This window comes from Camelus bactrianus, chromosome 25, assembly GCF_048773025.1.
Source record: "Camelus bactrianus isolate YW-2024 breed Bactrian camel chromosome 25, ASM4877302v1, whole genome shotgun sequence".
NCBI lineage: Eukaryota > Metazoa > Chordata > Mammalia > Artiodactyla > Camelidae > Camelus > Camelus bactrianus.
The window spans coordinates 39,712,504-39,856,682 of record NC_133563.1 but is presented as its reverse complement, the minus strand read 5'-3'; the positions used below and the strand labels follow the sequence as shown (position 1 = coordinate 39,856,682).

Here is a 144,179-nt window from a genome sequence, read left to right as displayed (position 1 = left end):
TGACAGATCTTTCTCATTCTACCTCTGATGGAGACTACATTCTTTACTGTCCAGTAGCATATACCCTTTGATTGTCTCTTAGGTATGCATAATTGTGAGCATATTCGAACTTTCCTTCTTTCCTTCTGTCAAATTCTTGTCAGCAGTTTTACACACACACACACACACACACACACACACACACACAAACACACACACTTCCCCAACACCAATCTTTTGCAGATTATAAGCAGGAGTTCTTCAGGCTTCTGCCTAAGAGTGTGGACTTTGCAGACTGGTGGGCCTGGGTTTGAACCTTACATGATCACTTTGGATAAGTTTCTGGATTAGTTAAAATTAGCTGCCAGTTACAGAGACTGCAAAGAACAGTGGCATAAACAAAGTGATGTTTGTTTCTCTTTCACATTAAAAAGTATTTCTAGGAGACGGAGAAGATGGAGGAGTAGAAGGATGCTCGCAGGTCACCTTCTCCCACAAATACACCAAGACCCACATCTACAGACCCACTCAGCCAACCAGAGCACCTGTGGAAATCCGACAGAACATCACCCTCTTCAAAAGATAAAGACGCCAAAAATCTGGTAGGAGAAAAGGAAAAAAGAAAGAACAAAAGGCAAAGCAGCATGGGATGTGTCCCGCGGAGAGGGAGCGTCAAAGGAGGTCTGGCGCTCGCTTGCTGGGTCTATCCTCTCCAACTGAGAGGCCAGCGGGATGGAGGGGGAGCCTCCGAGGCTCGGATCTGTACAGAGCAGCCCTTGACTAACAGAACTAAGATAAACGGGCACAGAGCGTCCCCCAGACACCAAGCCTGAGACGCGGGCCGGCAGCCGTGGGCAGGGCCAGGCTGCACAAGCCAGGCGGAGGATGGAAGTGGCTGCACGGAGGCAGCCCCGGGGGAATGCAAGGGGCTGCACGCCGTGGCTTTGGGTGCACAGGGCAGAACAACCTGGGCCCTCCATAAAACTGCAAGGTTGATGTGCTCTCAGGGTAAGGGTGCACAACCCTATCTCTGAAAACCTGCGGAAAGTTTTCGGGGGAAGAGAGGTGGGGCTCAGGGACAGCCGCCATATCCTCCACGCTGAGCACTCAGGCGGGGGCGGGGGCAAAACCTGCATCGCACTGAAGGGCTTAGCAGCCTCAAAGGCCAGACTGAGACTGGCCTGCCGCCCGGGGCAGATAGGATCCTTCCATCCTGGTCCCTCAGAGAACTTGCTCCACAAAGACAAACAAGGAGCTGGGTTTTGCCTTGGAGCAGGGACAGGGCTGTCCCTCGGTCTTCCCCGAGCCCACCAGCGGAGCGCCGACTAGGGCGGAGCAACGACCAGGGCAGAGTGCGCAGTCGCACAGAGAGCGGAACTACCGGCGGTGCAGGTAGAGGGAAAGCGGCCCCCCCGCCTTTAGGGCAGGAACACAGCCCCTGACCGAGGTGCTGGGAGGGGGCACGACCCGCCCTCCTACCTGGCCAGTCTGCAACATCTGACTGCAGCATCCGGAGGGGCAGAGACCCGACTGCCCAAAGCAGAGAGCTGCACCTGACCCAGTGTTAGGAGGAGGCACGATCTGCTTGCCGACAGGTGCTGGGAGCAGCACAGAAGAGGGCGCCAACAGAGGGCCTCTGAAAACAGCAAGCTGAGATTCCAAAACAGGACCAAGACAGAAAGATTCCACATTAAAACCACACAGACTCCAGGAGAACACCGACAACCCCCCCCCTTTTTTTTAAATCTGTTTTTACCTGTTCTATTTTCTATTACTCTCTTAATCTTTACTTCTTAATTCATTTCTATTTCTCTTGGGTTTTGATGTCCTGCTATTGATTAGACACAGGTTTCAAATACATCTATTCATCTCCCCCCATTTTTTTGTAAAGGCTTTAAAAGGACGTCTCAACCTGATTAATACTCTGCTTCAACTCAACCTTCTTTCATTATACACTGTTTTCAAACACTCTTTCTCCCTTCTTTTAAAATTCTTTCTTTCTCTCTCTTATTTTTTTTCTTTTTTTTCCTAAGTTCTATTCCTAAATAGGCATCTGATAGATAAAATCCTTAAGGACCAAAATAAACAACTGATACTCCATAAACAACAGTGCCAAGGAGGTATGAGCAAGATGAAGAAGCAGAAACACCTTTCCCAATTAAAAGAACAAGAGAAATCCCCTGAAAGAAAGATCAACAAAATAGACATCGATAGCCTACTAGATCAAGATTTCAAAAAAGGAGTGATCGAATTGCTGAATGAATTAAAAGAGATAGTGTTTAGAGATATAAAATATGTCAAAAATGAAATTGAAGCTATAAAGAAGAGCCAAGTAGAATGGGTAAACTCATTGACAGAGATGAGGAATGATCTAATAGCTGTGCAAAGCCGACTAGATAATACAGAGGAACGAATTAGTGATCTAGAAGACAGGGCAATAGAAAGCACCCATTCAGAAGAACTACAAGAGAAGCAAGTAAAAAATAATGAAAATAGCATAAGGGACCTATGGGATAATATAAAGCATCCCAATCTTCGTATAATAGGGGTCCCAGAAGGAGAAGAAAGATCAAAGGGGATTGAAAAGGTTTTTGAAGAAATCATGACTGAAAACTTCCCAAACTTAAAGAAGGAATCAGATATCCAAGTACAGGAAGCTCAGAGGGTCCCAAACAGGAAGAACCCAAATAGACCCACACCAAGACATATCATAAGCAAGATGGCCAGAGTCAAGGATAAAGAAATGATTCTAAATTCAGCAAGAGAAAAGCAAAGATTAAGTTACAAGGGAACCCCCATAAGGCTCTCAGCTGATTTCTCTACACAAACACTACAGGCAGAAGGGAGTGGCAAGATATATTCAAAGCCCTGAATGAAAAAAAGATGCAGCCTAGGATCCTTTATCCAGCAAGGCTATCCTTGAGGATAGAAGGAGAAATAAAGAGTTTCACAGACAAAAAAAAAAAAAGCTGCAGGAGTTTAGCAACACTAAACCCATGCTAAAAGAAATATTGAAAGGGCTATTCTAAATAGAAAAGCAGCAGGATGCTACAGAAATGAGAAACACACAACTGGAAAGGTGATAACTCATGAATTACAAATAAAGTAAACATGAAATTATAAAAGAAGACATACAAATCACTGAGAGTGGGAGAGGGAGGCAGGGAAATATAGAATTTTTTTTTCTTTCTTTTTTAAAATTTTTTAACAGTAGGATGGGTTTGAGATCATGTTACTATCAGTTTAATAAAAACAGTTATAGTAATGGGTTGATAGATTTACAAAATAGGGTAACCACAAGCCAAAAATTTACAAAGGAGTCACAAAAATTAAATAAAATCCATGATAATACAAAGGAAAATTACCAAACAACAAAAGGAAGAAGAAAGCAACAAAGAGGATATAACAATTCAACTGCAAAGATAAGTTCAAAATGGCAATAAACACACATATGTCATTAATTACTGTAAATGTTAATGGACTAAATGCTCCAGTCAAAAGACACAGAGTGGCAGACTGGATAATAAAGCAAGAACCTTCAATATGCTGCATACAAGAGACCCACTTTAGGGAGAAGGACACATATAGATTAAGAGTGAAAGGATGGAAAAGAATATTGCATGCAAATGGAAAAGCCAAAAAAGCAGGTGTTGCAGTACTGATTTCAGACAAAATAGACTTTAAAACAAAGGCCATAAAGAAAGATAAAGAAGGACATTTTATAATGGTTAAAGGAGTGATACAAGATGAGGATATTACACTCGTTAATATATATGCAGCCAATATATGAGCACCTAAGTACATACAAGAACTACTAACAGATATAAAGGGGGGTATTGATGGGAATACAATCATAGTTGGAGATTTTAACACTGCATTAACATCACTAGACAGATCTTCCAGACAGAAAATAAACAAGGCAACAGAGAAATTAAATACTACAATAGAAAAACTAGATTTGGTGGATATTTTCAGAGCATTAGACCCCCCAAAAATAGGATATACTTTCTTTTCAAGTGCACATGGAACAATTTCCAGGATTCATCATGTACTTGGGCACAAAAGAAACCTCAACAATTTTAAGAAGATAGAAATTATCTCAAGCATCTTTACTGACCACAATGCCATGAAACTGGAAATCAACAGCAGAGAAACAAAGGAGAAAAAAAGGAAAGCATGGAGATTAAACAATATGTTATAGAAAAAACAATGGATCAATGAGGAAATCAATGCTGAAATTGAAAAATACCTTGAGACAAATGATAATGAAAGCACAACCACTCAAAACCTATGGGACACAGCGAAGGCAGTGCTAAGAGGGAAGTTTATAGCGATATAGGCCTTCCTCAAAAAAGAAGAACATTCTCAAATAAACAATTTAACCCACCACCTGAATGAAATAGAAAAAGAAGGACAAAAAGCCCCAAAAAGCAGCAGAAGGAAGGAAATAATAAAGATCAGAGAGGAATTAAATACAATAGAGATTAACAAGACCATAGAAAAAATCAACCAAACCAAAAGCTGGTTTTTTGAAAAAGTAAATAAAATCGACAAAACTCTGGCCAAAGTCACAAAGAAGAAAAAAGAGAGAGCACAAATTAGCAAAATAAGAAAGGAAAATGGAGAAATTACAACAAACAAAATAGAATTACAGAATATCATATGAGAATATTATGAAAAACTATATGGAACCAAACTGGATAACCTAGAGGAGATGGACAAGTTTCTGGAAACATACTGTCCACCAAAACTGAATCAAGAAGAATCTGAACACTTGAACAATCCGATCACTAGGAAGGAAATAGAAACAGCAATTAAAAACCTCCCTACAAATAAAAGTCCAGGACCGGACGGCTTCACCGGGGAATTCTACCAAACATACAAAGAACTCATACCAGTCCTTCTCAAACTCTTCCAGATGATTGAAAAGGAGGGAATACTCCCAAACTCATTCTATGAAGCCAAAATCACCCTGATACCAAAACCAGGCAAAGACACTACAAAAAAAAGAGAATTATAGCCCAATATCACTGATGAACATAGACGCCAAAATCCTCACCAAAATTTTAGCAAATAGAATCCAACAACACATAAAAAAGATTATAGATCATGACCAAGTGGGGTTCATCCCAGGGACACAAGGCTGGTTCAACATACACAAATCAATCAGTGTAATACATCACATCAACAAGAGAAAGGACAAAAACCACATGATCATCGCAATCGATGCAGAAAAAGCATTTGATAAAATTCAACACCCATTTATGATAAAAGCTCTCGCCAAAGTGGGTATAGAGGGAACATATCTCAACATAATAAAAGCTATATATGACAAACCTACAGCCAGCTTAGTACTCAACGGTGAAAAACTCAAATGCTTCCCACTAAAATCTGGGACAAGACAAGGATGCCCACTATCACCACTCCTATTCAACATAGTCCTGGAAGTCCTAGCCACAGCAGTCAGGCAAGAGAAAGAAATAAAAGGGATCCAAATTGGAAAAGAAGGGGTAAAAGTATCATTATATGCTGATGACATGTTACTGTATATAGAAAACCCTAAAAGGTCCCCACAAAAGCTACTACAGCTGATTGAAGAATTCAGCAAGGTAGCAGGTTACAAAATTAACATTCAAAAATCAGTTGCATTTCTTTGCACTAACGATAAATCAACAGAAGAAGAAAGTAAAGAAACAATCCCCTTTAAAATAGCACCCAAAGTAATAAAATATCTGGGAATAAATCTAACCAAGGAGGTGAAAGAATTATACACAGAAAACTATAAACCATTGATGAAGGAAATTAAAGAAGACTTTAAAAAATGGAAAGATATTCCATGCTTTTGGATTGGAATAGTCAATATTGTTAAAATGGTCACACTGCCCAAGGCAATCTACAGATTTAATGCAATCCCTATCCAATTACCCAGGGCATATTTCACAGAACTAGAAAAAATCATCATAAAATTCATATGGAACCATCAAAGACCTAGAATTGCCAAAGCATTACTGAAGAGAAAGAAAGAGGCTGGAGGAATAACTCTCCCAGACTTCAGACAATACTATAGAGCTACAGTCATCAAGACAGCATGGTATTGGTACCAAAACAGACATATAGACCAATGGAACAGAATAGAGAGCCCAGAAATGAACCCACAAACTTTTGGTCAACTCATCTTTGACAAAGGAGGCAAGAATATACATTGGAATAAAGACAGTCTCTTCAGCAAATGGTGTTGGGAAAACTGGACAGCAGCATGTAAAACAATGAAGCTAGAACACTCCCTTACACCATATACAAAAATCAACTCAAAATGAATTAAAGACTTAATCATGAGACAAGATACAATAAACCTCCTGGAGGAAAACATAGGGAAAACATTATCTGATATACATTTAAAAACTTTCTCCTAGAAGAAATCAAAGCAAGAATAAACAAATGGGACCTAATGAAACTTACAAGCTTCTGCACAGCAAAGGAAACCAGAAATAAAACAAGAAGAAAACCTATGGAATGGGAGAAAATTTTTGCAAGTGAAACCGACAAAGGCTTGATCTCCAGAATATATAAGCAGCTCATATGACTCAATAAGAAAAAAATAAACAACCCAATCCAAAAATGGGCAGAAGACCTAAACAAGCAATTCTCCAAGGAAGACATACAAATGATCAAAAAGCACATGAAAAAATGTTCAATATCGGTAATTATCAGAGAAATGCAAATCAAAACTACAATGAGGTATTACCTCACACCAGTCAGAATGGCTGTCATTCAAAAATCCACAAATGACATCATATATTTTTAAATGATTATTAATTCTACAGTTATCAGAGTATTATTTTACTTTAAGTCGTATGTAGCTTATAGATACCCTCATGTGTGCAATACGTATAAAAAATTCAATAAAAATTGTCACATATTTCAAAGTACATAGTTTCCCCTAAGTATACATAGAAATCCCACATCTCTTTCTTATTGCTTTAAATAGACAGGAACTGTATTTTTTAATTTAATGGAATAAAAATAAAACATTTAGATTTTAAGCTATATTTTGGCATATTTCAAAGGAGAACGCATTTTTATTTTGGTTTCATAATGAAATATTAATAACATAATAACCAAAATTACCTGGAATCTTGGTAACCATGAATAATTAGTGATTTAATCACATGTATTACAGAGACCTGGTTCCATCTAAGGATAGACACATGGAAAGAGTGTCATACTTATCAAACCATAAGAAAAAGCTGGGAAATCTGCAAAATCACACTGCTGCTGAACCCATCAGAGTGCTGACTTTGAACGGCTACCATCAGGGTAAAATTTGAGGAACGCTGGCATGAGCCTCCAGACAGACAAGACACTGGCAATCCCTCACCTGTCCCAGAGCACTGAAAGTGTTAGGTAGTTAGATAAGTGGGGGTACCAGGCAGACAGGTGGAGGAGAGAGAGGATGGTCTGGATGATGGTGGCATGCCTGCCTCCAGCATAAAGGGGCTTTACTTCTTTTATGTGAGTGCCAGCAAGAAACCAGTTAGAACTAAAAGGCTGGAACTTCATGGTAGTGACAAGGACCTAACCGGACATGACCCAGTTCTCATTCTAATATAATTAGCATTGAGGTTCTGGCCCCTCCATGGGTTTTTCTGTGTTCATCATGGATAAGGGCATTCACAAAAGGGGACAAACATGACTGAGCACTCCAGGGGTCAAGAGCCATCAATCAATCAAAAGACCACCTCTAAGTGAGGGTACAAGAGGAAGGAGCAAAGACCATTGCCGTCTGCACTTGGATCAGCCTGCCTCCTGTTCTTGGAGGGGTACTTCACCTTTCCTAATAAAATCTTTCACTGCACAATTCTTTCATCTCCCATGTGAATTCTTATCTTTTGAGTAAGTCAAGAACTGTGGCCTTTTCCTTCCTTCTTTTAGGGTAACAGAAGGAGACAAGGTGGCTATGCAAACAGATACAAAAGTATCAACTAACTCCTTAATGAACTGCTCAAAGCTGAGCACTCCCAGTTGGGAGAGTATGGAGTCCTGGGATCACAGATGGTCGCAGCCCCTTCTCCAAGGACCTCACTTTTTGCTTGTGAAAAAGCCTGGGGGCAGGAAAGAGTTGAGAAAGCCTCCCACAGTTGGTGTGTTCCTGTTGCCCTGGGATGGCACTGCTGAGGGAGAAAACAATTCTTACCTGGATGCTTTCCCCAGTGGAATAATGTCTTAAGATGCTGAAAATAAAGGGTAGTAAATCCTGTTACTTTCAGCGGTTGAAAACTCAGAGTTTGGTTAATGGAGACAGGCAGACATCCTCCTAGTTTCAGAAAATTAAAGATTTCTTTTTACCATGGAGGGCAGGGCAGGATCACCAAGGAAACTTGGATCCAAAAACTCAGAGACACGTGAGATACCTAAGACTGATGCTAAATGAGGAAAATGTGGAAAGCCTCTTTGTTCCTCACCACCTGGAGTAACCAGGACCAAGAAAAAGCAACAGAAGACCAACCCCCAGCAGAGGGATAAGAGCACACAGGGACCAAGATACTGGGTCACAGGGAACATCTCCAACTGAAGGTGGACCAAGCACATTCCAGAATAAAACTCAGATAGTCTATCAGTCTAGCTCCCACCCTAACCACAAGGTGACACTGAAGGAACCTGAGGTTGGCCACATATGGCAGGTAATTGAAACTACCAGCAAAACAGAAACACAGCTCAGCTCCTCAATGAAAGCCTAGCAGGAAAAGAGGCATGCCTATTTGCAGCCTTAAACATTATTTACTTAGGCTTCTGACACCCTACATGGAATATGTAGATTTCAACTAAAAGTTATGAGACCTATGAAATGGAAAGAAAAAAGAATCAACTGTTGAGAGATAAAACAAATAATAGAAGTGAAAATCAGACAGGGGATATAAAATCACTATGATTAATACATCACACGCTCCAGTGAAAAGACTTGAAGACATTCATGAATAGATGGGTCATTTCAGCAGAGAAATGGAAACAACAAGAAAATGTCAAAGAGCAGGCTAGGAATAAATTTAAACACATGCCCAGCAAAGGGGATGAAGAATGTCTTTCACAGGCTCATCAGTAGGCCTGACAAATTCAAGGAAAGCCTTGGTGGACTTGAATATAGGTCAACAGACATTACTCAAATGAAAACAAAAGAGGAAATTCTTGGAAAATTTTAATAATTTAAATTTAAAAGAACAGAGTATCCAAGAGATGTAGGCCAATCAGTCTGAAATATATTTAATTGAAGTCCCAGAAGGAAAAAGGAAGTAAAAGAATGAGGAAAAAAAATTGCAAAATGAATGGTCAAGAATTTTCAACAAATAATGAATTAAAAAACAACCTAGAAATAAATTCATAATGCTAAAGGCCAAAGATGAAGGGAAGCATTAAACTCTGTCAGAGAAAAGTACATGATCATCTTTAGGAAATGGGGTGTCTCCCAGGTGTTTGAGACCAGGTGGAACCAGAATAAAGTTATCAACGTGCCTAAAAAAATGATGTATAATTTAGAGGAGTGAATGATCCGCTAAAGGGGTTAAGAGAAATCAGAAAAGGGAGGTGACAAGGTCAGTTATCCCATGTAAAGTATGCTTTTCCTGGCTAGAAGTTGGATCACCCAGTCATATATACTGTACAAATCAATGAATCAATTAATTAACTGTATGAACATATATAAATAATGAATAAAGACAATTTAAAATTATATTCTGATGATATATATTCAAATGATAAAACAAAATGTCTCGGGATTTGTACTGAAATAATATACATTTCTGATGATTTTTTTTAATGTAAGTATAGTCAGTTTACAATGTATCAATTTCTGGTGTACAGCATAATATTTCAATCAGACATATACATACATATATCCCTTTTCATATTCTTTTTATTATAGGTCACTGAAAAATATTGAACATAGTTCCCTGTGCTAAACAGTATAAGCTTGTTGTTTATCTATCTTATACATAGTAGTGTCAGCAAACCTCAAACTCCCAATTTATTCCTTCCCACTCGCTTTTGATTTGCTTTTCAATAACATTTGCTTCTTTCTTTCAATGTAATTTCAATAATTACTTTTCCAATATCTCAAGTTGATTTTAATATTTTACTAAGTTGAGCTTAATATTCATTGACAGATATTTTAAATTTCATAGATTAAACTGACAAATAATACTATGCAAAATGCACCCAACTTTACTACTGTGAATCATGTCTTGAATCAGAAGAGCTCTGGGACCCTGAAGGAAGCAAGCACATCAGTCAAGCACTAATCCAGAGGCAGGAACCATGTGGTACCTTGAATGTGGACATTTTAATTAAAAGTATTATCTATAACAGGGAAACATCTACTAAAATGTAAAGGGTCCTATAAAAAATCTAGAAATAACAGATAAAATAACAACCAGATCTCCTAGAGATGAGATCATGAACCACAGGGAGAGACACATTTCCTGAAGTGTGGAGAACACCCAGACTTCTTTTTAGAGGGTGGGTATATCTATGGCTCATGAGAGAGTGGAGAAGTTCACCGAGGCCACAAGCCTCCCAGGGAGTAAAGGAAGAAATTTTTAATAGGAGGTACCCTGCTGGAAAATCCCCACTAAGAAGCCACTGTGGATTTGGTGGAGAAATCTACCCCCCAGGACAATCCTGAGCTGCTTATAAGTCAGGTAGTTCTGGAGTCAAGGGACTGGAGGAGCTATGCCCTCTGCTGAGCTTGGAAGTTGACATGGTGCAGGAGCCAGCCTAGGAAAACACAGCAGACTTTGAAGAGAAACCCCTTTCTTACTCTAGTGTCTCTCTGTTACTCTACTAACAAAGCATGCCATCTGCCACAGGAGAAACATCTACAGGGTCCAAATATATTATTTCAGAGCAGTCATTTAAGGGTGGTTTGCAGCAGAGAGGCAATGTACTGATAACAAGTATATTACATTTTAATGTCTCTCAAGAAAAATGCATCTGGAAAAAAAACATGGTCAGCTATCTGGTGTAGTGTGAGCCACACATTTTGCAATACACGCACTTGCTATTCTAAGTATTTGCCAATAATAAGGGGAAAGAAATAGACAACACAGAGAAAACATTCAAAAGCATCCCAGAGCTGGTTATGTCAGTGTTTTCAATTTGTGAAATCTCATCAAGCTATAAAGTTAAGTTTTATGCACTTGTCTTATCATTTATATATTTCAATAAAGACTTTTAGAGTAAAGCATATATGTGGCAAAGTTTAGTTTTTGATTATGTAGCACTCCATAGAATTCATGTATTTAGCTCTATTGGCACATGGATTTCTTTATATTTCAATTGCCAATTCAATTGCAAGCACTCTGAATTGAACATAATTGTATTTCCAGGCTCTCAATAAAGATTTTTTTTTTTAAATTGAAGTATGAGTGTATTTTGGAAGGAAAGACTTATCAATCATGCAAAATATGTATATTCTTTGACTTCTTAGAGGCTCCTAGTTTGCCTCTAACTGAAAGTTATAGTAATTATAAATGCCATCAGGAAGCTAGTAATTATTGTATGGTTATTACTTTATAGTAAAAAGCCAAATGACCCTCATTTCATTCACTAAGTTCTTTTATTTTAAACTGAAGTATTTTTGACTGACAATATATTAGTTCTGGTGTACAGCATGGAAATTTTATATTTTTATTGATTATACTGCATACAAAGCTATAATAAAATAGTGACTATTTTCCTTGTGCTATCCATTAGGTCTTTTTGTATCTTGTTTTATGCATAGTAGCTTGTATTCCATAATCCTGTATAATAGATTTGCCCCACCCCACACCCCTCTCTCCTGACAACCAACAGTCCATTCTCTGTATCTGTGAGTCTGTTTCTGCTTTGTTGTATCTGTTCTAATTATTATTATTATTATTAATTATTATTATTATTATTATTATTATTATTATTATTATTATTATTATTATTATTATTATTATTATTATTATTAAATTACTGTCTTCACCCTTTAATGGAGAATCAGTCCCTGTCTTAGAAGACAGGTCTTCAACTGTGTTATTAACAAGCGAATCACCTTTTGTGGTAGGCTAATTTCATTCATGGTCTCATTAATTCTTTTCTAAATCCTGTCATTTACTTTGTAATTTTCTGCTCTTCCCTTTGACAATGGACTTTTCTATGTTGCAAGCTCTGGTCAAAGCAATGTTAACAATTGTGATATAAGCTGAAAATTAATTGAAGATAGAAGAGTGCACTTTTGATTGTCCTGTTCATGACATGACCTACTCTCTCTTGAATCCTCACCATCAACCTGAGAATGAGCTGAGACTAGCTTCCTGGCAGCTAAGAGACCCCATCAAGCAGGGTTAAGTCACCCCAGCTGAAGCCAGCCAAGTCTGGTCAGTTCATTACTGACTCATAAGCTTATTATACAGGAGAAAGAACCTTCAGCAATGTCAGTCCAACTCAATTCAGATTAGCAAGACCTCCAAACTGAGTCAAAACCTTGCAAAAAAAAAAAACAGGTAGATGTGATTTTAAGTCACTATATTTTGTTATGTCATGGGAAAATATCTACATAGCATAACTTTTCACTTTTGGCAGAAGTTTTCTCTCTCTCTCAATGTTTTAAAATTTAAAAACAATGTTTTTTGTTTCCTTAGGAAATATTATTCATAGCACTCCTCTCGAGTTTTATGCATTGACAAGGAATTAAGAACCAGAAAAATCACTGATATTTTTATATGAGATGGTCATGTGAATTTATTATAGTTCAAAAACATTTTTCTTCATCTCAGCAAGAGAAATTATGAATCTAAATTTCACTATAACTAAGATACAAAATATTACATACTATGAACTTGTAGGGTTCCTTGGGAAGAGTTAGAAGTTTAAAGTTAAAATCTACAAGTGTTGAGTCCACCAAATGAGAGAATTGATTAGAAACTAAGAATGGTTTTTATTAATTATTTTTGGATCTAGAGATTATCATATTATCTGAAGTCAGAGAAAATCAAATATCATATTACTTACATGCTGAATCTAAAAATGATACAAATGGACATATTTACAAAACTAAACCAGACTTACAGACATAGAAAACAAACTATGGTTACAAAAGGGGAAAAGGCAGTAGAGGGATAAATTAGGAGTCTGGGATCAACAGACGCACAAGGTATAGCACAGGGAACTATATTCAATCTCTTGTAATAACCAATAATGGGAAGGAGTCTGAAAAATAATATATATATACTAAATCACTATGCTGTACAGCTGAAATTAACACAACATTGTAAATCAACTATACTTCAATTTAAGAAAATAAAGCCAGCAACCTCTTGGTGCTGGTCATTGGCAAAACAAAAACAAACAAACAAAAATAAAACAAAAAAAACAATACTGGTGATCTGATTCCCTCATTAAGAGATGTTGCAAGAGTTAAGTGAATTTCTTTTCAAAATTATTTAGAAATATTTTACAATAAAAAAGTGATAATTGAATAAGTGTAGGCTTAATCATTGTTACACCAAGTGTGCGTGAACCCATAGGTTATTAAAAAAAACAGGGCAAATTTAATGACTGACAATCAGGCAATTATGAGAACAGCTGCCAAAACCAAACTGTCCCAAGTCCTGAATCATTGTGAAAACTAAGGGAAAGAACCTGTGACTTGATGAATAGCCAGTAAATATAATTTATGTGAGAAATATATTGCTATATTTTATGAAGATTTGTGTGTGTGTCACTAGGTGATGCCACGTTTGGTCTCAGCTATGATTCATGAGTCAAGAGAGAATGGGGAGCGTTGTTCTGCTAATTGCACACACCACAGCTAAAACATACATCATATTCCAAAACAATGACTCTTTTTTTTATTATTATTTTTATGTTGTCTATCTGTTTTGGAGACAAGAATAAACAAGAATTTTAAAAATGAAGAGCACTAAAAACATTCTGTAGGACTATTTTTTTGAGAAATGTTTATTGAGCACCTCATCTTTACCAGCTACTATGAGTCACAGGCAAAGACTGCCTAACTCTCCTTTCAGAAGTTGAATGGGAAGAAATAGTTTCCTTTTAACTAATCACAAAGAAAAAGATATAATTGATGTTGAGGACCTGAAAAAAGCCATCTGATTCTTATTCTACTTCTAATCTTAAATAATTTCAACTCTCCAATTTTATGTTTGTTTATATAGCTAAGAAGATACTTACAGTATTCTTGGATGATGATTATTTATCTTCTCTAAATGTTTTTTTCTTTTGACCTATCCTTTCTGCTTCTTTGAGCTACATTGGATGATATTATCTACCCACATGTGTGCAATAATTTTCCCATGAAAATTAAGCTTCTTAGAGGAAATCTATTGTTGCTTGGGTTAACTTTACAGCACTTCAGATCCAATTATTATTTAGGCCATTAAGTGTTTGAAAAATGAAGACTTAGATTTGAAACCCAATTTGGTCACTGACTGGTTTCAAGAAATTGGAGAAAATTATTTCCTTTCTCTCTGTTTTGATTTCCATATGTACAAAATTGGAATTAAAACATTTGCTCACTTTATCACACAGATAGGTGTAAGGAGAACATGAAATGCAGTTTCAGAAAGAACTTAGTAAATTACACTGAAACGTGAAGCATATTCTCTTAATGATAAGTAATTAAAAGTTCATAAATTGACATATTTGATTTCTCATGCACTGGAGATTTCTAAATGGGAGTAAACCTGTTAGGGTTGTAAGGATGAAAGTTTTATAATTACTTCTAGCCATTCATTCCAATATCACATCCCTGTATTCTTTGTGAGGTTGGTAAATTTAAGATGTTCTGGGTTCCCTTATAAGTGAAGCTGCATATTCTTGCTTTCTCAGGGAAGGACTTCTTTTCTAAGGGTCTCTTTCATTTTGGCTGTGAGGGATCAGACAGCTTCATTGTTCAGATGATAGCTTCACATTCAGAGAAAAATAGGAAGGAAAAGAATAACTGGAAATCAAGCTATTTTCACAATTTGGAAAATTTAGACACATTTCTAAAATCATGAAAAATCATAAAGTAAAAAGTCATGACTATAAATCTTAAAAGAGCAATTCTAATGGGTTTCTAGACTGAATATATTATAATGCCTTTCTAGGAAATCATTAGTACATATCACTAAAAAATATTTCATATCTTAGGTTAACAGTTATAAGGGGGGAGACATATGGTACAATAAAAGAAAATGTCATGAGTGGTTTTTTTTCTGAGAGTTTTAAATTTTATATCAAAAAGAATATCTTATTGCCTCTCCAATTTTATCTCCTGCCATCAGAGTTGGCCCAGGGAGGCCTCATCCAGACCCTCCAGCAGCCCAGGATCCTTGGTACCTTGTGGTCCACATATTTGTCAACTGGGATACACTTTTCAGAATATCTCCTACATATCCTTGAGACATTAAGTCTCTTCTGGGATAACATAAATTAGGTTCCCTTTGTAAAATCTATCACTTGGCATGTTGTTAAATAATTAAAAAAAAAAGTCCTGTGTTTGTGGTGAACATGAGGTTGTAACATTCTGCTGAATACAATCCTCACAGGTATATTTTTATAGTTGTATAATGGGTATATTTTTGCTGAATATCTTTCAGGTTAAGAAATATTATGTTGCTTTAATTTCCTTAAATCAAACCACTTGTATATTAACAACTCTTCCTTATGTGGTGAGAAATATTTATTCTATTCAGCCAAGTTACAATAGGGAGCTGTTTCCTCCTCACTGGCATTTTTATATTTGACCCTTTGGGACTTTCACTGGCTGGTATGTTAGACAATGCACTCCCCTATACACAGACTCCCTCCCTGACATGATCTAATCAGCACATCAATCTTAGGTCTCTGCTCTTTTTGAAAGCATCCAAACAAGTTGGCTAATGTCCTATCACTACTATCATTCACATAGACAGAATTGAGTTTGTCAGGCTCCAGGCCAAAAGCCTATGTCTAATTTAAGTCCAACCATAGGCAATTGCAAAGGATTTACTTGAGGAAATTCACAGGGGAAAGCTGCTCAGCCCACCCAGACTCAGTGCCCAGCCAATGAATTGCAGTCTCAGAACCCAGGGCCCCTAGTCATGCATGTCTTTACACTTACCTCATTTCCTGGCCCAGGCCCTCCTCTTGGAGGCTTCATCATCAGTGTCTCACTGCAGAGGAGGCTGTCAGGCACCTCTGCCCAGAAAACCTTATCAGGGACCCTTGAAAATATTTTTCTCTGTGCTATCCTAGCCCTTACCCTTTGGCTCCCCACAGACCTCAGATCCAACGTGACAGGAGCATTTGGTTTGGAGGCTCCCGGGAAAGTAAGACAAATATTTTCATTGATCCACCTGACCATTGTCTTGGGCAATATCCTGGGGGAATGTGAACCACCATGGGAGCTGGCACTTTCTCCTGTTTAACCTCTAAATGTGTCATCTCAACAAGTGATAGAAGGCTTTACTGTTACATTCATCTGGCCTTTTTTCTTGATCAACTACTTCAACATCTGACAGCTTATCTCTCTTTAGCTCAGCAGGCTCTGGGCAAGACCCAGAGACAGTGCACAGCAACAAATGCAGCATGTAGTAATAGAGCCAGAGCTTAGGAAAATACTCTATGAAAATCATCATTTGGGGCCATGCAGCTGTCTTTCAGTTATACTCTTTTTGCATTTACACATTTTGGAATACTCTAATTCTAAAATTTGAATATTCAAATTAGTTTCTCACCATTGTCCATTTAAGTCCAGAATAGCCAGAATTCCCAGGACACAATGCTTCTCTGACTTTGAGGAGGAGGGTTACCATGGTCTCTCACTCTTTGCTGTGTAGGATACAGTTGTAAGAATAAAACAGGAATTAACATGTATTAAACAATCCTGTCAAATCTGTGACAGGAAAATCTTCTTTCTGTGTTATCCTTCCAAGGCTTAATTTCTCCTGTATCTTAAGTCAATTGCTCTCTTTCTGGGTCACACCTGCTACATTGCTTCTGTTTCCTGTGTGTTTAATATTTATGCTAATGGGTTTTTGACAGCATTCTCTCTTATGATCTTCCCCTCCCCTCTACTCCTCTTCTCTTTCCCTATTTTTTGGGGTTTGTGTTTTACAATTGTACTTGTTTGTTTGTTTGTTTATGCATGTATGCTTTCTGATGGAAAGGATAGTTCACCAACTTCTGTCCATTCTGCAATGTTACATAGTGTGAGAACTTAATGACAATACAATGGGGAAATGGAGAATGTGCACACAATCAGAAAAGTGAATCTTGTATCACTCTTGTTGTCATGCTTTATTCCTCTTGACACTATATTTTTTTATTCTGGAATTTGCCATGCATCAGTGTTTCATGTAGATTGATTGGGTGGGAGCGGTGCAGGGAAAAAGACACCATTTGTACCCTTGAATCATACAGCATGGTTCCTTGACTCTGTTGAGAATTTCCAGATACTGTTTTAAAATATAAACATTTTTCCCTAAGGGAAAAACTAGATTTTGAAAGGAATAAAATCAGAAGAATATATGTCCTATGGAAAAACATGATTGGCAGCTTCAGGTTTAAAACAAGAAAGAAAAGAAAATGGTAGAACAAAATGTATGGTTATCCATATATTTTTCTAAAACTGAGTTTCATACTTGCTTCTATTTATTTACAATCCCCAAGTTTGAAATGGAGAATATAACTAGTCTCTTAAAATATTAATTCTCAAACAGTATTTTAATATTTTAAAGAAGAAAATATTTTGAGTTTATTCCTTTAATAATCTTACAACAATTAATTTTTGAATGTCCTAAAAATTGCTTTTAAATGCATCTGAAACTATATATATCAGATGTGTTATTAGGATCTGATAGACAGCATAATATCAATAGATGAGAAAGATCATCTGCAACCCTTCTTGTCTCCCTTTATGAGTATGGAAATGAGATACTGTCAAATATCTCTTTTCAATTATCTATTTTTAAATATCCATTGTCAATTGCTCAAAATTTTCACATTTTCCGGGTTTTTTTTGACTTGTAATAAATCACAATTGTAACAGATCCAAATTTTTTAAAAAGCAACTTCCTTAGAAAAAAGTGTTCCCAAATTTGTATTATAACCAAATAAATTAAACTGACTTTTTTAATTTTCTTTGATGTAGGGTAGCTCTTAGAGGGTATTATGTCCCTTTGGAGAATTACTGAGGAACAACACTGATAGAAATTGAATACTGTTTGGAAGAAATCTGTGAGAATCAGATTTGTAAGAGGACTATAAAACATGTTTTACTACTGTATTATTCAGTAACCGTTTGGTTTAAAGTGACATTGATTCAAACTAGTTTAAGCCATAAAAAATTACTTATCAGTCCATACATTGAGAAGGATAGATACTGTGATAAGGGAAATAAGAATTATTATGGTTCTTAGTGAACTGAAAAAAAAAATTAATGAGAGACAGAAAGTGTGATATAAGCAAGGTTTTTATTAGTAAAGTAAAAAGGTACTAAAAGAGAGTACACTCGTGAGAATCGGGAGCAGGACAACCGAGGGGAAAAATCCTCATTTCAGGTAATAATGGATTCCAGGCCTCAAATATGTAACTAGCAACCTTTATCATTTTCTGCACCTCATTTCTGACTTCTTTCTGAGACACCATCTCTTCATCATTATGAATGCTGCTCAGAGTTCCAGTTTAACAAAGAACTTATTTTTCAGGACCTCACATGCAGAGATATCCTCCTTTCCAAATTCCACGTTGAAAACTCCACATATGTCTACTTCTACCACCCAGAAAAAAGAATCAATCAAGATAAATCAAATTAATCAAGCAATCAGGCAAACAAGCAATCCCAATTCTGTCTTGCATAGCTTAAACCACATAATCATCCTTAAACCAATTGCAATCTGTGGAAGATACATTCAAACTGAAATGTTGGACTCTGTGTTTTGCAGTGACTGCTTCTTGACAAATTATCAAAACTTTTGTTGTGAAAATTCATTTTGCTTGTTGGTTCTGTGGGTCAGTGCTTCAGACAGGGAATGGTGGGGAAGCCTTTTCTGCTTCACTTGACATCAGCCAGGGCATCTCAGAGGCAGGGTTCTGAAGTAATCTGAAGTCTCTCTCACTCATATGTCTGCAGGTTGAAGTTAGAGGGAGTTGGACAGCTTAGGGGCAGAATAGACAGGAATCCTATGGCATCTCTTCCTTACTCCATGTGGTCTCATCACCTGACCTCAGTATGAAGCTTAGGGTAATCAGGATTTTAATGTGTCAGCTCAAAAGTTCCAGAACAAGAGATTCAGGTGGAAGGAAGTTGCATTTCCTTTTTCTTAGAGTCAGAAGTTATACAATGTAACTTCTGACACATTATATTCATTAGAAATGAGTCAATAAACCAGTCCATATTCCAAAGACTCATATGTCTTGTGAGAATTTGAGAACATGTTTGAAACAACCTCAATGTGCCTAATTTTGGGAATGGTAAATGACACATTTTGGTAGAAATTTCCACAAAGTAGAAGAATAGATATCCAAAAAAAGGGGGTGTATGTGTTTGTTACAACCATGTAAGAAATAAATACATAATAATCACAATCAATTTTAGTTTTAAAGGTCAAATATGCTATAGATATTATCTTATTAATTATAATTTGCTATTACAGATGTGATAAAGTTAACAATTATTTATATCATCTCTGAATTATCACTAAGCATTGTTCATTGTTAGACATTTATTCAATCTTTCTATTTAAGAGTATTAATTTTCCTTTTTCTATCAATTGGTTAAAATAGATTTTTTTTTTTTAGGCAAAGTAAACAGGTTTAAATTCTTCTTGAGTCCTGTTTACTTTAAGTGGATTTTATCTTGAAAAGGAATATCTGATCATGAGCTTTTATTTTCAATATTAATCTATGGATGATGCTGTGAGTTTATTTTTTCTTCTATCATTTTGTGTTTCAAAAGAAAATGTGAGGAATATGACTTTGTTTATTTGCTATTTTTAGTATGAAGCTAACCTTTATCTTTGACTTTTCTGTTATATATTTTATGGGATGAATTTCCTTCCTCTCTCCTCAGTGTTTACATGTAGGTGTCTTAAGAATTATATTACATGTAACATAGGGAGCATTTCATTGCACATGCAATGATTTTTAAACATTTTTATTTGTCTAGAAAACATATCCACACTACAATTTTGGCTACCACTTCTTCCCTTTTTGTTCTGTTCTATCAGTAATCACCAGTAATCTGCATTTTAGAATCACCAGTTTACAGCTTCTATAGATACTTGCATATTTTTTCTTGTCCTGTGAATTCAGGGAAACCTTTTCAAATTGTTCCCCATGTCACTTAATCAATAACATTCTTCTGAGAATTCAAAACAATTTCCCAAACATTTTCCAAATTATGGAACAGATCATTTTCAGAATTAATACCCTCCTTTAAGTGTTTTGTATTTTGTTCAATATATTTGATTCTGCACTATACTTTCATGGCTCACAAGTTGTTAGTAACTATGTTTTTCTTTTAATATCATTTGAATTGTAATCCCTCCAACATTGTTTATCAAGAGGTGGGTTATGTTAACTTGATCTCTATCCTTCTGACAGTGCCACACCATCTTGAATAATGTAATTTATAGAAAGTTTTGAAATTGGGAAATGTGAGTCTTCTACCTTTGTTTTTCTTTTCCATTTTTGTGGTATACTGGACCCTTGAATTTCCATATAAATTTTACAGTCAGCTTATCAATTTCTGTGAAAAAGTTAGGTAGAATTTCAATAGGGAATTCACTGAATCTAAATCAGTCTGGGAACTACTGATCCCCCCAAAATATTGTTTGCCAATGTATGAATATAAGATTCCTTTCCACTTATGTAAGTTTATCTTAATTTCTTTAAAAGAGGTTTTACAGTTTTCAGTGTACAAGTCTTATAGTTCTTTTGATAAATAGATTTTAAACATTTTATTCTTTTATATGCAAGATCATAAATGTATGAAATTTGTCCACTGCTATTGTATAGAATTACAACTAATATTTTATACTGATTTGATATCCAACAATCTTGCTAAACTCATTTGTTACTTGCAATTGTGTTTGAGTGTGTGTGAAATACTTTGTAATTTCTGTATCCACTCACATGTCATCTGTAAGTATATGGAAACATTTTTATATTCGGCAAGGCATAACTCTTATGTTTTCCTTTAGTTCATTAAACATGATTTAATTTGATTCTTGGGAGATATTTGTAGAAGTTGATATAAAGTCTTTGTAAAGTGTATCCCACATCTAAGTTTTCTCAGGGACAGTTTCTTTACTCTTTTTTCCCTATTGTGTAGCATAGTTTCGTGATTCTTTGCATGTCTCATAAATTTGTTTTTTTTTTTTTTTTGAAAACTGAACATTTAAAGTAATATAATGTGGCAATTGTGGAAATAAGATTTTTTCTTACTGCTTTTTTATTTTTTTGGTACATTTCCTGAACAAATCTGTAAAGTCTGTGTTCAATATCACTTGTCACCAGAACTACCTCTTTTATTAGCTTAGCAGTCACCTAATAAGTGCACACATTTTACTTAAATGCAATGTTCCAATAAGTCTCCTGGATATTGCTGAGGGGTTTTATGTGCATTTTAGACACATCTTTAATGTTCCTTCAGTTTACACTATGCTTCATCTCTCACTTTGATGTTTCAATATCAGCCAGAAGTGACATATTAAGATCTTCTTAGTTCCTCCTGGGCTTAAAAACTGCACTATACATGACCTTCCACATTCTCAGGAATATATCAGAGCTATTTAAAACCCCCTATGGATGTCCTATTTTCCAATTTTTCCTTTAAAGTCTTTTGGTCATCTTCCCATTTGCTCCAGGTGTTGATATTGGCTCAAGCAGTTGTGGTACTAAACAATTATGGCTGATGGTCTTTAACATGTGTCCTGGGGTAAACATTTCCACTTTACATGCTGACTCATATCAAATAAAAAGCAGCTGTTGAATTTGGGTTTACAGGGGGCTGCCATGCCAAATAATAATAAAAGATATCTGTAGGAATAAGGCTCTATGGGGTAGTCCAAATCTATTCTACCCTATTGGGACACCAACTTCAGGAAGTGCTTTATATTTGTTTATATTTAAATAGATACATAAAAGTACTTAAAGAATATTATCCTATTAATGCAATGAACAGAGGGTAGCTATTTTAAGATTGTAAATGATATATAGCTTTCTGTAAAAGTTAAATGTACTAGAAAAATTTATATGGGTTTTTTTGGTATTAGTTTCAGGTATGCAGCATAGTGATTCAGTATTTTTGCAGATTTTATTCCAGTATATGTTATTACAAGATATTAGGTATAATTCCCCATGTTATACAGTAAATCCTTATTGCTTATCTATTTTATATATTGTAATCTGCATTTGCTCATTCCATATTTTCTTAAGATTGACAATAAGATCAGATCAACAACTATCACTACCCAAACCATCATAACTTCAGTGAAGTTTAAATTATAATTCCTGGCAAATTATTTTTAGTAAATACTCAGCATACATACACAAGAGCATCTATTTAATAATAGTTCAATTATTAAAAAAAAAAAAAAGAACCTGGAAGACTTTTCCTACCCAAGAAGATGTCATATTTTAAAGAAACAAAACAATGTAGTACAAACATCACAGTAAACAAATCAACTTCTTGGAATAAAATGGAAATTTTTAAAATAGAAATAAAACACATATGAATGAATCTATTCTGTGATAAAATTATCACAAAAATTGGACAAAGTGCAGCTTGTTTAAAGGAAGGTATTGGAAAAATGGAATCATGGAGAAGATTATAACTTTGGATCTCTACATATCAATATACACAAAGAAATATATGGGAATAGTAAAATTGTAAAGGTAATAGAATAAAACCAAGGAAACTATATTCACCATTGTGTTCAGTAAGGGATTTTAATAAAGCATTTGAAAGCACATATACAAGGCCAAAAATTAAAAATTCTGGTTCAGTATTGGCAAATTTAATGTTGTTCAATCAAAGGCACAACTGAAAAATAAGCTGAGATAATAGAGATATGAAGGTATTTGCAAAATTAGTATCTGAAAAATATTTCACATCTACACTATACAAGTTTATATCAACATAATAAAAAATAGTAGAGACCAAATGCGAAGAGGACAAAGCTCACTAATAAGCAAAGGAAAGAGGGGCCTCTGTACATGATATGTCCTTTAGTGTATATTTTCAAGATGTTTATTACAGCATTCTATGTGGAAGCAAACAATTGGAACCATCCTTGTTACTGATTACTAAAAATAACAATGTAAATGTAGGATATGTGTAATACATACGATGCCATAATAGGTAGCAAAACAAATATGTATAAACTAGAGGCCCTCAGAGCATTTTGATGGATCTTAAAACATGAAGTTGAGCACAAACAAGAATAAAAATAAAATGTCATTGTATTATCATTTCTCAATCACATTTATGCATGTAAACAATGAAGATATGCAAGAAAAATACATTATACTTAAAAGCATACATATATATTCAACGTATGTGTGTAGACACATATATTCAATTTTTCATGCCCAAAGCATTAGAATATCTCTGTTGAGGGAACTGGGGATATTGAAAGCATGTATAAAGTAGAATGGGGAAATATGTACTTAATTCTTGTACTACAAGTCTGCAATAGTGAGAGGAAAAACAAAAATAGAGCTATTCTAACCTAATGGGTAAAACTTAAATCTTAACCTGTGATACACTGGTTTTATACTTTACCTCCTACAATCTCTTTTCACAATCAACCTATTATTTATACAATAAATAAACGTTAATTTCCTGGATGCTGATGCCCAATATCTTGGATGTGTTTTCCTATAATATCAAGATAATAAAGAAACCTAATTCATGGTGTTGTTTTAAAGATTACATGATTTAATATGTGAAAATATTTAGAACAATGTTTGAGACATATTAAACGCTCAGCAAAATTGCCTTCTTGAAATATTTGATTGTTTATATATATATAAACAAAATTTTAAAATAAATAAAAATATATGTATGCTATAATATGTACAATTTTTAGAATAAATGATATTGCAATGTTATTTCTTCATTATTAAGTGATTAGAAATCTGAATTCAGTATTGTTTCACTTTCTTCTAAGGCTTATTGGTAGTCTCAATTTTGAACTTGGTCTTTGAAAAATTTGAGTTTTATAGTTAAATATAACTATATACATAATATATTTAATATATGAAATATTTGTAAATGTATATATACTCATTTAAATAAAAAGGTAACTGTTTAGATCACAGAGCAGAAAAGCTTAAAAGAGCCCTGGATTCTTTTGAATGTTAATTTCCACATTCACACATCCTCAGAAATTTTGCTTTATTTCTGTGTATTCTGTGATGTTTTGGGCATTTTTCTCCTTTGTGAGCCACTTTCACCATTAGGACAGCTCGTCTGATGAGTAAAATATATATAGGAGTTCCTAAAATCCCTATGCTACTCCAACCAGTCCAATATTCTGTTGTTCTCAAGGAGTTAGACAAAGCTTCTTTCCTTACTGCCTTAGCTAAGTGTTCTCAATGTCACATGACCTGGATTAGGTCTTGTGGTCATCTCAGAACTGAATTCTGTGGCTAGGAGAATAGGAGTCCTTCACGGAGCTTAAGATTAATCATTCCCATCGAACTCAAGGAGAGAGTGAAATGGGAATGCCATTTCACAAAAGAAAAACTGAGTGCTCTAGTTAGAATTCTAGGGAGTGAGCCTTAAGCAAAGAACCAACAAATAGAACCTTTAAAATGAATACACAATAGTTCCATGCATTCCCTCTAGAGTCTTTTTTTTTCTTATTATAAAGGATTATTCAAGATGAGTGTCTCCATTTAATCTGTTTTCCTCATGTTTTTAAAGACTTTCCCAATATGTCTAAGTTCTTGGCTTCTCCTTATGACAACATTTCAGATATTGACAAATCCATTGGTTTCATTTGTTCATATTGTTTGTGGAGTATTTAGAGGCTCTGCTGTAAAAGGCAAAAAAAGAAGAAGCAGCACATATATTTTCCTGAAAAAAAAATTGTCCTACAAAGATATTCAATGTTGTATTTCTTTGTTATTCTTTAGCTTTAGATGAACAAAACCAAGTGCGTATAGTTTGATGAAGTCTAACTGAAATTATCATGGTCAAGCTAAAGAATATAGGTTGGTTGCATCATCTAACTACATATTCAGTTTTCCCTACAGTGCAAGCATAAAATCACAGATGCTGACATTCTGAAAAGGCCCATCAACATGATGCTGAAGATGTGTCTGGTGAGGGAACCAGGATAATTTCAGAGGATGTATTATGCTTTTATTTAGAGGCATGATATATATTTGAGAATGCTTTCAGAGAATGTGTATAAAGAAAGAAATGGGTGTAGGGCTTTTCTGTCTCACCTATAGGTGTCAGATTGCAGAAAAAACACAAGCAAAAGACCTCACATTTGGGGGATTGAAAGATTGTTTAGATAAAATAAAACATAACAACATAAATAACCATAATAAATTTATCTCTGACCACTGAATGGCAAGGATTATATTTTATCCAAGAAACTTGGATTTTTTTTCATGATTAGTCTAAGCTGCAAGTGAATATTTCACTTGATGTTGCAACATGTAGCATGAAAATCACTAATTCAGCTTGTTTTTCTCCTTTCACTAAGTATTTAATAAATAAAGAAGGTACAAAAATTAGAGGAGTATATCTCAGTGCTGCAAATTTTGCTGTTTGAAAATAAGTTAGAATATATTAAGGTACAGATTTTAAGCCTTAGGCCATAGTTTATAAAATTCAAGTGTTAGATACAAACCTTCTACATCCCAGAAACAATGTTGTAAGGCAATAAAGTCCATCAGGAAATTTTTTAGAGAATCAAGCACAACAGGCCAGTACATATTGTTAGATTTCAAATAACAGAAGACTCCAAAACAATTTGCATTTAACTGTATGTATATTGTTTGAATACAAGACATTTAGAGGCAGGACATCATGAAACTGTATTTGTTGACATGCAGTGACATCAACAAAGACCCAGTTCTTCTCATCTTTCTCCTCTGCCATCCTGAGGGTGTTTGATTTGTCCAGCCCTCAGATGAGGCTAATGGCTGATGAACAGGAAGGAAGTTGCTGCATACTGATGTAGCCAAGGTGGGTAAATTCATCCTGCTGTAAAAATTTCTTTTTCTGAAGACAAAGTCATTGAATGTATCTAGAACAAAGTCCACAAGCTGGGATTAATAGCCCAGTGGCCTGCATTATCAAAAACTCATGAAAATGATCCCATAGTGCCTTACACAGCCAAATAAGCATATGAAAGACTGGGCTAGACTAACAATTTCAATGAGATTTGTATCCTGAATGGATGAATTTTTTTTCTGCACCCAGCAGGGATTCCTACAGAAGTGAGAATTTTCTTAATAAATCTGAATAAGAATAATAAGCTTTCTCATCTAGTGTGATACTGGAGGCCATGAATGTGGTCATTCTTTGATCCCTATGTGTTCAATTCTGCTTTACAGATTTTTTGCTTGGCAAATTTTTGAAGCTGGCTTTATTTGTTTTTGTCTGGGAATAATTATTCAAATGTCATATCTGTGAGTAAATTTTAATCTATTTTGCTGATAGAAAATTTTAATTATTTTATATGTCTTGATGATTTCATTAGAAATGTAGGAGACTAATCTTGTGGGGGGAAAAAACATCCAATTTCAATTTGTTTTACACTTTACATTATACCATGTGAGCGTTTCTATTTTATGCATATGGACATTAATACATTAAAAATATTTTGCATCAATATGAACATTTTGATCAGCTGTTTTATCTTAAATTACTTTATAGAAAAAAAGAACTGTCATTGATGGTAGTACTATAGGATATGTAATTACTGCTATTCATATAATTCATTAAGAGGAATCGATAACAAATTATTTTAATGAGTCTCCCAGACATAAATTTGTTTCAATCTACAAACTCACTTATGTTTTTGTGGTATATCCAAGTTAAATAGTCACTCTCTGATATTCTCAGAATTGTTCTTTCTTATAAAGTAATAAATAGAGCACATAGATCAAAACAATTTCTTTACTCAAGTGTTATAGCACTTTCAGGAAATTATTAACACTTCTGGCAAGCCTTCTACTTATGATTTTAAAAAACAATATTATTAGTTTCCATTCAATATGGTAAACTCAGACATCACTTTATGATGATGTGTAGTAGAACCATGAAAAGCCACTTATCTAAAGAGTCTCATTTAAAATATTTCATAATTATTTTACCCAAACAATTGCAGCTATCACTACATAAATGTACAAATGTTTAAACTAGTAAACTCTAGAGTAAACTGCGTGGATTGGAATTCTGGCTCAGGTATGTTCTAGATATAATCAAGTAACTTAAAGCCTTTATGCTTTAGTTTCCTTATCTGTAAAACTAAGGATTAAAATAGTACTTTCCAAGTGAGTGATAATGGCAATTGATATTACAATATAGGTAAAATGCTCATTTAAGGCATATTATTTTAATTATTAAATATATTTCCTTATCTTGAATATATGAATATATGTGAAAGATAGGATATATATTTGGTCTTTGCTGCCAGTTTCTGACACAGAGCTTCTAAGTCTCTTGTAACTTTCTGGATGATGAGAATATCTTTTGTTCTAATGGGTAAATTCTTGGTGGGCTTTTGGATAGCTTCAGCATCAGAGCTGGTCACGAGAAAGAACAAGCCATTATCAGAAGTTTGGAACTTTCAGCCTCATCCCCTGTTCTCCAGGGAGGAGAGATAGGCCAAAATTGAGTTAATAATCAGTCATTTCTACCTGTATCTCAGCAACTCCCTGTGTCTCAGGGCTGACAGCTTTTCCTTTTCTATGTGAAAAGAAGTGTTTCCTATGTTCTGTGCATTCTCTGAAAGGCAGAGAAGGGCTCCTAGTTTCCTTTTTTTCTGGACCACTACATATTTTCTGCTTCTAAGCAAAGATCACTCATGCTATTTAAACTTGAAAAGATTCAGTACCACTATCTTTAAGATGTTAATAAGAAAGAAAAAAAAAGAAAAAAGAAAAAGATGGAGAGGACAAAAGAGAAATAAGCAAAGAGAATAAAAGGAAGGAAAGGAAAGGAAGGAAGGAAGAATGATATAGGGAAAATAATAGGCAACAAAAATAACACTTAACATTGTTTTGTTAGCTAAACTATAGAATATAGGATGCAACAGAAACATCAGAATTCTTTGATATGACCCTTTAACATCAGATGAGAAAACTGAAGAACTGCTGTGCTTGTATCCTTGAGTTCATTCATCAGTGTTTATTTAGTGCTAATGAAAGTCAGGCTTTGGTCTAGATGCTAGAACACAGCAGTAAATAAAAGAAAGTCCCTATTCTGGCGATCTTCTTAGCAGAATTAAAATTCTTGTTCTGATTTCCCAATTCCCAATTACTCTGCCTACCTCAATACCCTCATGCCATAGTGAAAGTGACCTCAATGATGCCATGACCCTGGTGTGTATTTTTGGAAGAAGTGGCTACATTTAGCATTTTAACATGCTAAGAATCTCTGGTCCTAAAAGTAATTATTTAAAACACCAAATTATTAATTAGAAAATTATTTCCATAACATGTATTCAACTGAATGTGTGCTGGCCTCACTAAAAAAAGAATAAATGACTTGTGGTTGGTAGATAAAAGCAGCAAAGGGATCATTCTTAGAAAGTTACATTATTCTTTGTTTATGTTTCCAGTCTTTTAGTGTGCCACTTATTCTGGCAAACAAACAAGCAGCCCTTAAATACTGTTACAACACAGAAAACTTGCTTAGAAAAAGATAAAGTCTATATTAGGGAGGATTTTAAAATACTTGGAAATATTGCATATGCAAAACAGATAGAGGAGTTGCAGAAAATGCTACATTTTTACTTGTCTTGATTGGCATAGATAGGGGAATGTAAATTGCTTGGCGTCCATCAAAACATGGCAGGTGACTCAAAGATGCCCAATGTGACATGGTACAAGCTAGACAATTTGTCACTAGAAACCTCTCCATTTTTGAGTGTGTCTTTGTTTGGAATCATATTGTTGAATTATCACATTTTATAGTGCATTCAGTATGCATTTATGTAAAAAATAAACATTATTCTGCAAAAAATGTTTTCTGAGAAGAGATTAAAAAAATGTTTAAGAGCTTTGTAGCAGGAAAGCATAAACTGAACGGTCCTATGTCAGGGAGGTCTACAACCTTCTCCTGGTTTTACCTTCTTTTCTTATCAGAGTCTCTGCCTTTTATTTTCATTTTTTACCCCCATGGGGAAATGTCTGTCTCTTTATCAAGGTCAAATTTAAATGTCAGCACATTGTGAGGCTGGTCTCACCTCCAATTCTGTCTTTCTTTTGTCAATCTCTTCCTTTTCTGCCATTCTGAATCCTTCACATTTACTTCCTTTATAGTAGTTTAGAAAGATCAGTCCTGCAGTGTTGATAGGATTAGAGTAATGAGATGAGGAGGCAGGAACACTAGTTAAGAGTCTGATTGCATGATCCAAGTAAGAATTGATGCTGACCTGATATAAAGTAATGTGGTGGAGATGAACAGAAAACAATAAGATAGGTATTAGGAAATATAAAATAAAAATATGAAATTAAACAAAGTAAAGCACAAAACCAAAAAACAAAATAAAGGCAAAAACAGAAAACCCGGTGAACTAAACTAACAAAAAACCCTTGATTCATCAGACTAAAGAAAAACAGTAGAATAATTTGGGTGAATATATAATATATCATCTGAATCAGGAAACAGTTTAGGGTGAAAAGGAACACTGTTGATAATTAAATCAAACAAGAAGCTTCTAACTAGAGCAGGCTTGTGAAAACCTGGGCATCTGGTCACCCTGAGGATAATGGCATCTTTGCTGAATTATACATTGAAATGTATTTAAATCCTAATCTTAATTAATCACTAATTTTCTGGGAAAATTTTTGAAAATTAGCTAAATGATTTGAGGGTTAGTTTTATCTTGCCAAAATTGGTCTAGATGTACTGAAAATGGTGGGTGAAAAGGACTGAAATCTAAGCATCTAGCTATTTTTCTAAGAGTGTATGAAAACAAAGAGGATAAAAGCTCTCCTTCCGCTCCCTTCCTTTCCCACCCATCCTCCAACTCCTGAACACAAATAAGCAAACCAGACCTCCTCTGAAGAAGCCAGGTGCTCACCATGATCACATTGTCAACCCATGGGAAGATGTTACTCCTTGCTAACCACACTCTTTAATCAAATGATTAAGTTCCAAAGCTTCAACACTGTGTTTTTACTGATGCTTTCAAAATATGTATCTCCAATCTCAATGTCTCCAACGAATGGAAGACAATATATTTTATGGGGCACTCACCTCAAATTTTTGAAAACTAGCATGTATTTTACACTTAAAATATCCCAATTCAGATACTAGATTTTCATCAATTACTTGATCTGTATTTGAATTTTATAAAATTTGCAGTTCAGAAAGTACAGTCACAACGTAAGTTGATCCAAATACAAGGAAAATTTTTCAGTGAGTTGAGTAGCAGCTTTAAATTTAAGTTTAACTTCAGTAGATTAAATAAAATGTAAAATTTGGTCTCTGCTAAGTACCAGAGGCTACCACACAAAACAATGTAGGAAAAACAGGTGTCTCAAAGTTACAGATTCACAAATTGCATGTTTACCCTACCCTCAATTCTGCTTCTCTCCTAGGCTTCCCGACTACAGTACCTGGCACTGTCATTTGCCTGTGGGCTAAGGTCAAAAAACTTGAAGTCAGACTTAACTCTAGGCTATTTCCACCCCTCATATCCAGTGTCCAGGAAATTGTGATACAAATGTAAAAAAAAAAATACTGACCACCATTCACCACCTCTGCTGTTAAAGCTCAAATATTTATTAATTCTTCTTCTTTCACTTTTAGTGCCTATATGGTATTTCCCAGGCTAACTAATCCTTTTCATCTGAATGTGCTACTTAGTTGCTCAGAGTTCCTCAAAATATTTTCATTACTCATAAAAAAACATCCTGCAATCAAAAGTCTGACATGATCTGGTCTTTTCTCGCTCTGTTGACTCATCCACCATCTGCAGATCATCCAAGGTGTTTTCTTGATTATGCCCTGACCATAGGAAGCACATCCCACAGTAAGGCTTTAGCTTTGCAGACCCCTTTGAAGTTCTTTCTCATCTAGTTACTTGGCTAACTCCCTTATCTTCTCATTGAGGCTCTCCCATTTTTTTTTATTTTATTTCATTTTTATAATTGCAGTATAGTCAGTTACAATGTATCAGTTTCTGGTGTAAAGCATCATGTCCCAGTCATGCATATACACATACCTATATTCATTTTCATATTCTTTTCCATTAAATGTTATTGCAAAATATTGAATATAGTTCCTTGTGCTATATAAAAGAAATATGTTTTTAATCTATTTTTATATATAATTGTTAACATTTGCAAATCTCAAACTTCCAAATTTATCCCTTCCTAACCCATTTCCCCCAGTAATCATAAGATTGTTTACTATGTCTGAGAATCTGTTTCTATTTTGTAGATGATTCCATTAGTGCCCTCTTTTTCCTTTTTCTTTTCTTTTTTCTTTTCTTTTCTTTCTTTTCTTTTCTTTTCTTTTTTTATTTTTTAGATTCCTCATATGAGTAATATCATATGGTATTTTTCTTTCTCTTTCTGGCTTACTTTACTTAGAATGACAATCTCCATATCCATCCATGTTGCTGCAAATGGTATTATTTTATTCTTTTTTTTTTTTAATGACTGAGTAAAATTTAATTGTATAAATATACCACAACTTCTTTATCCAGTCATCTATCAATGGACATTTAGGTTGCTTCCATGTCTTGGCTGTTGTATATATTGCTGCTATGAACATTGGGGTGCATGCATCTACTTCCTTAAATAAAAACTCTATCACCTTTCACACATTAATTCTATTTTCTCTTAACAAGTTACACTCTAATTTCTTTTCAGAACTCTTCTTCCATGGAGAACTGTCATAGCATAGTGGTTAGGAGTACAGACTTTTTGGAGCCATATTTTCTGGGTTTTACTTCTTAGTAGTTATGTGACCTTGAGCAATTTTACCTTACCACTCTGTGCTCTGGTTTCCATAACCCTAAAAATGAGGCTAATATTAGTGCCTTGATAGTGATAATGTTACTTTATCTAAGGGGCTTAAAACAGTGCCTGGCACATGGAAAATACCCAATGTTAGGTTATATATTTATTTGTTATTATTTATTTCTCACATTAGAGTGAAAGATACATGAGAAGAGGCAATTTGTCAGTTTACTTACACAATCTTCCTAGATCCTAGAAAAAATGCCTGGCCTATATGAATAGAAAGACCAGAGTTAAAAAATATACATACAGATGCAAGAAGATATCAACAAATAATTATAATTAAATAAGATAATGCCCAGAAGAAATATTCAAACAGGGAACTGAGAGAAGAGAGGATTAAAAAGAAAATCTATCTGTACTGTTTTGAATTAAATTAAATTGTTCTTTTAGCTTCATTCTTTTGTTAGCTCATTTCTGCATCCATCCTTCATTTAATATTTTACATTGGTAAGGCTAACTTGCCTTGGCTTATCAACAGGGCAAATCATGTGACATCAAAAATGCTCCATTTGAAAGCATGCCATGTAATGAAATTAAGAGAGGACCATGTCAGTAAATAGGAACCTGGATTCATTTCTTGACTATACCACCACAAGGGATTGATAGTGCTTTGTGTCTCTCATCTTAGTTTTCTTATGAATGGAACTGGATTAAGTAGTTACTATTAACCTTCTAGCTTTCTAATTTGTTGCATTTTTGTGGTATGCTCTGACTTTTTCCTGAATGTTTTCTATCTTTGTCCTCTTTCTGTCCTCAATTGGCACCAGTAGAAGGCATCAAAGTAATTTTAATATCATGGTAAACAGAGCATAATTGCAAAGATAAACATAAGGCACAAAATTATATGATATACATGTGTACTCACTGATAGTTGAATGTTATGCTATTTGGATTAGCATGGGTAATATTTCTTATCTTGCCCAACCAAATATGGTAATATGAATTGATGTTAATTGATAGGATAAAGCACATGAAAATGAAGCAGTAAAAGTAAGTGAAATAGAGAAAAGAAGGGTACCAGATAAAATTACAAGTGGACAAAATGAGGGCAAGCAGATACTATAGCCATCATAATTTATATATTTCCTATGGCTTCAAATTCTTTCTGGTTTCACAAATTAACCAAAACTGCTTCCTAGTGGAATAAGAGAATGGAGAAAATCAACAAATATGTGTAGTCCTGAATCTGATTTCCAAATGGGCATCTGATTCAGTGAGGATGTGTTGTCTTCAAGTTGCAGAAAATCTGAATAATTTTGGCTTCTACTGTAGGCACATGTATGCTTTCCTTTAATAGAGATTCTAGAAAAAGAGAATCTCACAAAGGGTGCTCCAGTGATGGAATGATGGAATCCTTTTCAAGCATTCTGCTGAATATTCAGGCTACTCCTCCATTCATCAGATGGTGCTGGGGTTTCAGTATCACATCCTCAGTTAACAACATCTGAAAGCAGCAAGGAAGGAGTGTGTAGAGGAGATCTTTCTTACTACTCTCCCTTTTCATCAGGAAGAAATAATGTTCCCTGAAACACCAAGTATTTTCTCTTATGTTCTCTTTGAAGACAATCCCTGGCAAACTAAGCCAATTGGGCTGAATATTGGTCATTTCCTGAGTTTAAGGTGTCATCTGAAAACACTGATAACCTTATTAAGTTTATTTGTGGTTTTTAACACAGAAGTGGGAAGGAAAGACAGGCTGTTGGGATCAAAGTGTGTTTGTGTATTTGTAGTTGTTCTTGCTTTTCACACGTCCTTTAATAGGTAATAGTTCTAAACAAGGTCTATATTATTTTTGGCCTTGTATAGATTGTGCTCCATTTCTTTACCTTTTATTTTAATATGATTTTCCCCTCAGGCTGAATATCCCCACCGCCTTCCCAGGAGCAGGAGGTGAAAAGATGGAGTCCTTCTTTGGAGTTTTGCTGTAGGTTTTTGTATAAGTAAAGCTGATAAACACACATGGGAACATTTCTGGACCTACTATGTGGTGGTGCACTTAATGCTTTTTAGATTTTTAAGTATCATAACTGCTGACTTCCATTGATCTTCACAAAATGAAAAATAGAAATAAGTTGTGAACAAATCACTCATAAACTCTTTAGCCACAGTTGAATCAGTCATTTCCTTGTGATGGCATTTTGGGAAAAGAGGGTTACCAATAAAGCAAAGTCCCTACTGGGAGAGTTTCAACCACCAAAACAACAAAACAAGTGTTAGATATGACACTGTCTTCTTAAGAAGGAGTCCTTAACATTGGCCAGTATAAGAATTTTTGTGTTAGTGTGTGAGTGTATGTGTGTCTGCATGTGTGTGTATGGACTAAATTAGTAAATATCAGGGCTGCTGTTAATTCTTAGAATTATTTGTATTATTAGGAATAAAGAAGTATTCCATAAGGGCAAAGCATTTGCCATAATTTTTTGTGTCCTTTATTATAGTATTTTAATAATTTGTCAGAAAACTATATACCTATATATTTTTATTAATTATATAATTTATTGTAACTTCATAAAGAGTAACTATATAATTTATTACAATAATATTTATCATAACTTATTAGAACATTTTAAGGTGCTCAAATATTTTATTATTTTGATATATAACAGAAATATGTGAGAAATTAATATATTAAAAAATCAAATAAGGATAAAAATTAAAATAAATTCTTAAATGCTAAGTAGTACACAAATTTCATGTTGTCATGGTAACCTAAATATCAGCGATCAACTGGAGCATCAGACAGAATGGCAGGCAGCTTTAATCCGTTTGTTTTAGAATTTTTGCCTCATGTAGTGATATTTTATGCATTTAACTACAATTTCATTCATGTATTATCATCTAATGAGTAGTATAAATGACTCTCAATGAACCAGATATGTTACTGTAGAAAATATATTTTTAAAAGACATGAAATCAAAGTGAATATTGTACAAGTACCATAAATGCAGACTTCCTTCTCATCACACATTAATTAAAATATTATTATTAAAATTCTCTCAGTACAATGATTTTCAAACAGAATAACATATATTCAGCTCTTAAAATCATCTTTATATGAGTGTCCTGTTTTCCTGTGGAGTTTCAAGTTAAGTGACCATTTCTTCCTCTTTTGCTGTCGTCAATCAGGCGCATATTCAAAACATAGAGCTTACACAGTCATTGTCAAATGAAGGGACAATCCGAAGGAAAATAAAGAAAAATAATTATCATGGACATCCTTTGAAAGCAGAATCTACATAGCCAAAACTAATGCCAAGTAAATGCAAGGGTTTTTTTTTTATTATTATTTTTTTTTCTCTCTCATTACTGCTGTGTTTCCTCTGAGAGTAAAATTCTTTTTAAAACTGCTATATAATTTTAGTTTTATTGAAAAGTCTCCAATTGATTCTAAATACATGAGAATTTACATCAACCTATCTGAGACTGGCCTTTGGGGGTAGGAAAATTGATATTTCTGCCTCTTGAGGTCTTCAGGGTTTTTACGAGTGACAAGATGACAAATGCTAATGTCATTTTCCTGCATGAGCATATCAGTTATTTGATATATGACATTCTGTTTTGAACCACTTGTTTGGGATATTGAGATTGAATGCTATTGCATCTATGTGATTGAAATTTTATTAAACTTTATTCTCCACCCCCAATATTCACAATCAAATATCAGGGGAAATATTAAATCCGTGGTTATAGACTATTTCATTATGTTTCATTGATGGATTTCAGACAAACACATAATCCTGATACTTATCACAATTAAGTCTCGATAAATGCTCTATCCTTGGTCACACTTTGGGGAAAAAATATCAAAGTATTGTGAGAGAAGTCCTTAGTGTTTATGAATACTAGCTTTACAATTGGTAGCCTCCACTCCAGTGTTTGTGTTTTAGTGCCAGTCTAGCAGTTGTACATTCTTAAATAATGTCCTAGGATTTAAATTTCCTAATGTCCAAAATTACTAATTTTTTGGCTTCAATCACCAAATATGTACTGATGCATCTCTCATCTTTATTTCCAGATTAAAGAATCTTTGCATTCATCTTAATTTAATGTTGTTAAAATAAATAGCAGGGTGAGTTTTTAGATTTACCAAATTCTCTGTAACTTACAGGTTACTATTTTAGTGGGTCATTTTAGGATAAAGAATAAGAGACTTTGTTCCATTCTAAAGAATCTGTTACTAACCCTTTAGATTTACCAAATTCTCTGTAACTTACAGGTTAATATTTTAGTGGGTCATTTTAGGATAAAGAATAAGAGACTTTGTTCCTTTCTAAAGAATGTGTTACTAACCCTTTAAAATAATAGAAAAATTTCAGTCTTTTCTCTTTAGAGCTTGAACTGAATGTAGGCATTCAGAAATAAAGAAATTGTGGTAACAATAGAAGTTACATATAGAAAAGTAAAGAAAATGATCACTTTTAATTCATAATTTTAATGACTTTGATAATGATAATAACATATAACTATAGTATAAAAGTCTAGTTGTTCTAATAATTTAATGTATTTTATCCTTTAAAGCCTCCCTGATAATTCCATGAGCTAGGTTTCATTATTAATCCAATTTTACAATCAAGAAAACAGATATTAAGAATTTAAGTTACTTGTCCAAGATCACACTACTTAGAAATGACAAACTTAGTATTAGAGCCAAAGGAGACCCAGGTTTTACACTAGGTTGATACTTCTTTCTCATAAATTTCAGACATCTTTGGTGTCCAAAAATCACAAATTTCTCCCTGCTTCTTCTTAATCTATACATTGCTTTTATCCTGCTACCTTTTGAATATATATGAACCAGAGTTTAGTTCTAAGATTTTATATTCTCACCTTGTACCTAGTTAACTTGTTAATGTAACTAGAGTAATTTATTTCACAAGGCAGCAATCTTTTGGAGATTAAGACATTTTTCCTCCATATTATTCAGTGGCTGCTGGAGGCATCTTGCCAATGATATTAAATCTTAAATGCGATTGAGCTCTGCAGTCATCACATAAGGTAATACAGGCAGACTTCCAAGTTTTCATGCTGTTGAGTGTAAGCCTCCTGGGAACCATGAGATATCTCTGCCCTGTTTGCCATCAGGTAGAATCTCATACAAATCAAACCCTTCTTGCATTTCATCCAAGAAAATTTGCAAAGACTTGTATACAAAAATTCTTCCCTTTAATGCATCAAGCTTGCAAATATCTTGTTAACATGTTTGATGGCAAGCTGTTTTCCAAGGCAGGACAAACTTCTTCCATGAGGAAAATTCATTTTTCAAAAAAAAAAAAAGCATAAAGCAATAAAAAAGATCAACTTATATCACCTTTAACAAATGGAACTAGGGGACTTAAAGTTTTTCCTTTGATGAATGTGGTTAAATTGTATGTCACATATCTAAGGACAAAATGATGAGTTTTCATTCTTTGATTTACAAAGGCCTCTCATCTACTTCTGCTCTTCAACACACATGCCACTTTCCCCTTCATAGGACAGTAGGGAAGAGAGTTCTGGATTTAGAAATAAGAGATCATGGAGTAATAGTCCTATTTAAAAAAAAGATCAACAATCGCTTAGGCTCCTACATATGGATATGTGTAATGCAGTCTTTCTTATACGCATAATGTGTTTTAAAAATAAGATACCAAGTGCATAGTTCACACATAAAAAAGAAAGTCCTCTATATAAGTTTACAAATATATATAATGGATATTTTGTATGTTTGCTTGTGGGTGTGTGGATGTGAAACTAAGTAAATGTATTCATATACACATATATATATATACACATACATATATATACACATATACATATATATATGTATATACACATATATACATATATATATTCAGTGCTGTTCCAGAAGGTAGATTATTACCTACATTTTTCAGACATACTGGAGGCACAAATACACTAATAAACATTTTTCAAAGACATTAATCCATGCATAAAGTCTCTACCAGTTTAGCTATTTGCTTAGTTTCATCATTTATATTATAGTGGGCCTCATGATGTTAGATATGAATGCAATATGGTCTATTATGTCAGGCCCCAGGTTGTTAAACACTCCCAGTGAGCTGGTAACCTTTTCAGAAAATTGCATTGTCATAATACTTGTCAACCACAAGCAAATATTATGAACTTACTTCTTCATTGTGCATTGCTAATTGCAGGATAATTAGTTGAAGGGTTTTGTGACTTACAGAAGCAAAGTCCGTGATCTCTCTGGTATCATAGACACAGTTACATAACAGCCTTAGGAAATAGAGATAGGAAATGTTAATTAAAAATGAATATTTGGATAAGTACTAGAACAATATAAAACAGAAATCCAGGAAGCTTTTCATATAGAAACACCAGAGAAGAATGCCATAGAGGTTTGAAAGATTTGGAAAAAATTTGTAAAGTGAGCTGGAAATTTGACATATATTTTTAAAGAAGGAAGGGATATTGATTTGGAATTGGATCAAACATCTACCTTCTTTATGTGATTTAAAGGACTTTTCAAACATTTCTTCTTCAATGATTTGATGAACTTAACAACCACAAAACAAGTTTTCAGTAATTCCTGTTAATCCACTGAAGAACTTCATTCTAACTCAACTATCCACATATATATGAGTTTTATGTTGTTATTAGCTTGTACTAGCAACCATCACCCATAGCTGAATAAATAATTGTACAACTATTTTGATGTCACAATTTACAATATTCTCACTCTTACATTTGAACCTCAGTATAATGTGAGTTAAGGAGGACATGGTATATATTTTTTCAATTTTGCAGATGAGAAAAATGAGCATGGCATCCTGAATCAGATATACTTGATTTCAAATTCTGGCTTTATAACTTACCATCAATTTGCATTCCCATGCATTCTTCAGTATTTTTTAAATAACATTGTTTTGAACAGTTAAATTAAATAGGGGAGGTAAAGCTGTTAATACAGTCTAACAGATTAAGAAATGGTAGTTATTTTGTTTTAAATTTAAAGCGAACATTTACTCACTCTGTCAAGTTGAATGCTAAATCTCAATCATTGATGTATTTTAAAATTTTTGTATTCTAGACAGTGTATTCATAAATATTCATGCAATTTAACTTTTAAACCCTGAGCTGTATGTTTTGGCACATATTCTATTCCCTATGTAATGACAAAGACATGCGAGTCCCAGTCATTAAGTGGAGTTAGGTGAGGCAGAAAGGAGAAATGACACTGATAAATAATTCCAGGCCATTTCTGTGAACCACAGATGTTTACATCAAGCTGATTAATATTTTCATAATTCACAATAGATTAATTTATTGTGGGTTGCCACCTCCAGCTCTTTTATAAATCAAATTATTAAAATTGTATTTAAATCATTTTCATTTTCTAAAAATATGTAAAAAATTTAGCTGTCATATTAACATATATTGTGAGTCCACAAAGAAAGATTTTTTGAACTCTAACTCCCATAATACAGAAAGAGATTTCATATATTGAAATACAGACAGCCTTTGAAAACATTTGTACATCATTATTATATAATAAGTTTAAGGCAGGTGTCATCTCTTCATCTTTATCAATCTGATCAAGTTTGTCCAAATATTGGTCAAAAGAAGAATCTGAATCTATAATCTTATTCCTGTCTCCTGCCCTGAAAAAGTTTTAGTTTAGTTTCTTTAGAGACCTCTGTTGGAGGTACATATTTCTTGTTAACAACCTTCTTTCATCTCTCTATATATTTTCTTCTCTCACATTTTATGATTACAGTTTTCATATTATCTTTAAAAATATGAGCAGATTATTCAGAATGATTTTGTAATCAAATAAGTTAATTATTCATACTTGACCCTAACTAGAAGCAAATCTATAAACTAAAAATGCTATTAAATAATTGATTTCCTGTCTTGTTTTAAGAGACCTGTTCAAACTGTGATTGTTAATTTTGCTGGAAATTTCAATTTAATCTCCTCTAAGTTAGTATGCAGTTATTTTACTAGTTTCTTCTCTCCCCATCATAAGTTTTTAAAACAATTTTCTAAATGTATTATTGATGAACTTCACCTACCTATCTATCAATCTATCCCTTCCTTTCCTCAGCATTTAACTCATTTCTCATGTCCACCCTTCTGCTTATCTGTTGTGGACTGAATTGTGTCTTTCTAAAATTCATATGATGTGATATGATGTCCTAACCCCCAATGTGATTGTGGCCATACATAGGACACTTATGAGGTAATTAGTTAAATTAAGTCATTAGGGTAGGACCCTAATCCCACAGGAGGTCTGTCTTTATCAAAAGAGGAAAAGATACCGGTTCTCTCTCCATGTACATACAGAAAAGGGGACATATGAAGACACAGAGAGCAGATCATCATCTACAAGGCAGAAAGAGAGGTCTCCCAGAGACCAACCTGTTGGCAACTAGATATCAGACTGCCAGCCTCCAGAATGGTATGGAAATAAGTGTGCCTGTTGTTTAATCCACCCAGTCTGTGGTATCTTGTTATAGCAGCCTGAGCAGTCTAATCCTCAGCAACCAATTTCTACCACCCTTTCAGATTTCTGTGTAAATATCACCTTTTCCAAAGCCCTTTCTATCACATCCATTTTCATCAACACCACATTACTAGACTTGCTGAATTTTTATATGCCCTAGCTAATACTGTTTTGGATTTCTGTCACCTGTGACTGATTTAGAAGCTTCTTCAGTTTAGAGAACGTTTCCCACCAATTAAACATCCTTAAGACCTATCACAGTGAGTGGTGAATGTTAGGCTACAAGAAATATTTGTTGAAGTGCATTTTTGGAGACATATCAGTACCTGGAAGGCTACCTATCATAAAGTTGTCAAACAATTGCACATGTTCAATTTAACTTGAACTGAAGTTCTAAAGACTTTTTTATGTGATAAAATCATGGGGTTCTTCTCTCCAGTGAAGTAAAATAGCTACCAATGAGAGTATTAATTATATTATGCTATATCAACTCAATATACATTTAAGTGGCCTCTAAAAATAATGATTATGAACTCTGTGTAGCATTGTGGAAATATTATAATAAACTGTATGTGAATTGCATGTAACATAATAGAAACATTATAATAAAATGGAAAAGACAGGAGGTGAAATTGCTCATGAACTATGATTCCAAGTGTTAACAGATTGAAACATGAGAATATATAGAGAATAGTTGTTATAAAATGTTATCAATATGAATATTTTCTCCATTTTCCAAATTTCTGTGTTGTTTTCTGTTTTCACCATTAAAATATTAAATTTACTTAAAAATGCAAGGAAACATGTGAGTAGCATATATAATACGTATTAGAAGAACATGTGTTAAAAAGGTGAAATAGCATGGCAGCTGGACTCGTGGGCATGGGCAAACTGGATGGAGTTAAATCTAATATTTAATGCTTACTAGCTTGATGATCTTGAAGAAGTGATTTGCATGCTCTGAGACTTCACCTCCTTGTCCTTTGAATAAGAAATGATATTAACATAATGCCCACCAAAGAACTAAGACTGCTGGAGTATCAGGAGTGCTCTTAAAAGCCAGCTAATAATTTCCAATACAGTGTAAACTCTGTGAGGCTAGGGACCTGTGAATTCACTACCAGAGATTAGTGCCTGGCATTTCGTAATTTTAAAATACAACTTTACTTATAGATAAATGAATAAAAGGGTGAATGTAATGAAGCTAATAGAAAAGACTTCATAGAAAGTCTAGGAATTTTGAAGAAAAGAAGAGCAGGACTTTACATACATATAAGTGCATATCTATCTATAATTTGATTATATGCCTGATGTCTAAGCAGATAACTAAATAAACAAACACTTTCTGCTTCCAGAAGAGAATAATCCAATTTTCCTTTAAGTTGTTTCCTGAGTAAGATAGTTTTTTTCATAAACTGCTTTAACCCATAAATTGTGATAATTTACTGTGTCTCTGTTCAGAATGATTTCCTTGTGATAGGTTAACTCAGGTTCTAGTAGAATCAGCCATGGTAAATATGTAAAATAAAATTACTGTAAGAAAGATGAATAACATTGGTAAGGTCATTTAATATTTTTGGAAGAGAAAAAAAGCAGAAACTGCCTAAAACTTAGAATGCCCCTAGGAACAAGCTGCATTCCCTGCTTTCAAAATCCTTCTTGCTACTTCTGCTCAGTGATGGCACTGAAATTCACTGATGACTCTGCACACAGTTTTCTTTTTTCAACCTCAGGTCATATCACATTTACAGTTTCCTGTCTTAAAAACACATCTGGAATGCACCCAGTGTATTGATTATCTCTCATATTTAAATTGAAAAATATAATGGACTTGGAAGGGAATAAACCAAGTGGTGGGCAGCTTTCTCTATCACTTTTTCTGTGTGTAGCACAGCAGATATATCTAAACATTTTCAGGATAAAAGGAGATTCGAGTGAGCCACTCAGTGATGTCATAATAAACTTCCTCCCCACGCACACATAGGAGTGTAACAATGACTTACATGTGTTCCAGGAGATAAACCACTCACCCATTCTTTAGGAAATAATTATGAATGGAGTAAGTCAAAGTGTGTCTCCCTGTCCCCTCTCCAGCCCTTAATAATATATTCATACATCTATTGATTCAAAAGTTTAGTCATTCAAATATATATACTATGTATTCATCACACATTTTCTCTATACTAAAGGGCTGTGGAATTTTTGCATTTCAAGAACTTACATTCTAACTGGGAGAGAGACACTGTAAATGAAAAAAAATAAGTAAAGTAATTTCAGAATGCAAAAAATAAAAAAGTAAAGAAGAAATAAGGGGCAGAGCTATAGAGTGAGGATGTTTTCATGGCTATTTTAGAGCTAGTGTTCTGAATGTCTTCTCTTTGGGAGTTACATTTCAAGCTGGGGTGTGACAAATGGACACTCAGCCACAACAGGATATTGGGAGAAGAGAATGTCAGGCTTAATTTCCAAAGAGGATAGTGGCTTGAGGTTTCCAAAGAATTGAAGAAAAAAGGGAAGGAAGGAAGAGGGAGAGAGAGAGAGAAAGAGAGAAAAAGATGAGAATATGTTAGTGGGATTGAAGAAAACCATGGCAAGTTTTATGGGGTGGATGTGAAGGAATAATATGGGTTCAATTTGGCCATGAAAAAGTCTTAGGTATTCTTCTAATTTCAATTGATCTTCAGTGGAGCATTTTCTCTAAGGCAGTGATATTCTCTATTAGATAATTTCTTAAAAAATTACACACACACACACACACACACACACACACACTACTCCAACATCTTTTGTCTTTGAAAAAGTTGTCTAGACACAGAGATAGGACACCATGTACTGAAAGATGTCCAAAGGAATAATGTGAGAACTGAATTGTGAAAGTTTTGAGTTCCAGTCCAGATGAACAAGAGGAATAAAGCACTTTTTAAGTATTTAAGTATTGGTGAATCAACTTTACACTAACATTTTTTAACCCTTGATTTTGTCGAAAAACATAAATATCAGCAAGATGCAACTGAAATTTTTTGATATCCCTGAAGTTTTAAACAGTCTAGACGTATTTGCTTAAAGGTTGAGCAAAGGTTGAGAGGTTGACTTCTCAAGTATCTGCATATATTTTATTTACTACAAATATGAAAATATCTTGTATAACAGAAACAGAATAGAAAGTGGTTCCTCAAAAATATGTTGGTGTATATTTGTAAAATGTCTACCATTTATTGGACTATTACACTGTTCTGCACATATTTTAATTTTTCAAGAATTCAGATTTGAGGAGGAGGGTAGAGTTCAGTGGTAGAGTGCATGCCTAGCATGCACGAGGTCCTACATTCAATCCTGGACCTCCATTATACAAACAAACAGACCAAATTACCTTGGTCCCCACTCACCTCAAAAAAAGATTGTGTTAAAAAAAAATTCAAAATTTACATTGACACTAACAGGGAACTATTATCATGTTCAATTTCCTGTTGAAGGAAATGAGTTTCAGGGAGGCTTCCCCAGCTCATTTCAGATGGCAAATATCGGGGTAGGACTAGATCTGAGCTCAGGTCCACCGAATTATTCTGCTGTCCCACACAGTTTAAACCATGGCTTCTTTCAAAGCATGTTTGAGTATTCAGCAGTAGAATGTGGGTTTCTTTTACTGTGTGGCTTACTCTGAAAACAGTAAAAGCACATAAAATTATGAAAAAGAGGAAAGAAAATATATACATTGCTTTTTTTAATTTTTTAAACTACTCTATATCATTCTTCTCCTCATCCTCTTTTCTATTGTCCTTTCTTACTTAATGGCTTCAAAGTTTCTTATGTCCCTTCTTCATGTCCTTTTTCGTACTGTGCTTTGTTTCTTTGTGGCATAAGCCTTTATTCTTAGATCTACAGTCTTATAGTACATTTGTGAATATATCTTATATTTTTAAGAGAAAAATATGTAATATATATATGATCATAGAATAGCAAACTTTATAGGACTCCTAAATCTATAATTTTATACAAATATTTTTGTCATTTTTAAGCTTATAAGCAAAATCTCCATGTGAATAGTATGTTTGCAAATACACAGACACCAAATATAAAATGATATAATTTAGAATTTTTATATATTAAAAGCTATGGAAATAAGCCAGAAGCAAAGTGCTTATAATTGTTGTTATGGCAGAGAGAAAGTTATGTAGTTTACATAGCCTCAGAGCATCTGTTATCTGAATATGAACCAAAAACACTCTTTAAAAGATCCTGGGCACATTAATGGAATCATGATTTCCCCTAAAAGTAAATAAACCTATAGATTAATATTACAGGAAACTGTGTAAGAGGATATAGTAAAATATTTATTCAATGTTATTTAAAAAAAATACTACTTCTGTTCTACCACGTGAGGACATCCAAGTATCAAGAATTTGAGTGGAAAGAACAAAGGAAGAAAAAGAAATAAGTAGAAAAAAGGCTTGCAGTCAATTTTCCTAGAAGCAGTACCTTTTTCCTGGGCTTGGCACTTTATAAAATACAATTGTCTATGCCTGCTCTTCAAATAGGATCATTTATAAACATTGTGCAAATCTATATTATAAATTTCATAGCTCCTGCCAAAATTAAGGATATTTTCTTACTTTGAAAAACACCTCATTTAATAGTTTTAACAGCAAAATTAATGAAATTCAGAACATCTAAGAAAAATTACAAAACAAATGACTAACATATTTTATAGCACCTCCTATTCAAGAGATGGAATCTGCATCTCAGTTCTGTGAATCTGGGCTTGTCTATGACTTGCTTTGACCCAGAGAACCTGACAGAAGTAATGGTTATCTTTTTAAGTTGTTAAGTTTCCAGGTGTTTCTTTCATTCAACACAAAATAACTGATACAACACTGACCAACAGGAATTGGACAAAATTATTTCAATAAATTTTCCCTGACAAATTAAATATCAAGTGATATCTAGATATTAAGTTCACTATTCATGCCCCCTGCCAGAATGTGGCTTTCTTCACCTGTCTAGAAATTCTAGAGACCCTGAGCTGCGGTTGCTTCTTTCTTAGAGAGGATGGATGAGAGTGGACTAGCCTGCTTATTGACCTTGTCCTCTGTCAGCCACATCTGAAGGTAGCTGCTCATCTAAAGGTGGGATTCTGCACTGTTCCTATATATTATTTTCTCCAGAGCAGAAACTGTGGACTTATGGTTACATGTGATCACAGTCCATGGGAGGACACATCACCATGGTCTTTTAAATAGATATAAAATGTCAACAGGCCTGGCTTATTAACACATACAGGTCCTTAATAAAGGCTTAGGTAACGATTGATCTTTGAGCTTCAAAAATGAAACAAAGAGCTATTGGAGTTCATCAATGAGAGGATATGACTTCAGCTGACTCATGAGCTGGACCCACCAATCAGAGCTCCTCAACCCCTCCCCTGCCATTTCCATGTACCTTCTGACCACCTTTCCCACAGCTGGAGCTGTTTTCAAGGACACAGCCTTGAGAGAGCAATGTATGATGGAGACCATATGGAAAGTACATGTGACTGAATCCAGTAAAGGCCTCCAAATTAACTTTTAAGATTCTGGTGGGCAGGTTCAGAAGTCTATTTGTCTCACAGCCACCCAAGACAAACCTCATATGTAACTTCCCATACTTATTAAACCTGCCACATACCAGTCTGGAGTTGTTTGCCTCTTTCTTCAGTCTCTCTTTGCACTCTATGTATGGGGTCCGTTTTTGAACCAACAAGAGCAGCTTCATTTCTCTAATGTGGCTATTGGCAGAAAGCATAGATTGAATAAAGCACATCTGGTTACTACCTCCATCTACCTTAGAGGGTGGAGGAAAAGGATAAAGGATAAAGGGCTCCTGAGTTGAGTCCATGATGTTTGTAGAGAAGAGATTGCTCACTGCTTGGTAGTGAGTTCTTGAGTGCAGTATCTCAGCTTTACTACTTCAGACAAAGGCAGTGATTTTCGTAGAGAATGGGTGACAGCTGCAGCAGTGATTCCACCAGGTTTCCAAGGAAAAGAGGCTGAAGGATTATGCTTTTAAGTGGCTAGGTGGGTTGCTCAGAGTTTTTTATGTATTTATTTATTTTTTTAAGCAGTAGGTCTCCACGTGGAGTAATTCTTCCCTGGGACATTTGGTAAGATCTGCAAAGATTTTTGATTGTCATTCTAGGAGTGCATTGCTATTGCAATCTTGTCTAAGATGCTGCTAAATGTCATAAAATGTACAAGTCAGCATCCCTCCTCACTCCCCCCCTACCACAGACACACACATAAGCACAATCCTGTCCAAAATGGCAATAATGCCAAAGTCCAGAAACCCTGGTCTGGAGGAGATAGGCCTTCCTTCCCAGATCAGGAGCACGCAGGTAGTTTTTGCTCTCAGTCTTTCAAATTGTGTAATTAAATCCCAATGACACTTCTATAATTGAAACAGAATGGTTGTGCTTAAATTTAAACTTCTCTATTATAGCAAAATAATGTTATCCTATTTAAAATTTACAGGGAACAGATTTCAAATGATTTAGGGAAGAATCTGTTATTCAAAGGGAAACAATAGGCCCAGGTCCCCAGTGTGGGATTCCATGAAACAATTTACATAATACATTTACCATTTACTAAATGGTATTATTTATTATTATTATATAATTTTAGTTTTATAAAGAAGCTTTCATGTACCTTGTTATTAACAATAGCCCCAAATCACTGCTTAAAAAACTCACCTGTTACCCAAGTTGTAAATGTATCATTTCCTTGTGATGTCAGGGATCTTGGGGCCCATAAAAGGAATTTTTTTAGTGTCTATCAGAGTACACTACAAAACAGATATCATTAAGCATATGAAAAGCAATATAATGCCCTTATTTTTTGAGAAGACTTAAAAGAAAACACTTATTTAATGAGATCCTCACACTGAACAGTATACAAAGATATGTGCAGTTTAATTAGGATTAAATTTAAGCCTTTTTTAAGTTGTAATTTAAATTATGCTTTTATGTTTACTTTTTAAAAAATCTATTTACATGTATTTCTGAAATTTATTTGGATGGACATTTAGTTATATCATATTTACTCCTCTCATTCTTTCTAAAATAGAATCTAAAATAGGTTGAGGGTTGTTTATCATCTGAAAGTTAAAACTCAAACTATAGATGATTTTTAGCTCCTTACGCCGTTCATTATTTCCTCCATTGTGAACTGGCCAAATGCTGTAGTTATTTAGAAGTCTTTTCCATTGTCTCCTGGAGAGAGTGAAAAGAAAAAGAAATGGGATAGGAGAAATTAGCCTAACGCATTGACTTTAAGAAGAAATAAATGTGAAATCTGTTATTGTACAGTTTTGCAGTTGGATAACTATTGTATGAAGTGACAGAAAACCAATTTTTATAGAAGTTTTATACCATTAAATGTATACTTAATTTTTTTGAAATTCTTGTTTTTGCCTTTGTTACTTACAGATCAAAATTTAAAACGAATGCTTTTTGTTATTTTTTCTTCTCCATGTAAGTCATTTTGATAATTAGTCCGTTTATTACTGTGTTCCTTGATTTTAAGTTATTTCTGCTTCTTCATTATCTTGATTACATTATCTTATACAGTGACCCAAAAAACTGCTGTTAACCCTTTTATTTACTGATTGATAAGGCAGTGAATATAGTTAGCAGAAATTTTGTAAAAAATGAAGTGTCTCATGTAGGTGGAAGAATTTAATTTTATTTTTCTTGAATCTATATCCTGACATTGATGTTGTCATTCAAAACTGCTTTAAGCATTACTTTCTAAATTCTTACATTTATTCAACAAATATTGAATACATATAACACATCAGTATATCCTTAGACAAAGGGATATAATGATTAAAACAAAATATGCTTGCCTCCACGAAGCTTGCATTATAGCATCCTCTATCCTTCTGATTATGGTGTTTCTCTTGATTCTTTCTCAATCTATACATTCATCTTTTTAACAAATATTTATGGTGTTCTTATGTGCTTGTCTTTGTTCTACATGTTTGGTACATAATGGTGAGATGATTACTATCTTCGTGGTTTTTAAATTAGAATGGGGAAATGAATATTATATAATAAAGGCAGACATGAATACAAAATAATGAGATTTTAATTATTAAGAAAGAGACAAATGCTCTGTAAGAAAACAATCTGGGTACCAGATTCTTGTATAGAATATGCAGCCCAGTATTTTCCTTAAAGAAATAAGTCAATATGAGAGCTGAGTGAAGAGAAGGAAATAGCCATGCCCAAGAATTCAAATTCATGTTTTTCTGATAGAATATCATCACATTTAAGTACTGAGATGGGTAAAAGTCAGTCTTCAGTACACCAGTGTCCAGTGCAACTGAAATTCAGTGAATAAAAGGAGAGAAAGATATTAGAAGATGCTGGGTGGTGGCCATGATGCTGAAGATCAAGAAGGTGTATTTTGGAAATATAATTATCAGGAATTGGTGATATTTTTTATGTGAGGACTAAGGAATACAGAAGTATCAAGGATGACCCCTAAAATCTGAGCTTAAGCAGCAAAACAGGGGACATAGTTTATGGAAGGAGTGAGATGAGTTTGAAAAATGTGTTAGAGACACCTTTTCTGGCACTAAAGCAGAGATGTCAGGTGGAAAGCTGAGTATAGGTCAAACTTCAGAGGAGGTGATCAGATTGAAGTTAGAGGTACAATGAGAGGTGTCTTGGGATGCAATTACAAGTCATAAAAACAGGTTCCCCAAAGAGTGTCTAGAGAAGATACTTCCAGTATAGATTCAATAGTAAGGTTTGAGTAGAGGAATAAAATCTTGGAGCATGCACTAGGAAATTGAGATACAGAAAAAATAGAACAAAGCTTTGACTTCTAAGGGATTAAGGTCAAGCTGAAGAGATATACATGTATCTGAATAGTTATATGATAAAGATATGTACTAGCTACTAATGGAGCACAATGGAGGAAACATTTAATTCTACTGAGGGTAGTTCAGAGGAGAGTTACAGAAGGATAATATGGAGCAATTCTGAAAAATCTTCAAAATAAATAACAAGCTAATAGAACACAGGGAAGAACATTCTGAGCAAAGGATTTGAGATTAAAAAATTCAAAGCATTTGAACAATTGTAAATAGTTCAGCTTAATTACACGGTTATAGCTTGTTTCACAATTCAAGATTTAGTTTAACCTTCACTGATGTACCTGTCCACCTTTATTTTACATTCCTGTAGTAATTAACAAATCATATTGCTTTTGCCCTCTCGTCTGCATTAACATTTTCTCTTCTGGCTTGTCTTTAATCTGCACACTAAAAAGAGGAGCATAATTCGTTTTTATAAGCAAATGCTCATGCAGTTCTATGCAAAGAGCAGATGGTCTACAAATGTATCATTTTCTAAACAACTGTATTCTTGTCCCTTTGTCCTTGGTGGAGGTGGAGATAAAACTTTTAAATAGTGTGAAAACCAAAATAACAGTACCCCCCCGAAAATATTACAACATATTCTATCCTATCTGTGATGCCCTGATGTAAGTAAAACAATTCAGTGATCTGAAATTAACCTGTAATTAAAGTGTTGAGAATCAATCAGTACAATTTGTTTCATTAAATTCAAACACACTCAAAATTGAATCAATTTATTAAGCTTACTTATTTCCCAGTCCCCAACAGACACAATAATACCAACATGTAACAAGTTCAGACATAAACATCTTCACTGTTCCACTTACAGAAGTGAGACTACAACTTCCCAATTAGAATAAGGTACACTCTAAATACAAATTAAAAGCAAGACAAGACACTCTAAATTGGAGATCTGCTTGCTGTTGGTGAGAATGCCTTGAAGTATTGTTCTTGATCTATATGCAAAAGTAAAGGGACACACACTTCTCAAAAGAGAATACAAAGTTCCATCTAACCAATCCATCTTGTGCAGATTTTCCCTTCATTCAGTGCAAGTTTAGAATGTATAAATTATTTTGATCAGAATTCAGCAATAAAATCTTAACTCAAAAACAAAAACAACAGAAGTGTCTTGTTCACACAATGCCTGTGTGTCTTTGAAAAAAGAAAACTACCTGGAAGCAGTCCTTTCTGTAGCTTTCTGCTAATTTTGATTAACAGATTCCCTCATCTTGACTTGGAGCAACTCTCTTAGAATCATAAATTGTGAAAATGAATTGCACATTAAAGGTTCTGGCACCCAAGAACCTTGAGTTTTCCAAATAATGTTTTTCAAGACATTTAACTAAATGTAACTATAGTGTAAGGAGAAGGTAGTTGTCAATATGAACACTTCAATAGAGTAGAAGTAGTCATGCTGAATTTTTTGCATTCAATTATTCATTCTATGTTATGTGATAACACGTAATCTATCAATTATTTGTTAACTATCACAATTAAATTTGTCAGATTCTTTTGGTAAAACCACTACCAAAAATAGCAATGACTAAACATGCTTTTATAAGGATCAAGCAACCAATGCAGTTTAACACATGATCCATTAGAACCTCACATTTCAAAGCCTGGAGTTCTTGGACAGGTGGAAAAAATGTACACACTGTATACATTACAGAAGAGATCTTACAAACTTCTATCAATAAATATCCACAAAACTATTGCATGTCACTGCTAAAATTCAATTTCACAATTCTGTTGAAAAAATTCCATTGGTTACATATCTCATTTAAGTGTTGGAACGAATACTCAGTGACTTCTAAGAAATGATGGACAATCTGAATTAAATAGCTAATTAACTTAAAATCAAAACTATAATAAGTTACATATTTTATAAAAGTAATCTATATGCGTGCTTATCACACTAATATAATGTAGAATAAGATGGCTATAATTGTGGATGACTAGATATACAGAGGTAGTAAAATGGTCCTGCTAGCTAGCAAATCTGATTATTAAAATCAGGACAGAATAAGAAGAAAGTAGGGAAGAGAGGGAGAGAGGAAGATGAGAGGGAGTGAAAGAGAAAAAGGAGGGAAGGAAGGAAGGATTTGTAGTCAAACTGTTACATGTCAGGCCCTAAAATAAATTATTTCCTTAATTCTCCAACACTGGTTCTGTTATCCCCAGAATTTAGTTTAGCTTTTTTTTTTTTTTCCAAGGTGAAAACATCAAGGTTTAGGAAGATTAAATAAACTTTCTGTGAACACATAAATAATGAAAGAAGAAACAGGATTTTAAACTATTGACTTTTTATTACATCTGGACAACACAATTTACTTAAACATAGACTGATTAAACAAACATTTACTACTATTTGTTTTTATCATTTATGTACTTTCCTATAACTGATAATCACCAGCAAAAACTCAGGATGTAATGTCTCTTTATTTCACCATTGTAACAGGAGAAATAGAAAAAATATTTTCTATACAAAACATTTGATTTTAAGACTTTTTTACTCAGCATGCTGAAGATAAATTCAATTAATGGTAGTTAAAATTAACCAGCAAGAAACTGAATGGGACAAAGGGCCTAATTGTTCCTTAAAACATTTATTTCACAGTCTGTTCTAGATGTCATTTTTTATGACATCTTTTTGGGACATCTCTTAATAATAAAAATAGTTACTTTTTTGAGATACACTTTTGAAAGGTTGTGATAATATAATACAAATAGAATAATACTGTTTTACTAAACTTGTGTAAATGCAAATTCCAAAACACAAGCATAAGGTCAGCTTTGTTTCTCAGTACAAAATTAAACTATACTAAATTAAACTATGCTAAAGGGAAGTGCTTGGCTAAGGGAGTTTGGCCATTTCAGTAAATAACCATCATTTATGCAGTTTGCTCATTTCCCTGCAATTCTTTTACATGTTAAATAAAAATTGATATGAGTGAAAGGATATGAAATCTCTACTAACAAAGTAGAAAGAAAAAGTAACACACTAACTTAAAATATACTTCAGCTACCTGTCATGAGCAAATTTTGAAAAGCCTTTAATGAAAAGAAGTGCAGTACTTGGCAATATCAGTACTTGCTTCTATAGATGATTCAGCTTATTTGAGTCTTAAAAAGGACTCAGATATATTCGTGTCTTCATATCTGAATGCTATGTGGTTTTCCTGTGGGATAAGGTGAATTATTTTCATTTAATAACTTTAGAAACAAAAGATAGGATATTTCCATATTAAATTTTAGATGTTGGTATTTAAAATAACACCTTTGGCCATAGCTTGACCTCATATTTTGTTTCTCTTTATTTTATATTAATCTTGAGTTATCATTTGCAAAATTTTGTGCATCGTACTTCTTGTGAATAATTAAAATGGGTCAAACCAAGGAATTGTATTTGACTTCTTTAGGGCAGAAAACTGGGAGAAAAAAGTTAAGAAATTCTACCAATTTACCAGGGATTGCTCAGCAAGGCTGACTGCAGGAGACTTTCAACTGCTTACCCATGCAAGGGTTCATCAGTAAACTGGCAATTTCAACTGTCTGTATTTACAAGTTCCTGCTGTTCAACATCAATAAACTCACTGACTGAATTCTTGCAATTCAGCCACACAGCCAAGCACTGACTGCAACTGCAAGGAATGTCTTTGAAAAATTGAGATCAAAAATTGAATACTTGCACTTTTAAGTGTAGATCCATTCACATTCTTTATGACTCTTTAGGGAAGCACAGCAGTGGACAGTCATATAACTGCTATGCACTTACAGTTGGTGTTATTTGTTAAGAAAATTTATGGCAGTTTGAAGACCAGAAAAGGGATTGCCAAGATGACAGAGTAGAAGGACACATAGCACACCCTGTCCCATGAACACACCAAAAATTATATACAAATACAGAACAATTCACACAGAATAACTCCTGAAATTTGACATAATTTCTCTTACTTTGGAAATACAAGGAAAGCCCCACAAAACCAGGTAGAGGAAAAAAAGAAAGAAAAAGGAAATTGGTGCATGATATGCTTCACAGAGAGAGAGCAGCATAGAAAGAAAAGTGCCCTCACCCTGGGAAGCTCCCTCTCCAGCAAAGAGATCCACAGGGACAGAACAGGAGCTTCAGCGGTTTAGAGGAGGCCGCAACATGAGCTTAGCAGAAAGAACTAAGAGAAACCAGCAATGAGAGTCACTGTGAACCCAAGCCTAAGATGCATGCCAGTGGGGACAGGCTGGGCTGAGCTGCTGGAACTCAGGCTTCCATGGATGAGCCTGGGGAGGGGACTGGGGTTGACTGCACACAGGCAGCCTCAGGAGCCTGGAGTGTGGTGTGGGCTGTGGCTAGAAGAGAGTGCAAATCAATCTGGGTCCCTCCATAGAAAGCACCATTGCATGTGGGATGAGGGGTGCATTGCAAACTTCATAGCTGACATCTCCACTAGTGCACAGGGTATTGCTCTGCACCAATGTTGATGAGCATTCTTGTGAGAAGAGAGGTGGGGTTCAGTCACAGCCATCTTCTCAGCTTGCTCTGGAGGGGTACAACTGCTGGTGCTTGTCTTCTGGGCAGAGGAGGGGCTGAAACATGAACCGTTACCCAGGGGCCCTGCAACATCACAGGCAAGACTGTCATTCTAGTCCCAGGCAGAGGTGGTTGATTTGCTCTCCTGGTGCATTTGTGGACCTGTGCCTCTAAGACAAATGAGTGGAGATTTGGTGCACATTGGGGATGGGTTTGGCATCAACCGTGGGTCTGTGTACCCTGCTTTTGATTTGTGGTTACCCTGTTTTTTAATTATGTTAGCCCATTAGTATATCTATTTGCTTTAGAATGGTAGTCCTATAGGCTTTAACACATCCTATGACGAATGCAAAGAAAATTTACATTTGGTTTCACTGGGGAATTCTACCAAACATACAGAGAAGAACACATATTGATCCTTCTCAAACTCTTCCAAAAGATTGAAGAGGAGGAAATACTACCAAACTCATTCTACAAAGTCACCATCACCCCAATATCAAAACCAGGTAAATATACTACCAAAAAAGAAAATTATAGGCCAATATCATTGATAAACATAGATGCAAAAATCCCTCACTCCAACAACACATAAAAAAGATCATACACAATGATCAACTTGGATTCATCCCAGGGATGGTTCAATATACACAAATCAAACAATGTGATACACCACATCAACAAAAGAAAGGACAAAAATCACATGATCATCTCAATAGATGCAGACAAAGCATTTGATAAAATTCAAAACTCATTTATGATAAAAATTCTTACCTAAATGGGCATAGAAGGAACATATCTCAACATAATGAAAGCTATTTATAACAAACCCACAGCCAGCATAATACTCAACAGTGAAAAAGTGAAAACCTTCCCTCTAAAATCTGGAACAAGACAAAGATGCCCATTCTCATCACTTCTATTCAACAGAGTAGTGGAAGTCCTGGCCACAGCAATCAGACAAGAAAAAGAAATAAAAGGAATCTAAATTCAAAGAGAAGAAGTAAAATTGTCACTAAATGTGGATTACATGAAACTATATATAGAAAACCTTAAAGGCTCCACACAAAAACTAATAAATCTGATTAAAAAAATTTGGCAAGATAGCAGGATACAAGATTATCATTGACAATTCAGTTGCATTACTTCACACTAACAATGAAATATCAGAAAAGGAAAGTAAAGAAACAATCTCTTTTAAAATCTCATTCAATTAAAAAAAAATTCTTAGGAATAAATCTGACCAAGGAGGAGAAAGATTTGTATCAGGAGGACTACAAAACATTAATTAAGGAAATTAAAGATAACTCAGAGAAATTGAAAGATATCCCATGGTCTTGGATTGGAGAAATTAATATTGTTAAAATGGCCACACTACCAAAAGCAATCATTAAAAGTCCATGAATGATAAACGGAAGAGTGTGGAGAAAAGGGAGCCTTCACACACTGCTGGTGAGAATATAGTTTGGTACAGCTATTATGGAAAACAATATGGAGATTCCTTAACAGAAACTAAAAATAAACTTACAATATGATTCAGCAATCCCACTCCTGGGCATATATCTGGAGATAACTCTAATTCAAAAAGATACATGCACCCCAATATTCATAGCAGCACTATATACAGTAGCCAAGATATGGAAGCAGCCTAAGTGTCCATTGACAGATGGCTGGATAAAGAAACTGTGGAATATTTATACAATGGAATGCTACTCAGCCATAAAAAGAATAAAAGAATGTCATTTGCAGCAATATGGATGGACCTGGAGGTTATCATTCTAAGTGAAGTAAGCCAGAAAGAAAAAGAAAATTATATATGATATCACTCATATGTGGAATCTAAAACAAATTAAAAATAAAGACACAAATGAACTTCTTTACAAAGCAGAAATAGACTCACAGACATAGAAAAAAACTTATGGTTACTAGGGTGAAAGGAGGTGGGAATGAATAAATTAGGAGTTTGTAGATATATGTACTATTATATATTTAATATATAAGCAACAAGTTTCTTCTGTATAGCACAGGGAAGTATGTTCAGTATTTTGTAGTAACCTATAATGAAGAATAATATGAAAACAAATATATGTATGAATACATATATGACAGAAACTTTATGCTGTGCACCAGAAATTGACACAACTTTGTAAACTGACTTTATTTCAATTGAAATATAGAAAGAAAGAAAGAAAGAAAGAAAGAAAGAAAGAAAGAAAGAAAGAAAGAAAAAAGAAAGAAAGAAACTAAAAAATTTAAAAGAAAAAAAAAAGCCAACAAAATTAATAAACAAAAAGAGGAAAATTGGATTGGATTGTTTCAAAGTACCCCTTTATCTTATTATTTATAATTTAGTCAGTCCTCTATTCAACCATATATCAGTTGGTTATTGCCCCTGACCATCACTGACCTACTTTCTGCCTCTATCGTCCTACTTATTCTAAACATTTCATATAAATTGTATCCAATATGTGGCTTTTTGTGTATGACTCCTTTCACTTAGCATAATCAGAACTACATTCTTTTTATGGCCAAATAATATTGTATTCTATGGATGTACCATATTTTATTTACAAAATTACTTGTTGATAGTCTTTGGCTTGTTTCCATTTTGGGGCTATCATGAATACTGATGCTGTGAATATTTGTGTACAAATTTTTGAATGTATTTTTAAAATTTTCTTGGGCATGACAGTGGAGTTGCTAGATCATATGATAATTCTTTCTTTAACTTTTTGAAGAACTAGCTGCCTTACAAATTGGCTTCACCATTTTACATCTCCCCCGACTCCAAGCAATGTATGAATTTTCCAATTTCTTCACATTCTTTTCTGTTATTGCCTGTCTTTTTTTTTTTTTTAATGATAGCCATCCTGGTAGGTGTGAAGTGGTACCTCAAATTGTATTAACTTTCTTAGCATTTACAAACTAAGTGATATATGTGTAGATATGAAAGTAGATTCATAGGGACATAATTAGATACATGATAGAAGGAGGTATACAGGCATATCTCAAAGATATTGCATGTTCAATTCCAGACAACTACAATAAAGCACATATCACAGTAAAATGAGCCACATAATGTTTTTGGTTCCCAAGTGCATATAAAATTTATGTTATAGTACATTGTAGTCTATTTAGCTTGCAATAATATTATATCTAAAAAAGCAATACACATACCTCAATTAAAAATACTTTAAAAACTGTTAGCCATCATCTGAGCCTTCAGTGAGTCATAATTTTTTTACTTGTGAAGGGTCTTGCCTTGATGCTGACAGATCAGGCTAGCAGTTGCTGAAATTTGAGATGTCTGGCAATTTCTTAAAATAACAATAAATAATAATTGATAGCAAAATATTGATTGATTCCTCTTTCACTTGAACACTTAGAGGCCATTGTAGGGTTATCAACTCATCTAATTTAAATATTATTGTGTCTCAGGGAATAGTGAGGCCCAAGGAAAGAAAGAGAGATGGGGGAACAGTCAAGTCAATGGAGCAGTCAGAACACACACAGCATCTGTGAATCTGGTTTTCATCTCATGTGAGTGGGGTTCATGGCAATCTGAAACAATTACAATAGTAACATCAAAGATCACAGGTCACCATAACAAATATAATAATAATGAAAAAGTTTGAAATACTGGGAAAATTACCAAAGTGTGACAGAGAGATACAATGTGGAAAAATGGCAGTGATAGACTTGCCAGAGACCAGGTTGCCACAAACTTTCAATTTGTAAAGAAAAAACTCAGTATCTGCAAAGTACAGTTAAGTGAAGCACAATAAAATAAGATATACCTGCATATAGAAACTGCCAAACAAATTATGCAAATTCATGATTTTTTTTCTGAGAAAAAGCATACTCACAAGGTCAGATACACTTTTGTGAGAGGAATGACCCTTTTGAAGTCACTGGCATTGACTGGTTTTTGAAGGATGAACTCTATTCACACAGAGTGAGAAGAGAGAGAAAACTCTTCAAATAGAATATTTAAAGTAACATTTTGGGAAGGCAAAATGTACAGGGTATCATTGTGAAACATTGGGTAGATCTACTTTGCTTGAGCAGACAGTTTTACAAGAGAAGAAAATAAACCTGGAAAAATATATAACCATCACAACTAAAATAAGGCAACATAAATAATTAGAGTAATTACATACATTCAATATTTTGAAACAATGCAAGATGATGATAAGTTTAAGTGGCATCATGAGTGAAACATCATAATTAACATGATGTGCACTGAAATTTTCATAAGAGTTTCAGAAAGGAATAGTATTTGAATGGACATAGACACATCCCAGGTTGGTCCAATAGCAGAAGGAACTATTGAGAATTAGATAAGAGATGGGCAAAGCTGTGCCTGCTATTCATTTCTCCCCACAAGCCTTGTGCTGTACCATGATATCCCACTGAATCTGGGCTTTCTGAGGACCCTAGAGCTAAGGTTGCTTCTGATCTCCATGTATTTCCATTCTTTTGAACCCAATTTGGCTACTAGTTACATTATGTTTATATAAACGAAGTGTTTTATGTGAGGATATTAATTAGCTATGTCAGCACTGGACTGCACCCTGCAGGTCTACAAGCCCTGTACTTGCCCAGCTTCAAGACCTGAGAAAGATCCCAGAGTCAGCAACAGAGATAATCAATAGTATAATGATTAGGGTGATCTTACACATCTGAAGCAAAGTCCTGGAGCAACATCCTGCCATGTGTGGGAGCTGGAGGGCAGGACATGATGGCAGTCTTTGCTCCTGGTGGGGAAGAAGAGGTTACCAGTCATAGGGGAGTTGATGTCAGGTTGGCTCATTGGTTATGAGGGTAATCAGCACAGGGTCATGCCTCTCACCACCCCTTGGATAAGCATAGTGGTGAGTTCTGATCTAAATCTGGAACAGTCATTAGCTGGGGCCTGGGGTGAATATGAAGGAAGATCAGTCTTATGAGTTGTGTGTAGGTGAAGCAGGCACCAGTCAAGGAGGAGATGTATAGAGAGAAGCCATCTTGAGTTGCCTGACCATGCAGCCATCATCAGAGGTACATGTTATTTATTGACTGAAAATAAAGAATCATGGAGTAGTGACATCAGAATTCCCATACTCTCTTAAGGTTATAATTGCTTGTTCTCACTGTATGGGCAGAACCCTTGCCCCCAAGTTTCTGTTGAAACTCAGGTTTCAGGGAAGTGTCTTCCAGAATAATGTTCCTTGTATACAGGAGGTGGAACTGGAAATTAAGAGAATGGTTAGGATATCAGAAAACTAGACAAAATGATGACAAAGGGATGGATATCCATTCAGAGGAGAACATGAGAAAAGAGAGGGGAGAATGGCAATCTGATAGGGGACACTTAAAATAACCAACATCAGAAAACAACCTTTGGGAGGACATTTTACTTTTCAACAGGAGGATATTACCAAAAAGGAAATCATAAAGTTGGCTTGGAATGTGTGCCATCATCCTAAATAGTCTTAAGACGTGTGATGTGATATGTCGAGTTCTCTGGTGAGTGGAGTGATTAAGCTGTAATGACAGCTCCACAGGGCACAATGTCAGGAACCAGTCCCGATTGCTTTTCTGTTGAAGAGGGCAGTAGGGTGGAGGTGGTATTCCATTTTCAAGTTCCTTCAATATGCTGGTCCTCAAGCCAGTGCATATGTATCTGGGGCAGCTGAAAAGAAGAAGGATGAAGAAGGGCATTGAAACCCTTTAAAATTGTACTCAAAGAACAAGTGACACTTACTTTTATATGTGACTGACTACAATTTAGTCACTAAATCTAGCTACAAGTCATGCTGGGAAATGTTCCCAGATAAGTACAAGTATCATTTCTACCCAGGAAAGGAGCAGTAGACATTGAATGATAGATAACTGGCAGTCTGGCCCACATCTCCTTTAATAAAGAATCAGTGTAAATCCTCTTATAAACCTGTAGTTTTATGACTCTCAACACTTGTCTCACAGAAAAGAAAAGTGAGTTTCAGAATCAAGAGTAGGCATTTGTGTCCTGCCTTCCTCTGCTCTAACGTCACTTGCTCTCAGTAAGTCAGCTGCTCATTCAGAGGAGAAAATATTTCTCAGATGCCAAAAGCAGAATTGATCTATTGTGAAAGAGTTGAAGTGTGTTCTAAAGAAACTTTAGACACTGCTCAGTCCTCGACACTGAAGGCCTTCAGGATGTTTTGTGATTGTTATAATTATTTTTGGTTCCTTTAAGTTTGTGCTAGAGCATGGGACAGGTAGCTGTATTTCATTTTAAATATATTTGGATGATGCTATTCATTGGGTAAATGTTGGTCGGACTTAATGCATATCAAGATCTGTGTTAGTCCTGATAATTACTTTAGAAGAGAACAAAATATAGATAAAATTGTGATGTGTTACAGACCCCCAGACACTCATAGTACAATGAGAAGATGACAAGTATTTCAACAACCATCATGAACAACTTTACCACACATACACATGCCACATATAGAATATGTTATGTTATACATGCTACAACATGTATGCTACATATTATATTATACTATAGTGTATTATACTATACACTTTACTGTAGAGGTGAGTAATACATTCTTCCCATTTTCCAGGAGATAAATCCTTAGTAATTTGCATTCAAAGGGAAAGTAGAAGAAGAAATGTTTCCACTTGTTTTGGGAAAGAGACAAGGTGTAAATATACTCAATCAATAGGACAAATTATTTGAGGGTACTTCCTTTTTTTATGTGTTCCTCAATACATGTACTTTCTTGCAGAAGTGTACTTGAGCATTTTGATCACTAACATATACATATCATGAAGATGCTGGGTGAAGATAAGTGTTTTAATAGGAAACTCGGTAGCATACTCAACTGGAGAATTCTGCCACTGGCTAGAATGACAGATTCAGTGTAAATGTCTAAGCACAGCACTAAGACGATTTAAGTTTCCCTTTTGTATGTGAAACACTGAGGTCATGCTTCTTACATGCAGCATGCTTGTGGGGTAATTGGAGTAGGTGATCAGGGCAATCACACTACCTGTGGATGGCTGTAGGGGATGGTGGGCACAGAATGCTCTGGAATATGACACGATAGATTACTACTCCTCTTACAATGTGTACCCCCCAAAATAAGCTACTTTTTAGTATTATATATATAATAGTATTATAGATATATATAATATATCTCCTTAGATATTTAGTTTAATTCAATTAAACTTTTGGACAAATTATGCAGTGTTATAGTCTGTCAGAAAACCTGATGTTACAGGTAAATAGAATACAAATTTAACACATTTTAATTCCCTGTGTTGAAAAAATAGAACACTTTAACATGAGAAAATTCACAATTTCAAAATTTTCATATCAATCTTTAAAGGCCATTATCTGCTTTTAGCTTGGGGAAGCAAACAATGAGGGCTTTTGTGATTGAAACAACGTGGTTTCCCATTTTCTCTATGACATATTGTCATTACTCAAATCTAATTTAATCAATCCATCTTATTAGTGTTTTCTGATATTAAAAAGGATATAAAATTACATTTTATTGAATTATAAGTGTGAGTAAAATAGCTATTAATATTTCCTGTGGTTTGATGTCCATGCACCAGAATGCAATTGTACTATTTTATTAAATTCAAAAATGTTTCTGTTTTTGCTGACATTTGGTTTGCACATTCTGTGTCTTGAGTGATGTTCATAAAGTTTTCTTAAGATTTGTTTCTGCCATTGCCACAATACAACACATTTTTATAGTAATACATTCCTTTCGTATTTTAAGACAAAAAGATGTAGTATTTTGGAAATATGGTTATGTTTCTAACAATCCTTCCTATGCTCTGGCAATCAGAGGAAGTCAAATTTTGCATTTTCTAAATGTTTATAAAAGCTTTATAGCTACCACAAATAATTTTAATATGAGGGAACATAAGACAGAATAAAATGATGCTGACAATATAAAAAATAGTATACACATATAATATTTTGATAAAAAGTGCATTTAGACAACATAATAATATTTAATTTTCATAACATTCTGGTGCAGGAATGCTATTATCTACAATTGAAGAGAAGTGAGTCCGAGAGGTCAGTAAACATGTTCAAAGTTGCACAGTTTAGATTTCAGATTCAGAACCACACAGTGAATCTTGTGACTCCAAATCTCTTACTCGTTCTGCTAGACCATGTTACTTCCAGAAATAGATCCAGGCAGCCCAGATCTATCTCCACAGTTTACTTTCTCAAAAGAAATTTCAGGTAGGCCAAATTAAATAAAAAATTGAACATCTATTTTTTTTCTCATATTTAATTCAAGATCAAACTCCCTCTTCTAAATGTGTCTTTATATTTGACCTTCACTTCAAATCCAAGTGCCTTTTTAAATGAGTTTAATTTTATTGTCTCTAGTTTATCTTTTAAACTAAGTAAACAATTTTCAACATCAGCCTCTACTACCAATTGAAACTGGTTAGTAAAAATGACTTTCCTTGTGGTCATATTTTTTAAATTTTGTTTTGATGGGGAGGTATTTATCTATCTATCTATCTATCTATCTATCTATCTATCTATCTATCTATCTATTTATCTATCTATTTATTATTTGTTTCTTTGTTTGTTTAAATGAAGATATTGGGGATTGAACCCAGGATCCTGTGTATACTAAGCATGCACTCTACCACTGAGCTAGAATTTTGTTATAGAATGAAATGTGTCCCTGTATAATTTGTATGCTGAAGTCTAAAACTTGGCTGCCTCAGAATGTGACCTTATATGGAATAAAGCTGTTGAAGGTGTGATTAGTGAACATGAAATCATGGTGGGCTAGTGTGGGTCTGTAACCTAATACGAACGGAGTCCCTGTGAAAAGGGAATATTAGAGCATGGATACACATGGACACAGGGAGAATGCCACGTGGAAATGAAGGTAGACATCAGGGCAATGCTTCTTCACACCAAGGAACGCTAAGGACTGCCAGAAAAGCACCAGAAACTAGGGGAGAAACCCTAGAAGGAATCAGCCCCACTAACACCTAGATCTCAGACTTTTAGCATCCTAATCAATAAATCGCTGCTTAAGCCATCTAGTTTGTGGTATTATACAGGCCTCATCGGTTAATACATAGCCTTTTCTTTTCTTTATCAAATCCAGTATTCTTGTCAGGCTCTTTCATCTTTATTATGTCTCTAAAAAATTTGGATTTATCATCCCCTATAATGCCTAAAATGCTGGTCTTCTTAAGGATCGTCCTTTATATACAGTTTTGGAATAATATCAAAACTGTGGTTTAAACTAGTACTCATTTATATACCAAAATTGCATATGTCTTCTAAAATCAGGCACAGACTACCCAACATATCTAAAACTGAATTCAGTACACTTGGTGCATTTCCCTATCTTCTTATCTCTTCCCCACTCTCTATTGCTGTAAGTCACTCCTTTGACTCAGTTACTCCAGCAAGAATCTTGAATGAAGGTCAATCTATATTTGCCAACTTCATGTCCTACTTTTAAATAGTACATAAGCCCATCAATTCTATCTCCTTAATAATTCTTGAATAAATCCACCTTTTTATAACCCTTTACATTCTCTCCTGGTCAACTTCAGTACTTTCCTAACTAGCCTTTCTGACTTCTGCCTTGTGTACTTCCCCCAACTCATTGCTGTTCTGTTTAAAGACCCATTCTGTTCTGTAAGATATAATACAGTGTATTGTGACTTTTTAATTTTATTTTTCATTTAACTCAGGAATAATTGACAAATAAATTGAAATTGTGATTCTTTTTTTTATTTATTTATTTTTTATTTTTACCAGTGTTCAGCACAATTTTTCAGTTATTCATGGACATATACACACTCATTGTCACATTTTTCTCTCTGTGAGTTATCATAAAATTTTGTGTATATTTCCCTGTGCTATACAGTGTTGTCTATTCTACAATTTTGAAATCCCAGTCTATCCCTTCCCACCCTCCACCTCCCTGGTAACCACAAGTCTGTATTCTCTGTCTGTGAGTCTATTTCTGTCCTTTACTTACGCTTTGTTTTTGTTTGTTTGTTTGTTTTTGTTTAAAGCATTACTGAAGAGAAAGAAAGAGGCTGGAGGAATAACTCTCCCAGACTTCAGACAATACTATAGAGCTACAGTCATCAAGACACATGGTATTGGTACCAAAACAGACATATAGACCAATGGAACAGAATAGAGAGCCCAGAAATGAACCCACAAACTTTTGGTCAACTCATCTTTGACAAAGGAGGCAAGAATATACATTGGAATAACGACAGTCTCTTCAGCAAGTGGTGTTGGGAAAACTGGACAGCAGCATGTAAAACAATGAAGCTAGAACACTCCCTTACACCAAATACAAAAATCAACTCAAAATGGATTAAGGACTTAAACATAAGACAAGATACAATAAACCTCCTAGAGGAAAACATAGGGAAAACATTATCTGACATACATTTAAAAAATTTTCTCCTAGAAGAAATAAAAGCAAGAATAAACAAATGGGACCTAATGAAACTTACAAGCTTCTGCACAGCAAAGGAAACCAAAAATAAAACAAGAAGAAAACCTATGGAATGGGAGAAAATTTTTGCAAGTGAAACCGACAAAGGCTTGATCTCCAGGATATATAAGCAGCTCATATGACTCAATAAGAAAAAAATAAACAACCCAATCCAAAAATGGGCAGAATACCTAGACAAGCAATTCTCGAAGGAAGACATACAAATGATCAATATGCACATGAAAAAATGCTCAATATCGGTAATTATCAGAGAAATGCAAATCAAAACTACAATGAGGTATCACCTCACACCAGTCAGAATGGCCGTCATTCAGAAATTGTGATTCTTAATACACATTAATGAGAATAACAGTTTTTAGATGCAGTTCATTTATGCAAAACATCTTTCTATTTTTAGCATCTAGGTTTCTTTAACCTTAATGCATTTTGATTTCCATTCTTTGTAATGATGAAACATTGCAGATTTAAATAAATTTACATCAGTGTTTTTATTATCTGTTAAGTTTAAAACACCATAAACAAAGCCTCTTTTTTCCCTGTCTACTTCACCTTCAAACCTCCTGCCCCTCCCCGAAAACATGCATACACATACACACACACACACACACACACACACACACACACAGAGTCATCACTCTCTCTTTTTTTCTCAATTGTGTCAGCAACATGCCATGGATATAGCAAACATATTTCTTGGTTGGTCTTTTTGTGAGTCTGAATGAGGTTCTTATGCATCTGTAAGTGATTGATTAAAAAGAAATTTTTGATTTCATAGAAAAAGTGGTAAAATGCTTTGGAAAGTCTTTCAAAATAGCATTTCTAAACTTGAAGTGGAATTTTGACATTTTGGCATTTAACATTTTAAGTTTTATCCATTTATTAAGCAATTTAATGTGTTTTTGTCACCTGGCCTTTTCTGTCTTATTCATATATTTCCAGATGATACAAATTTCTTCCCCAAAGAAAGTTCATAATGGCAAGAATCTTAGTTATATTCTTGATTTTGTGTTCTGTAAGGTTTTATTGAACCATACAATTCTAATAGCATCTTTTTTCTTTTTTGGTGGAAATGGGAGAATAAAAAATCATTTGTATCAGTATAAGTCAAATACTACTTTCTTTCAATAATTAAATATTTTAAGTAAACTGACCTATTAACAGTTTAACTTTTTAATTTTTTCTTGTTCATTTCCCGCCATGAAAATCCCTAATTTTAACACAGTAAGCAAAATTTCCTTGGGTGACTAGATCTTAGAAATTGGAAAATGCATTTGCTCAGGCAATAAGGGCTTTACTATATCAACATATTTCTGCCATGCTTATAAAATCATTAAGCTGACACCTTTGGGAAGATTTTAATTAATTACAAAATGTCAATTAATTGATGGAGTAAAATGAAAAAAGGTAACATGGAACAGATTTAGCAGTATACGAAAGAGTTGGATATCTTCAGTCTATGCTTGATAGAAAGTTCTAATTTCCCTATCTTGAGAACAAAGGACACTGGACTTAGACATCTGTTTCCAATTTTGCTGTTAAGGAGATTTGGGCCCAGGTAGGTCACTTAACTGATGGACATCTCTTTTCTCATAAATGAAAGGACAGGATCAGTGTAGGTAATTTCTAAAATTCTTTCCAGCTCTAATACTTTATTTTTTTTGTCAAAATCTATCAGCCTTAGTGATACATGTTGTCAAAGACTAGAGATATAGAGAATGATGATGATGATAATGATGATTTTGATAATGTCTAATATTATTGAGTGTTATATGCCTGCATTTGATTCCCTAATTTTTCTAATAGGGGAATATTACTGCCTTCCATTTTATTAATGAGAAAATTGAGGAAAAGATAATTTAACTAATATGACCAATATCATAAAGCCCTATGCCAAAGTCAATTATTTCAAATATTAAGCTTTATGGAAAGAATATTATCAGTGTTCATCAGTATCCTTTCTGTGCACCAGCAAGACTACATTATTTATCCACTTGAAGATCATTAAGTTCATGTGATTAGCTTTGTCCAATGGCCATGAGTCAAATTTACATGTATAAGTTTTGGCACAAAGCATGGAAAAACCAGCAATGGCTCTGCAGGTGCCTCTTTTTCTGAGATGCCCATCAGGAGGCAGTAAGCTCCATATGATGTTGCTTCAAGATGGTGGTACTTTCCTTGTATTCTGAATCACTGAGTTGCTGGTTGTGGGACAGTTCATCTTGCTTCTTATCTGGATACAGACTTTGCTAGAGTAAATTCTAAATCTTTGTTGTTTAATCCACTGAAATTTGGATTAAATCCACACACACACATATATGAGGACATTTAGCCTATATACAAAATCAGGACATTTTCATCTTCAATGAAAGTTAAGGGCATGAAGCTTTGAAAGTTTTCCATGTTATCAATTATACCAGTATTTCCTGATATAATCAGCCACCTGGTAGTTAGCATTGGCTACCATGAAAACATTCTTAAGCATGAATCATTCTCTCCTGCTAGATTATCTCCTTTTTTCTCACTTCTATCTCTCTTGAAACCTCTTATTCCTTGCTCCCAACTTCTTTTTTCAGTAAATACATACCTTAACAACTCCTCTTTTTTTTTTTTTGAAATACTCTTTCTTTCAAGATTGAGAAATAATATGAAATATTTGATTTTCAATACTGACGTTTAATAGCAGTGTGATCTCATCGAAGTTATGTCTCAGTCAGGTTCAATCTGAAAATGAAAACAAATATGAGTATTATGTGAAAAGGGGTTAGATATGTGATAGCACTTCCCCAAATTGTGTGTATTGCTGGGGTCATAAATTTCTAAAAGGGAGAATTGGAGGCTCATGGAAAAGACAATAACCAACCCTTTGAAGTAAAGCAGTTTGGGCTGCCCAAGTGGGTCTGCAAAGGAGACCTGGTGCAAAAGATTATGGAAAGCTGCTGTCTCCACATATCTGTTGGGTCTCAGTGGCTCTTGGTCAGCAAGATTTTCATTTGGGAAGATGATGTGGGTGTGGAGACAAAGACAGCAAGAACTAGCTAGAATCCACATATATCTCTTTGTTACTCGTACCTCTAAATTAACAGATTTCAGATGAGCTGCTTTATTTTCCCCTTCCAAAATTTGTAAAAAGAATTTCTTATTTGGGCCAGTTAACAAACTATCATACATGATAGGGGTTTCTTGTAAAGTATTCTAGCTTAGCCCAGATGACAGTATAAAAAAATTGCTGCAAGTCAATTAATTTTCCTGTCCTTTAATTTCTTTATTTCTAAAATGTTTGATTTTGCTTCAGCAACTCAGTGTCATAGTTGTTGGAATCACATGTGAATATACACTGAAAATTACAATAATGATAAAAATTATTGTTGTTTCAAAGTAATTGTGACAACATATTTTAAAATGATTTGCCTAAACACATCAATCTGTGAAAATAAATATTTAATACATTTTAAAAATAGAAGCCTCTTGAAACAGTGTGGGCTTAACTTGTCTTGTGTATATCTGCTTGTTCTATAGTCTATGATTGTAGATTTCAAATTTTTACACTGCAGTATGCACAATTTACATAAAAACTTCAATAATCATGTTAACTAAATCCTTATTTGTGACTTATAAGATAATACATTATTAATTTAATGTTCATGACACATACAGGCAAAGAGGTGGATAGCTTACAAATTCTATTACATGGAATTCTGAAGTTCTTGTACTACCAAGAAAATTATAAATATAGATTTGAATTTTATGTAACTGCTGCTCTGATAAAATTAGTTGGAAGGAAATTCAGTGCTTTGAGTTTTTAATAGTTATGATATTTAATACTTATTTACTTCAATTTTAGCTAATGAACAGTGGAGACCAACACACATTTAAGCTGGTAATTTCTACTTCTGGCCAGAAACACATAGGAACTGTGTATAAATAAATGCAAATGCCATTAATGTATAGATTTTTAAAGTTCTACTATATTTTTCTTGGAAATGAAGAGAACTTTCAAAATTATCTTTCTTAATCCTATCATTTGATAGATAAAAAAAGAAAATTACCCAGATAAAGTAAGAAAAATTATATAGATCATAAATAAACTTTTTGTATATGTTACTGAACTTTTCATGTGCCTGCTTTATTTTATTATTGCTTTTTGTAATACAACTGACTACTTACACCAACCACCAATTGGTATATATATTACCAATTGTGCACATATTTCTATGATTCAGTCATACAAATGTTGATTATGGTTTGTTCCAAATTCATTTGGATTTGCAAACCTAATCATAACTAAAACAACTGAGGAATTAGAAACTCATTTTAAACAAAAATCAAAGGAGACCTTGCAAGATACTATCCCAATCAAATCTATGGCCCTATTGCAGAAAACAGATTTTAACAAATCTGGGCTAGGCCTTGTTATGTACATGGTATATAGACTGAGGTTCAAACCACAGTGCCTGATGTTGGGAGTATGTGGTCTTATTAAGATAGTGAAAGACATGTAGTCAGTAGTTACAAAGCAGTGGAAGTATTTGACAATGACTGTTTCATAGGAGAGGCAGTGAAGAATTCATTTCTGTGTTTTCATCAGAGACATAGAGTTCAAAACAATGACTTTGGTCCTAAACTTAGGAGATTTTATACTACAATAAATAGTAGTAAGGAGGATGTGTGGATACATTGTGTTGTGCATGTGGGGGCACACACACACATGCCTGTTGTGGGCAAAGGTATGTGTTATTGGCAGGGTTAGCTCATTTAGCCAATACTAAAAACAAGGGGTGGGACATAGATCCCAAGTGACTTTGTGATTTTTACTATTAATAATTCTAAAGAAAAACACTGGCAAAATAAGTAAAAATTACAGAGTTTTTCTAGTTTTTAAATCCAAAATCTGTTTATTTTTTCAAGCTACTGTTATTCTTAGTGAAGGGGAATAACAGTTCCTGCCTTTTACAGTGAAGGAATAAAGAGTATTCATGATGTGACTTTTCATTAAAATATGAAATTTTCCATCCTAAGGTCCTCAAAAATGAGTTATTCTACCCTGATCAGAAATGGTCCTCTGGGCATTGGCTCATATGGGATAATTTAATGGAATTTCACATTCTGTAATTGAGACTATATGTACATCTAATGATGCCAAGCATATTTTAAAAACCCCTCAATGCTGAAGTTTCAGTCTCCTGCCATGATTGTTCATACCTCTCAGTTGATTAGTAATTCTAAATGACAATGCAAATCAAAGTGAATTTTCATATTGTGTTTACACCATTAGTGAAAATCTAATTAAATATCTAATAATTAATGCAACTCCTTCCAGGAGAGTTAATACATTAGAGAATGTCAATGGGGAATATCCAGTGGGAATATTACCTTCATTGTTGTGTTTCATATTGTGAATTGAGTGAATTATAGTGTATATTATATTTTATATGCATATTTTTTAAAAACTGTGTGGGCAAGACAATCCAGTTCTTGGTACAGTAATGTAACTTTCTTTTAGTTGGACATTATTATATTGATGTCTTACACCAGGTCACCCAGTCAGCTAGCCAGTAAACATTTAGAGAGTGCCTAATACGTGACCAGCACTGTGTTAAATGTTAGTGATATAGAAAGTGTTAATATAGAGACCTTTTTCTCAAAAGGATCTTTTCTTAAATTACTAACCATTATAATTAACTTAAGCTTCTAATTTTCAGTGGGGAACTTTTGAGTGGAATTCAGAGAAGGTTATGGTGTGTATTAGAATATCCTTTGGCATTCTATTTCCACATGAGGAGTATTTATCTTCTCCTACTTTTGGGCTTGAACTTGTAACTTGCTTTGGCCCGTAGGCTATCAGCAGATATGATGTGATGCAAGCCAAGGCTTGAAATGTGCTTATGCACTGGGCTTTCTGTCTTGTACTCTACCTCTACCATGAGGACATGCTGAGTAGACTGATTGGCCTCAAACAATTCAAAGGCACTTAAGATTAGACCTGAACTGAACCCATGTCCTGGAACTAAACCTAAGTGAGGGCATTAGAGTTCTCAGCAGAGCTGGCCCAGTGGGTCAGCAGTTTGAGGTAGAACCCCAGATGAACAATTAGTCAGTGCATAAGAATACTTAGCTTTATAAGCCTCTAAGCTTTGGGATGTTTTGTTGCAGACCCATAGCTGACAGACACAAATGAATATGTGGTTTATAGTGATTGCAATAACAGATCTGTTTTTCTTTTTAGATCTTGTATTTAAAAATATTTACAAGAGTATAAATATGTGTTCTCTTTTTTAAGGAAACAGAGGCTTCATCATTATTTAACTATAATTTAAGAACCAAGCAACAAAGGCAGAAACAGTGAAAACATCAATGGTGTAAATGTAATAATATGAATGATTCTATTCTGCCAAATGTATCCATGACAATTTCTTAAGTGATCATCAAAGTATAGGCAAATTATTCTCCTCGGAAGGCCCTGTAAGCTCCCTGTGTAGTTAACCAGTTTACATAAACATGGAAGACAGTGATGGAGTTGCTTCTTGATTTTAAAAAAAAGTTGTGTCAGCGTGTTTAGGTAATTTTTTAGAGTTGTGTTTGTGTTTCATCTGAGTTGGCACAAAAATGACAAATAGGCAACATAAATATAAAAATTCAAGGCCACTAAGAGAAAGAAATATGTGCTAGACTTAAAGCCATTAATATGCAATTGTTAACTCCTTAAAATAAAGCACACTCTTATTTTATATTATACACCTCTAGTCCTTAGAGCTATGTCTTTCATGATGTTGGTATATCATGTATGAGCAATAAATAGTATTATGTGACTCAAACAATGATCACACATAAATATATTACTAATGAAAAGTTAAATGTTTAGGGACCTTTGTATTGTTAGTCCTTGTATAAGTTACTAAATTTACTAAAACAACCTTTTCATGTACATATGTACATTAATAATAGAAAGTCATCTGGCATAAATTAACTGTATTTTCAGTGATTATAGTCACACCTCAAATCTCTGGAAGCAGTTATTTGGTACACTTTGACATGGACCTTTTAAAAACTAGATTAAATTATTAGTAACTGTAAAATCTCTGACAAGAAAATGCTTCTTTCAGGACGTTATATATAAATATAAAATTGAAAGAAGGACGTACCCTCCTGTGAGAAAAGCAAATGTAAATAGTTTGTGTGGATTAGGTGAAGCAAGGCCCTAGCGTTCACTCTACATACTTTTATAGTGGGCGTTTTTTCACCGTGACTCTTTCACCTCAGGTTGACTAAATGTGACTTGTTCACAACTCAAAATTTAAATAGTTTGAGCTCATGTACGCCTTATGAAAAAAGTGAGATTCAACATTGCATATTTAACTCTTAAAGTGTAAACTGTCTCATATTTACTATCACACAAAATAACAGAACAAAAATAGGTAAATACAGTAGAAAAATATAAATCTGTAGGCAAAATTGACCTGTAAAAATAAATGGGATTATTCCAACAATGCAAATTAGTTTGCCTGTATACAATAAATTAATGTAGTATGGCACATTAATAGATTACAAAACTACAAGGGGAAAAGAAATTGATCATTTCAGAAGATGCAGAGAAAATACGTGATTAAAGTCCAATACTGGTCCTAATAAAAAGCTCTTAGAAAACAAGAAATGAAAGAACTTCTTTATTCTGACAAAGAATACCAGAAAAAAAAAAAAAAAAACAAAGTAAACTATTGTGATGAATACAAAAAAGGTAAAAACATTAACTTCAAAATTAGAAACAAGTTAACAATAACCTCTATGACCTCTTCCATTCATCATTGTAAGGGAGGTACTTAAGACCTTAGTAAGAAACAGAATCAAGTGTATTATTTACTAGAATCTGAATGAAATAATCTAAACTGTTTATGTTAAAAAAAAACCAAAAAGATAGGTATAAAAAGAGTAGTTTTCAGAGACTAATTATCAGGTGTATTTCTATGCCTAAAAACAAAATGTTAGAAATGCAATAAACAGATACAATTTTAACCACAGAAAAATATGAAGAAAAGAAATTCACCAAATAAAAGTCTTGCATGCCATCCAAAAAAAAAAATATGACTGTGTGGAAATGCATTAAAGATACAAAAGTAACTGGATAAATATAGCTTCTTCATGAATATGGAAAGCCAATATCTTAACCATATAAAATCTTACCAAAGTGATTCAGATTTAATCTCTATGATTAAATTCTGGCAGAGGTTTGAATGGTACTCAACAAACTTACTCTAAAATTTATATGGAAAAAGACACAGCCAATAATAGTCAAGTTATTCTTGAAGAAAATTAGATGAGTGTAAATTCCAGCCATAAATATTATCCAGTAACACTTAGCAGAAAAGATAGAAAAACACACAAATGTGAAACTTTAAGTTTAAACTTTAAACTTTAAGTACAAGAGATGTGGTGTTGGGGCAAGGAATAGCGACTTTATTTGGAAAGCTGGCAGACCGAGAGGATGGCTGACTAATGTCTTGGAGAACCATCCAGATCCAGTCACAATACAGGCTTCTTTTATACAAAACAAAAACAAAAACAGAAAACAAAAAACAAACAACAAAAACAAGGGAGGGTGTATGGTTGGTTGTTGCAAACTTCTTGCTGTAGAAATTCTTTGTTCTTGCAGCTGTCCATGTGGGTCAGTTCATGGTGTCCCTGTAAACCTCCAACAAACAAGTGTTATTCTCTATTCTGCAGCTTCTTATCTTTATGTGAGTGCAGAGCTAGCAAGACTAAGCCTAGGAAACAGGGCACAGTGGTCAAAACTAAAGGAACAGATCTAATATAGAGTCAGATTTGTTCTCCTCTATTACATTAACTTCAGAAAATTATAATATCCTTATAAATTAAAGGTGTACACACACGAACTCCAGCAATTATTTTCCTAAGTTACCTTCAACCTTCTGCATGTGTTCTGTGTTCACCAAGATAAATATACAAGTATGTTCATAACATCATTGCTTATAGTAATCAAACATTGTAAATAACTCAAATATCCACTTTTTGGAAAATGGATTAATGGAGTAATTTCTAAGTTGCATTCTAAAAATTTCAGTTTTATAAAAACTAATAATTCTAAATATAAAAATTGTAGTAAAGTGAATGTTTCAGGGGAAATTGAACAAAAATATAACATTTAATAAATATAAATGGCAACTTAAACTAAATGATATCATTTTATTGATATATATGTGTGTTCAAGAAGTTATAAAGAAAAGCAGGAGAATGCATTTTAAAATCTCAGGATACCTCCATAGTGAAGAAAGAGAGGTAAATAGGATAAAAATAAAAGCACATTAGGGGCTTTAATAATAAAGTACATGCTTTAGTTAATTTCAAAAAGAAGGTTCATAAATTTCAGTTAGCCAGACAATTATCCACTTTTGTTGTTTAAATTTTATCTTACTTATTTTTGTGAAAATAGTACAACTTTAGCCTTATGAAATTTGTGGACACTTCCTTTCTGACTTACTACATAGTTACTTTTTGTCATTTTTATATGTACCTTTAAAAATATATATTCTGTGAGGTGTACAAATTGTTAGACAAAAGTTGGAAACTCTATAAGAAAATCCTCTCTATACTTTTTTTGTCTAATTAATCTAGAAAGTTTCAAGGGATTTGTTTGTTTTTATTACTGTAAATCCTCTCACTTTAATTTTGAGTTTCTCAATATCCCGATATTCTTTTTTATCAGTCTACCCTATATCTACATATATGAGAGGACCAAGACCCTGATGCCACAATCATTCTTCCCAGAGGAAGCACATGTCCTGGGATTTATAGGACCCAGCAGCATATATAAATATATATTTATCTACACTGGCACATTATAATCACTCATAATTACCTTTGGACTCACTTTTGGTGTTGAATACTCTATATGTCTGGACAAGGGTACAATGGTATTTATCCACTATTACAGTACCACACACAATTGTTTCACTGCCCTAAAAATCCTCTGTGCTTTACTTAATCAATCTTCCCTTTCTCATAACACTTAGCAATTTTTCATCTTTTTATTATCTCCATAGTATTGTTTTTTCCAGAATATCATGAGGTTGGAACCATATAATACATAGCCTTTGTAGATTGGCCTCTTTCACTTATCATTATACATTTAGGGATCTATATTATCTTTCTATGGCTTAATAGCTCATTTCTTTTCAGCACTGAATAATAATCCATTTCTGATTGTAATATGGTTTATCTATTCTCCTACTGAAGGATATTTTTGTTGCTTCCATGTTTTGATAATTACAAACAAACCTGATGTAAATATCCTTGTGTAGGTTTTCATGTGGACATAGTTTTCAGCTCCTTTATGTAAACTGCGAAGAGTTGACTTGAAGGATTTTATGGTAAGAGCACATTTAGTTTTGTAAGAAACTGCCAAACTATCTTCCAAACTGTTTTAATCATTTTGTATTTCCATCAGCAATAAATAAGAGTTCCTGTTGCTCTACATCTTGGCAGGATGTTTGGTGTTGTCAGTGTTCTAGATTTGGTTAGTCTAATAGGTATGTAGTAGTAACTTCTTGTTTTAATTTGTAGTTTCCTAATGACATATAATGCTGAACATATTTTCATATGTTTGCTTGCTATCTGTTATCTTCTTTGGTGAGGTGTCTGCTCAGGTAAATTGCTCATTTTTTAAATCAGGTTGTTTAATGTTCTATTGTTGAGCTTTTTAGAATTCTTTGTATATTTTGGCTAATAGTCTTTTATCAGATATATTTTTTGCAAATACATCCTCCCAATCTGTGGCATGTCTTATCATCCTTTTGACAATGTCTTTTGCAAAGAAAACAAATTGTAATTTTTTTAAAAGTTCAGCTTTGAAATTATTCCTTTCGTTGATCATGCCTTTGGTGCTTTATCAAAAAGAAAAGTGAACAAAGTCAAAATATGGACTAGATAATCCTTTAAATAACAGAACCAAATTTCCAAAGATGGAGCAAAATACCATAATGTACCTATAATATAAAAACCAGTTAAAATGACTAGTTTCTTGATATAAAGTAGAAAATACATAAAAATATATAATTAGAAAAAATTTAACTACAGAATAATAACTATCAGGAAAAAACAACAAACAGGTTGTTTTTTATATAATACTGGCAAAACTGGATTAAAGAAGACAGCTTCTTGAAATTTATGTTTTGTAGAAAAGTCATCCTGAATTTTATATTCTAGAAATAGCCAAAATATTATACAAGTATGAAATAAATGAAGTTATCTTCAGTGATATAAAGAATGAGGGGTTTAATGCCTGAAAAACACATCTGAAGGAAAAACAAAAGAAAGTCACACAAAAAAATGAAAATAAATGAACAAAGTTTTATGTGGAAAACAAAATAGACAGTCATAAATAAATTAGTCAATAATACATATGGATAAGCCTAAATTGAGTCAATTTTCCTATTAAAAGACATTAAAATGCATAGATTCTCAGATATTTGGGGGGAATCTCTATGATATTTGCAAGAGGAACACTTAAACATGCTACAAAAATTATTGAAAATAAAATATGGAAAAAGAAACACCAGAAAGAAATACCTATTACTATAAAAAGTAGTTATATCAGTTTTAGATTTAAGCAACATAAAAGAGCAAGGGTAAATATATTGGAAATGTCATGTTTTATTTCTCAGTTTGGGTGGTAGAGTAATGGATATATATTTTATAATCATAACCTGTATGTATCAAATGTTTCATAATTTAGAAATGCAAATAAAAAAATATAATCAAATCTTACTGTAATGTAACAAATAATTAAACATTTTTTTGCATGTAATTCCTGGGTATTAGTTATGTGTGTGTATGTTATATATATGAATGTTTTTGTCCTAGAATCAAATTATGCACACAATTTTGCTCTATGAACATTAGACATTCTATATTGAGAATCCCTTATGGTTTTAAAAGACTTTAAATATAATTAATAACAAAGTAAATTTTTATTTGTGAAAACCATAAGAAATATAATTACTCAGCTTTACTGATGCTGTTACATTGTTTTTAATGCTTCACACTGGCATTTTTCTATTAAAATAACCATTCTAATATCTCTTTATTTATGCATTTGAAACGACTTTAACTTTGTAAATAAATTCTCAAAAATCTTTAGTGAATAATATAGGTTATGAAATTTAGAGACAGAAAAAATATTACTCACAAGCCCATAATTAACTAAATTTAATCTTTGATATAGAGACTTCCAGAACGGAATCATTAAAAATATACTCAATATTGTAATCATAAATTTTGCACAGAAATTTTAAAATGTTTTACATATCCAAGAAGTCATTAACTCTGTTTTCCTTTTCTTCTTTTTCCCCACTACTTATACCTGATATGGATCAGTCTTGAAGGGATCATCAAGAGGACATGACTGCTGGAATGTGTTTCACTTGCCTTCTCTGAAGAAGCCCCACCAAGTACTCAGGCTTGTGACAGTAATGTGCTTGTTGCCAAGACTATCCGGACAGTATTTTAAGGCTTCTATATAAACTTTTAAGATTCTGGTGGGGTTGCAAGGAGACTCTTGTGGCTGCTCAAGACAAGTCTCATAAGTAAGTTATCTTGCTGATAAGACCTGCCACCCACTAAACTGCAGTGCTCTGCTTCTTCCTATGGTCTCTCCTTCCCCTCTGTGTTGGACCAGTTCGTGGATCATCAAGCAGACTGGGCTGAAGTACATCCTCCAGCAATTCTCTCTGTCAAGATGTCTGGGTGTAAATTTTTTGGCATCCTTTTTATTGCTAGAAGTGTATTTGGTTATTATTCTCACAACTGCTAATTTGTCCAGATGCATAGTTTTAAGCTTAGAGTGATTTATCTTCCATTCATCATGATGAAAATGTCTCTCCTTACAGAGATTCATTATCACGGTGGCCCAGTTTTTTTTTTATTTCAATTCGAAATTATATAGGCAGAGGTATCTTTTCATCAATTGTGACATCAATGTTTTGAACAATTTTAATATACATGCTGTTTACTGAAATAAAATTGTATAACATAAGAGTTGTGGGTTAAGTTTTATTTGGGGCTAAATGAGGACTATAATCTAGGAGACAGCACCTCAGGTGGCTCTGAGGAACTTTTCTGAAGAGGCAGGGGGAAACTCAGTATTATATATGTAATTTTAGTGAAGGGGAGTATGTGCAGTCAAACACACATTGAGTTCTTTTGCCAGTTATGAGGAGCAGACATCACTGTTAATGAATTTAGTGCTCTTCTAGATATAAGGAGATGCAAGAATTGGGGCTCATAAAATTTTCTCCTGAAAACATCTATCTGAATCTCTATTTTGTCAGTTTTCCCACAGCACAAAGTGCCCCATTCCTAATCTCCACCGTGAACTTTCAGGGAGTGTTGGAGGTCAGCGGCTACAGTGGCTCGTGATTGGTTACAGTACCAAGCAGAGGTAGATGGCAAATGGTATAAATGATTATTCTCCTTAACATTTTTATTTGAATTATTTTGATTACTTTTTTCTCCATTATAATTTTATATTTTACTTGAAAATATAAAGACTTATGATTGATAAAAATTCACTGTTAAATCTTTTATTTGTAAATATTAGAAAAGAAAGTTATTTTTGCTATCTCAACTTTTTTATACATTTTCTTTTAATTGTATCTGTGTTATTAACCATATAATAATCAATAATGCAAATTGATATAAAGTAACATGCATTTACAAAATCAAACAAGTTAGACTGAAATATCATTTTAAGAATTATTTTTATTTATTGGCATTTATTTTGAAATATTTTCAAAATAGACGTGATCCTCACTTTGTCCACCTGTAGATTCAATACCCTTTAACATAGCATTTATATAATCTTGTCTTACGTCTTACATTTTAAAAAATGTATCCTTTTCTTAGTACTTACTATTATTTTTTTAGGATAAATATATAGTTACCATTCCTTCTGATTCTTTGAATGTCTTAGTATTACTTTGGCTTAACTACAAACATAACAACCTTAGTTGTAACACAATTATAGAATTATAATATTTTCCTCAAATCTTTATAGCTATTTCCATAATATATTGTGGCTAGTCAGTCTTTAATAGAAGAAGACAAGGCTATTCTTTGTTTTCTCTAGAGAAGTAATTTTGTTTATATTTTTTTCTGGTCCACTTTTAAATTTAACATTTTGAAATAGATATAGATAAATATCTATTTTGCATTATAATTAAGCTTTAAACATGGTATATTCTTTTACTTATGTTGATATGCCTATTTCCCTGCCCTGGGAACAGATCTGGGTATCCAACAGTTTGGCACATTTTCTTGGTTGTTCTCTGATTGCTAAGAGTCAGGTCATACCCATACTTTAGCAACTGCACTGGATGACTGAATTTCTAATGTTATTTCCTTCTTTTGAGCTGCAGTTTCATTAAATTTATGTATTATTTATTGTAGAAGCAAATAAAAGCTTATATTTATAGGTAAATGGCATAAGTTTTAGTGGAATGTAGAGGTCACAATACACATGTTTAGTTGATATAGATCTTTACTCTAAATAATGATGAAATTTTTTGATGTTAAGTTGCCTTCCTGCTTTCCTTCCCTCTTCTTTTCTTTCTTTTTGATTGGTATTTTTTGCTCTAAAGTTTATTTTTTTGGCAAAATCTTATTTGAATTGATACAGAGATGAAGGATACACACACACACATAAATGTCTATATAAACTCTACTAAATAAATAATCATAAAATCCCTGTTTCTCAAATCAATTCAAAATATTTTAAGAATGCTGCTTTCCTTGAATTAAACTTAATTCTTCTCCTCACTTATTTATTAAGCAGCATTCCTTTGTCATGCAGTGACTATAGCCTTGTTCTTCCTGTAAGTAATTGTGTTTTATAAATTTTTAAGCAACCAGAGTGATTTCAGAATTTGTTAAAGATTTACAAAAAATTGACATGATCTTAACCACATGCTGCTATTGCCAATATGCCCTTTAGAGTGATGTTTTTACTAAAAGCAATGTCTGACTCCTTCACATTCCTACAATAATGGCCTTATTATTATACTACAAAAGATGACATCTTCAAACAAAAAATGTCTAACTCTTTAACAATATTCCATGAATTCACTTATTACACAATATTAACAGACTGCTTAAAGAATGAATCAAAACCATATAAGATATTATTTCTCATGTATTGGAAAAAAATTATACAATGAAGTAAATTAAATCTAGTAGTGTTAAAACATTCTAAGCCTTTCTAATGATAAAAACTTTAAACGTAAAATATTCTACTTCAAAAATGCTTTCAGAGATGTTATAAATGGTGAGAGGATGTATATATCATATATAGTTTTCTGTTTATGAATTTGATTATATTATAGCAATGGAACAGTGTAATATTAAAATTAAAAAAATGCATATCAATTGAAGATATAAATTAACCTCAAATTTGGGTTGTAAATAATTTTATATTTAACTTTCAGTTTCCTTTATGTGTTTTTATATAATTTCAGGAAAATAATTATCATATATAAATGTACACATCTGAGTCTTTATCTAATATGTCTCAATCTCAAGAGTTCTAAAACCCCTCAATTTCCTTCTTTCCTTCCTTCCTCTTTCCTTCTTTCCTTTCTTCTTTTCTCCCTTCTTTCCTATTCCTTTATTGGTAATTTGGGGTATAAAAGTTAATTGTTGGCAATATTTTATCAGAACTTTTAATGTGAATGAAGGATGAGAGATATATACATATATACACACACACATATATAGTGATGATCCAACTTGGAATAAATATTCCCATATTTCTATGAAAAATTATGAATGCATTTAACTATAGTATGTTATTCCTTAACATTTTTCATAATATACAGTATATGTACTTACAACTTTATACTGTGAACTTAATTGTTTAATATCTACCTTCATGCATGGAAGAGTTTTTATGTTATTATAACTTATACTTTAATAATGTGATAAAGGAGAATGACATGGTGTTAAGAAATTATGTTAATGTAATGGGCTTTATGAATTCACAAATTAGCTGAGCACTGAGAGTGATTGGAATTAGATAGGCAAATCTCTTGAGGGGAGTAGGGCATTGATGTGTAAAAGATTATTTCTGAGAGTGAGAATAGCATGTGTATGGCCCTGTAGCATGAGGGAACATAGTAAGTACGAGGATTGTAAGACGTATATATATGGTAATGATCATGAAGGTGAACAAGGAGTGATTTGAGGCAACAAGGGTAAGGCCAAATATATAACAGTCAGCATATTACAGCAGGCTGTCCGGCGAGCCGGCCCTCCGCCCGCGCCGCGGGGTGGGCTAGCGCCCCGCGGGGGTCTCGGGCTCCCAGCCCACTGCCCCGCCTCCACGCCACCCGCTAGGCGTCGTCGGGGGACGCCCCTTGCCGAGAGAGACCCTCAATCACAAGTCACCCCGCCCTCCCCACCCTCCTCGCCGTGCCACGCAACCCCGCCCCCGAACCGCCCTCCCGATCTCCCTGAAGTACCCCTCGCCCCTCGCCGGGAAGAAGTGACTCCAGCAGCCGTGGCGGCTCTTTGGGCCCAAGGGGCGGGCGCGGCAGCCATTGGCGGAGGCCGCTGCCTCCGGCTGTCAATCCCGCGGCCCGGCCCCGCCCCACCGGCGGAGCGTGGCAGGACGCAGGGCCGCGGGGGCTGTCGGGACGGCTCCAAGATGGCCGCGCGCTTGGGGTCCGCACCTGCTGGCGGCCTCGAGCCCCGTTAACTGCCACCGCTGCTGACCGGAGCCGCCAGTCGGCCTGGCGACTCCGTGGGCTGTCCCCGCGGGGCGGGAGGCCGCCATGGCGACCCTGGAAAAGCTGGCGAAGGCCTTCGAGTCCCTCAAGTCCTTCCAGCGGCCGCCGCCTCAGCCCCCACAGCCGGCACCGCAGCCGCCGCCGCCTCACCCGGTACCGCCGCCGCCTCAGCCCCGTCAGCCAGCACCACAGCCGCCGTCGCCTCAGCCGGCACCGCCGCCGCCGCCGCTTCAGCCCCCTCAGCCGGCACCGCAGCCGCCGCCGCTTCAGCCCCCTCAGCCGGTACCGCAGCCGCCGCTTCAGCCGGTACCGCCGCCGCTTCAGCCCCCTCAGCCGGCACCGCAGCTGCCGCCGCCTCAGCCGGCACCGCAGCCTCAACCGCCGCCGCCGCCGCCGCCGCCGCCGCCTCAGCCCCCTCAGCCAGCACCGCAGCCGCCGCCGCCTCAGCCCCCTCAGCCGGCACCGCCGCCGCCGCCGCCTCAGCCTCAACCGCCGCCGCCTCAGCCCCCTCAGCCAGCACGGCAGCCGACGCCGCCGCCGCCGCCTCAGCCGGCACCGCAGCCTCAACCGCCGCCGCCGCCTCAGCCCCCTCAGCCAGCACCGCAGCCGACGCCGCCTCAGCCTGTACCGCCGCCGCCTCAGCCCCCTCAGCCGGTACCGCCGCCGCCGCCGGCTCAGCCCCCTCAGCCGGCACCGCAGCCGCAACCGCCGCCGCCTCAGCCCCCTCAGCCGGCACCGCAGCTGCCGCCGCCTCAGCCCCCTCAGCCAGCACGGCAGCCGACGCCGCCGCCGCCGCCTCAGCCCCCTCTGCCAGCACCGCAGCCGCCTCAGCCCCCTCAGCCGGCACCGCAGCCGCCTCAGCCCCCTCAGCCGGCACCGCCGCCGCCGCCGCCTCAGCCCCCTCAGCCGGTACCGCCGCCGCCTCAGCCCCCTTAGCCGGCACCGCCGCCGCCGCCGCCTCAGCCCCCTCAGCCGGCACCGCAGCCTCAACCGCCACCGCCGCCCGTCCACCGTGGGTCAGGAGCCGCTGCACAGACGGTGAGTCCCTGCGGGTCCCTCCCCAGCCCTGCGCGGGTCTCCGTCCCTCCCTCGGCCTCCCCCGAAGGCCCCGAGGCGGTCCGGGCCCCAGGCCTCTGCTTTCCCGGCTGCGAAACTCGGGAAGGAACGGGGCTGTGTTGTGATCCGAGGCCGCGCGTCCCGTTCGGCTTCCTCTGGGCCACTCCCCACCCCTCTCCTTCTCCGGGCCAGGTGTAACATTTTGTCTTCCCTTTTCAACTGAGGGTTTAAAACAGTGTTTCAGATAACTGTCAAAACGCTATGCATGCAAAACCCTAGGTTAACTTAAGGGAAGGAGTAGGAGAGAAGAGGGGAAGGAGCGAAGTTCACTGGTCACTTCTGTGGGGGTGGGTTAGATGGTCACAGTGGTGAACGCTTAACTGCTACATGGCCCCGTGCGCTTACCAACATAGTCGTTACTGTTACTAACCCCGGACAGCACTGGTGTTAAGGAGGCATGACCACGGACCGTGTGCTCATTGAGCTTAATTTTACACAAACTAAGATTTCCACAGAATCAAGACAGGCAGTAAACGCCAGCTGCGGAGGACAGCTTGTGCAGGGTTGGGGAACAGCATGGCATGATCAGAACTTTAGTTTGACTGGCTTGAAATGTAGAGGGAAAGGGAAACTTCACACTGATGAATCAGAGAGGAGATAGCTGTTTTTATTAAACTAAAATGGTTAAATGAGCCTTGTTGGTTAATGATTTGCCTTAGCAATGTGAATTTGGATTTTGCAAGTATTGTATAAGTTCTGTAAGAAGCTTGTTTTAAAATTTCAAAACTCTAAAGATATTAGAAGTTCAGTTTTATTTTATAAGAATTTTTTAAAAAGTGTTTATTTAACTCAATTAGAACTGAGTTCCTTTAACATAGACTTTATTATCTCATGTATTAATACCCTCTAGAGGTACACAATGAAAAATGTGATTTATAAACAGACACATACAGACACAAGGAAAACAGAGTATGTAGCTTCAATAACAGTTTAAGAGAAAAGTCAGAAACGGAAATTTTCCCTGGTCAAAATATCAAAAAAAGCACCTGGGGCTTATATCCTTTAATTGATTTGAGCTCTAAATGGACAAATACACAATTTTTTTTTTAAATTGCTAAGAACAAGATTCTTTTTCACATTGAATAATGATTTTGAAGTTTAAATAAATACCAACAATAGAGCTATGAGGGAGGAAAAATATAAAATACTGATTTTTTTTTTTAATCTCACCGTAAGGTGCATTCTTAAATACATAGGAGAGAACTGTCATGATTTGCGCAACTCGCTTGCAAATAGTTCAACAGTATTAACAATGATTGAATTTAGATGGTGGGCATATGGGAATTTATCATCCTATTAAACAGTTTTCTGTACTTCTGAGACTTAGAATAAAACATTGGAAGGATCCTGTTAGACATAATGCTCTATGTGAAGTAATTTGTTCCCTTTGTGAAATTCTAGGAAGGTTAAATTGCATGTTCATAACATCAAGAAAATCACAAGCATTTACGATGTAATCAGAACTACCTGAGGATATGTGAAACTTGGTGAGTTGGTGGATTTTTTAAAATGTCTTAAAACATTTTGTTTTTACAAAGATTACAGGAGTAAGAGAAGATAAATTTTAATCAACTCTTAATATTTTTTTCCTGGTTGATGTGATATAATTAAATGTGGGGAAAAAAAGGTAAATTCTAAAAGGAGACACTACCTTGATGGTTTTCTATGGAGGAAACTCAAGCAGGAGGAAGTTTAATTTAAAAACATAAATTACTGCTCTTTGTAATACATTCTAAGTTGTCATTCTTTTGAATGCCTTCCTTTCCAAACAGGTGTGTTATTCTGGGAGATCATCAGGACTTCTGGGTATTTGGAGGTACTGACCTAACCAGTGGAACTGCTGATTTATAAGAAGTTGTCCAGAATTTTGGAAAACTGATTAGTAGAGGTAAATAATGTTTCCTTGGCAAGTGATGACAGAAAGTGACTTGAGTGAATTTTCCTTTGTTTTTAGGCAGGTGTACCTAACCATGTATGTTAACAATGATTACAGGCTGGAGACCGAGAAGAACTACCATTTTTGCCAGCTGGGATGCAGAAAAATTTGGACTTCTGGGTTCCACAAATGGGCTGAGGTAACTAAGACAGAAAACGTATCTTCTTGGTCAACATGTATCTCAGGGTAATCACAGATGTGTTCCATTACCTGATACTGTTTTAATTTGGATAAATACTCAAGAAAATTTAAGAAATAGAGTTTGCTTTTGCTTTTATATCAGTTTGGTAAAACAGAACAACCTCTTAATTACTAAGTACAAACCAAGTTTTTCATTATTTTTAAAATACTTTAGTTTCTATTTGTATTTGTTTTGTGATAAGTAAGTAAAATCTGTAAGCTCAGAAAATAGTCAAACCTAGGCAGCTGCTTCTGACAAGTGAATTAGCTTATTGAAAATCTGATATAGATCCTTGGCATTAATTTTCAAGTTTTAACAGTTTCCTTGGATTTCTTCTATCTAGGAAAACAACATGCTCTTTTAAGATGACTATACTCTGATTATAGTCTCTCCTTTATGGATTCCGTACTAAATTGTAACCATAGGTATATTTTACCATTTACAAAAGTGCCTGATTGGGAAGTATAATACAATGATTTTGTAAATTGAATTACTCTAAAATTTCAAGGATTTATTTTTAATTCAATTATGATTAATTTTCATTTGTCACTGGCTCTTAAACCTTTATTTTAAAGTGTCTTTCATAGGCCCCCTTCTTTCGTCTTCTTCCCTTAGGCTCTCTGTCCAGTAACTCTAAGTTCTTACATGTTCATGGTAGGCTTGTGTGTTTTTTTTAAAGGCAGGTGCACCAAAAAGCACTTTCCTGTGACTATCCTCTGTTTTGTTCATCATTTATGAGTCCAAATTTTATAGAATTGATTTGAAGAATGTCATATCTTTCTTATCATTGTGTCTGGTTTTTAAAATGCTTTCCTTCTGACTCATTTCTGCATACTTTAAAATAATAATATGAATTAAATAAGTATGGGAATAAAATCACAGTTACTTGTATCACATTTGATTCCATTTATATTGCAAAGTCTTATTATTATGTTGGTGTTATGAACATGCATTTCATAATACACTTATTTAGATGAATTAGATCTTATTCATTAAGGTCATTTACTTTTAGAAATATGTAATTTCTTGTGAATACATGTATATAGAAATACATGTGTCTTTCTATAATTTAAGCAGCTTAGAATACAGATAAAAAAAATCCAAGATACAAGATAATATGCCTTGCATTAATTTAAATTCATGTGAGTTAAAAGACAATTTGAATATTGTTTCCCATTTTCTACTAGCTTCTTGATCATATTCAGCAGCACATTTACCTTTACATATAGTTAAGGAATCTTTTTTATTTCTACTGTAGCCCTGTCATAATGGAAACTCTGCAGCAGAATCAGCTGTCATCTATCCCGTGTGGCCAAGTGCAGAGGTGAGAATTCTCATTTGTGGGATGACCACTCACAGCTTTAAATGTTTTTACTGTAACTGCTCTTATAAGGTAGCAAGCTAGAGAGAGAGAGAGAGAGAGAGAAACAGAGAGAAGAAAAGAGTTCTCTCCGCATATTCCCATGTGTGTGATGGCATTAGTCTTCTTCTGTATTTTTCTAGAATGTGTGTGCGTGTGTGCATGTATGTGTGAGAGAGAAATGTCTTGTCTTTGTCCTAATAGCCACTCTTCTCTCCCTCTAGTTTTTTCTCTATCCTCCCCTCCTTTCTTTTTCTTTTTCATCAATTTCTTCTCTTTCAAAAAATTCTTGATAAATCAAATTTCCAACTTCCTCACTTTTAATATGGTAAAGTTACTTGGATCCCCAACGTCAAGGGATCTCATACTTTAATGTCTGTAAGGATTGCCAGGGACACCTTTTAAAAGTACAGATTTCCAGGCCTTACTTTGAGCAGTTCTCTTCCAGTAGATCCAGGGTGAGGCTGAGCATCTCCGAGCCTTCCCCCTTCATATTATGGTGCAGGGGATCAGGGGCAGTTTTCCTCTGGGTCTCCGTGCTGTTGCTATGAAAAGTGGCTACAGCATCACTAATATTTTTCTTTCTTGTTTTAATTGCATTAATATTATCAAGCAGTTAATAGCATTTTCTTAAAATTATGGTCAAAGGCATAGGCGTTTGATTTATAATGGTATCTGCAAACCACTCTTTTACTGAATTAATTTGTTTGTTTTGCTTGTATTTCCACAATTGTAAATGCTGTGAGTTAAGTGACTGCTTTTCTTCAACTACAGGAGAATGTGAAAACACTCCAGGAGAGAGAGGTTGCATATATCAATGCAGACTCGTACACAGAAGGTAAATTTTATTTCAGATTGTCATTAAATAGTATACCAGTATTTAAGTCTGTCAACTCCAACTCATAAACTAGGATTATCCTCTTTCTATGAGATGCCTCAATAATACCTCCATTTCTCCATTTTACCAGAGAGAACATTATTATGATTCAAATGAATCAATATGATTCATAACTAAGCTATTGATCCTAATTTCTTTAGTATATTTACCATTGGCCTATCTTGGATTACTACTTAAAACTTTAGTACTTTTGACATTCTTCCTGTGGAGCTATTTTTAAAAGTTGGGGTAAAGTATTTCATACAGAAATAGTTCCTGTATGTATTGGACCAACTCTGAAATAAGCACCCACTACAGACTTCCTTTTGACCCTGACATGTGGCATGTGCATCTGTAGGCTTTCATCATATTATGGTTATTTCTAGGTAAGTGTCACAGGACACATGTTAGTTACTGACATGCTCTAGTCTAAAGTCTTGATATTGAATTGAATGAATGAATAAAAACATGAACATTATGGCCTTACCACTTCCTTTGCCAAAGACCCCTAGGTACTGCTGCCGTAATGAGCAATGGCCCTTACTGTTACTGCAGGAGCTGCGGCCTTAGCAGCAGAGTCCGCCTCTGCAGTCTCCTATCCCGAGTGTGTGCTGCAGCCTCTCTGGCTCCTGAAGAGTTATTTCCACCTTGTGTTTTAGTTTTAGCCAGACTGTTTGTCTGTCTATTTATCTACCTACCTATCTATCTATTCTAAAATCTTATTTATTTTTTTATACTGAAGTACATTTGATTTATAATGTTAGTTTCAGGTGTACAGCAAAGTTACACAGTTATATACATATACATATACATATACATATACATTTTTAGATTCTTTTCCATTATAGGTTATATAAATACTGAATATAATTCCCTGTGCTATACAGTAGGTCCTTGTTGTTTATCTGTTTCATATATAATAGTGTATATCTGTTAATCCTGAACTCCTAACATCTCTCTTCCCTTCCCCCTTTCTCCTTGGGTAACCATAGTTTCTTTTCTATGTCGTGAATCTATTTCTGGTTTGTAAATAAGTTCATTTGTATCACTTTTTTGTTTGTTTACATTCCACATATAAGTGATATAATTTGATATTTGCCTTTCTCTGTCTGACATACTTCACTGAATATGATAATCTGTAGGGTCCACCCTATTTTTAATTCTCCAGGAATGATGCCTTCAATTTGAAATCTGTTATATCTTGTTTATAATTAGAAAATAAAGTTAGAATTAAATACAGGTTTGAAGTCCATTTGGAGGTATTAAAATACTCTCTTATTTATTTTGCAGGCAATTATACCCTCAGAGTTGACTGTACACCTCTTCTTTTCCAGTTGGTATATAAACTGACAAAAGAGGTATGTAAATAGATCTGTCATAATGTTTTCTGATGAGTAGATAAGTCAATAACTTTTGTTTTCTAAATTACTAATATTTAAACTGGTGACAGACATAGCTGATTTGTATAAATAACAAATCAGAACGAGCTTTAATACACTTCTTATGTGACATAACTATGAGAACAGTAGTGCTAGTCTCTGTTCTAATAATAGTTCCTAATAATTGTATACATTTGTTAAAATGTGCAGGGTCTGTTGTTTCATGGGGCAGAGTCTCTTTGATGTAACAGAAAGAATACTGAGCTGGGATGGGGAAGCCTTGGCTGTGAAGATTGCCTTGGCTATTCATTCATTCATTCATTCAGCAAGTATTTATTATGTGGTTACTATGTATCAGGTCCTATGAAATGAATTCTAGCAGCAACAGTGATAAAAGGACAAGGTTACTGAATCCAAATACTTTGTAATCTAGAGAGGCCACAGACCTGTAAATGAGGACTCATACTTCACTTGAATATTGGATACTATATACAGTGGAGAACAAATGCGGAAGAGAGAAGCTAAGACCCTGGGGTAGCTGGTGAGGTTGGAAAGCATTAGAAGGTGTTCACAGAAGGATTAGTGGTTAGGCTGTAAAATGGAAGGATGTGAAAGTGGGGAGAAGGTTTCTCCTCAGAGGACACAAGATCTAATAAAGACATGCATGTGTGAAAGAACATTTCCTGACCTCTGGGTAATGCAATATAACCTAAATGTAAGGTTTTGGTGAAAAAGCTGGTAAGAAACTGACACATAGGCCTAAATGTTCATAAATCTGGTGATGGAGAAATTAAAGAATCTTTAACAATTTTGTACATTATCATTTTTATTCATTAGAAAAATTACTCTGTATCAGTGCAGTGAATAGGTTAAGCTGTAGTAAGCCTAAAAGCAAAATGGAAATAATTCCACATACTTATTTAGCGCACAGGAATTTATAAATACTAGTTATTGATGTAAAAAGTACTCTGAAAATGCTAATGCACTCTGAATCTCTAAAAATTATGTGATCTACTCATTGAGAATATGTGTGCTTCATTTAAATAACCCCCCATTATAGAATTTAACTGTAGAAATGTTTCTTTCAAGTAGGTATCACTTAGATGACAGTGGGAAGTAGATGTCACATCTCTGTGGTCCTGTTTCCCAATCGCCCTTCATCTTGCCCTGTCCTTTTCACTGTTAGTGTCTTTAACATCTCATCCTCCCAAGTGAGCATCCTCCCATGCCCATCACAACTCCCACCATACTGGGAAGCTTAGGTCCTTGATCCTTTTATTGAAATGTCCCATAAAAACATCTTATCTAAAAGCACGCTGTAAAGACAGCCCTTGTTGGGGAATCCTTCTCAGGAGATACATTTACACTCTGTCCTACAGAGGAGGCTCCTGCCTTTATAGGAGGGGTAGTAAGAATTTTAGGACCAAGAAGGAGAAGCTTAGGTCTATCCCCTTTGTACATTTATTTAATAAGTATTAAATGTGTAAGTGGTTACCATAATGACAGGATAAATCAAACAGAGATTCTGGTATTAGTGTGTTACCTGTGTAGCCAGGAGAGACTATGATCAAGAATTTTCAAATCCAAGATAGAGATTAAAATCACCAAAGTGAATATAGATAAAAGTGTGGGAAGCAAAAAATAAATATCTTAGTTTATTATTTTACATGTTGGAATTAAACAGCCTGCTTAATGGGAAATTGCAATTTTTTTTCCAATTTTAAAGCCTCTTTTATGTTAATTTGAATTTAATTTGCATGCCACTTGTATTAGATACAGTATATTTGTCTTTCAGAGTTTTTGTTTTAGGTAGTTTTTTAACAGTTTAACTGGGAAATTAAAATGTATCTTTAGAAGTTACATTATCAGGATGAACTAATTAATTGTCCAGAAGAGAAGAGTGAGATTTTATAATCTTTTTTGATTTGATTGTCAGTGGAGGAATCAGACATCATTCATCTGGAGAAATGCTGTTGGTTGCTGAGGGCTCAATCCCGAACTGGATGATTTGATTTAGAGACATTTGGCCCATTGGCTTCACCACCAATTTGTCCATCTCTGAGAGAAGGTGGGAATCCTTCTATTTTCTACAAATGTTCTTTGGTAAACACGTGAGCCTTTTTCCACCTTTGGAGCCTTGTGTAAGTCGGTTTACCTTTCTGCACCTGAATATTCTCATATATAAAATCAGTTTGACCAAGACAATAATTATGAAACTGTGCTCCAGTGTGGTGCCTCAGCATCTGGTGCAAGGTCAGGGTGGTGGACACTAAATAGGCAAAGCTCTAGCTTCCACAATTGACCTCACCTCTTCCTCAGCTGAGTAGTGTCTATTGTATTTCTTTTATATAGAAGAAGGTTCCACTGCTGTATCCTTCCCCCACCCTTAAAAAATTAAGAAACCACTGGACTAGACCATCTCTAAGGTCCCCACTTAGCTCTAAACTTTTCACTACTATATATATATATATATATATATTAAATGAGGTTTACAAGGAGTAGTTGTGGCTGATAATCACAAAAACTTTATTTGAAATCTGAAAGCTTGGGTTCTGCTTCTGATTCAGACCTTTTTAAAAAAATTTCTTACTTTTAGCAAGTCATTTAACTACTTCTTAGCTTCAATTTTCTGCTCTTTGAGGGCACAGAATTAGATTCTTGAAATAGACAGTCTGTATTCTTCAGGTTTCTAGTGTGTTTTAGTAATATTTGTTAGGGGAGCTAGAACAGACAGGGCTTCCACTTCAGCAGTGCAGTTATGTTTTTACCTTTTTAGAATTAGAGATTGAGAAATCATTTCATTTGAAAACAAACTGATTCCATTTATTTTTTATGAAAAGTTTAAAAACCACAAGATTAGATTATAAGTTGCCCTTTATTTCTGAAATTTAATATATTTATTTATACAGATTAAGTGGTACAATGAAGACTGCAGTACAGAATTTCTTTCTCTTATAATATAGTGTGTTAGTTTTCTTTGCTTCATGAAGGAGTTGTATGAAGCTTGTTAATAACAACACAGTATATCTTTGATAGAGTTCAACTTTTCTTCTTCTTTTTTCTTTTTTCTTCTTAGTCTTTCCAAATTAGGATAATTGTGGTCTCTGACTTTTTTCCAGTTAAATTTTTAAAATATATTTTTATTTTTTACATTCTACAATCTCTTTTGACTTTTGGAATTAATATAAGATAGAGACAGGTAGGCAGACAAAACCAAACACTAAATGATAGTATTTTCTTCTAGGAAGTTAAATTTTGGTTATAATTATTCCAGGGAAAAAAAAAAAAAAACTTCCTAAGACAGTGGAAACTACTGATAACTTTTAAAAACTAAGTCAGTTTATGCGAGTCATGCCTCCTTTCATAAGCATGTCATTATTAACAGGAAGTTTGTTGGCTGTGATTTATTCTGTGTTCCTATTTTACAGGTTTATTTAATGCTTTTGGTGAAAATCATGACAGCCACATAGATTTTAAGGAGATATCCTGTGGGTTATCAGCTTGTTGCAGAGGACCTCTAGCTGAAAGACAGAAATGTAAGTGTGTTAAACATCACAAAATTTGGAAGCTATACAGAGAAAAAAATTAGCATCCATTCATGTAAAAAATCATCTGATTAAGGCTTGAATTTTCATCCCTTTGGCAAATAGCAATCTCTTGCTGAGGTTTTACTGAGGTCAGTGTAAAGGTTCAATCATCTATTCTTTTTTACTGTGGAGTAATTTAAGATCTTTGTTATTAATAATGGTTGATTTTCCAGATGAATGTACAATTCATGATAAATGAACTACATCATTCATGATGTGTTTGAAAATGTTAAGCATATAGAAAATATTTTCTGGTAGTCTATATAGAAAATTTGTCTTGCTTAACTTGAATTCCAACTTATTTTCTAGCACTGTGTATATTGATATTAGCAAAATTAAATTTATGATAAAACAATTTTATTAAATACTAAATTTATCTTTTAAACCTAGCTAAAATATTATAGCGTAATTTATAAGCATATTACATTAATAAATCTTAACCATATTTGGTTAGGAAAATGCAGCAGTTTACATTTAATTGGAACCTAATTCTTATATATTCACTAGGGTCATTATCTCTGCATATTTCTAAAATACAGCTTCACAAATACTGCGTATTTTGGGTATGATACTTATTAGTTCAATATTCTTTTGTAATGTTGTACTGTGATGCACTCAGTTGATTTAATAGCATAATTGTTACACGGGTGTGTGAAGTAGATAATTATTTAATCTTAAAACTTTAGATTTCTGTTATCTTCCCTGATAGTATACCATTACTCTAACCTGGCTTTATGATAGATTATTTGTTCACATTAAAGTTCTGGTATTAAAGAGGCTGAAGTCTTTGTTTCTCAATTGAGGTTAATTATTGTCTTAAATTTTTTTTTTAATTTATTTTTTGCCAGTGGACTAGTGGAAGTTAACCAACTAGACTAACTAGCAATTTTGCTGATATTGATGTTATTTAGCAAAGTGCTGATATTTTGGATTTTTAGCTTGTTGTATATAAACTTCATTGAAGATTTGAGATTGTTCTTAGGCAAAAATATTGGGTGCACATTAATTACACTGGAGAGGCAAAATCTTTATACAGTCATCTCTCATTATCTGCTGAGGATTGGTTCTGAGACCCCCTCAGATACCAAATCCATGGATGCTCAAGTCCTTATGTAAAATGGCATAGTATTTGCATATAACCTATGCACATCCTCCTGTATACTTTCAATCATCTCTAGGTTACTTGTAATACCTAATACAATGTAATTATTTGTAAATACAATGTAAATGATATGTAAATAGTTGTCAGTGAATAGCAAATTCAAGTTTTGCTTTTGAGAACTTTCTGGGAAAATTTATATATATATATATATATATAATTTTTGATCTATTGTTTATACCTGTGAATGCAGAACCAATGGATACAGGGGGCTGACTGTACCAGCTTTTTGTTGATTCTTAATATAGATGGAATATTTTCAACATTGTAAGAATCAACTCTGAAGTGATCAGATTTAAATATTAGAAATTAATTTAAAAGCTTGAATTACCTTCTCAAAATCTGTGAGATATTGTATAGTAACTTGGCCCTTCTTTTTCAGTTTGCAAGAAATTTAACTTTAGATTTAGGTGAAGGATAGAGTTCTCTAAGCTGGCTAATGATATAAGGAGAGAGACTTGTTAAGTGTACAGGAATTCCTACAAGTTCAAAGGACTTTAATGACACAATCTCCTCCAAATAAGAACTTAATCCAGAATGTAATTGTTTGAGGAACTAAGTAATTTTACTAGGGCAGCTTGTAATAAAATGTATTATACTTCAGAATATGAAAGTAATTTCCCTCCATAAGAGTTTCTTTTCTTTAGTTTGCTTCAAGGTATTTGATGTTGACGGTGATGGAGTTCTCTCTAGGGTTGAACTGAGAGACACGTGGTTGCACATTTAGAGGTCTGGAAGGACAACTGCACCGATGATACCCTGGTAAAGTCTGATTGTATACATCTTCTTGAATGTAAACTTCCAACAGGAACATAGAGTGAAGAATTTTTTAAAAGAGGTTGAGAAAAAGATTTCTTACTACTTCTAGGTTCTATATTATGCTACTCAAAATATTCATAGCCAAAGATGCAAAATTGGGAAGAGAATTTGCCTTAGAAAATTTAATAAGCTGAATGTATTATATTAAAAAAATGAAACCACTGGAAAATTGTCATAAATTTTTAAGGCAAACAAGCAATCTATTTCTGTAATTAAAAAAAGAAAAAAAAAGTTGACCGAAAATACTTTATACTTCAGCTACTGGCTAATAAAAATGATACCTTCTCTATCCTAACTACTGATTTGGGTTTCTGGTTTTAAAGGAATTACATGTGGATGTATCCAACATTGTAGAAGATACATAGAATGCACATGACACCACAAAGGTGAGTCTAGCAGAGACTAATTTATTCTTTTCTAAAAATACATTATATTCTGAATTGTTATACATACCTTACATGTACATACTTGAATCTCTTCTACATCATCCCTGCTAAAAGCTTATTTGGACCTGTGGTTACAATTCCTCCAAGTTGTCCCTAAGGAAATCCCATTCCACCTTTAAACAACTCCATTAAGTGTTATTTACATAAAAACATTATATTTTATAAGCTAGGCATTTTATAAAAATTAAGTAGAGACAGCCCTTGCCATCTGTAGTTTATAATCTTTACTTCTCCCATTTTATTACATTATGGTAAGACAAAGCTTATATTGAGCAAAAGAAGCCATAGAATAAAAGAACACATTGTACAATTCAATTTATATGAAGTTCTAGAACAGAGACAACTCATGTTAATAAATGTTACAATAGTGATTTTGGAGATGGGTGATTTAACTGGGAAGGACCATAGGATATCTGGGATGATGGGAATTATTTTTTATCTCAATCTGGGTGGTGTATATAGTTTTAAATTTTTTTTTTCAATAATATTGGTGAGGGTCTGTTCTAAGTTTTTCAATAGCAGCCAGAATAAGTGTATAATAGCAGAAACAAACATGTACTTTACTAAGAATAAAGCCTTGAATTTTTTTTTAGTTTCACAACATTTATTAAAGATATTATAATAGGTTTGCCTTAATGTCTATGTATCCCTGTGAAACTGAAGATAATCCATATATGTGAGACACATATGAGTTAATTTGACCCTTTCTATTCAAATGTTGACATGTACCAAGTAGCAGATGGTAGGATGTAGACCATAGTGGTCTTATACAGGCTTAGAAAAATAAGTAACTTTTTTTTTCAATCACAAATCCAGAAGAAATCATCATAGTCTTATTAACTGACACTCAACAGAAATAAATAATAGAAATGAATTTTTCTGGGCTTGATCTTTGTTTGGCAATTCAGATAACTGTCTTCATTTACTTTTCTGCCCAAAACTAAGGTAGCCATTCTGTTTGGTATATATGAATACAGAAACATAGGAAAGTTTCTGTTAGGAAATACCTTATGTAGAGATACAATTTCCATTGCCTTTTTTCTGGGTGTTTGATAAGTATGGAAGTTATCATCGCTGTCTATTTTTATGTAAGACCGTGTTTCTTCTTATGGCTGTACTTTTGAACATTAAAAAAAAAGATCATTTAGCTGCTCCATCTCCGTGTAACCATAATAATGAAATGGTAAAAATTTAGAATAGAATTTGGATCTTTCAAACAAACCTATTACCTATATTCACTGGTGACTAGACTGTGACAATATTACCCATTATTTTGTACCATTACATTGGTATTAATATACTTTTATGGAAGTTGCATCATGAAAGCCAATAATTACCATCATAGTGCTTTAAAATCTTTTCTTATAATAAATGGTATTATATATTGATTGAATACATGAATATCATTAATAATAAATATTAAATATCATTAAATAATAAATCATTAGATAATAAAAATATAATTAAGTAATAAAAGCTAAGAACATTATTATTCATCTAGGATTGTTAAGGTGATTGTTCAAAACATGAAGTAAGAAGCATTTGGTTATATTTTTGCCTGCCAAGAAATATTGTCTACTGTATATAAATGTAATTTTTGGTACACTTTGACACCAAAAAAAAAAAATACTGCTTTATTCAACTTGTGAAAGTAATGTTAAATTTTATTTTGAGGAAATGTTAATATAGATACTCATTTATTATATATATTTAGTTCTTTTAAATCTCTTAAGAAGTCTAATAATATTGCCAGATGTTTTAAAGAAGATCTTAGAAAATTGTTAGGGTCAAAGGGCATAATCCATAGAGTTTGGAAAGATGCTTTCAAAGTTAGTAAATAGTCCTTTTTCTCTAACCAGAACCTTTTGTGGGTTCTGTTAGTAAACTTCACCTTGAACCAGAAGATACTGTGAGTTATTTCCCAGGTCTTACTGGAGGAAGAAGATTTTTGGTGATAAATTGCCCACGTTGTGACTGACTACTTCAGAGTTTGGTTACTTTTGAACTTATTCTTGCTGGCCTACTTTCAGATGAACACATAGCATCTACATTAAATCATTAGTATTCTTTCAGACAAATGACCATTGCAAGTTTAATAAAACAGATTTTATTCAAATAATATAAGAAGATGAAGATTTAAGATATTCTTAAATATTGTTTCTCTTTCAGAATGGCCATCTTAACTCTAGAGGAATATCATATCTGGAGTGTGAAAAATGTTCTTGCCAATGAGTTTTTGAATCTACTTTTCCAGGTATGTTTAAGGTAAATGACAGAGACCGAGGGCAGTGGTACCAGTAGTTCTACATCTTTTCCATTATGTAGTAGTTAGACAACTAGACTACAAAACCATATATTGTCAAAAGAACTGCATTAACCTGTACACCACCTGCAGATGGTAAGTTAGAGCGTGCATGCTTCTCAGAGTCACAATGTGCATGATAGGAAAGTAGAGTATAGCTGATAATGTTTATCTTAATAACTCATGATAGAGCAGATTGTAGACACATAGAAAAGAATTTAAAATGTAAAAGCCATTATAATTTGCTATTTTTCTTTACTTTTTTTTTTTTTAAGACCCTTCCTAACAAGTAAGGCAGTGTGGACAGAGACATAGATCATAAGTCGGCAGCTGTAAATTTTTCACAAAGTATACAATCTTTACAGTTAGGAGGTTATTTTAGATGCAAATCTGTTTCTTAATTTTCTTTTATTCTTTCTTTCTTTCTTTTTTTTTTTCTTTTTTTTAATTTAATTCTTTAGAAGGTCCAAAAAAGATTGAAGGAGAAAGGAGGAAAAAAAGCTGTCAGAGGTGAACATGAAATCATAAAACTTGCCAGATTTTAACTATTTTCCAGTTAAAGTAGTTCTCTTTGCTCCAATTTAAAGAAACAACTTATAGTTTCCCATTTTTTCATAGTTCTTCATAAATATATGTTGATTTAATAGTATTTTACAGGGTGTGAGTAGGGACAGACTGGAAGTTCAAGATTTGTAAATACTGACAGGTATATATAGAATAGATAAACAAGTTTATACTGTATAGCACAGGGAAATATATTCAAAATTTTGTAGTAGCTCATGGGGAAAAATATGAAAACAAATATACGTATATTCATAAAGTACTGAAAAATTGTGCTGTACACCAGAAATTGACACAACATTGTAAACGGACTATAACTCAGTAAAAAAATAAAAATAAGATGAAACTGTTAGAACACTATAAAAAAGTAGTATTTTAGATTTTTCTTATTTTATTCTCCTTTTCTTATAAAAGCACCCCTATGAAGTTCAATAAGGCTTGATATCTTTATATCTATCATGATTCTCCATTGTAAATACAGAGTAACCTGCCTGTGACACAGCTGTGTTAGAATAAATGAAAATTGAACTCTTCCTGACAGCTAATAATTAATGTATATTTAAAGCATATGAAATCTGATAAGTCTATGATACCTATTTAAATCAATCAGTTGCTCCACTGTCAGTTATCAGCCAGGATCTAAGTTGATGTCTTTATAAAATATAAATACATATAAAAATAATATAAAACTACTATAAACAGAAATGACTTGCTTAGTAATATGGAAATTAAGCAGCTATTTTTATCTCATTTAAAATGATGTCCTCAATTACTTTAAGTTATCATTAATTATATAAACATTTTGACCACTTAAGTTTGTGTCTGAGTCACCTTGCAGCTCTTACATAGCAAAGCATTTTGAACTTTTATATTGCCTTTCCTATTTTCTCATGTTATTCATAGGCTTGCATAGGCACTATTTTTTCTAGGACTCTGTAAACAGATGTATGCCTGAGATTTTCTTTTGTGTCTGTGTTTCTAGCATTATATTACTGACAGATTTTTTTGTTGGTTATCAATCTAATTTTTTTTCTTGGTATATATAGTCCTTTCAGCCCTTTCAAATATATATATATGTAGTCAGTTTACAATGTGTCAATTTCTGGTGTACAGCACAATGCTTCAGTCATACATGAACATACATATATTAATTTTCATACTCTTTTTCACCATAAGTTACTACAAAACAGTATTGGATATAGTTCCTTGTGCTATACAGTATGAACTTGTTTATAAATTGGGAGTTTGAGATTTGCAGGTACTAAATATTAACATTACATTTTATGATGCTTACTTTATCCCATATTCAGACATGCTTTTAAAACTTAATTTTCACTTAATATATAAGTAATCAGACTTACTCTAAATTGTTTTATTTTCTGTCTGTTTCTAAAATAGAATTAGCTAGTAAATTCAGTGATAAAAGCTTGAATTATACTTTTATTTTATTTGCCAAGATCCCATTCCTGGCTGACCATTTTGGGTATTTAAGTATAAAGTAAGTAAATGTCAGTAGAATTAGGAAACCATTCCTGTGGTAATATTGTTTTCAGTCCTTTCAAATAAACTCAGTGCCCAATATTTTGCAGAGGAAGCACTCTAAACATGATCAGGATCTTCTATCTTGTACGTTTGTCAGAAAGCGTCAAATGTTAAACAGTTTGATAAACAGAATAGTGCACCACACTGACCCCTACCTATATCCATGCTCTAATCCTGAAATCTGTGAATATGTTATTTTACATGGCAAAGGGGATTTTGCAGATGTATCAGGTTAAGGACTCTGAGACAGGGAGATTAGCCTGGATTATCTACATGGGCCTAGTCTAACAACAGGAGTCCTTAAAAATTGAAAATCTTTCCCAGCTGTGGTCAGAAAGATATGACTTTGGAAGAAGGATTAGAAAGCTGTAAAGCTGTTAGCTTTGAAGATAGAGGAAGGGCCATGGGTAAAGAAATGTGGGTGAACTCTAGAAGCTGGAAAAGACAAGGAAATATATTCTTCCTTTGACCTACAGAAGGGCATACAGCCCTGCTGACATCTTGATTTTTAGCCAAATGATACCTGTTCCTGACTTGACCTACAGAACCATAAAATAATAAGCTTGTGTTGCTTTAAGCTGCAAAATTTGTGATAATTTGTTACAGCAGTGATAAAAATAAATATAGGGGAGGTAATCCAACTTTATGGATTGGAGGGCTCAGCATTTTAAAGATGTCAGTTCCCCTTCAACTGATTCAAAGTTTTATATGTGCACATCAAAATCCCCAACAGTTAATTGTTGTTACTGTTTTTTTGTAGAACTTGACGAGCTGATTCTAAATACATAGAGAAGCGTGAAGGGCCAACAATAGCCAAGATGATATTAAAGAACAATGTTAAAGGACTTATAAAACAATATTAAGTCTATGTGATAACTACCTAAAGTTAGACATATAGACCAATGGAACAGCATTGAATTAAACCCTGTACCATACATGAACAGTAACTTTAGATAGATTATAAATCTAATATATTTGAAACATAAAGCAAAGCATCTGGGGGAGGGTAAAGCTCAGGTGGAATGTGTGCTTAGCATGCATAAGGTCTTGGGTTCAACTCCCAGTACCTCCATAAAAATAAATAACCTAATCCCCCACCAAAATAAAGCATCTAGAAAATAGTGAAGGAGATATTTTAATGACTTTGAAGTGGCAAAGATTTCTTAAACCAGACAAAGCATGAAACATAAAAGAAGAGTTTTAAGTTGGACTTCAGTAAAATTAAGAATTATTTTTATCAAGAGATACCATTAAGAAAGTGAAAAGCTAAGCCACACGGTGGGAAAATATATTTACTATACCTATATCCAACAAAAGACTTGTATCTAGGGCATATAAAGAACAAAAACCAGTGGAGAAAAAGGCAGAACCTCAATATTAAAATATGGAAAATAATTGAACAGGTGCTTCACAAACACACAAAAAAATCCACATAAGCTATGAAAAGGGGCTGATCTCTTTAGTAATAATGGAAATACATACTAAAACCACACTTGGAACACCATTAGACATCCACTACAATAGTTAGTTGTTAAGTGATATGAAGCATTGGTGAGGGCAACAAGCAATGGGGACTCTTACACATGGCCAGGGGGAATATAGATTCTTACATATACTTTGGAAATAGGCTTTTTGAATGAAAGTTATATATGTGTGTGTGTGTGTGTATATATGTACACACACACACATACACATACACACACACCCACACCCTATTACCAAGGGTAACCCATGTGTGTACCCTTCAGAAACTTCTACATCTGAGCACCAAAGGACATCCAGAAAATTCTCATAATCACTATTTGTTATACCCCCAAATAGAAAATGACCCAAACACTTGTCAACAATAAATACATAACCATAAGTGGTGGCACATGCATACAAGTTGTATACTTTAAAGCAATAAAAAAATATACTAGTTTACAGAAAACACTAGTGGATGAATCTTACATAATGTTGAGTGGAAAGTACGGGACCAAAAATTTCAAAAGCAAAAAAACCAATCCATGGTGGCTGAATTTAGGATGGTGAGTCCATCAAAGGGGTGCCGTAGTAACTGGGAAGAAACCCAAAGTGGAACAGCAATGTCCTGTTTCTTGACTGGATGAAGGTTACATAGATGTGTTTACTTTGTGAAAAATCACTGAGCTGTATATTTAAGATGTGTTCACATTTAAGCATGTATAGTATATTTGCATTTTTTAAAAAAAAGTTTGCTTGCAAAAAAAGATATCCAAAGCCCAAGTATTTATCAGTAGGAGAATGGATAAAACAAATGATAGTATATTCAAACAATGAAATACTACTCAACAATAAAAAAGAATCAACTACTGATACAAGGATGAACCTCAAAAGCCTAATTTATACATTTCATTGTCAGGTAAATTTTAACTCAGAAGGTAAACAAAACTGTAAACAGGCATGTGCCCTGGGGGGAGGGGTGCTGTAGTCTTTGTCTCCTCAGACCTGTGCCATTACTGGCACATCTCGCAAGAAGAGAGGCAGGGCTCAGCCACAGCTACCATCTCCTCCTGTGCATAGTGCCTGGGCGGGGGCGGGGCTGAGGCCTGAATCTGCACGTGGGGGCTCCACAACCTCCTAGGCAGGACTGAGACTTGTTTATAGCCCGAGGCAGAGATGATCTTTCTACCCTGACACCTCAGAGAACTTGTGCTGCCAAGAGAAACAAGGAGCTCAGATTTGGCACAGAGCATAGTTGGGGCTGTTCCGCAGTCTTCCCCGAGCCCACCTACAGACCGCCTACCCGAGGCAGAGCAGGCAGCTGCACAGAGCAGCAGAGTGACCAGCACGAGGAGAGGGCAGGTGGGCAGCCACCCACCTTCCTGGCAGGAACACAGCACCTGAACACGGTGCTGGGACGGGGTGTGATCTGCCCACCTGCCTCCCCCTGATCACAGCATCTGACTGTGGCATCAGGAGGGGGAGTGACCTGCCCGCCCACCGGGTAAGAGCTCAGCTCCTGACCTAGTGTTAGGAGGGGACACAATCTGCTAGCCAACAGCCACTGAGAGCAGCACAGATGAGGGCGCCAACAGAAGGCCTATGAAACAGCAAGCTGAGTTCGCGAAGCAGGGCGAAGACACAAAGACCTCTCGATCAAATCATTAAGGGCACACCATCTCCAGGTTAAGTAGGTAACTGATACTCCTTAAGCCACGGTGCCAGAGAGATATGAGCAATGTGAAGAAGCAGAGAAACCACTCCCAATTAAAAGATCAAGAGAAATCCCCTGAAAGCATTATCAAGGAAAAAGACATTGATGGCCTACTAGATCAAGGTTTCAAAAAAAGAGTGATCAAAGTACTGAAGGAACTAAAAAAAATAGTGTTTAGGGATATAAAATATGTCAAAAATGAAATAGAAACTATAAAGAAGAACCAAGTAGAATTAGTAAACTCATTGTCTGAGATGAGAGCTGACCTAAAGGCTGTGCAAAGCAGACTAGAAAATACAGAAGAACAAATATGTGATCTAGAAGACAGGACAACAGGAAGCACCCAATCAGAACAGCTGAGAGAAAAACAAATAAAAAACAATGAAAACAATATACGGGACCTATGGTGTAATATAAAGTGTGCCAATCTATGCATAATAGGATTTCCAGAAGGGGAAAAAGAACAAAGGGGATTGAAAAGGTATGGGAAGGACTCATGACTGAAAACTTCCCAGACCTAAAGAAGGAATCATATCCAAGCACAGGAGGCTCAGAAGTTCCCAAACAGGAAGAACCCAAACATACCCACACCAAGGCATATCCTAATCAAGATAGCCAGAGTCAAGGATAAAGAAATGATCCTAAAGGAAGCGAGAGAAAAACAAAGAGTGAGTTACAAGGGAACACCCATAAGGTTTTCAGCTGATTTCTCTACACTATTTACAACAGCTAAGACATGGAAACAGTCTAAAATGTCCATCAACAGATGACTGGATAAAGATGTGGGATATTTATATGATGGGATACTATTCAGCCACAAAAACTGACAACATAACGCCATTTGCAGAGACATGGATGCACCTGGAGAATGTTATTCTAGGTGGAGCAGAACAGAAAGAGAAAGAGGAATACCATATGAGATCACTCATGTGTGGAAACTTAAATATATGCAAGATCTTGTGGTAACTCACAGCAAAAAAAAAAAAAAGTGACAATGAATGTATGTACGTTCATGTATAACTGAAAAATTGTGCTCTACACTGGAATTTGTCATAACATTGTAAAATGACTATTCCTCAATAAAAAATGTTTAAAAATAATTAAAATAAAAGATAACCTTTAAAATATTGTATAATGAGAGGTGTGATGTTCTAGTATCTGTTCTAAGAAGTACGTTAGACACACATAAGAATAACCAATGGTCAGAAAGATCACATGTTACCAGCTACCACCCCATGCAAATTAATGGCATTTAGGAGATATTCATATATGTGTGTACATATGTAAAATATGTATTAGTATATATGTAAATCAAATAAAATATTATAATCTAATGTAAAATCATATCAGCAAAAGCACTGTGCTGACATAAGTATCTTGGTGTAAATAGATTACAATTTTTTATTGAGTTGTCATAATAGGAATATTGTGAACCAAGTGGAAGTTGTAAAAAAAAAGTCATCCAAAAAAAAAAAAAATCCTGACTACATGAAAAGATGCACAGTTACTATAAGGGCTCTCCCCTTATTTACTATCAGAGTGAGAAAGTCTCTTGGAATAAGTTAGGAGAATTAAAAACTCTTAACAAGACACAAAAATGCACTCTCTGTTAAAGAAAATAAACCAAAAGAAAAAACAAATGAATGGACAATTAAGATCCTACAGATAAAAATACCAATTTTTATGGGAAATATAGCCTTAAAATAAAAAATGAGATTATATTCTAATTTCACCTTTTGAATAAAGATATACAAAATTTAGCTGAATACCTTCGTATTTTGCACTTACGAAGAAAAAATGTATTTGCAATGAAAAAACAGCCATTATCCTGCCTTTTGAGTATTCTAAAGTTTTAGGTTTGAATATATTTCATCTTAAATGGTCTTAAGCACTATGCAGTGGTTGGTGTTTTAAAAATACCACTGTGTGTGGAACTTCTAAAAGTGATTCAAAAAATTTATATTTTTGTAATAATTTAGTAATGGCCCGGATATTATTTTTAACAGGACTACTCACCATGGAATGGTGCAAGATTTTTTCGATGAGTTTATATTCACACATGTTGAAGATTGTCACTATATTATGAGAAAATGTCAACCATGGCAGTATTTTGACTTGAAAACGAGACAAGCTGAGAAGCATATTTTAAGTATAAAATAAATGATTGCATGCCTTTAAAGACAAGAAAGTAAAAGCATGATAAACTCTGACTTTGACACACTTAAAATATAAAAATTAACATAATGTGATTTACACACTTCTCTTTAACTCTTTCAGTACTTTCTCAGCCCCTTTCCCATTACACCTGCGTCCCCGCTCCTGACCCGCGGTGTACACACCCCCGATCACACGGGGGAGCGGGGACCCGGGCAGTGAGGACCAGGGACGAGGACACTCACCCGCTCCCGGCGGGCGAGAATAGTCGAAGCGGGCCCGCCAGCACACCCGTCCCCTCCTGCCCAGCCGGCCGGGGCCCTAGCTCGGTCAGGTCCACACACACCCCGGCAGGAAGCGGGCGCAGGCAGTGGGAAACCGGAGTAACTTCAGACAGCGGGCGGGGAGCGTCCTCCTCCCGCGGACACGCAGGCAGCGCTGTCCTGGGGCCTCCATGGCGCCGCCCGCTCAGTGCTGAGGAAAACAAGCTCCGCCCCCAGGGAAGATGCTGGCTGCTGACGCGGACTGCGCATGCGCACCGCCACCTAAGACACGCTGGCTTCGCGCGCCCCCTGCAGGTCCTCGAGGTCGGTGCAGTATACTCAGAACTCACTGTAGAACACATGACCCCTCCCAGCCAGGATGCTAAATCACTGGAAATCTCAGTGCCCTGGCCTATTTGTTGGTGGCACTGGCGATGCGCTCATCCAGCCACGCCTGCTCTCTTGCCTGGCACATGCCTCAGTCTTTGGAATCCCGCCTGAATCAGATTCTGTTCTGGAGGAAGGACAGGTGCAGAAGAATCTCAAAATTCCAGACTTAGAAGATGATCAGGAACCCAAACTCAACTCTGTCAACTCCCTGGGGTCCCCTGAGGAGTGTAGTTTTCTCAGAACCATCTGCCCTGTGTCAGGAGCAGACCAAGCCTCAGGTAGCTTAGAGAGGCTATCATGCAGCACATGCTTTGGACGGTTCTCAGTTCTGACCTGCATGATCTTGAGACCCTTCTGTAACTCCTAACACTGTTTTCTCATACCTATAGTGATGGTTATTGACGACTGAGTTAATCCTCTTATAATGCTGAGGTGCTATTGTTCCTTGGAAAACAGAATATTTTGAAGGGATCAACTGTTTATCACTTCCCCCTAATTAAGTGTGTTTTTAAAATTAGAAATGTTTCAGGGGGCACTCAGGTCCTCCTCTTGCACCAGTTCCTGGTGTTGGCAGTTTCTGCTCTGAGCTCCAGATCCTGATCCTGCCGGTGGTCTATGGTGATTCCAGTGTGTGCATGCTCTTCCTTGTGCACCGGTGTGGAAAGGAGACAGCCCTTCCCCTACATGAGGCTGCAACATTCTGACACTCAAAGCAGGCACAATGAAGAATCAGCTAGAGCCCCCGGTACCAGCTGTCCCAGGTAGAAACATCACCTTCACCACAGTGTTCCTGTGCTCCTATCAGGCCTTCACTACTCCCAGCAGGCCATGCATGAGCAGTGTGACAGGTGACTGCCTGTCCCAGCACAGCATGGTGGTGATGATCCCACCTTATCTGTTTGTCTTTGGAGTGTCCCCACACCTCTCTGAGCTTCACTTTGCTCTTCTCACAGGCAGGGTTGTACAGGCATGAACCTCACAGTGTTATGATAGGTAGTCATGGTAGCTGCTCACCCAGTGGCAGGCTCTGCCGAGAAGGCTGCTGGGAGTGCTGTGTGTCTTCACACTTGTCCTTCACTCTCCCCAATGAAAACACTCTTGGCCTTATCCTTCCCTGGCCTGTGGCCTTTCTGTGTTTGCAAAAGAACATGGAAACAATCTGCAAAGAAGTTTTGAGGTTCTGTCCATCTGGTCCAGGAAATGCTGACTCTGCTAGATGTGCTGTTGGGTGGGCTCTCATGGGAGAGGCTTGGGCAGGACTTCCCTTGGCAATAAGCTGCCCCACCCAGGCCTTTCCATGATCCAGAATCCTGGGACCAGGGTGCAAATCCCCAGCTCCCCACTTGTCAACAATGTGACCTGGGCAACTTTCTCAAACCCAAGCTTTGTCCACCCAAGGTCATCAGAGATGGGGGATAACAGGATGTCCTGCACAGTGTGTCTGTGCAGATTAAGTGAGGTAGAACAGACAGAAGTGGTGGGGCCTTGCCCATTGGTTGGCAGAAGGGAGCTCACCATGTGCAGCAATTTCCGCGGGTCACCCAGCAATCTGCCCAGAGGCTTAGCCACTCCATCACTATCATGTGTCTGAAGTCCACTTAACCACATGGGAGAGAAACAAACACATATTCTGAGTGTAGCTGCCACAGGGAAAAGTGTATCTGAGCGGGGAGTAATACCAGAGGGTGATCAGGATGGTGGAAGATGCCCCCTGGGGTTGAGCAGAGTGGAGCTGCCCTCTGGAGCCTGGGGTTAGTGAGGATGGGCTTGTAGAAATGCCTCTCTCCTTTACCCATCAATGCTAGGTCCTGCGGGTACTGAGTCCCACAATCGGTGTGCTGCTAGTGCCCTCAGCACAGAGAAAAACCCAGGGGTTCCCACAAGGCTTCGGCCACGTCCTCTGCTTCCTGAACTCCCATTCTGGTGACCCCACCTGGGATGCAGACATGAGGTGAGGCAGGGGCTTGTGCTGTCAACACCACTGCTCTATCCTGGGAATCTGACACACAGTAGGTGCTCGGTAAGTCATTGTTGAATGAACAGCAATACTGGGCCAAGTTTCTGTGGGTGTCTGTGCCCCCAGATCAGGGACCCCTCAGGGCCCACCTCACAAGTGACATGAAAATAATAATGCCACCAGGAGCAATAACAGTTCCTCAGAATAAGTGGGCTTTTCCAAGCACACTCCACCTGTTGCAAAGGCCTCCCAGCAGGGAAGTGGGCTGTCAGGGGCAACACTGCACTCTCCACTGTAACAAGGAGAAAGCCAAGGGCCACAGAGAGGAGTGCCTTTCCAGTGTCACTGCTCACTTTCCCACCTTTTGGGAGACTGGGAGGCTTTTCTACTACATTCTGGCTCTGAAGCCCCAATACTGTTTGGACATGCCTCCCTCCCTTGAGCAGGGAACCACTAAGTGACCTGTCACTTGTCACCAAGCAGACAGGCTCATTTCAGCTCATTGTGCCACCTGCAGGTTGTACTAGTAGCAGGATCCTCTGGGAGACATCACACTCTCCCAACCTGAAAACAGGTGAACAGCTCACAGGTTTCCTGGAGAGGATGGTCACATGGCCTTGATCTGGCCAATCAGCATTTTCCATCCTCCCTGGCCACGGTGATTGGCTCAGGGCTGGGCACCAGCCCTATCAGGCTCCACGGAGGTCAGGCCTACTTACTGGAATCCTGGGAGCAGAGAAGTTCTATTTCAGTTGGGAGTTGAGGGGTGATGATGTCAGCCTGTGGCAGTTGGTGACTATCTTGCTCTCATAAAGGCAGAGCCATGTGAAGATGACACCAGTGGCAGAGCCAAGAGGTGGGGAAGGATGACTTCTGCTGATGTCACTGAGCACCAGGTACAGCCCTGCCTGAAGCTATCTCCCTTTGGATGTCTCAGTTAGGTAAGTCATTCTCTCCTGCCCTGTTTGCTTCTTTAAGCCACTTTGGTTTTCTGTCACTGGTTTTAAGAAAAAGTTTGACTATTCCTTCAAGCTGGCTAAATGGTGACCCTGGAACTCAAACAGTGTGGTGACAGGCAACAATGTGGCTAATAGACTCCAGAGGCCTCTGTTCAAACAGGGGATTGTAAATGACAAGGGAGAGTACACATGGCCTCAGTGAACAGATTTGCTAGTTGTAGATCGCAGTTCCTGGATATTAGAGTGCATGCACTCAGCCAAGCCTCAACTCTGCTCTCACACCTGCTAACTCATACATCTCCTCTCCCACCTGCCCGGCCTAGGGGGGCTGGACACCCCCGGGCACCTGAAACAGCCCAGGGCTTTGTGTTGTAATTTACACAGGCTGCCCCCACTTCTGACGGTGAGGGTGACTGGGTTCCAGTTTACAGAGAAAACAGACTAGACGGTCTCACTGGTGAGCTGTGGGGGTGGGACCCCAATCTACCATCTGACTTATGACTTCAGAGTGGCCAGCCTCCCCACCCTCAGCCAGGATGCTTGCTAAGCCTAGGGGCTCAGGAGTCCTCCCTCCAGCACCCCTCCTGGAGGTGAGAGTGGGGGGTGGCTCTTCCCTATACAACATTCACCCCTGCAGGGGCACACGTGTGACCTCACAGTCTGTCATCCCTTCCTTATGACCTGGACCTCCTTGGCAGGGCATGAGATGTGCCTTGATGTGTGAGAACTGCAGTTCATGGGTGCATACGTGGGCAGGTGCACCATGACTAAGAGGACAGCACCCCAATGTAAGCCCCCTCCATGCTCAGATGATTACATCCTGGAATTGAGGGGTTCCCAGGGGTCAGGTGGCCAATTTTGGCCTTAGGGGCAAATTCTTATCACCCAGGGGGCTAATTTTTAAATTAAATTACACATTTACAATTCAATAGTCAAGCCCCTTTCTCAGCAGCCTTGTAGCCTCTCAGCTTTTACCCCTCGCTGTGACCATGTTCTTAGCTTCAAATTGAGTGCCATTATGGACATGAACATGTCCTGTCATGTGTCACCTTCAGAGTAAGGGGCCACCCAAAACTCCCCTCCCTTCCCCTTGTCGATACCTCCACACAGGGAGTAGGGCCCTTTCGATGCAGTTGTGCAAATGTGTGAGCTAAGGGTTTAGAATGACCAGGCTAGGAGGGGTCTGCGCCACATAGCAGGGCAGGTGGGCTGGCAGGGGGTGATGGTTCACTTGTAAAACTCAGCTGGTGTCAGGCAGCAACAACAGACTGGCAGCCAAGGGCTCAGCTGGTGCAGAGTAAGCGGATTAAATGTGTTCACCCAGACGCCTCGGGGATGGCAGCCCTGGAGTAAGACTACAAGTGAGGAAGGTGGAGGGTCCCCAGTGCCTGGACCTCCACCTTCTAAAAATCAGGACTGAGATGTGGCTTTGAAATCAGAACACTGGGGTTCAAAGCTTCCCCCACCACTTGGTCAATAATTCAAAGCAAATGAGCCTCAGTTTTCTCATGTGTAAAATCGGAACATTGAAGCCTCTCCCTCTGAGGGTGTGGAGGGAAGTAAATGCGGTGACAGCAGAGCACAGGAGCTGTCTGGGCTGAGCCTGCACACAGGCAGGCCGTTGTTGCTGCCATGACCACCGTCTTCCAGGGCAGGGTCTGCACACTCTCCCTGTGAAGGTCCAGACAGTAAACATTCTAGGCTTTCAGGGACCTACAGTCCCTGTCACAACTACCACCCTCTGCTGTTGGAGGGCAAAGGCAGCTCCTGCAGTAGGTAATCCAGGCTCGCACCCCCGCTTCCTGGGATAATTATTCCTGAGATACAATTGTCACATAACTTTGTTGGCTTTAGGTGTGCAGCATAATGACTTGTTACATGTGCATATTGTGAAATGATCACTGCATTAAGTTTACTTGACGTCTGTCATCACCCATAGTCACACACTATTTTCCTTGTGATCAGAAATTTTAAGAGGTACTCTCTTAGCAACTATCAAATGCACAGCGCAGTGTTGTTAACTACAGTCACCTTGCAGTACATTATGTCCCCAGGACTTGTTTATCTTCTAACTGGAATTTTGTACATTTTGATTATCTTCCCGAATTTCAATCACCCCCTGACTCACCTCTGGCAACCACCAACCTGATCTCTGTTTCTATGGGTTTCGGTTTATTTTGTAGATTCCGCATGTAAATGAGATCATAGGTATTTGTCTTTCTCTGTCTTATTTCTTTCACTTAGCATAATACCCTGAAGGTCCATCCAAGTTGCCACAAATGGCAGGATTTCATTTTTTTAATGTCTGAATAAGATTCCATTATATATACATATATATGCGTCACGTTTTCTGTATCCATTCATCTGTTGATGGACACTTAGGTTGTTTACATATCTTGGTTATTGTAAATAATGATACAGTGAACGTGAGGGTGCAGTTGTCTCATTGACATAGTGATTTCATTTCCTTTGGATATATCCAGCAGTGGACTTGCTGGATCATATGGAAGTTCTAATTTTAAATTTTGGGGGAGTCTTCTTACTCTTTTCCAGAGTGATGGCACCAATTTACATTCCCACCAACATTGCAGAAGTTTCCCTTTTCTTCACACCACCACCATCACTTGTTATCTCTTGTATTTTGATAACACCCACCCTGCCAGGTGGGAGGGGATATCTCATTGTTGTTTTGATTTGCATTTCCCTGATGGTGAGTGATGTTGAGCACCTTTTCATGTACCTGTTAGACATCTGTGTGTCTTCTTTGGAAAAATGTCTATTCAGTTCCTCTGCCCACTTTTTAAATCAGATTGCTTGTTTTTTGGCTGTTGAATTGTAAGTTATTTATATGTTTTGGGTGTTAACCCCTTATCAGATATATAGTATGAAAGTACTTTCTCCCCTTCTGTCTGTTACCCTAACCTCTGCTTTCTGGATGACAGGGGTCCAGGCACTTGGGAATCTCTGCTTCTCACATGTTTCCAATGGTGGGTGGGTGAGAGCTGTGTTGTGATAAAACTGTGCACAACCGTGGGTCACTACCCCTTCTTTTAGAAGGTGGGCTCTGAAGAGTGCAGTGTGGGCAGGGATGTTTCCCTGAAGTCATCATTTGGATGGTCATGTGCCCTGGAACTCACATCTTCTAGCCCGGATGTGATGGGGGAATTTGCAAAGGGAGGACCTTGCAGCTAAGAGACTGACCAGGTGCTCTTGTGTCTTGTTGGAAGGACCTGGAAACAAAGTTGTGTGGAACAGGGACTCCTCCAGGTCACAAGGCTCAGTTCAGACTTCTGGGATGCAGAGACCTGCTCTGAGCCACTGTCACTGAGGAGGGAAGGGCCTCAGGCAGGAGGGAGGGGTTGCTGGATTTCACTTGCCCTGTTTGTCAAGTATCAGCTCTGGTGATGTGTGGCACATGGGCTTAGCTTTGGGCATGTAAGAGGAGAGGTTCCTGGGGAAGGGCTGGCTTTTTCCTCTGATTGAGGTCCAACTGTGTGCCAAGCACAGCAGTCCTCTGAGTCAGAGCTGGAAAGCCAGGCACAGAGAGGTCAGGGAGTTTCCAGGTCACACAACATTAGTGGCATCATTAGGGTCTGATGCAGACCTGACGCCCAGCCTACATTCTCTCTCCTTTCCCAGGACCATCATGATCCCACATGTCAGCATCACCCAGAGAGGCCCAGGCATGGGCACTGGGATCTTTCCTGCCTAAGATGCCAGGACCCTTAAGAGGGAGGACAAGACACTTCCTGAGTCCATTATGCCCAGAGGCTGCTCTCAGTGACAGGCCCAGCACACACTCTTGGATGAATCCTAGCTCTGTCCTGAGTCACTCTGTCCTCCCTGCCTCAGTTCTTCTGCCCACATGGGGCTGGAAACAGCAGCCACTTCACAAGGGTCTAAGGAACCTCCAGGATCCTGGAAGCAGTGCCCTCACACAGGAGCATGGTGGGGTCAGCCTCCATTGTCTCCTTAACTTTTCCTCACCTCTTTGCTGGATGAGGAGTCCTAGCGGGGCCCTGGCTTGTCCCAATTCTCACCCCAGATCAGGGTCCAGCAGGGGGTGGTGTCCAGGCTGGACTCTGTCCTCTGCCCCTTCTGGGCACCCTCATTCCCTACACCTTGGCTGCCTGGACACTGTTTTCCAGGGGCCACTCTGTGCCTCCCACACCTACCTAGCATCCACCCACCCTGGGTTACTCCATCGCCCTCTGGCCCTTGGACACACACCTACTCCGTGTTGAGTGGAAATGAGGTGATGGACATGCTGGGCCTCCTGGACAGTCTGGGGGAGCCCGATATCCCCATCCTGCCCACCGCCCCAAGAGCCAAAGTTGGGGAGAGGGTGTGCCTCCTTTCATACTCTGATTTGCTCAGATTCTCAGCACCTACTTTGCTGGGTGGATATGGTGGCAGAGGGATGATGTAAAAGCAGGAGACCTGGACAGCAGAGCATGAGAAGGGGGCTAGCCCAGGCTGGTCTCATAACCCCCTTAGCCTTGGCTTTCTCATCTTTAAAGTGGGACAGACTATTGTGAGGTGAGCAGGATCCTGACCCATAGCCAGGCACTGTCCTACACGCATAAGAGAAGATCACTGACTCATGAAAATCTGTGGGGCAGGGACAGGCATTATCACACATTTCTGCAGAAGAAGTAACTGAGGCACAGAGAGAACATGGGAGGTGACCACCCCAGATTACAGAGCCCAGGTCATCTGGTTCCAGTGTCCAGGCTCATGGTCAGTGCCCACTCTGGGTTTCCTTCCTCCCTTCACCCTCCACTGGGACCCATGGCTGCAGCCTCATCTCAGTGTGATTGTTCAAGGGGAGCAGGATGGGGCACTGAGGGCCCGTTTCTCTGAGCACTGCTTTCCCAGAAGTCTCAAGGGGTTGACTGTATTCACTACTGGACACCCAGGCCTGGGCCCAGGCCAGCCACACTGCAAGGCCTGAATCAATGATTGTTGAGTGAATACCTGAACCTCTGCATGTACCTGCATGTTGCTCCCATTTCCTCATCTCCACAGCTGGCTACCCGGCCAACACCTTATGTCATCAGGCCTCTGCCAGGGACAGTCAAGGGGACCAGAGCTGCTCATCTGGGGACAGGGAGCCTCAGGGGCCCTGTGTCTGTCCCAAGCATCTCCTGGGCCAATTCACAGGGAAGCCCAGCCAGCTTCCAGGAACAGCAATCAGGTCCCAATCCCAGGGGTGTAGAGTAGGTCTTGAGGGGTGTTTCCTGAGACTGACTTTGTGTATGAAGGGGTCCTGGGGGTCAGGCTGCTTTCAACCTCCATTCCAGGCCCATACACCTGCTGGCAGCATGGAGCTAGTCATAAAGGACACAGGCTGTGGGGCCAAGGCTATAGCAGGGCTCTGCTCCCTCTCTGTGGCTCAGTGTCCTCATTTGTAACAGAGAACTAGTAACAGGGCAATGGGAGGGCTCACTGAGACCCTCCTCTGTGGCTTTGGTTGGACACTGCCCTCTCTCTACTCAGTGCCCTTCTCTGTAATAGAGAACTAATAACATTTTTCTTAGCCCCTTTTGGCCCCATTTTTCTGAGTCTCTTTCCACATTGAGCCCAGGGCTTTCACAGAGATCACAGACTTGGGAGGTAATCAGAGTGTGGTCTCAGCCCTAGTGGTCCCAACTGAGGCCAGAGGAACTTCAGGAGGTGTGGGAATCCAGAAGTGCTTCATGGAGGAGGTGAGATCTGAGCTGTGTCCCCAAGGATGAGCTGTCATCCAGCTGAGGCCTGGCACTGAGCAGGACCCATGTACATGGTGAATGAGGGTATGAATGAATGAATGGGCACCCCTCTAACAGAGAGTGATGGGGGAAGTCCCCCAGGCCAAAGCAGGAAACACAGGGCACCCTGGGGGAGCAGAGGGCGGGGCTGCAGTGTGACGCCTGCCTCACCCTTTATGGGTGTCTTGCCCCCAAGTTAGCCTGTGTTCTGGTGGATTGGGAGCCCTTGCCTCTCCTCTGCTCCAGGATCCTGCTCTTCATTCCCAGCAACACCCACCTGTGTCACCTCAGTGTCCCCAAGTGGACCTGGACCTGTCTTGTGGGAGATTGTGAAGAGGGATTTGGTGTGCAGCCCAAGACTGAAGTGGGAGGGAGAGGATAATAGGGACCTCCAGAGGGGATCATGGGCTGGGGGAAATCGGAGGGGTGGGGAAGGCAGAGACTCAGGCCTGAAGGATCCTGCTAGTGGTGGCTCCTTCACAAGGGGCTTCACAGGGAGGAAGCATTCATGGGGTAATGGCAGAGCTCAGTTTGGGGCTCACTGACATGGAACAGCTCATCACAGAGACGTCCAGAGGAGCTGGATATAGGGAACAAAGGTGCCACTGATGTCAGGGTCAGAGCCTGAGACCCAGATGAGGTGGGGCGGTGGTGCAGGGTAAGGGGCTTGAGGATGTCAAGATGTTCATTCATTGGGGTCCTCAGGGTGGGGACCTTCATGTTCATTTCACATGGTGCCTGACAGATCTAGACTTAGGGGGCTCACTGAGTAGACACGTGCTGACATCCTAGAGTCTCCTGTTTCCACATAAAGTCCCTGGTGTGAAGCCAGCTGGCACTCTTTAGAGTCATACACCCTCACCCCTGGGCTCTCTGTGTGCCTAGAGCCCAGTGGCACCTTACCTCCCACTCCCCACTGCAGGACCCTTTGCACACCTGCATTTCCACAAGCTATAAAACATCTTCTCTTGCTGTGTGTTTACCCTATGAAAACTCATTGTCCTAGGAAGAGAGGCCTCACATCCTGCCCTTATTAAAGTGGTAAAGCCTGTTGTTCAGAGAAGCCCCTGTCAGATCTCACAACCAACCAGGTACCTGTGCAAGAATTGATCATGCAGCCCCCTCCTCCTTGTGTGAACAGCACCCCCCCAATAACAGACCCCACAAACTCAACCTTGGCCCTCGTGTAGGCAACTCTTGCCTGTGTGGCTTGATGTTGCCTATAGCAGTGTCCCTATTAAACTTTCCTAAACCCTTCTCAGATGCTGGTAATTCTTTACCAACCCAAGTAACTAGCCCGCCATTGTGCCCACAACACCTGAAACAGAATTGGGTAAATTATGCAGATTGATGATGCAGGTTAATTTGCTGTAAAGGTGAAATCAAGGTTTACAAATAAAAGCAACATACATACTCACGGCAGGACTAAGAACTCACACGGATAACTAAGACCCTCCACGCGCATCCCACTGTGGCCTCAGGGCCTTTGCGCTGGCTGCTGTTTCAGCCAGGATCTCTCTCTGCCTGCTTCTTAAACACCTCCAGGAATCTGCTCAAATGTCCTCCCTGACGTTATTTTTCTCCATGGAACATATCACCTCCGGACACTGTGCATATTTTACTTAATTTTCTCTGTGTCCCCCACCAGGCTGTCTGCTGCATGAGAATGGAGACCTGCTTGCTTCACTACCTGCTGTGCCCGGTATCTGGAACCCGCCCAACACACAGTAGGACGTCAGCGAATGTGTGACGGGTGTGTGATCACAGTAGGCCACAGACAAAAGTTTTCCCAGCAGTGATGGTAAGAGTCATTCATTCTCTACTTACTGAACCCTACTGTGCACTGGATACTGACCTGGGTGGGAGGCATGCAGTGGATGAGACACAGTGAGCACACACAGCATGTTAGGAGGGACACGTGCTCTGCAGAGCACACAGGGCTGGGGGAAGTCAGGAGTGCAGGAGTGGAGGAGAAGAGGGCGAGGTGGAGACAGTGGTGGCAGAAGAGACAGAGAGGTGGGGCCCAGGTCTTGCAGGGCTTGATGGCTCCTGTGAGGGCTTTTCCTCAGGGCAGTGGAACCATGGCTGGGCGTGGAGCAGGGGCCCGGGTACTGAATGCTATGCAGGAAATGGAGAAGTTGTCTGCTGGGGAGATGTGCATGGAGGAGGCTGTCCCTGTAGACTGTGCAGGCAGGGAAGGCTCCTCTGAGGGGGTGACATCTGAGCTGAGCCCTTGTATGGACCGTGTTTCCACCTTCTGTAGACTGGATGCTTTCGTCTGCCCTGCAGGCCTATGCAGGACACACCCTGTTCTCAGTCACCTGGACTTGGCCTCCTGCCTCCCTTGTGGGCCCTCCCACCCCAGAAGGAGTCCTTCTAGATCTAACACACTACCCCCTCCACTGGACTTGGACTCACACTGAGCCACTGTCCACCTGCCCAACTCACCCAGAGTCAAGTCCAGACACTTGGGGGAGCACCTCCACCCCAGAGCCCATGAACTTACTCAAATGGCCAGTCCTCAGCCTGCTCACATGCCTCACCCTCCCCTCCTGCAGAAACCCTGTGACAGATCCTGTCCACAGCACCCTGCTCCTCCGATCCTGACCCCAGGCTTTCCCATGGGGTGTGACCCCGCATGGGGTGCAGTCCCCTCCTCCAGTCTGGTGAGTAGAAACTACCTTTTCTTTTTTCTTTTGTTAATATATTTATTTTTTAATTTTTATTTTATTGAGTTATAGTCAGTTTGCATTGTTGTGTCAATTTCCAGCATAGAGCATAATTTTGTCAATTGTGTTTACTCTTTCAAGAAACCATCTCTTGGCTTGATTTTTTCAAATGTTTCTAATATCTCTATTTTATTTATTTCCTCCCTGATCTTTATTATTTCCTTCCTTCTGCTTACTTTTGTTATTTTTTGCTCTTCTTTTTCTAATTCTTTTAGGTGGTAAGTTTGATTGTTTATTGCAGTTTTTCCTCTTTTTTGAAGTAGACCTGATTCTCTCGCTATAAACTTCCCTCTAAGCACTGCCTTTTCTGGATCCCATAGGTTCTGTGTGGTTGTGTTTTCATCATCATTTGTCTCACTGTGTTTTTTTATTTCTTCTTTGATTTCATCATCCACCCATTTTTTTTTTAAAGTAGTATGTTGTTTAATCTCCATGCTGTCATTTATTTCTCCTTTATTTTTCTGTAGTTAATTTCTACTTTTATGGTATTGTGTTCAGAAAAAGTTGCTTCAAATATTTTCTATCTTCTTCAAATTGTTAATGCTTCTTTTGTGCCAAAGTATATGATCTATCCTAGAAAATGTGGTACGTGTGCTTGGGAAGAATGTATATTCTATTTTAGGGAAATATAATGTTCTGAAAATATTAACCAAGACAAATTGTTCTATTTTATCATTTAATTTCTATGTTGTCTTATTAATTTTATGTATGGAAGATCTGTCCAGTGATGTTAATGGATAGTTAAAGTCTTCTACCATGACTGTATTCAGATCAAATTTTCCCTTTATATCTGTTATGTATTTAGATGCTCCTATGTTGGGTTCATATATGTTAATGAGTGTAATATCTTCATCTATGACTCCTTTAATCATTATAAAATGTCCTTCTTAATCTTTCTTTATAATCTTTGTTTTAAAGTCTATTTTATTTGAAATCACTGTTGATATTCCTGCTTTCTTGTCATTTCCATTTTTGTGGAATATCTTTTTCAATCCTCTCACTTTCAATCTATGTGTGTCCTTCTCCCTAACGTGGGTCTCTTGTATACAGTGTATTGTAGATACTTGCTTTATTATCCACTCTGCACTCTATATCCTTTGATTAAAGCATTTAGTCCATTGACATTTATAATAATTATTGATACATATGTGTTTATTATATTTTGAACTTTGTTTTGCAGTTGATTTTGTATTTCCTCTTTGTTCCTTTCATTTTCTTTTTGTGGTTTGATAATTTTCCTTTTTATTATCTTGGTGTCTTCTTAGTTTTGTGACTCTATTGTAACTTTTTGGCTTATGGTTACCCTACTTTGTACATATATTAACCCATTACTATATCTGTTTGTTTTAAACAGATAGTAATATAAGCTCAAACTCATCCTACCAAGAACAAAAGAGAGAGAGAGAGAGAGAGAGAGAGAGAGAGAAACCTGTACATTTTCTTGTTCTCCTCCCCCACCTTTAATGATTTAGATGTCCTCTTTTATGATTTCATGTTTATTCTGTTGTAATTCATTGTAGCAATCACCTTTCCAATCATGGTTTTCTCCTTTTTGTAGCATCCTGCTTCTTTTGTGTTTAGAGTAGGTCTTTCAATATTTCCTTTAGCATAGGTTTAGTGTTGCTAAATTCTTTTAGTTTTTGCTTGTCTGTGAAGTTCTTTATCTCTCCTTCTATTCTAAAGGATAGCCTTGCTGGATAAAGTATCGTAGGCTGCATCATTTTTTCATTCAGGACTTTGAATATTCCTTGCCCCTCCCTTCTGGCCTGTACTGTTTGTGTAGAGAAATCAGCTGAAAATCTTATGGGGGTTCCCTTGTATCTCATTCTTTGTTTTTCTCTTGCTGCCTTTAGAATCATTTCCTATTCTCAACCCTGGTCATCCTAATTGTAATATGTCTTGGTGTGGGTCTGTTTGGGACCTCCTTGTTTGGGACGCTCTGTGCTTCCTGTACTTGGATATCTGATTCCTTCTTTAGGTTTGGGAAGTTTTCAGTCATGATTTCTTCAAATACCTTTTCAATCCCCTTTGATCTTTCTTCTCCTTCTGGGACCCCCATTATGAGTAGGTTGGCATGCTTTATGTTATTCCATAGGCCCCTTATATTGCTTTCATTGGTTTTTATTTGTTTTCTCTCAGCTGTTCTGTTGTCCTGTCTTCTAAGTCACATATTCATTACTCTCAATTATCTAGCCTACATTTTATAGCCTTTAGCTCAACTCTCATCTCAGCAAATGAGTTTTCCAATTTTCACTGGCTCCTCTTTAGAGTTCCAATTTCATTTTTTGACATATTCTCTGTCTCTAAAGACAATCTCTTTTAGTTTCTTCAGTACTTTGATCACTCCTTTCTTGATATCATCTAGTAGACTATCAATGTCTATTTCATTGATTGTTCTTTCAGGGGATTTATCTTGTTCTTTTAATTGAGAGAGGTGGCTCTGCTTCTTCATCTTGCTTATATCTCTCTGGCACTATGGCTTATGGAGTATCAGTTATCTACTGTCGTCCTTTAGGAGTTTATTTATTTATATAAAGTGGATGCAGAAATAAAACTAAGAACAAAGAAATTAGTTTTAAAAGCAGTATAATCAATAACAGAAGAACATATTGAAACAAGATAACTATTGAGTTGGGATGAATTTTTAAAACATTAAAGGAAGAAAAATATTTGAGAACAGAGTATAATCATAACAGAAGAACAAAACAAAGATAAAAATGAAATTGGACAAATTGAAAGATAATAATATTAGTATTTTAAAAGAAAATTTTAAAAGGGATTAAAAATAGAAATATAAAAATTATTTAAGAAGTAACATTTAAAAAGTAAAAGAAAATGGAACAGAAAAAGAAGAGAGGATGTTCCCGTGGAGATTGTGTGCCCTTAATAATTTTATCAAGAGGTCTTTCTTAAATAAGTGTGGTTGTGCCTTTTGTCTGTTATCCCTTTGGTTACGGATGTGGCCGTTAACCTGTTAACCAGAGCCTACCCTGGCTATTGAATGGGGACTCCTATTTGTTTTGTGGTTGTCACAGCTCCTGCCCCTGCCTTGTTTCATGAACTCAGCTCATTGGTTCCAGAGACCCTCTGGTCACACCCTTGGTCTGTGCTGCTCCCAGTGCCTGTAGGTAGACATGTCACATCTCCTCCCAATGCTGCATCTTGGTGCTGCTCTCCTGCATGGTAGGTGGGCAGGGTGTGCCCCTTCCCAATGCCGTGTCCAGGTGCAGCAGTCCTGCACAGTAATTGGGTTGGTTGCTCCCCTGTTCAGTGCTACTCCCCTCTCCACATCTGTTCCACACTCTGTAGGTGGGCTTGAGGCAAATGGCCACACCAGCCCTAGTCCCTGCTCTTTGCCAGAACTCTGCTCCTTGTTCATTTGTCTTAGAAGTGCGAGTTCATAGACGTACCAGGACAGAACCTTCCTATATGTCTGGGGATGTAAACAAGTCTCAGTCCCACCTATGAGGCTGCAGAACTGCCAGGTACATATTCAGGTTTCAACCCTGCCTCTGCCTGGGTGGGTATGATGGCTGTGGCTGAGCCTCATCTCTCTTCTTCTGGGAAATCACCAGTTATGTTGCTGTGGGTCAGCAGAGACAAAGGACAAAACTCCCCTTCCCTCAGGCAAGCCAGGAATGTTGCTTTGCTTTATTTATTTTTTCCTATTTTATGGGGGGCCCAGGCCGTTCTGATCTGTATACAATCCAAGCAGTTGTCCACAGCACACTGTAGTCCCCCAGGGTTACCTCTGTACAGTCAACCAGAGTCTGCTTGGATCCAGCAGCCTGTCCCTTCCCATCCCTGATTCACTTCTAGGTTTGGGGGTTGTTGACACACTTTGTGCCCATGTAACTTAATTCTGTCTGTCAAGGGCGGTTCTGTACACATCTGAGCCTCAGAGGTTCCCTGTCCATCCTGCTGACCTCTCCGTTGGAAAGGGGGAGACCCAGTCAACCAGCACTATCCCTCCTTTGCTGCTCCCTCTTCAAAGGACCAACCCCAAGCCATTTTGCATTTCTTCCTTCTTTTTTCCGTTTCTCCTACCAGATTGGTGGCACATTTCGTCTTTTGAAGATGGCAATGTTTTATCAAAGTTCAGCAGATGTTCTGAGTGGATGGGTGTGTCTGTGAATGTCAGTCTTGGTGTATTTATTGGAGAGGATAAGATACAAGTATCCTTCTACTCCACTATCTTGGCCTTTCTCCAAGAATATGCACTCTTAATAATTTTGTCATAAGGTTGTTTTTAATTATGGGTGGTTTCCAAGTCTTCCTTCCATGCCTTTTGCCTGTTATCCCCTTTGTTGGTGGTGTGGCTGGTGTTCTGGTGGCCTGAGTCTGCCCTGGCTATTGAGCAGGAGCTCCTTTTTTTCCTGTGGTTGTCACACTCCTGCCCATATCCTGCTGTGAAAACTCCACTTGCTGGTTCCAGAGGCCCTCCAGTCGTGCTCCTGGTCTGTGTCCCAGCATCAGTTTGTGGGTGGTCTGCACCCCCACCAGATGCCTGGTCCCAGCACCACACTTGTGCAAGGTAGTTGGCAGGTAGCTCCCCTGCTGCATTAGGTCCATGCTTCATAGGTGGACTCAGAGAAAACAGCTGCACTAGCCATCACCCCTGCTCTGTTCCAGAACACTGCTTCTTGTCCATTTGTCTTAGAAAAGCCAATTCAGAGAGGCATCGGTGTGTAATGGTCCCCTCTGCTTGGGACTGTAAACAAATCTCAGTCCCACCTATGAGGTTGTGGAGCCCCTAGGTAGGGATTCGGCTTTTGACCCCTCCTTCACCTGGGAACCATGAACCAGAAAATATGGTGGCTATGGCTGAGCCTTGACACTCTTCTCCCAAGAAGTCTCCAATAATGGCACTGTGGGTCTGTGGACACAAAGGCTACGGATCCCCTTCCCCCCAGGGCACACCAGCAGTGTTGCTTTGCCTTTTTTTTTTTTTTTTGGATTTTATGGGGTACCCAGGCTGTTCTAATCTGTATACTCTCCCAGCCATGGCACACAGAACATTGCAGTCCCCCAAGGTTTCCTCTGTACAGTCAGCCTGAGTCCTCTGCTCGACTTAGACAGCCTGTCCCATCCCACCTCTGCTGGTTCACGTCTAGGGCTGGGGATCGTTGGGGCTCTTTGTGCCCAATTAACTTAGTTCTGTCAGTCAAAGTCTATTCTGTACACATCCGAGCCGCAGATGTTCCCTCTCCATCTTGCTGAACTCGCCATTGGAGTTGGGTAGACCCAGTGTATTAATGCTATTACTCCTTTGCAGCTCCCTCCTCATAGGAATGGTCCTGAACTATTTTCCTTTTTCTTCATTTCTTCTACCAGATTTGTGGAAAATTTTATCTTTTGAAGAAGGCAATATTCTGTCAAAGTTCAGCAGGTGTTCTGGGTGGTGGGTGTGTCTGTGGATGTCACTCTTGGTGAATTTGTGGGAGAGGGTGAGCTCTGAGCATCTTTTTTACTCCACCATCTTTCCTCCTCCTTCACTTTTTCTTTTGATTGGAACAATTAGTCCATTGACATTTATAGTAGTTATTTTATAGATGTGGTTTTATTGTCATTTTGAAATTTGTTTTCCAGTTGATTTGGTATTTCTTTTTTGTTTCTTTCTTTTAATATTTTTTTTCATTTTTGTCATATGATAAATTTCTTTTCTATAAGCTTGGTTTCTTTTTGGGTTTTATGACTCTTTATATACTTCTGATTTGTGGTTATCTTGTCTTTCAAGTATGGTAACCCCTTACTTCATCTGTTTGGTTTTAGTTGATAGTCATTTAGGCTCAAGTGCATCCTAAAAAGAAAGAAGACAAAAAGAAAGAAGAAAAAAAAAAAAGAAAGGGAACAAAATCTATATTCTCTTGCTCTCCTCTTTCACCTTTTATGATTTTGCTATTCTCTCTTTCTTTCTTGCTTTCTTTATTGACTTACTGACTTATTTATATCTTCATGTTTTCCCTTTCAATTCACTGTATTTATTGCATTTCCAATTATGGTTTCCTAATTTCTATAGCTTCCTGTTTATGTTTTATTTAGATTAGAACTTTCAATTTTTTTTTAGCATAGATTTAGTACTGCTGAATTCTTTTAGTTTTGCTTGTCTGTGAAATTCTTTCTCTCTCTTTCTGTTCTAAAGGAGAGTCTTTCTAGATAGAATATCCTAGTTTGCAGCCTTTTCTCATTCAGGACTTTGAATATATATTGCCACTCCCTTCTGGCCAGAAGTTTTTATGTAGAGAAATCTGCTGAATTCTTATGGGGCTCCCTTGTAACTAACATTTTGTTTTTCTCTCACTGCCTTTAGAATATTTTCTTTATCTTTAACTTTAACCATTTTAATTATAATATGTCTTGGTGTAGGTCTGTTTGGTTTCTTCTTGTTTGGGAACCTCTGTGCCTCCTGTACTTGGATAATTCTTTCCTTCTTAAGGTTTGGAAAGTTTTCAGTCATGATTTCTTTAACTATATTTTCAATCCCCTTTTCTCTTTCTTCTCCTTCTGGGACCCACTATTATGCATAGGCTGGCGCACTTTATATTATCTTGCTTTAATTGGTTTTTATTGGATTTTATGTCTGCTGTATTGGGTTATTTCTTTTATCTTGTCTCCTAATTCATTTATTCATTCCTCTGCATTATCTAGTCTGTTTTTGATTGCCTGTAGTTGAATTTTCTATTTTTAACTAGCTCTTCTTTATAGTTTAAATTTTCTTTTCAAAGTTTTCTGTCTCTATTGATAGTCTCTTTTAGTTCTTTCAGTGTGTTGATCATTCCCTTTTTGAAGTCTAGTAGACTATCAGTCTATTTTACTGTTTGTTCTTTCAGGGGATTTCTCTTGTTCTTTTAATTGAAAGTTGTTCCTCGGCTTCTTTATTTACTTATATTTCTCTGGCTCTATGTATTTCTTCTAGACCCGTTTCTGAGCTGTGGTGTGTAGTAGGCAAGGTGGGAGCACTTCAGTTGTGAAGAAAAATAGGCAGGAGATTTCCACTGGGGAGTTCCCTCTGTGGTGTTGTCTGTCACTTGTTATGCAGATTTACAAAGTACTATTTGTTGATGTTGGCTTTATCCCTGCTTTAACTATGGGAATGTCAGCCACCTACTCTGGTGCCCCTCAGGTTCTGAGCCCCAGGAAACATCAGTGCAGATCCAGCAGTGTCAGTCCCTTGGACCTGCCTTAGCAAGTGTGTAGTCACACACATGAATTTGTGGTCCACTACAGGCTCAGCTCAAACCCCAATCCCGCATCCACATATGGAACCATACACCACCCTGTTGTAAATACCCTCACTGGCCACCCTTCTTGAGTCAGAACTCCACTCACTGCCTGTAAGTCCCAGAGGTGTGGATCCACAAAGTGACCAGAGAGAGCAAATCCACCCTCTCTGCCTGGGGCTGTAAACAAATCTCAGTCCCACCTGTGAAGTTGCAATGGCACAGGATATGGATTCAACATTCAGCTCTGCCTTTGTGCAGCAGTGTTGGCTATGACCAAGCCCCATTTCTCTTCTCATGAGAACACACCAACAATGGAGCCAAGTGGAGAAAGTGACTTTGGCACAGCCATGCGTCATTCCTCCCCCATTATACCAACATTGGTGCTTTTTTATGAGAATTTCAGTCTGTTCTGTTCCACACACACACACACACACAGCCAGAGCTCACACTGCCCTCTAGTTTCCTGATGCTGCCTCTCTGCAGTGTGACCCAGCCCTCTGCCTGGGCTCTTCACTGACTCCAGTAGCCAGTCCTGGCTCATCCCTGCTAGTTCATGTCTAGGGCTGGTCATCACAGGGACCCTCTGTGTCAGTATTCCCCAGTTCTGCCTGCCATGCAGTTGCCACTGTCTCCTCCAAACCTTGGAAGCTCTGCTTCTTTTCTAGCTGATCTCCCAGCTAGAGAGGTTGTGTCCCAGTGTGAGGGTGCCTTTCTTCCTATGCTACTTTTTCCCTGCAGGATCAGTCCTGCACAGAATTTGTCTTTATTCTTTTTATTCCTTACCATATTTTGTGAGAATCTTCCTGTATTTCAAAATGAGAGACACTCTGCCAGAGTTCAGGAGGCTTCTGTGCAATTCAATGTTTTTTAGATGTAATTCTTTGTGTATTTGTGGGAGAGGTCAAGCTGTGAGACTGTCTACTCTGTCACTTTGGCTCCTTCAAATTTTAAAATAAGGCTAGGTCTTTCTTAATTACTCTCAACAAGCTGTTGTAGTTTCCAGCGTACATGTCGTAATTTTTCCTTGCCTCTATTGGATGCTGATTCAGAACATACACAACCTTCTAGAGAAACCTGTCCCACCCTGCCATTTGCTGCCAACTAGCTGGCCTGTGTCTGAGTCACCAAAAGGTTTTGTTCTTTATCTGATTCTTAATTCTTTAGAATTTATCATTTTACTCTCATAAATGCTGATTGTACTTGTAACAAATACTTTAAAATAAAAATAATAAACTTTATGCTGTGGATGCAATATGAATGAATCTCAAGTAACATATGCTTTAAATACCTTAGAATTAGTAAAGCAATATAGATACATTATGAACACTTGAAATGTTGCCTAAAGGAAAAGTGCAGAGATTTGCAAATCCCACCACCAGAAGTGACCGTCATGAATGGCTTGGTGAACATCGCTCAGTCTCTATCTCTCTTATTCTCTCTGCCTCTGTCTCTCACACACCACAAGATTCATTTACATCTATGATGATTTGACACATATGTGGTCATAGATGGCATCTGGGATGTAGATGATGGATTAACAAGCATCCAAACTGAGGGCTTCCTTGACATCAGGTAAAGACCTAGCAGTCATTTTTCCAGCTGCACAACAATCATTCCTCCATGTGAACCAGAACTGATGAATCCCACCCCCTCTCCATGAACATTAGTGTTGCTTCCAATCTCCTACTAGTTAAACCAGAACTGTGATGAACATCCTTGAAAAGACGTCTTTGAAAAATTGTGCAAGAATTTTAGTATGATCAACACTAAGCATCAGCACTACTCGGAAAGGGGTGAACTTGTGGAACTGTAATTCATCCTGCATACTGTTCTCCCAGAGAGGAGTGTCTGCTCACTCTTCCCTCCAGGGGATCTACTGTGGCCTCTGCCTCCTCATGTCACTAGAGCTGGTTGTCACCAGGCTAAAGTCCTGCCAGTGTGATGGTGACCAATGCTGTCTCCAAAGTGTGTACATCTGTGTGCATCCTCACTTGAGAGGTCAAGCACCTCTAATATACACTGGCCACCTGCATTGCCTCTTGTTGGAATTGCATGTGTTTGTTCTGTTTCTGTTTAGAACACAGTGTTTCAAGAAGTTTTTGGACCACAGGGATGTGAAACCTTTCTCTGACTTTAGGTTATGAAAAATGATTTTTCCAGGTTGTGGTTTGTCTTTCATGGCTTTTGAATATTATTATTTTTTATTTTGTAGGTTATGTTTTGCCACAGGAAGAGCTAAGCATCTCCCTTCTGGCTCTGGTTTCACACATAGAATAGCAGTGCCTATCTCGAGATTATGCACATATTTACTAAAAATTTTCATTTGTACATCTCATGTTTAATACCCCTGGGTTTCCCTTTCAAATAACCAAAATGCTACTTCAAGTTAAAAAAAAAAAAACCAGTCCCTTGTTAAAATATGAGAGCAGACACAAACAGCCACCTTTTGTATGATTTCATTGATAGGGAACATCCAGGGTAGGGAAAGACACACAGAAAGAAATAGGATTAGGGCTTGTCAGGGGCTGGGGGAGGGAGAAAAGAGAATGTGTGCTTTGGATAAAGGGTTTTATTATGAGGAAAGAAACAGTCTGAAACTAGACAGTGATGATGGTTACACAGCATTGTGAATGCACTTAATGCTCCTGAATTGCACAATTTAAAATGGAAAAACATCTAAATTTTATTATTGTAAACTTAAAACATAAAAATAGATGATACTCTAAATGACATGAAAGAAAACAAGGAAATTACAAGAAAAAACAAACAAAAATGATTCCAGGAGAAGGGAAGTAAAGTTCGGGTCTGGGAGTGGGTTGATTCTGAGAATTAGATGACAGTGTTGGTGTTTGCAGAGGCATCTCAGCCCGTAGGGGTGGTGATGCCTGAATTGGCTCTGGGTCTCATAGAAGTGTGTGTGTAAGTGCAGGAGGAGCTACAAGATCAGGCTCAGGGTCTCCCTGCAGGACTGGTAAAGTAACCTGTCTCTAGGTCTCCTGTAGGGCTAGTCTTACAGTCTCCCTGCAGAGCTGGTGAGATGTGACACTGTTCTGTGTTTTTTGCAGGTGCAGGTTCGGGTTCCCCTGCAGGGTTGGTAGAATGGGACCCAGTCCTGTGTCTCATGCAGGATCCAGCTCAGGATCTAATGCAAGACCAGGCTCAGGGTCTCCTTGTAAGGCTTGTGGAATGAGACCCCATCCTTTTTCTCCTGCAGCAGCAGATTCATGGTGTCCCTGCGAGGTTTTGCAATTTCACCCTACTGTGTATCACCTGCAGGAGCAGGCTCAGACTGTCCCTGCTGGGTTGATGGAATATGACCCATCTCTGATTCTCTTGCAGAAGCAGGCTCAGGGTCCCTCTACAGGGCTAGTCAATTTTGTTCCAGTCCTAGGTCCCTTGCAGGTGCAGGATTGGGGTCTTCTTTCAGGGCTGGTGAAATGTGACTCAGCTGTTGGTCTCCTGCAGAAACAGGCAGAGTTTCTCCCTGCAAGCCTTGTGGAATGAGACCCAGTGCTGGGTCCCCTACAGGAGCATGCTCGGGGTCTCTATGCAGGGCTAGTGGAATTGGACCTGGCTAATGGTCTCCCTGCAGTGCTGTTGGAATTGGTCCAATTCTTGGGTCTTTTGAAGGTGTAGGTTCTAAGTCTCCCTGCATTGCTCATGGAATGTGACCTGGCTCTGGGTCTTCTGCAGGAGCAGGCTGATAAATTACCTGTAGGGCTGGTGGAATGTGACATGGCTCTTAGTCTCCTGCCAGAGCTGATTCAGGGTCTTTCCACAGGGCTGGTAGAATTGGCCCCAGGCCTGGGTCTCCTGCATGTGCAGGCTCAGGTATCCCTGCAGGGCTTGTGGAATGTGACTGGGTTTCTGTTTCCTTCAGGGGCAGGCTCAGACTCTCCTTGCAGTGTTGCTGGAATGGCACATGGCTCTGAGTTTCCTGTAACAGCAGTCTTATGTTCTTCCTACAGGGCTAGTGGAATATGACTCAGACCTTGGTCACTTGCAGGAGCAGGCTAGTTTTCTCCCTGCTGGGATGGTTGAATCAGACCCTGTCCTGGGTCTTCTGCAGAAGCAGGCTCCAGGTCTTCCTGCAGGGCTGTTGGAACATGACCCCATCACTTGTTCTGCTTCAGGAATAGGCACAGGGTCTCCTTGCAAGGATAGTGTAATTGGACCCAGCTCAGGGGTCACTACAGGGCTGATGGAATGTGACCTGGCTCTGTGGTTCCTGCAAGTGTAGGTTCTGTGTCTCCCTTCAGGGTTGGTTTAATGGGACCCATTCCTGGGTCTCCTGTAGAAGTAGGCTCAGAGTCTCCCTGCAGGGCTGATGGAATGGGACCCATCTCTGTGTCACCTGCCAGAACAGATTTGGTCTCTACCTTCAGGCTGGAGGAATTGGGCCTGTTCTTGCATTTCCTGCAGGAATAGGCCTTGGGTCTTCCTGGAAGAATACTGTAATATGACCCATCTCTGGTTCTCTTGCAGGAGAGGCTCATGGTCTCCCTAGAAGGTTAGCAGAATTTGTCCCATTCCTTGGTCCAAGGCTCAGGTTTTCCTTGCAATGTTGGTGGAATGGGACCTAGTCCTGTGTCTCCTGCAGCAGCAGGTTCTGTTCTCTTTGCAGGGCTGGTGGAATGTGACTCCACTCTGTAGTATTTTTTGCAGATGCAGGCTTAGGGACCCCACGAGAACTGATGGCTCTTAGTCTCCTATGGGAGCAGGTGAGGGATTCCCTGCTGAGCTGGTGGAATTCGTCCCAGTCCTCGGTCTCTTGCAATTGCAGGCTCAGTGTCTCCCTGCAGGGTTTGTGGAATATGACTTGGCTGTGGGTATCCTGCAGGAGCAAGCTCAGTGTTTCCGTGCAGGGTTGGTGGAATGAGATCTAGTTCTGGCTTTTCTACAGGAGGAAGCTGGGCTTCTCCCTGGAAAGGCTGATGGAATTGGACTGGGATGTCTGTCTCCTGCAGGAGCAAGCCTAGGGATTACCTGCAGAGCTGGTAGAATGTCACACAACTCTTGTTCTTCTGTAGGAGCTGGCTCATGTTCTCTGTGAAGGGCTTGGTCTCCCCCAGGAGCAGGTTTGTAGTCTCACTACAGGGCTGGTGTTATGTGACCCGCTCTGTGTTTTCTGCAGATGCAGTCTCAGTGTTTGACTGCAGGTTTGGTGGAATGGGACGAAGTCCTAGTTTTCCTGGAGTAGCAGGCTCACAGTCTCCCTTCTGGAGTATTGGAATGTGACCCAGTCATGTGTTTCCTGCTGAAGTGGCCTCAGGATATCCCTGCAGGGCTGTTGGAATTGTACCTTGCTCTGTATCACCTGCAGGATCAGGTTTGTGCTCTCCCAGCAAGGCTGGTGGATTTGGACCCATTCCTGGGTCTCCTGCAGGAGCAGGTTTTCAGTCTTCCTGCAGGGCTTCTCGAATATGACATATCTCTAATTTTCCTGCAGGATCAAGCTTGTGGGTCACCCAGCAAGGCTAGTGGAATTGGACCCACTTCAAGGTCTTAGTGCAGGGTTGATGGAATGGGACCCAGTCCTGGGTCTCCTGCAGGAATTGGCTCAGAGTCTCCCTGCAGGACTGGTGAAATTGGACCCATTCCTGAGTCTCCTGCAGGAGGAGGCCCTGCATCTTCCTGGAGGGATGGTGGAATATGACAGAGATCTGGTTCTCCTGCAGGAATAGGCTCAAGGTCTTCCTACAAGGCTAGTGGAATTGGACACATTCCTGGATCCATTGCAAGTGAAGGCTTGGGGTTCTTCCTACACAGCTGGTGGAATGTGATTTGGCTCTGAGTCTCCTGCAGGAATAGGCTCAGGGTCTCCTTGAAAGATTGGTGAAATGGGACACAGTGCTGTGTCTCTTGCAGTAGCAGGCTCAGGTTCTCCCTACAGTGTTGGTAAAATTGGACCTGGCTCTAATTCAACTGCAGTAGCAGACTGAGGGTATACCTGCATGGCTGGTTTAGTGTGAAGGAACAGCAAGTCTTAATACATTGGCCCACTCCTGGGAAAAGTATAAACAGGGCTTGGTGCATGGTCTCTTGTATTGTCTGAAAAAGCCCCTTGAGATGTGTTGATTCTGATGACCTCTTCCAAGAACTTGAACACTTTTAGAATCTCTGCCAACTCATCTTGTTTAGACTGAAGGAATCTGCCTTTCATCAGTTCTTGGAATAGAGATCAACACAAAATGAAAGAGGGAAGAAAAAATTACCAATCTATCTATTGAGAAATCAGCTGAAGACATTAGAAAGTTCTCTTGCAATGCACTTGTTTCTATTTTGGTGCATTTAGAATCATTTCTTTATTATCAACTTTGGCCATTTAAATTAGAATATATATTGTTGTAGGCCTACTGGGGTTCATTATGCTTGGACCCTCTGTGCTTCCTGTGTTGAGATAGCTGGTTCTATCTTTGGTTTAAGAAAATTTCAGTCTGATTTCTTCAAATATCTTTTCTAACCATTTGTCTTTCTTCTTTTCCATGTGGGATCCCTATGAGTCATAGACTGGTATGTTTTCTCTTATCCCAGGTTTCAGTTGCTTTGCTTACATTGGTTTTCACTTGCTTTTCTATGTCGTGTTCTGACTGAGTGATTGCGGTTATCCTGCTTTCGAAGTCACTTATTTGTTCCTCTGCATTATCTAGTCCGATTTGGACTGTCTTTAGCTTAGCTCTTCTCACCGTTGAGTTTTCTAATTCTATTTGGCTCATCTAAAGTGTTTCTCTTTCCATTTATACTAGCCTGCATTTGTATTCATAGACTCAAGATTTCCTTCAGTGTTTTTATGTCTTCCATTTTCAAGTCATGTTCTAGTAAATTTTGGTGGTCTAATACATTGGATGTTCTTTCAGGAGACTCCTGTCTTTTGAAAATTTGGAATGGTTCTTTTAACTTTATTATATCTCTCTATCGCTATGGGTTAAGGATTATCAGTTATCTATTATAGACTTGAACAGCTTTTGTAAGTGAAATCATTTCTGTGCACATTTAGTATTAATGCTGTGAGGATTGTTTTTGGTATGTAATGATGCCATGCATTCCTTCTGTGTCTGTTGCCTGTTATATCTATGATTGCTAGTGTGGTTTTTGTTGTGGTGAATACAACCTATTCTAGTAAAGTTAGCAGAGTGTCATTTTGGTTAAATGCTTATCATAGCTCTGACAGTGCTGGGACTAGTAATTTTTGCTGGAATACAGGCTTCCAAATGGTTTCTGGGCTGCCGGCTGGATATGTGGATAGGGAATGGTTCCAATACACTCTCATGAAAGTGCATTCATCCTTACTATTGCCACGGAAAAGTCAAAATTTTATAATGGGTTCCCTCACGTTCTCTGCAAACAAAAACAAAAGTGGAAACAAATCTAATGATGTCACACATTAGAACCTGTTGAAACGTGCAGTGCCACAGTTGGGTCCTTAGTGTAGTACTGGGTCAGCACCACAACTATTGTTGCATTAGCATGTGGTAGTCAAGTCTGATGGAAAGGCTTCAAATTCACTTATTGTTCAGCAGATCTCTGCTCCAAGAACTCTTGCAATAAGTCATTGGAACTCAAAAGCAAGCATGAGGCATTTCAAAAACCTCTGCTTTGGACAATAAGAAATTTCAATCCTGCCTATGAAAGTTGCAGATCCTTGGGCTATAGAATCTGATTTCAACAATAAATTGCCCTGGATTCTAGAAACTAGATGAAGATGGCTCTGAATGAGACCCATTTCTCCTTTATGGAGAAAATGAGCAATTATACCGTGGATGTGGAAAGACTGTGACTAAGGCCCTGGGTTACTAAACTAATCCACAACACATATGCCAGCAGATTTAATATTAAGAGAGGACCCAGGCAGATCTGTTCTCTAGATAGTACAAACCACAGCCCAAAACAATCTCCAAACCCCTGGGAATAAATTTGTGACATCAGCCACAGCCCTAACACACAGATTCCACAGGCACTCCTAGCTCAAAATTAACAGGTGGAGTATTGGTCTGGGAATGAATTGCAGAGAAATTTTGTGATTATTGCTTTCAGATATGTCAACCAAACGTCCACTATGCACTCTTTTAACCCTCAGCACATTGTCTTCCATCTCAAATGACCTGTCCACTTTAGAGTGTGCATTCCAGTAAAACACAGTTTCCCCTTTACTGCTCCCTCAACAAAGGTCAGGTCCTGCACTGATTTCCATTCTCTAATTTGCCTTCTACTCTTTCCAGGTTATGTGAGAATTTTCTGACTTTTGAAGTAAGAGATGTTTGGGCATTTTTCAGCAGGGTTCCTGAGCCAAGGGCTGGGAGAGTGTATGTTTATCTTGCTGTATACATGGGAGAGAGTGAGCGAAGTTTGCACTGGTACTCTGCCAGTTTGGCATGGATAAATTAACACAATTTAGTCATAACTCACAGACACTTGATTCTTGTTTAGCTATTTTTCTGTATATCAGTTGTGGGAGGATGTGTCCAAAAACTCCAGGTCTGACAATGTGTTCATACCTCAGTTGCAGACTTTCAAATAATAAACAGAATTGAATTACATACATGGGAAAAGTATCAAAATAAAGACAGTTTTAGAAACATACTAAATCTAACTATAAGACAGTGTTGCCAAATTTAGGTACCAGCTTGAAATATCCAAATAAGAAAAATGCACAGAAAATATAATTTAGCAGCCAAAAGTCAAGAAGGAGGCAGGTCAACAGTTTTCTCTTGGTGCCTCCAGCACTAACAGAAACAGTGAAATAATTCTTAGAACCATTAACAACCACAACCCTAGGTTTCCATTGTGCATGTGGTGCCCTTTCCTAATAATGCCACATACTGGTCAATGTTGGCGATTCAAGGGGAAAAATTATTATTTAGGAAACCACAAAGAAACCCAAACAATGTATTTTTACATAGGCTTGGTTTCAATAGCACTTAGAGATATTATAGATATGAGAACACTGCCGCAGCTTTGCTAGGCTATTGAGAATCTTGTGCTCGTCTATCAAAGATGAGAATGTTTAATCGACTAATTATGTTGAGAAAAGAAATTTAACCCAAAAAATACAGCAATCACATTATATCCTGCTCCTGGGACTTGACAGAAGGGAAAAGATGGTCCACAAAAAAAGTGTCACTACATATCTATCCCAACAATTACACTTCATTTCAATAACTGAATTATAATAGTTACAAATACTGTTTTGAAAAAATTAGGATAAATAAATATCCAAATTCAGGCAAAAAATTCACTCACTTACAAAACTCCCTTCACACCAAAGTAGACATAAGCCCAGCATTTGCTGAATCTAGGGGAAGATCATCATTTCAAGGTGTGAGCGAAGAATTCAATACCAATCTATTTTAGTCGAGAGTAGTTGACAATGGAGGAGTTCACTGTTGTGCACAGAATGTGAAGGAGGAGGAACTCTGATACAAGGAAGGGCTTGCTCAGCTCCTACTGGCTTCATTGCAACTCAAGTGCTGATTCTTTGAAATGGATACATGAAGGGAGGGGAGGGAAGAGTAAGTGATTGATACCAAGGGCCATCCCTGGGAAAAGGCTTACTTGTGCCTTGTGCTTGGTCGTCTGAGTGGTGTATAAATGCCCCTTGAGACGTGTGGATTCTCACGACCTCTTCCAAGAACATGAGAGCTTTTATCATCTCTGCCATTTCTTCTCTTTTAGATGTCAGGAATCTTGGACCAGTTCTTGGAGCAGAGAATTGAGTGACTTTCTCAAGTTCACGTTGACACTCCATATGTTTCTGCCAGTATCAGGGAGGTTCAATTTGTCTCATGAATGTCTTTTGAGCCTGGTATTCTCAACAGAAGTCTCCATGCCAGTATTCTCCATTGTAGCAGAACAACTCTCATCAATGTGTTTGCATCTCACCTCAATTCGTGCAGCCACCTTTTCTGCCAGCTTCCTTCATGTCTCCTATAAAGTCAAATTCTAAAGGACAGGGCAAGTCTGAAAGTACCTCGGAGCCTCACCTGTAAGCTGATGACAGGCAGATCTTCCACTGTATGCCCTTTCAGGTTCTGGAAACTGACCCGTGAACTCAGGCAATTGCGCAGCACGAGTATCTCGAACTTACACAGATTCCCGAAAAAGAGACTTAAGCCAAGCTTCATAGAGGGCGGTACCACCTCCATGACACTGATCCACCCACAGAATTCTACCCAGTTACCTTGGATCCACCAGCCACAACAATCCTGGTGGAACACACCAAGATTCCACCTGGAATGCAACCGGTAACTACCATCACCAATGGTTACTGCATCTTGTCAGTGTTGGGGGAGGGGCTGCATCAGACGAGAGGTTCCAAAGGTAAATGTGATTCTCTCCATTAGTGTCCCATGATCCGTTTTTTCTTCCCTCTATCCTTTTGTACAGATCTGTATACACAGTACAAATGGAGGGAATTCTGTCCATGTTAAGTTTATGGTTTCACACGTCTTTAAACTTTCTAACAGTTAACATTACACAAAGACCCACTATAAGAATCTTTTGTTTGTGTAATATCCATTCACCCACAATGCATATCCGTCTGTTGCTTTTCTGCTGAAATACACACACTCCCAGAACATGGATCCATTTGTTTCATGGGGGCTGAAATTCCTAGAAGTGAAACCAATCCCAATGTGCACTTTCCTGTCTGTCTCTTTTGCTCTTAGTACAGTTTTGCAGAGCTACTTGTCTTTGTTATAGGTGTATGCCATTTATTCTCTACGTAGGGTTGAATATGCCATTCATTGATTCTGTTGGAAGTCTTGTAATACTATATCACGGAGTATGACTCCATCTTATTCAAAATCAGCATTTGGGTTAGGCCACGATATGCTCTTATGAATCAATATTTATGAAAATTAATTCATGCATCTGTTTTCTGAATACATGTGTGTTGATTACATGCAAGCCTCGATACTGGGTCAATGCAGGCTGAATGATCCTTGACATCAATTTGAGTAATTTATCTTGAATTATCATGTTTCATTTGGATAGATGTCAGACAACCGTACACTTTTTGTGTTTATTTGTTTCATTGTTTGTTTGCTTGTTGTTTGTTTTGCAAACACATTAAGCCATGCATCTCTCCTTTTGCTTCAGAGATTCATGTAAGCTGATTAACTTAGTATAGTGCTGAAAATCACCTATGATTTCCTGCTCCCCACTACCATCTTCAGGATTTTCATTTCCTCATTGCCTTCTTGTTTATTCTTTGCAAATCATTGCTCTTCTTGCATTTCCAATAATGGTTTTCTTATTTACATTTCTACTTGCTACTTTTTGATTCAGGGTGGAATTCCCAAAATTCTTTTAAGGATAAATTCCTAACTGCTGAATTCTTCTAAGATTTGCTGGTCTGAGAAATTATCTAGCTCTGCGTATAATAGGAATGGCAATCTTGTAGCATAGGCTACCATAGATAGCAGCTTTTTCTTATTCAGGATTTGGTATAAGTCCTGTCACTCCTTCCTATCCTGCAATATTCCTCTCGACATATAAGATGAAACCCATCTGGAGGTAGTGTTGTGAAAAAGTTAACTTCCTCTAGGTGCATTTAAAATCACTGGGTTGATCATGAACTTTGTTGATTTGAATAATACTGCTGAATGTAGATGTATTGGTTTTCCAACTTTTTAGTATGTGTACTTTCTGAATTCGTATACCTCATTATTTCTTGTCATTCAGCAAGTTTCAGTCTGACTTTTCTACAATTATCTTTTCAGGCTTTTTTTTGTTAATCTTGCTTTTCCATCTGGGACTCTTACGAATCATACTCTTTCATACTTTGTCTTACACCAGGCTTCAACAGCAATGTTTGCATTGGTTTGCACTTCTTTTCCTATGTCTTCTTCTGATCGAGGGATTTCTGTTCCCCTGCCTTCATAGTCTTTCACGAGTCCGTCTGCATTATCAAGTCTGCTTTGGACTGACTTTAGCCCTGGTATTGTCTCATCCTTGGGTTTTCTGATATTATTTGGCTCGTTTTTAGAGTTTTTCTTCCCCTTTCCTGGTATACTGCCTTTTGTGATTCTGAGACACTGTTGTACTTCATGTTTTCCTCACCTAAGTTTTCAATACTTGCTCTGGTAGCGTTTTGCAGTCTAGGAGTTTCAAAGCTTATTTTTTGGGCCTTCAAATTCTTTGGAACTGAAAATGGTACTTCCTGTTTCTTTTACTCTACTTCTTTATCTCTATTGGTCAAGTAATATCAGGTATCTAATGTAGATTTATAGGGCTTTGTTAAGTGAAAATTTTAGATCATTGGGTGTACAAAGTTCCATGATATTTCTGTGAGGACAATATTCCCTGGGCACTGATGCCAAGTCCTGTTCCTGTGTGTGTTGTCTGGTATATCTCTAATTGCTGGTGTTGCCTTTGTTGTGACGAGCACACCATATTATTTCAATTAGTAAAACTTCGTTTTATTGCATTACCTCACAATTCTGAAAGTGCAGAGTACACTTCCTCTTCTGGAAATGAAGCTTAAAGATTTTCAGCTCGGCATTCTGCTGTACGTCATATTGGAGTCTTTCCAAAACAGCAAACTGAGAGTGTGCTTGTGCTTTCTATTGCCATGGGAATGTCCCAATGTTACCAGTTCTTCCCAGAGCTTCTCTGTCTACAGAAACAACAGTGGAAACATATGTATTGATGTCATACATCAGGGCCTGCTGGAATGATCCCGCAGACCGAACTTTGTGTCCTCTAGGCAGTACCATGTCAGTGCCATCCAAAATGTAGCATCTTCATTTGGGATATAATGCTGAAGGAAATGCTTCAACTTCTCACTTTGTGGACTTTGACCACTCTTCCTTGATCCCTCATCCTTGGGTCATGGGTGCACGAATGCAACCACAGAGCTGTACCGAATTATCTTCCTTAAACCAATCCGTAATCCCTGTCCAGGTTCTGACTGTAGCAGATCCTAAAGCTTTTAATACTGATTTCAAACCCAAGGGCCACTGAATCCCTCAGACCAGATGCACGGCTTCTCTAGTTGAGCACCACACGTGCTCTATTGGCAAAATGCCAAATTGATCCTGGGCCTGCAAGATGCAGTGGATGTGGCCATGGCACATATCAAAAATCTCAACCTCACATGCCAATGTGGTTGCTTTCTTCCTGGGGTAACATGTCGGTTTGCTCTCTTGATAGAACCCACCACAACACACAACGCACTCCAGATCCCTGAGACTCAGCGTGTGCCATTATCTGTAGCTCTATACCTAATTTTCCGCTGCCTCTGCTAGCTCAAAATTGGCAGAGCAGATCTTGGTCTCAGAATCAATTGTGGGGATATTTTGTGCTGATTTCTATGAGTTATGTCAGCCAAGCATCTGCTGTGCACTCTTCTAACACTCAGCGCATTACCTACAGTCCCATGTGTGCTGTCCACTTGAGAGTGTGCGTCCAAGTAAAACAGAGTTTCACATTTGCTGCTCCATCAGCTGAGGTCAGATCCTGCAAAGATTTCCATTATCTACACTGCCTTCTCCTGCTTCCAGGTTTTCTGAGGCCTCAGCCTGTCTTTGGAAGTAATAGACCACTCTTCAGAAAGTGTCCTGTGCTAAGGGCTGGGTGAGTGGAAGTTTACATTGCTGTGTACATGGGAGGGAGTGAGCGCAGTTTGCACTGGTTCTCTGCCACTTGGGCATCGATAAATCAACACTTTCCAGATGTAATTCACAGAAATGTGATGTTTGTTTAGCTCTGTTTTGAATAAAGCCATGTTTGGAGGGATTGTCCGAAGACTCCAATTTTGACATTGTGTCCATAACACAGTTGAAGTTTTTAAGAAGGTTAATAGAATTGATTTACATGTTTTGGGATTTATATGAAAATCAAATTAGTGTTTGAAACGTACTAAACTTACCTAAAGTCAGACTTGTCAAATTTTGTAACATCAAATCAGCTCTAAGAAAAATGTAGACAGAGAGAAAGTAAAATCGGAGTCCAAAATTTTGAAGGGGACATGTCAACCATTTACTGTTGAAGACTCCAACACCAACAGGAACCATGAAGTAAATATTGAAACCATGAAATAACCGAGAACCTGGGTTTCCGTTGTGCATATGGTTCCCTATACTCCCAATGACACATACTGGCCAATGTTGGCATTTCAAGGGGTAACATTCCTCTCTAGGAAAGTACAAGAAAAACCAAACAAAATGTATACATTTAGGCTTGATTCCAAAAGCACATACATGCATTTTAGCTATGAGAAACCTGCAGCAGCTATTCTAGGCTATTGAAAAGCAGGTGTTATTCTATGAGTGATGAGAACGCTTAATCATCCGATAATGTTGGGTAAAGCAATTTAACACAACCAAGTGTGCACCCCCAATATAACGTGCACCAGGTGCTTGACTGAAAAGAAAGACGGTCCACAAATCCTGTGTCTTTAAAGTCTTTCACGACTTTTAGAGTTCACGTCACTATGTGACATAATATTTACATATAATTTCTTGAAAAACTGAGGCCTAGTACATATTCGAGTTCAGTCAATGTTTCCTCTCACTTACCACACTCCCTTCACCAAAGACAAGACATAAACCGTGCATTTGCTGAATCTAGGCGAAGGTCATCATTTCATTGTGTGAGCTAATTATCCAAATCCTAACTAATTTAGGCGAGAGTATTTGACCTTTAAGGATTTCACTGTTGTTCACAGAGCGTGAAGTTGGGGGAACTCTGATTCTACAAGGGGCTTTCTCTTCTCCTACTGGCTTCATTGCAGCTCAGGTTCTGATCCGTTAAAATGGATGCCTGAGTGGAGGGGAGGGAAGAGCAAGTGCTTGATAGCAAGGCACAAACCTGGGAAAAGGCTTACCGGGGCTTGGTGCATTTTGGTTTGAATGGTTTGTAAATGCCCCTTAGGACCTGTGGATTCTCATGAACTCTTCCAAGAACATGAGCGTTTTATCATCTCTGCCATCTCTTCTCTTTTAGACGTCAGGAATCGTGGAGCCGTTCTTGGAGCAGGGAATTGAGTGACTTTCTCAAGTGCACGTTGACACTCCGAATGTTTCTGCCAGTATCACACAGGTTCAGTAGGTCTCATGAATGTCTTTCATGCCTGATATTCTCTAGAGATGTCTCCATGCCGGTATTCTCCATTGTAGTGGAACAACTCTCATCAATATGTCCGCATCAATCCTCAATCCGTGCAGCCAGCATTTCTGCCAGCTTCTCTTCGTGTCTCCCATAAAGTCGACTTCAACAGGACTGGGCAAGTCTGAAAGTACCTCGAAGCCTCACCAGTAAGCTGATGACAGGAAGATCTTCCACTGTCTGACCTTTCAGGTTCTGGAAACTTTCCCGTGAACTTAGTTCTTTGTTCAGTAGCATTATCTTGAACTTACACAGCGTCCCGAACAAAAGACTTAAGCCAATCTCCACAGATGGCAGCAGCCCCTCCATCAAACTGATCCACCCACAGAATTCTGCCCAGTTACCTTGGATCCACCAGCCACAACAAGCCTCGCGGTACACACCAAGATTCCACCTAGAATCCAACCGGTAACTGCCATCCCCAATGGTTGCTGAATATTGTCAGTGTTGGGGGAGGGGCTACATCAAACGAGAGGTTCCTAAGTTAAATGTGATTCTATCCACTAGCGTGCCATTGTCCTTTTATCTTCCCTCTTTCCTTTGGTTCAGATCTGTATATACAGCACAAACGGAGGGAAGTGTGTCCAGTTTTAGTTTATGGTTTCACACGTCTTGAAACTTTCTAACAGCTCACAGTACACAGAGACCCCACTAAAGGAAACTCATGTTTGTGTAATATCCATTCACCCAGAATACATATCCGTCAGTTGCTTTCTGCTGAAACACCCACGCTCTCAGAAAATGGATCCATTTGTTTCATGGGGGCTGAAAGTCCGAGAAATGAAACCAATCCCAATGTGCACTTTCGTGTCTGTCTCGTTTGCTATTAGTACAGTTTTGCAGAGCTACTTGTCTTTGTTATAGGCTTATGTCGTTTCTTCTCTACTTAGGGTAGAATATGGCATTCATTCTTGCTGTTGGAAGAAATGTAAGACTATATCACGCACTATGATCAAATCTTATTCAAATTCGTCATTTGGGTTAGGTCACGATATGCTCTTTTGTATCAATATTTATGAATATTACTGCACGCGTCTGTGTTCTGAATACAAGTGTGTTGTGTACATTTAAGCTGCGATACTGTTTCGATGCGTGCTGAATGATCCTTGACATCACTTTTAGTATTTCGTTTTGAATACTCATGGTTTCTCTTGTAAATGTCAGACAACCGTACACTTTTGGTGTCGGTTTTTTTGTTTGATTGTTTGTTTGTTTCCTTGTGGTTGGTTTTGCAAACACATTAGGCCATGCATCACTCCGTTTGCTTCAATCAGAGAGTCATATATGTGAATCACTTAAGATAGTGCTTAAAATCACCTATGATTTCCTGCTACCTTCTCCCATCTTATGGCTTTGATGTCCTCCTTGCCTTTTTCTTGTTTCTTTTTTTAACGCACGCTCTTCTTGCACTTCCAATAATGGTTTTTCTTATTTCCATTTCATCTTGCTACTTTTCTAATCAGGGTAGAATTCTCAATCTTTCTTTTAGGATAAGTTTTGAACTGCTGAATTCTTTTAAACTTTGCTGGTCTGTGAATTTCCCTAGCTCTGCCGTTATTAGAAATGGCAGTCATGTGGCATAGGCTACCCATGATTACAGCTTTTTCTCATTCAGCATATGGCCTATGTCCTTGCACTCCTCCCTGTTCTCCAATATTTCTGCCGAGATATGAGCTGAAACCATTGAAGGTTCTGTTGTGACTAAATTGCTTTCCTCTAGATGCATTTTAAATCACTGGGGTGATCATGAACTTTGTTGATATGAATTATACTGCTGCAAGTAGGTCTAATGGGATTCCACCTACTTTGGTCGCTGCGTAGAACCTGAAATCATATAGATGATTCTTTCTTGTCTTTCAGCAAGTTTCAGTCTGACTTTTCTACAATTATCTTCTCAGGCTTTTGTTTGTTAATCTTGCTTTTCCATTTGGGACTCTTACGAATCATACTCTTTCATGCTTTGTCTTATCCCAGGCTTCAACAGCAATGTTTGCATTGGTTTGCACTTCTTTTTCTATGTCTTCTACTGATCGAGGGATTTCTGTTCCCCTGAGTTCACAGTTTTCACGAGTCCGTCTGCATTATCAAGTCTGCTTTGGACTGACTTTACCCCTGATATTTTCTCATCCTTGGGTTTTCTGATATTATTTGGCTAGTTTATAGAGTTTCACTTCCCCTTTCCAGGTATAATGCCTTTTGTGATTCTGAGACACTGTTGTACTTCTTCTTTTCCTCACCTCAGTTTTCAATACTGGCTCTGGTAGCATTTTGCATTCTAGATGTTTGAAAGCTTATTTTTGGGGCCTTCAAACACTTTGGAACTGAAAATGGTACTTCCTGTTTCTTTTAATCTACTTCTTTATCTCTACTGGTCAAGTAATGTCAGGTATCTAATATAGATTTATAGGGCTTTGTTAAGTGAAAATTTTAGACCATTGGGTGTACAAAGTTCCATGATAATTCTGTGAGGACAATTTTCCCTAGGCATTGGTGCCATGTCCTGTTCCTGTGTGTGTTGTCTGGTATATCTCTAATTACTGGTGTTACCTTTGTTGTGATGAGCACACCATATTATTTCAATTAGTAAAACTTCGTTTTATTGCACTTACCTCACAATTCTGAAAGTGCAGAGTACACTTCCTCTTCTGGAAATGAAGCTTAAAGATTTTCAGCTCGGCATTTTGCTTTACGTCACATTGGAGTCTTTACAAAACAGCAAACTGAGAGTGCGCTTGTGCTTTCTATTGCCATGGGAATGTCCCAATGTTACCAGTTCTTCCCAGAGCTTCTCTGTCTACAGAAACACCAGTGGAAACATATGTATGGATGTCATATATCAGGGCCTGCTTGAATGATTCCGCAGACCGATCTTTGTGTCCTCTAGGCAGTACCATGTCAGTGCCATCCAAAATGTAGCATCTGCATTTGGGAGATAATGCTGAAGGAAATGCTTCAACTTCTCACGTTGTGGACTTTGACCACTCTTCTTTGATCCCTCATTCTTGGGTCATGGGTGCACGAATGGAACCACAGAGGTGTACCAAATTATCTTCCTCAAACCAATCCGTAATACCTGTCCAGGTTAAGACTGTAGCAGATCCTAAAGCTTTTAATACTGATTTCAAACACAAGGGCCACTGAATCCCTCAGACCAGATGCACGGCTTCTGTAGTTGAGCCCCACACGTGCTCTATTGGCAAAATGCCAAATTGATCCTGGGCCTGCAAGATGCAGTGGATGTGGCCATGGCACATATCGAAAAACTCAACCTCACAAGCCAATTTGGTTGCTTTCTTCCTGGGGTAACATGTCGGTTTGCTCTCTTGATAGAACCCACCACAACACACAATGCACTCCAGATCCCTGAGACATAGCGTGTGCCATTATCTATAGCTCTATACCTCATTTTCCGCTTCCCTTTCTAGCTCAAATTTGGCAGATCGGATCCTGGTCTCAGAATCAATTGTGGGGATATTTTGTGCTGATTTCTATGAGTTATGTCAGCCAAGCATCTGCTGTGCACTCTTCCAACACTCAGCGCATTACCTACAGTCCCATGTGTGCTGTCCGCTTGAGAGTGTGCGTCCAAGTAAAACAGAGTTTCACCTTTGCTGCTCCATCAGCTGAGGTCAGATCCTGCACAGATTTCCATTCTCTACATTGCCTTCTCCTGCTTCCAGGTTTTCTGAGGCCTCAGCCTGTCTTTGGAAGTAACAGACCACTCTTCGTAAAGTGTCCTGTTCCAAGGGCTGGGTGAGTGGAAGTTTACATTGCTGTGTACATGGGAGGGAGTGAGCGCAGTTTGCACTGGTTCTCTGCAAACTGGCCATCGATAAATCAACAGTTTCCTGATGTAATTCACAAAAATATGATGTATGTTTAGCTCTGTTTTCTATAAAGCCATGGTTGGAGGGATTGTCCTAAGACTCCAATTTTGAAATTGTGTCCATGCACAGTTGCAGTTTTTAAGAAATTAATAGAATTGATTTACAAGTTTTGGGATTTATATGAAAATGAAGTTAGTGTTTGAAACATAATAAATTAACCTAGAATTCAGACTTGTCAATTTTTGTAACATTATGTCAGTTTTAAAAAAATGTAGACAGATAGAAAGTAAAATCGCAGTCCAAAATGTTGAAGAGGACATGTCAACTCTTTACTTTGAAGCCTCCTTCACAAACAGGAACCATGAAGTACCTATTGAAACCATGAATTAACCGAGAACCTGGGTTTCCGTTGTGCATGAGTTGCCCTATAATCCCAAAGACACATACTGGCCAATGTTGGCATTTCAAGGTGTAACATTCCTCTCTAGGAAAGTACAAGATAAACCAAAAAAATTTATACATTTAGGCTTGATTCCAAAAGCACATACAGGCATTTTATCTATGAGAACCCTGCTGCAGCTATGCTAAGCTATTGAAAAGCAGGTGTTCTTCTATCAGTGATGAGAATGCTTAGTCATCCGATCATGTTGGGTAAAGCAATTTAACACAACCAAGTCTGCCCCCCCAAAATATTGTGCACCCATTGCTTGACTGAAGAGAAACACAGTCCACAAAATCTGTGTCTTTAAAGTCTTTTACAACTTTTACCGTTCAGGTCACTATCTGGCATAATATTTACTTATACTGTCTTGAAAAACTGAGGCCTATTACATATTCAAGTTTAGTCAAAGTTTCGTCTCACTTACCACACTCCCTTCACCCCAGACAAGACATAAACCCAGCATTTGCTGTATCTAGCGGAAGGTCATCATTTCTTTGTGTGAGCTAAATATCCAATACATAACTATTTTAGGCGAGGGTATTTGACCTTTAAGGAGTTCTCTGTTGTTCACAGAGTGTGAAGATGGAGGAACTCTGATTCTAGGAGGGGCTTGCTCTCCTCCTACTGGCTTCATTGCAGCTCAGGTTCTGATCCTTTAAAATGGATGCCTGAGTGGAGGGGAGGGAAGAGCAAGTGCTTGATAGCAATGCCCAAACCTGGGAAAAGGCTTACCTGGGCTTGGTGCATTTTGGTCTGAATGGTTTGTAAATGCCCCTTGGACCTGTGGATTCTCAAGACCTCTTCCAAGAACATGAGCGCTTTTATCTTCTCTGCCATCTCTTCTCTTTTAGACGTCAGGAATCGTGGAGCCGTTCTTGGAGCAGAGAATTGAGTGACTTTCTCAATTGCACGTTGACACTCCGAATGTTTCTGCCAGTATCACAGAGGTTCAGTAGGTCTCATGAATGTCTTTCGAGCCTGGTATTCTCTAGAGATGTCTCCATGCCTGTATTCTCCATTGTAGCGGAACAACTCTCATCAATATGTTTGCATCTCTCTTCAATCCGTGCAGCCAGGTTTTCTGCCAGCTTCTCTTCGTGTCTCCCATAAAGTCGTCTTCAACAGGACTCAGCAAGTCTGAAAGTACCTCGGAGCCTCACCAGTAAGCTGATGACAGGCAGATCTTCCACTGTCTGCCCTTTCAGGTTCTGGAAAATTACCAGTGAACTTAGGTCTTTGTTCAGTAGCATTATCTTGAAATTACACAGCGTCCCGAAAAAAAGAATTAAGCCAAACTCCACAGATGGCAGCAGCCCCCCAATCACACAGATCCACCCACAGAATTCTGCCCAGTTACCTTGGACCCACCAACCTCAACAAGCCTCGTGGTACACAACAAGCTTCCACCTAGAATCCAACCGGTAAATGCCATTCCCAATGGTTGCTGAATATTGTCAGTGTTGGGGGAGGGGCTGCATCAAACGAGAGGTTCCTAAGTTAAATGTTATTCTATCCACTAGCGTGCCATTGTC

The 144,179-nt window shown here is 37.4% G+C and overlaps 2 long non-coding RNA genes across 2 annotated transcripts; one reads left to right on the top strand and one right to left on the bottom strand.

The window, feature by feature from the left end:
• Window positions 1-47,648: 47,648 nt before the first annotated feature.
• Window positions 47,649-104,364, bottom strand: LOC141575057 (uncharacterized). Its single transcript, XR_012502336.1, has 3 exons — window positions 104,245-104,364; window positions 67,290-67,339; window positions 47,649-47,921 (listed from the first exon to the last, which is right to left on the bottom strand). It is a non-coding gene; the product is annotated as an uncharacterized LOC141575057 (long non-coding RNA).
• Window positions 104,365-104,934: 570 nt separating this feature from the next.
• On the top strand, window positions 104,935-133,834 carry LOC141575056 (uncharacterized). Its single transcript, XR_012502335.1, has 4 exons — window positions 104,935-107,550; window positions 114,967-115,119; window positions 115,877-115,984; window positions 132,943-133,834. It is a non-coding gene; the product is annotated as an uncharacterized LOC141575056 (long non-coding RNA).
• Window positions 133,835-144,179: the final 10,345 nt, after the last annotated feature.